The sequence below is a fragment of the Carcharodon carcharias genome, chromosome 5 (genome assembly GCF_017639515.1).
Source record: "Carcharodon carcharias isolate sCarCar2 chromosome 5, sCarCar2.pri, whole genome shotgun sequence".
In the NCBI taxonomy this organism is placed as follows: domain Eukaryota; kingdom Metazoa; phylum Chordata; class Chondrichthyes; order Lamniformes; family Lamnidae; genus Carcharodon; species Carcharodon carcharias.
In genome coordinates this window covers 139,680,554-139,824,732 of record NC_054471.1, presented here as the reverse complement: position 1 = coordinate 139,824,732, position 144,179 = coordinate 139,680,554, and the positions used below count along the sequence as shown (strand labels likewise).

At 41.1% G+C, this 144,179-nt stretch overlaps 3 protein-coding genes across 11 annotated transcripts in view; 2 read left to right on the top strand and 1 right to left on the bottom strand.

Annotated features, from left to right (window-relative positions):
* The window catches only part of LOC121278253 (protein FAM162B-like), a 76,134-nt gene extending 18,265 nt beyond the window's left edge, over nucleotides 1-57,869 (top strand). Inside the window, exons 2-4 of the mRNA XM_041188479.1 lie at nucleotides 1,081-1,189; nucleotides 51,909-52,017; nucleotides 56,387-57,869. Of these exons, the coding sequence (XP_041044413.1) occupies nucleotides 1,081-1,189; nucleotides 51,909-52,017; nucleotides 56,387-56,506 (338 nt within the window). The 3' untranslated portion in view covers nucleotides 56,507-57,869. The remainder of the gene's footprint in view (nucleotides 1-1,080; nucleotides 1,190-51,908; nucleotides 52,018-56,386) is intronic.
* A 2,600-nt stretch (nucleotides 57,870-60,469) lies between these two features.
* Nucleotides 60,470-100,966, bottom strand: kpna5 (karyopherin alpha 5 (importin alpha 6)). 3 transcript variants are annotated; one of them, XM_041187168.1, is made up of 14 exons: nucleotides 100,868-100,966; nucleotides 97,885-98,015; nucleotides 97,691-97,795; nucleotides 97,500-97,599; nucleotides 88,082-88,176; nucleotides 83,879-84,010; nucleotides 83,127-83,215; nucleotides 80,669-80,768; nucleotides 80,353-80,516; nucleotides 79,732-79,810; nucleotides 76,252-76,377; nucleotides 72,926-73,053; nucleotides 71,985-72,193; nucleotides 60,470-64,484 (listed from the first exon to the last, which is right to left on the bottom strand). In XM_041187168.1, the coding sequence occupies exons 2-14, from the start codon at nucleotides 98,011-98,013 to the stop codon at nucleotides 64,297-64,299; spliced, it is 1,644 nt and encodes a 547-aa protein (XP_041043102.1). In that variant the 5' UTR covers nucleotides 98,014-98,015; nucleotides 100,868-100,966; the 3' UTR covers nucleotides 60,470-64,296. The 3 variants fall into 3 exon arrangements, with proteins under 3 accessions (XP_041043102.1, XP_041043101.1, XP_041043103.1); XM_041187167.1 differs by lacking the exon at nucleotides 100,868-100,966 and adding an exon at nucleotides 100,288-100,795; XM_041187169.1 differs by lacking the exon at nucleotides 100,868-100,966 and adding an exon at nucleotides 100,288-100,793 and having other exon boundaries at nucleotides 72,015-72,193.
* A 205-nt stretch (nucleotides 100,967-101,171) lies between these two features.
* On the top strand, nucleotides 101,172-140,760 carry LOC121277613 (zinc finger containing ubiquitin peptidase 1). Of its 7 annotated transcripts, none has more exons than XM_041187163.1 (11): nucleotides 101,177-101,475; nucleotides 103,132-103,306; nucleotides 104,186-104,864; nucleotides 115,281-115,391; nucleotides 123,399-123,508; nucleotides 126,346-126,511; nucleotides 127,920-128,108; nucleotides 129,572-129,737; nucleotides 133,340-133,503; nucleotides 137,590-137,804; nucleotides 140,094-140,760. In XM_041187163.1, exons 3-11 carry the CDS (start codon nucleotides 104,213-104,215, stop codon nucleotides 140,139-140,141), a joined length of 1,821 nt encoding a protein of 606 aa, XP_041043097.1. In that variant the 5' UTR covers nucleotides 101,177-101,475; nucleotides 103,132-103,306; nucleotides 104,186-104,212; the 3' UTR covers nucleotides 140,142-140,760. The 7 variants fall into 7 exon arrangements, with proteins under 7 accessions (XP_041043099.1, XP_041043100.1, XP_041043097.1 ...); XM_041187164.1 differs by having other exon boundaries at nucleotides 126,343-126,511; nucleotides 127,992-128,108; XM_041187162.1 differs by having other exon boundaries at nucleotides 101,179-101,475; nucleotides 103,132-103,196; nucleotides 126,343-126,511.
* Nucleotides 140,761-144,179: the final 3,419 nt, after the last annotated feature.

The window sequence follows — 144,179 nt, the reverse complement described above, 5'->3', positions numbered from 1 at the left end:
TCCTACCCCAAGCTGCTGATCATAACACATATTGGTGTTGATTTATCCATCATTGAAGTAACATCTGTAAAAAGCCCTTTTCATACATCCAGTTCAACAAAATTCAAACAGGGTAAATCAGCAAATGAGAAATATAAACATAAATATGATTTATTTACCTGAGCTTTGAGGTTGGCTCAGGGGCCACATGGCCCATAAGTTGAATTCCTATCTTAGACTATCACCTGTTTAGTTGTTATGTATGTCCTTTTAACTTAAAAAAATATCTTTTATTTTTGAGTCAAACTAACAGGACATTTCCACTATTTATTAACTGCTGTTACTTCTAGTGGGATCAATTTTATAATCCGGGGATCTTAATCTAGAGAACATGAGATCAAATTCTTCCATTGCATTTTGAGAATTTGAATCCATCTTTTTAACAAATCTTGTTTTAAATGCACAGCCGACTACAAATCTGAGATTATCTAATCATGCCTAAATGTGTGTCTTCCGGATTTCTCCTTTAATTTGTACTTTACCTCAACTCATGAGTTTGCAACAACAGATTTGACTGTAGATAAGAGAGTAATTAGGATTTCTGCCTTTCTGCCCCATCCCTAAGTTAGTATGCTCTGACATAGTAAGACTTTAACTCTCTGCTCATACTGCTCATGAGACTGCTTCAGGGTCCATTTGGGCAAGGATTTTATGGTACGAAAAACTATTGGCTTAAAAATTTCAAGGGGAGCCAATTTAAGGATAGAGGATTTAAGGTGCTATTCTTATGACATGGTGATTCAACAAAGCATTACTGAGCCTCGAGACCACTTTTATACAGAGTAATAATTCATCCTTAACCTATGCTCCGCTGCAAATTTACTCATTCAGCTTTCACTTGTAACCTGCAGTTTGTATCCTGGGACAATTGCTTTTCCCTTGATTGATAGCAAATTATCTGAATACAATGAATGCATATCAGTTTGATAGTGCCACACAAATAAGGATAAATTATATATAATGTTTAAAATAACTCTAACTAAAAGAATCATTTCTATTGGCTCATTATGTCTTGAATTGTGTTCTGTAATTTTCTTGAAGCTCATGACACCCAGAAAGTTCCAGGTTATAGGCCCACAAAATTTGACAAAAAGATTCTTCTCTGGTCTGGTCGCTTCAAGAATGAGAGGGACATCCCTGCCATTGTATCGTAAGTTTTCCCTTTTTTTAGCTTATTGAATATTATGGTTGAATTATTTCAATTTTTTCATGTAACTTAGCTATGATGTACAAAGAAATAAATCATTAAAATGTTCTCTTAATGGATCGATTAGAAATAATAACAATGTCTAATTGCACACTGCATTAAAACAGATGTAGAAGAACTTCCACATATTGAAACTGAAACTTGCAATGGACCATGGTGTTTTCAACCCTTATTGCTACATGTCAGTGTTCGCAATTTCACAAGATAGTTCATCGTACATTGGTGCTCAGCACCAAAGATGACTCCTGTAAGGATATCCTTACACCCTATGAACCAAAGTAACCATTATCTGCACAATTGGGGAGAGGTTTGTCATTGCGGTATCCATTTTCCATTCCTTTTGTACAACGACTTTTACTGAATTTGCAATCAGTTAAGTAAGAAATTGTCCCAATCAGTAATCATTTTCTTACCTGAATGTTAAAGGTATTTTGGGAGTTATGGTCTAAATTGTGGCACTTCCTCTGAAACCACTGGAGAGGTTTATACTGGCAATGTGCTGCAGCAAAAATCCCTGTCAATTCCACTCAGTGGAGGTCATTACCCCATTAGCATTGAAAATGAAGGGGCTCCTACCCCCAATATGTTAATGCTGCTGACTTTATGATGTTGGAAAGGGTTGTGGTGCGTCCATGGGATGGGCAGCTCTGTCCAATTCCAATTCTATCCTTAAATTGGCTCCCTTTGAAATTTTTAAGCCAATAGTTTTTTGTACTATCAAATCCTTGCTTAAATGGACTCTAAAGCAATGTAATGTCTCATGAGCAGTATGAGCATTCAACCTCCTATTGTAATTCATTCTTATTTGTTAGTTCAATCATTTGTGTTTAAATTATTTTTATGATCTGGTTATTGTCTTAAATAAGAGATGAATATAAGAGAATGGAAAGTTTCTTCAAATTCAAACCTCAGTCATGGCAAGGATGAGGTACATTGTTTTCCTGCTGTAAAGCCCTCCAGCCCATACATACACAAACTGTCCCAAACCACGCTCCACAGAAGATCATTTCCTACTGTGTCAATCCAATTTTTTCAATCTGCCCTCAGAATAAATTTGTTAGATTACCATAGAAAGAGCTTTATTAGTTATAATGGTTTAAAAGTTTGCTCCAAGTTTTGATAGTCCATGATTTACACCCTTGGTTTGTAGGTCAAAGATGCTATTTATGCACCGGATGTTGCTGTAGTATCTTGCTGAGTTTTCTTCCCTTTGTGGATAGTTTCCAGTGGACTTGAGCTGAGACTGCCAACATTAATTTTCCCAAGAACTCTTAATTAATAAATACCTCTTTCCACGCCCTGAGCTTGATTCTGACCCAGAAATATGAAGGGAGGCAGCAGGACAGTGGGATTAACTTTGGATTGCTTTGGCAAAGAATCAATGCAGCCACAATGAACCACATGTCATTTTTCTGTGGTTTAGACCTCCATGATTCTAGGTCTCAGAGTATTGATGTTGCATCTAATTATCTCTCTCAGGAATATTCGAAATCACTGCACGTACTTTAAATTACCATTTGCATATAGCAAGATATCACAAGAGGCAATGAGATGATGTATGAACCAATCATTGACCCAAATCTTCTGGTATCTGAATCGTTGGAGATGGGATGGACATTGGGAGATGTGCAGCAGGACCGTGCGGCCTTCCTGACACACAGACATATGTGGGAACTGGCTGGGAAATTTAAACTTCCAATGGGCTAATTCCTTGCTGCTCAGGACCCCGCTTGAATGTCTCCTACCCTGAGCTCAGAGCTAAGACTTGGGCTTGATATATGGGACTTACCCAGAAAATGTCAGACAGTTTAAAACCTGGGCTGGGATTTTCCGTGCCCACTGGTGTCGGGCGTGTTTGGTGGTGTGAGCAGACAATAATATGGCGCGATCGGTTTTATGACAGCGTGAAACCAGTTTGCAATCATCCACTCAGCCCATCAATGGCATTGTAATATATCAGCATATCATTATAAGGCCTGTCTGCCAGACTCATCCCCCCACACTGGATCGTCCACCCATGTTGGTGGGAAAACAGGCCGATGTGTTTCACAACAATACATAAGCGACGTGCACCTGGCAAGTTGCACTTTGCTCGGGACTTCAAGGTTTGTTTGCCTACCTTGCTTCAGGCAGCACTCGCGTCATCAGTGCCAGGCTTTACAGACAGAACCACATCAATTTTAGGGGGGGCTCACGGCAGGTCTCTACCTACCAGATCAGCCATATGTGGGTGGCTTTTCATTGGCTGCAGGGCACGGTCTTGCTTGGGGGAGGGGGAGAAGTGCCCTCAGGCAAGGCAAGAGGTTGCAGGGTGAGAGCTGTACTGGGGAAGGAGAGTATCCCAGGATGTGTGTGTGTGGGGGCACATGTTGATCTGTGCAAGTGGCCTCAAGATGGTGAGGGCTGAGGAGGCAGTTTCCAGAGGAGATGGGGCCAGATGAACATGTGAGGGTGTGTGTGAGAATGGGTGGTTATGTCCCTTGAGCTGGCAGTGAATGAGACGCCAGTGAATGTGTGATAAGTTTGAGTGTGAGAGTTTAGAGTGATGAGATGGTTGCCGTATTCTGGCCACATGGATGAGATCATTCATCCTCCATCTGCATTGGATGGCCAACCTCTTCTGTGCAGCATTGTCACTGACCACTGTTACACTGCCTGCCATGCTCGATTGGTGATGCTGCTGCCCATCCTGCAGCCAGAGCGGGACTAGAAGTCATCACGGCGGGCCTCCACAGCATCGAAAAGGTATTCCAGTGACCCATTACTAAACCTGGGGGCTGCAGTCTTTTTGCCTTTCGTGGACATCTTCCCTGCATTAGTCATGAACTGGTAGCACAGGTGTGTGCTTTAAATATGGCGCCCAACGTGATAAAGCAGCAAGATACTGGCATGGTGGGCAATTGAGACCCGCCCTCATGGAAATGGCTTGTTTCCCAGGAATGCATAAACAATGCGGTGGTTTGGAGCGATATGGCGTGAAAACCCGCCATCGCGGACAGCGAGTAAAACCTGCCCACTACTGCATTTAGTGCAAGTCTGGGATGATTCTGCCCCTGGTCTAATAGCTGGATAATTCCACAACCAACAACTCCCAATCACACCCCGACTACCCAATTATCCCCATGACCTGACCCGATAACCTCCCCGCCACAACTCCCCGACCACCTGGCAATCCCCTGACCCGACACGACTACCCACCTGCTATTTGACTAACTCCCTGACCACCCAACTATCCCCAACCCGATTACCCACTCACCCACCTCACTAACCTCGCCTCACTCACCCACCTATCCACTCATCTGCTGACCTATTCACTCATTCATCCACTCACCCACACACATTTATTAGAAGACTTGGACCTTTACAAACTTAATACAGCAGCTATTGCTGAAAAAAAGGTGTGTGTCCTCTCATTCCCCCAACGCTACTCTACTTGCTGGACTTACGCTGAACTGCCTATTTCTGCTTCAGCTGGGGTCGGAAGATCCAGGAAGATATGAGCATTATCATCGGGTCTGAAAAACAGCTATGCGCCCAGGATTGCCATTGACCAGGAGATCTAGGCCATTATGTTTTCAGTGGTATTGTTTGAGGGAGGAATGTTGGTCAGTATCTGTGTTCCATGTTCTGTAAACGTAAAGGAATCCATCAAAATGCTTTGTCTTTTTTTCTATTTGTATTTTGTTATACCAGGCTTCATCCTTGTGAATATACTCCAGTCTCAATATCCTACCTATAATGTAGAACACAATTCTGCACAATGAACTCTAACTGACGTCTGAATAAAGTTTCACATCAGCTAAAAAATACTTATTTGCTTTTATACTCTATACCTCTCGCAATAAAACCAAGAGTCACTTAGTTTGTTCATTTGTTGCCACCTTAGAGGGGCTGTTGGCACCATCTTGTTTCTGTAGCGTTCTTCAAGTGTCTCTCAGTCCATGTCTCAACTTTATCCACCCATCTGATTTTTCTTCCTCCTCTTCTGTCGGGTCTTGTTTTCAATGTCTGTACTTGGCTATTTTGCTTTCTTGTATTGTTCTTAGCAACCCTTTTCATTCCTGAACTTTTGATTTCTGCACTATTTTTGATCTAACCCACTCATTTGTCTTACTATCCATCGAGCTGATTCTGAACATCCTCCACCATGCCCACATTTCAAAAACTGCTATCTTCCTTACATCCTCTTCAGAGTCCAAATCACCTATTATGAATGTCAGAATGCTACTATTTAGTTAAGTGTAGCTCTTAAAATATTTAATACAAGGTCACAGCCATCAGCGATTGTCTCTCACAGTTGTCCATGTTAATGCCTGCAATATTTGTACCTCGCTTGCAGGTGTCATTGTAGTGGAAGTATAGACACCAGGAAGTCTTGACTCAGTGGCCAACTCATATAGAATGCCTTTGAGTATACAGCAGTCATCCATCTGATGAACTTGGCTGAGCCAGCGCAAATGTCATGTGCTTAGCAATGAGTATATGTTGATGGAATTAGCATGCCCCAAGACCCCTGAGTTGGTGACCTTGTCCAAACAGGAGATGACAAGGATGCAACTGAGACACCAAAGATGGAAACTATTCAGCCTTTTCTTCAGCCTGGCATATATTGTCCAGGTCTCATACCTGTAGAGGAATGTGCTGAGGATGCAGGCTTGGTAGACTCGCAGTTTGATTTGTTAGGTGAGTTGCTGTTCTTCCATATTCTTGGACATAACAGCTGCAGCTTTTGCAATGTGCATGTCGATTTCAGCTTCAAGTGACAGATTGCTGCTGATTGTGGAGTCTAGATGTGTGAAGCTATCAACAACCTCCAGCATCATATTGTCAATGCTGATAGATGGCGGGATGGCAACATCCTGAATCATGACGTTTGTCTTCCTAATGCTGATGGTAAAACCAAACTCTTTACAGGTGTGAGAGAGTCTGTCCATTTGCTGCTGCAGGTGCTCCTCCGTATGCAATGTTAGTGCAGCATCGTCAGAATAGAGCAACTCTCTGATGAGCACATGGTGCACTTTTGTCTTCGATCTCAGGTGAGCAAGGTTAAAAAGCTTTCATTTGTTCTGGTATTTAAGTAGACACCGCTGTAGATGACCTGAATGCAGCATGACAGCAGCAAAGAAAAGAATATGCCAACGAGTGTCAGTGCCAAAACACAACTCTGTTCGACCCCACTGCGAATCTTGAAGGGTTCTGATATTGCCCCATCATAGCTGACCTTACCCATGTTGTCATGGAAAGAGGAGATCACACTGAGCAGCATCGGCAGGTAGCCAATATTTTTCATCATCTTTAATAGACTGCCTCTGTTCACATGGTCGATTGCCTTGTTGGGATCGATGAAGGCAATATATAGTGATGTCCTTTGTTGGAAGCATTTCTCTTGCAGGTGCTGAACTGAGCAGGTAATTTCAATTGTAGATCTTCTAGTTCTGAAAACAAACTGGGACTCGGGGTGGATGCGGTCTGACAAGGACAACATGGGCAAATATTTTTCCCACAATGCTCATCAGGGAGATACCCCAATAGTTGCTGCAATCACTATGGCCGCCTTTGTTCTTGTACAGGGTCACAATATTTGTATCATGCACATCATGGGGCACTGCCCCCTCCCTCCAGCAAAGGCAGAGAAGTTTGTGCAGATGCTGCAGGAGTATCCATTCCCCATGCTTGATGAGCTCAGGCGATATAGCATCATCACCTGGAGCTTTGCCCATGTCAATATCTCTGCTAAGCTCCTTCACTGTGGGTTTGATATCCAGCTCTTCCCTTGACAGGTAGGCTTTCTTTGGTGTCTAGAGCTTCCTCAGTGACTGTGTTCTTCCTAGAGTACAACTCAAGGTATTGTTCCTCCTAACTCTCCAGCTATTTATTGCAGTTAGTGATGCCCACTCCTGCCTTTGTTTTCAGAGGAGTTGTTTTCTTTGCTGATGGAGCTATTACCTTTTTGAACCCATCATAAATGTCTCTAGCAATCCCTGTGTTAGAGGACATCAGGATATTCTGGCAATGGTGCAACCAGTAGTTATTGGCACAGTGACTAGCAGCTTTACTTCAAGATCTTAGTGCATTCAGTCTTCTTGCCCAGATCTCTCTTGTAATTAATGGGAGCAAATGGCTTGACTTCAATGACCAAATCTATTACAGCCTCAAATCAGTCAACATTTTTCTGCTCTTGATTTCCGTACATGAGAGTGTTGTTTTATAAAGTGTCTCGATGTATGTTCCATTTCACTTCAGCACTCTTGTGTGAATGCCAGAGAGTGCAATAGAATCGAGGAACTTTTGGTTTTCATCTGGTTATGCAGTATGGCTGACATTGATATAAGCCTAAATATAAAAACAAAAAACTGTGGATGCTGGAAATCCAAAACAAAAACAGAATTACCTGGAAAAACTCAGCAGGTCTAGCAGCATTGGTGGAGAAGAAAAGAGTTGACGTTTCGAGTCCTCATGACCCTTTAACAGAACTAGGTGAATCCAAGGATCCATCATTTTCATTATATTGATATAAGCCTTTCTGCTTTGAATGAAAAAGTTTCTCAAGGTTACCAGGCACACCAGGGAGTGATCTGTATCACAGTCAGTGCTGTGGTAGCTGTCTGTGCTGAGAATAATGTTGAGGGAGTAACACCTATTGATGATGAGATCCAGCTGGTATCAATGCCCTGAATTTGGATGTCTCCAGGACCCTTTGTGGCATGGCTTCCTCTGAAAGAAAGTGTTAGTTGCACAAAGCTCCTGGTAACAGCAAAGCTCAAGTAGTCTCTGCCCATTTTCATTTATCTTTCCTAAGCTATGATGTCCAAGGCAGGTGGGCCATGCCTCCACTGCATCCTAGAAATCCCCCTGTAGGTAAAGATGTTCTGACTTCGGGATTCTGTCGATTGAGGTGTCCAGTTCCCTGAAAAGCTGGTCTCCTGCCTTGTAATGGAGCACAGTGTTGGAGCATAGACACTCATGAGGTTAAATGTTCCTGTTTGAGCTAAAAGACATTTAGAGAGAACGCATTCTGGCCTGTTTGTTGGTGGTTCTATCATCGAGAATAACAAGTTTCTTACAACAAAGCCTACTCCCTGCTCACATGTCTCCTCTGAGCTCTTCCCCTGCCAGATGAATGTGCAATGTCTTCCTTTCAGTAATCCATTCTCGGCAAGCCATGTTCAACTTATCAAGTTCCTTGTTCATCACAGCTATCTTGCAGACATTATTGACCAACTGAAAGTCATCTGTCAGTTCCCTACACATGGTCCAGCCTGCTAATTAAAGAGTTGACATCTTCTTTCTCTTTGTTTATTTGTTTGTTTGCCTGATGTGATGAACTCTAAGCCTCAAGCACCCATTGAAGCAGGCACACCATGGTGGGTCAGCACCTTACTAGTTGGGGCTGCCATACCTGAAGTGATGATCCCTCCCATTGTTGGAAGCAGCTCGTAGCACCCACCCTATAGGCCAATTGAGTTGGGTTTATCACTCATAAGTGATATCAGTCTCTCCCATGTTGCGTGAATGCTCTGCAGCAAATTTGCAGTAGAATGGGAGTATAATTGGCAAATGAATTTCAGTATCGATGAGTGTGAGGTGGTGTATCTTGGTACAACGAGGAAGGAGGCCACATTCTGGTTGGATAATAAAAGTCTAAATGGGGCGGAGGAGCAAAGGGACCTGGATTGCATATACACAAATCACCAAAAGCAGCAATGCAAATGAATAAGGTCATTAACAAGAAGTTCATTTCTAAAATGTTAGAATTGAAATGCAGGGAAGTCACGTCAAACCTGTATAAAACCTTGGCTAGCCCAAATTGGGAGTACTGTGCACAATTCTAGTTTCCATATTATGCAAATTATATAGAGGCAATGAATGTACAAAATAGATTCACAACAATGATACCAAAATTAACAGGTTGTACCTATCAGGAAAGATTGAACAGGGTGGGGCTCTTTAGAAAAGAATGGAAATCTGATATAAATTTTAAAGATCATGAAAGTCTTTGATAGAGTGAATGTGGACAAACTGTTTCCACTGTGGAGGAGGCCAAAATTAGAGGCTGTAAGTGTAAGATAGTCACTAATAAATCCAATAGGTAATTCAGAAGAATTCACTCTTTGCCCAAGGTGATAAAAATGTAGAATATGCTACAATGAATAGCTAAGATGAATAACTTGGATGCATTTAAGGGGAAGCCGGACATAACATAAGAACATAAGAAACAGGAGCTAGAGAAGGCAATGTCGCCCTTTGAACCTGCTCTGCCATTCACCAAGACCATGGTTGATCTTCGATGGGGGCACAGTCTCAGGATAAGGAGTTAATCATTTAGGGCCTAGATGAGGAGAAATTTCTTCATTTAGAGGGTTGTGAAACTTTGAGTGGATTCTTTATCCCAGAGGATTGTTGATGCTCCATTGTAATATATTTAAAGCTGAGATAGATTTTTGATTTCTCACAAAATCAAGGGATATGGGTTGTGGGTGGGAAAGTGGAGCTCAGATAGAAGATCAGCCATGATCATATTGAATGGCAGAGCAGGCTTGAGGGCCATATGGTTTAGCTCTGCCCTGATTTCTTTTGTTCTCAACTCCACTTCCCGCACTATCTTCATATCCCTTAATTCCCTTAGTACCCAAAAATGTATTGACCTGTCTTGAATATATTTAACAACTAAGCATTCAGAGTTTACTGGGGTAGAGAATCCCAGAAATATACAATTCTTTGAGTGAAGAAATTTCTCCTCATTTCAGTCCTAAATGGCTGACTCCTTATTCTGAGGCTATGACTCCCCAGCCAGGGGAAACATTTCTCAGTCTACCCTTCCAACTCCCTAAGAATGTTGCATGTTTCAAGTAGATCACTTCTCATTCTTCTAAATCCAAGGAATATAATAGGCCTAGTCTACTCAATCTCTCCTCCTAGGATAATCCCCTCATCCCAGAAACCAGTCTGCTGAATCTTCAGTGCAATCCCTCTCAGGCAAGTATATCCTTCCTGAGCTGAGGAATCCAAAACTCTGTACAGTGCTCCAGATTTGATCTCAACAATGCCCTGTATAAATTTAATAAGACTTCTTTATTCTCATCCTTTTGTCACAAAAGCTAAGCAAGGAGTAGAAGTAAATGCTGATAGGGTTAGATGCAGAGTGGTGGAAAGAGGCTCATGTGGAGCATAAATGCTGATATTGAAAAGATGGGCCAAAAGGCCTATTTTTCTGTTATAGAATCATAAAAACATATGAACAATGATGAACAGATAAGGACTTTCTGGTCCATCTATCCTGTCCCATACAGTTGTGATATCTTATGTATCACAATATATATACTTTCCACCCTCCCCCAGCCCCAAAATCATGTGATCTTCAGAGAAGGCAAAAAAAATTAAAATTCCAAGCCAATTTGAGGGAAGGTATCTGTGAAATTCCTCTCCGACACATCCAAGCAATCGATGTGAGTCCAGGAGATCTTGCGGCCCTGAATTACTTGAAGTACTACCTCTTGTAAGAGATGATAGATCCAGTTGTTGCTTGAAGGAGTTCAGTGAGTCAGTGTCCACCACACAATATAGCAGCCTGTTCCAGAGATCCACTATTCTCTGGGAAAAGAACAACCATCTGATGTCTAACCTAGATTTGGCAAAATGTATCTTAAAATTAAAACAACCTCCTTAACCTACTTAATTAGAACAAACAGTCAATTGGAGCACAATCTATTCCCTTCATCATTTTATAAACTTGAATTAGAACACCCATAAGTCTACACAAAGTTTAGAGTCCCAACTCATTCAGCCTATGTTGATAATAACCCAGTGTAACTTTTGAACTCCATTGTTCCTTATGGCTCAGTTAATAATTGGGGTTTCTGTTCTCCACTAACAACTGTCTACTTAAACCCCTCTTCTTGCCTCTCTGCAGTGCTACCGGCCTTGTCTCAGCTCAAGTGTGCTGAAATCCTCATCCAACTAATTTGAGTGATCCAAACATCGAGTTGCAGGAAAGATAGGTGCAGATTCAGGCTCAGTGATTTAGAATAAATACATTCAATCACTTTCAAAAGATGAGTGGCTAGAGATAATTCAGTAGTACATGAATGTGGATTATAAACTGTCATTTGTTTCCCTGTAATAGAAGTTTCCCTGCTGGCAACACCTATCAGGAGTACGAGTGCACCCTCCTCGTGATTTTCCATCCATTAAAAATTACAAACAGGAAATTGTGATGATAGGTGGGGAAAACTCAAGGTTGAATTCCTGGCAGGTGGGTTTCTGTACCAGTTGCATCATTTCATAAAATGATCCTCTATGTTTTTAAAATAATAGTCAGAAAATCATGCCCAGTCTCCAGAGCAGCATTGCGGGAATGTAGAGCCCTGAGTGTTGTCACTCTTAGAAACTCTGAAAAATTGTGCTTCAAACAGCACAAATAAAACGTCACCTCAGCATCAAGGGGAACAAGCTTGCTTCAGGTAAGTGGTGATGTGAAATTGCAGGATCAAGGGGTTAGTGCTGAATGTAGGGGACAGAGATTTACTGGAAGGAGAGGGTAAAGATGGACAAGAAAGCAGCAGACACAAAATCAGATGAGAAGGAGAGTAAAATTAATGAGGATGAGGAGTCTCACAAAGCAGAGGCTGAGTGAGGAAAGGAGGGTGGGTATCTTTATTAGAAACTTATGGTATAAATCAAGGGTTTTAAAGAAGCAGTGACAATGAGTGCTTGAAGGATGAGAAGAGCAGCAGAGGGGGCGAGCATGGTGTGATTTGGTGATAAGGGCCACACCATTACTATTGTGATTTGGACGGTACAGCTGGCAGAAAGTATAGCCAGGCAGGAGGCTTTCGTGAGCGGCAGGGCGTCACCACTAGTGAGCCAAGTTTCAATCAAATGTACGATATCTATAAGGTTATGAATGGCAAAGGCCTTGTGAAATGCAGGGAGGAAAGATGGTTGATGATCCACTGGGGGAAATAGAAGGGCCTGTGGGAGACCAGACAATTAGAGTGGGGAGGAGGTTGGTGTTTATTATGTACATCATCAATAGTTCTAACCCCTTTTCCCATGTCCTTTTCTACAATTATCTATCTAATATATGAATTAGGTGCAAGAGTAGGCCACTTGGCCCCTCAAGCCTATTTAATAAGGTCATGGCTGATCTGATTGTAACCTCATCTCCACATTCCCACCTACCCTCAATAACCTTTCACCCCCTTGTTAATCAAGAACCTATCTAACTCAAAAATATTCAAAGGCTTTGCTTCAAGTGCCTTTTGAGGAAGAGAGTTACATAGACTCTTGACCACTGAGAGAAAAATATTCTCATCTCCGTCTTAAATGAGTGACCCCTTATTTTTAAACAGTGACCCTAGTTCTAGATTTTCCAACAGGAGGATACATCTTCTCCACATCCACCCTGTCACAACCCCTCAGGATCTTAAATGTTTCAGTTAAGATGCTTCTTACTCTTCTAAACTCCAGTGGATACAAGCCCAGCCTGTCCAACCTTTCCTCATAAGACAACCCACTATTCCTAGTATTAGTCCAGTAAAACTTCTCTGAACTGCTTCTAATGCATTTACATCCTTCCTTAAATAAGGAGACCAGGACTGTACACAATACTCCAGATGTGGTCTCACCCTGTTCTATGAAACATAACCTCCCTACTTTTGCAATCAATATCCCTCACAATAAACATTCCACCAGCTTTCCTAATCACTTGCTATACCTGCATACTTTTATGATCCATGCACTAGGACACCCAGGTCCCTCTGAATCTTAGCGTTCTACAATCTCTCACCGTTTAGATATTAAGCTTTTTTATTCTTCCTGCCAAAATGAATGATTTCACATTTTCTCACATTATACTCCATTTGCCAGATCTATGCCCATTTATTTAACCTATCCATGTCCCTTTGTAGCCTCCTTATGTCTTCTTTACAATTTAATTTTCTGCCTATCTTTGTGTCGTCAGCAAATTTAGCAACCGTTCCTTCGGTCCCTTCATCCAAGTCATTTATATAAATTGTAAAAAGGTTAATAAGGAAGGAAAAACTGGAGTACAAGAGAAAATTAGCTAGAAATATAAAGACGGACAGTAAGAGCTTCTATAGATATTTAAATAAGCACTGATCCCTGTGGCACACCACTCGGAACATCCTGCCAACCAGAAAAAGACCCATTTATGCCAGTTCTCTGCTTCCGGTTGGCTAGCCAATATTCTGTCCATGCCAATAAGTTATCCCCTACACCATGAACTTTTATTTTCTGCAATAATCTTTGATGTGGCACCTTATCCACCAGTGGGATGAGGTTTCATGTAGGGATTTAAAAAGTTTAATAAAGTTTTAGTGTTATTTATGAACATGTCCCATCTCATGTGAAATTGTCACATGAGGGGGACATCTTAAGGATTTTTTTTTTCTATTTTTAATGTTTTCACAACTGTCAGCGATCTCCCTGAGGCAACACTTTGCCTCAGGGAGATGTGTGCTCTTTTGTGCGCATGCGTGAAAAGCGCACTCTCGCATTTGGGGAAACCCCCCCACCCGCACAGAAAGCGCAACCTGTTTCCCGGCAGATGTCACACTGGGTGGGCCTTAATTGGCCCGCCCACGTAAAATGGCAGGGGGGCCCACTTCTCCAGCGGAGATCGGCTCCCCGCCTGCTGGAAATTTGGTCGGGCCCGCCCGCCCAGAAGGCAGAAAATTCTGCCCAGGGATTTTGGAAAATTAAAACCAATGCATCAACTATCTCTTTTAAGGCCACTTCTTTTAAGACCCAAGGATGAAGTCCATCTGGACCCGGGGATTTGTCAGCCTGCGGCCCCAATAATTTGCTCAATACCACTTCCTATGTGATTGTAATTTTCCTGATATCCCTCCTCCCTTCCATATCCTGATTTACAGGAAATTTCCAGCTATTTCTGGAATATTACTTGTTTCATCTATGGTGACAACCTTTGCAAAATACCTGTTCAATTCATCTGCCATCTCCTTACTTGCCGTTATTAGTTCCCCAGACTCACCATCTACAGGACCAATGCTCACTTTATTAACTCTTTTTTTATTTAAATATCTATAGAAGCTCTTACTGTCCATTTTTATATTTCTAGCTAATTTTCTCTCATACTCATTTTTCCTTCCTTATTAATCTTTTTGCCATTCTTTGCTGTTCTCTATATTCTGTTCAATCTTCTGACCTGTCACCTGTCTTTGCACAATTATGTGCGTTTCTTTAAGTTTGATACCGTCTTTAACTTTTCATTTGAAATATTCTTGAATTATTCTTAAATATTTACATGTTGCTGCTTCAATCACCAATTTTGGTAGAGCATTTGTTAAGGTAGACCTTTGTTAAATCTCTTACATTTGATCTCAGATCTATCCCTTCATTTTACTCTTCAACCACTGGAAGCAATGAGTTTTTATCTACTCTGCCCCATTCCTCCATACTTTTAATACCTCAATCAAATTATCCCTTAATCTCCCCTGTCCTAATGAAGGCTAATATTTTACCAGATATATCAACTACAACTGCTCTGCATGGGTTAGTAAAGAAAAAAAAATCTTAACAGCATATAATTCCCTGGTTCACTGGCTTAGAATTTTTCTTTCTCAGGCTGTCAGCCTTTGTGGTCTGTGGTATTAAGTGGTCAAAGGGCCAATGAGGAAAACTGCAAACTCAATGCCAATTTTTTTTTTTTTTGTGGATTTATGGCCATGGGAACTGGGTTATTACTTACAAACCTCCCTTAACTTAAGGCCTTAAACAGATGTCAGGAAATGGAGATTTCACCTTTCAGATAAAGATGAATTTGCACCTCTGATGGCAGAGTTCGAGTAGATGGAGCTGCCTGCCCAATGTTACCATTTTGAAGGTCAGGCCTCACTTATGTACTACTGTTGAGCTGCCCATGTATTTTCAGCAGTGATAGTTGGCATACTTAGATTTACTTGAAAGAAGCTTGTTCCTCTTAATACTGAGGTGTATTCATTAGTGATGTTTGAGGCACAATTTTTCACATTTTCTAGGGTTGACAACAGCCAGGGCTCCACATTCCTGCAATGCTGCTTTGGAGTAAGGTCATGATTTTCTGACTATTATATTAAAAATGTAAAGGATCATTTTATGAAATGAAGCGCATGGTACAGAAATCCATCTGCCAGGAATTCAAACTGTTGTTTTTCCCCTCCTATCCTCACAATTTCCTGTTTGTATTTTTTAATGGATGGAAAATCATGACAAAAGTGCACTCATACTCCTGAAAGGCCTTCCCAGCAGGGAAACTTCTATTGCAGGGAAACAGTTCTGTAAAATGACAATGTATAACCACATTCACATTAATTTCATGACATAAGGTTTTTCCACTTCATGAGCTTAATTATTAATTAAAGAGGAATAATAAGGAATCCCTAATGCCACTATTAAATAGATAACAATGAATGTGTTAGGGTCAATAAATTGATTTATATTCTCCTATTGATCCAATTTTATTATGATTTGGGCTTTCTACGACATTAGTGTGTGCATTGCAAAAAATAAAACAGCCTCAAAAACAAATTGTCTTGTATGAAATAACATCTGCACCCTTAAGTATACTGTGGCCAGCTATGCCTGTCTCTTTATGGGGTATGTGGAACATTCCTTGTTCCAGTCCTACTCCAGCCCCCTCCCACAAATCTTTCTCTGGTACATCGATGATTACTTCGGTGCTGTTTCAAGCTCTCGTCAGAAAAATTTATTAATTTTGCTTCCCGTCTCCAACCCTCCATCATTTTCACATGGTCCATCTCTGACACTTCTCTTCCTGTCCTTGACCTCTCTGTCTCAATTTCTGGTGATAGACTGTCCACCAATCTCCATTGCAAGCCTACTGACTCCCACAGCTACCTTGATTACAGCTTCTCACACCCCAATTCCTTTAAGGACTCCATCCCATTCTCTCAGTCCCTTCGCCTCTGTCGCATCTGTTCTGATGATGCTACCTTCAAAAACAGTTCTTCTGACATGTCCTCCTTCTTCCTTAACCGTGCTTTTCCACCCACGGTAGTTGACAGGGCCCTCAACCGTGTCCGGCCCATCTCCTGCACATCCGCCCTCCGCCTTCTCCTCCCGCCCAGAAACATGATAAGGTCCCCCTTGTTCTCACTTATCACCCCACCAGCCTCCGCATTCAAAGGATCATCCTCCACCATTTCCACCAACTCCAGCATGATGCCACCACCAAACACATCTTCCCTACACTCCTCTTGGTGGCATTCCTTAGGGATTGTTCTCTCCGTGACACCCTGGTCCACTCCTCCATCACTCCCTACTCCTCAACCTCCTCCTACGGCACCTCCCCATACAAACGCAGAATATGCAACACCTGCCCCTTCACTTCCTCTCTCCTCACTGTCCAAGGGCCCAAACACTCCTTTCAATTGAAGCAGCATTTCACTTGCACCTCCCGCAACTTAGTCTACTGCATTCGTTGCTCCCAATGTGGTTTCTTCTACATTGGAGAGTCCAAACGCAGACTGTCCGCAAGCATTACCCAGACCTCCCTGTCGCTTGCCACTTTAACACTCCACCCTGCTCTCATGCCCATATGTCTGTCCTTGGCTTGCTGCATTGTTCCAGTGAAGCTCAACGCAAACTGGAGGAACAGCACCTCATCTTCTGACTAGGCACTTTACGGCCTTCTGGACTGAATATGGAGTTCAACAATTTTAGATCTTGAACTCCCTCCTCCATCCCCATCCCCTTTCCATTTCTTCCCCCTCCTTTTTGTTTTTTCCAATAATTTATATAGATTTTTCTTTTCCCACCTATTTCCATTATTTTTAAATGTATTCCACCCATCGTTTATTTCACCCCACCCCCACTACAGCTACCTTGCTTGTCCTGCTCTCCACTCTTAATTAGCACATTCTTTTAGATAATATCACCACCTTCAACACCTCTTTGTTATTTTGTCTGTGACATCTTTTGGTTATCTCCTCCTATCACTTGCTTGCTTATCCTGCCCCCCCCACCCCCTTCTACCCCCCCACCCCCCTTAAACCAGCTTATATTTCACCCCTTTCCAATTTTACTTAGTTCTGTTGAAGGGTCATGAGGACTCGAAACGTCAACTGTACTCTTCTCCGCCGATACTGCCAGACCTGCTGAGTTTTTCCAGGTTTTTTTTTTGTTTTGGATTTCCAGCATCCGCAGCTTTTTGTTTTTGTTTTTATCTCTGTGGTGGAGTATGATTTTCCAGGACTATCAAATTATCACTTATCTAAAGTATATTTGCACTGGAGATTACACGGGATCCAACATGTTTTCATGCTGACTTCAGAAGGTGGTACGTACATTCAGGCTGAAATAGAGTTATTTACAATTAGGATGATTGCACAGAAGCAATGTATGTAGAAAACACATGTTACAAATCCGTTTTCAACAATTTTCAACATTCTCTGGCAATCTTCAAGATTTTTGGATGAAATAGTCCTTTGCAGACTTCTTGGAAGATGACCAAAGTCAAGGCAATGAAGATAGCAATCTTTACAGGTAGATTGTAGGTTTATGCGGAAGTTTTTTTCTTGGTGAGTTATTTTAATATTGCACTAGTAAATAATTAGTTGGTCATTTTATCAGTACCTATGAATTACAGTTGATGATACTAATGAACAAATGTTCAATAGATTTGTTAAAATTTCTTCGTGATTTTAGCAGAGCTGTCAACCAGTTGAATTGGTTAATGGAGCATTAAGATAGTGACCAAAGTAATATATGAATATGTCGAGTGCTTGAACATCAATGTCACCAAAAATAATTTCTAGGTTCACAAGATACAGTTCTATAGAAAGAATTAACAGAAAAATATAATAATGAATTACCACAATGTACATGATTCAGCTTCATAATTGGTTCTGACCAGTTTAGTAAAGTAAATTCTCTCAAGTTGATTAACAGATACATTATAAAACATTCAGTATATAGAATGTTGGAAAACGTCCTTTCGCAAATCAAAATTTTTGTGGGAGGTGACATCTCAGAGCCTCATAGAAAGTAAATCCTGCAGATGACATATACCCACCTCTAAAATTGTCACAATAGTTCATTAGAGTCTTCAGAGAGAGACATTCAGGTGAAGTGTGTACAGTTGATATTATGAGTGAGACAGGAACATATTCCAATAGTGCCCCTTGTAGCAATCATTACAAGGAAATAGGTCGTGCTGTAATAACCTCAATTGATAAATAGCTTGATAATACTTGCAATCTAGATTCATACATATAGAATAGTCAAGTGGTAGGAAAGGGTGCTAGAGGGTTGGGATCACTTGTGGACCAGTATCCCAGTATGAGTCAGTGTTTCAAAGAGAAGAGCAGAAAAACATGAGAAATAAAAACAAACTGAAAAGATCCTGGGAAAGCTGAAAATAATTCAAAGAGGCAAACATTACTTGTAAGTAATGTGAATAAGGCATTTTAAATTCAACCAGTTAATGTTATTGATTTGAGATACATTGGGTCAGTAAAAGAGCAGTTTTTTTTTAATATATTCATTCATGGGATGTGGATATCGCTGGCTGGGCCAGCATTTATTGCCCTCCCTTAATTGCCCTTGAGAAGGTGGTGGTGAGCTGTCTTCTTGTTGTAGGGATACCCACAATGCTGTTAGGGAGGGAGTTCCAGGATTTTGAGCCAGCGACAGTCAGAATATTGTGCGGTTTGGAGGGGAACTTGCAGGTTGTGGTGCTCCCATGCATCTTCTGCCCTTGTCCTGCTAGTTGGTAGAGGTCATGGGTTTGGAAGGTGCTGTTGAAGGAGCCTTGGTGAGTTGCTGCAGTACACCTTGTAGATGGTGCACACTGCTGCTACAGTGCGTCGGTGGTTTGAAAATCAGTGTGTTTGAAGTTTTTTATTTATACTATGCAGTACTTCATAATTTAAATTAATCAAATTTTGTCCTACTCGTTCAAATGATTAATATGTGGATGTTTCTTTACCCACAACCTAATTGACCTAACTGGATCTAAGTGAATGGCCCTTGTCGCAGGCAGGCTGTTCTGTTCTGTACTTTCTGTTCAACAGCTGCAGCAAGTTAAAACTATTGTCCCATATAAATAAGTGCCTGTAAATAGAAAAAGTTTTCTTTATTATGCCAAGCCTACTTTGTATTTTTTTTAAAAAGCTAATATCCCTTCAATTCATCAGTTATTCTAAAACAATAATTACATGTTAAAGCTATTTACAACAAAATACAATCAAAGTTGATCACTTTGGTGTATTTTTTCTGAGGTGCATTTTGTGGTGATAATTGTTGGATTCTGCATTAAAGTGGTATTGGTGGTTGGTTAATGGCAATTTGTTTTGAAACATTAAGGAGTCATTTTAGTCATTTAAATTGAGTTAAAAGAGGTAAATTGAATTTGTTACACAAAAATTAGAGATTGTTGTTTGATATTTTTGTAATAACAAAAGGTAAAAAGCCACCTGTCAAATCAAATTTTATACAAATACAATTAAAAAATGTTGACATATGATTGGAAAACTGTAGTGCTTATTCTGAGATAGCTGACCATTATTTCAATGTCCTGACCTTTAGAGAATTAATGGGAAAGCCAGAGAAAATAAGAGTGAACACAAGACCAGCAGCGTTATTGTTGCAGCAGGATTTAGATAACTCTATTTAAACATCCTTGGCCTTTGATCTCAGTGTAAGCGCTGGGATGTACACAATAGGAAGCACTGCAAAAGTTCTCTCATTCACATTTTGTTGCTGGGCAGCTCCATCAACCTGGGTGTCTACTAGATTTTTAAAAGTAGAGTTGCAAACTCTTGCTGTTTTGGGGATTTCTTATTATCCCCCTTTAATTAATAATTAGATTTATGAAGAGGAAAAATCTCATGTCATGAAAAGATGTATATGAATTCAGATTATGCATAGGGTGGGATTTTATAGTCCTTTGGAAGTCAATGCACTTTTGAATGGCTCACTGCATTTTACAACGGTGGGGGTGTAAAATTCCGTCCATAGGCCAGAATATTCCTGTTGGTGATTTGGGGGCAGGGTCCGCTCGCCGACAGGAAAATGACGTAGGATGACATCGGGAGGAACCCCTGGCCTCTTTAAATGTTTAGGAAGGCGGGCGGACAGCAAAGTCAGCTGTGGGCCCGCCGACCTGTCAATGGCCAATTGAGGTGATTGACAGGATTATTAAGCCCATTGAAAGACCTGCCCGTCCAACCTTAAGGGCAGGTCAGGAGCCCCAGCAGAGTTCTGAAAAAATATAAAACCTCATCTCAGTTTTTAAAAAGTTTATTAAAGTTTCACTCATATTTATTAACATGTCCCATCTTGTGTGACGGTGTCACATGAGGAGGACATGTTAATAATGTTTTCTTTCTCTATTTTAAAAGTTTTTTTAAACATTCAGCGCTCTCCCTGAGACAGCACTCCAGTGCGCACTTTGATAGATGGGGAACCCTCCACCCCCTGCGCAGGAAGCGCATAGCACTTTCTGTCGGGAAGGCCACTGGGCGGGCCTTAATTGGCCAACCCACTCAAAACGCCGACCCCATTTCAGCTGCCCACCCACAGCTGAGCTAGTGGGGCCCGCACACCCACCAAGGGCAAAATTCTGGCCATAGTCATTTTACTGACTTGTTTTTCTGCAATAGAAGTTTCCCTGCTGGGAACATCCGTTGGGAATATGGGCAGAATTTTATGGCCGTGCTGCGGTGGGGCTGGAAAATGTGGCGAGCCATTGAAGGCAATTCTAGATGTAGTGATGTGTAATGAGGCAGATTTGTTAAGGGAGCTTAAGGTGAAGAAACCCTTAGGAGGAAGTGACCATAATATGATAGAATTTACCCTGCAATTTGAGAGGAAAAAGCTGGAATCAGATGTAACGGTATTGCAGTTGAATAAAGGCAACTACAGAGGCATGAGGGAGGAGCTGGCCAGAATTGACTGGGAGATGAGCCTAGCAGGAAAGACAGTGGAACAGCAATGGCAGGAGTTTCTGGGAGTAATTTGGAAGACACAGCAAAAATTCATCCCTAGGAAGAAGCATACTAAAGGGAGGACGAGGCAACCAAGGCTGACAAGGGAAGTCAGGGACAGCATAAAAGCTAAAGAGAAAGCATACAATGCGGCGAAGAGCAGTGGGAAACCAGAGGATTGGGAAGTCTACAAAGACCAACAGAGGACAACGAAAAAAGAAATAAGGAGGGGGAAGATTAAATATGAGGGTAAACTAGCCAGTAATATAAAAGAAGATTGCAAGAGTTTTTTTAGATATATAAAGGGTAAGAGAGAGGCAAAAGTGGACATTGGGCCGCTAGAAAATGACTCTGGAGAAGTAGTAGTGGGGCACAAAGAAATGGCGGAGGAACTGAATAGGTACTTTGCGTCAGTCTTCACAGTGGAAGACACGAGTGACATCCCCAAAGTTCAAGAGAACCGGGGGGGGGGCAGAGGTGAGTATGGTGGCCATTACCAAGGAGAAGGTGCTAGGAAAACTGAAAGGTCTGAAGGTGGATAAATCACCTGGACCAGATGGATTACACCCCAGAGTTCTGAAGGAGATAGCTGAAGAGATAGTGGAGGCGTTAGTGGCGATCGTTCAGGAATCACTGGAGTCAGGGAGTGTCCCAGAGGACTGGAAAATTGTTAATGTAACCCCACTGTTTAAGAAGGGGGTGAGGCAAAAGACGGAAAATTACAGGCCGATTAGCCTGACCTCGGTCGTTGGTAAGATTTTAGAGTCCATTATTAAGGATGAGATTTCAGAATACTTGGAAGTACATGGTAAAATCAGGCAAAATCAGCATGGTTTCATCAAGGGGAGGTCATGCCTATTAGAATTCTTTGAAGAGGTAATGAGTAGGTTAGACAAAGGAGAGCCAATGGATGTTATCTACTTGGACTTCCAGAAGGCCTTTGACAAGGTGCAGCACAGGAGGCTGCTCAGTAAGATAAGAGCCCATGGTGTTAGAGGCAAGGTATTAGCATGGATAGAAGATTGACTGTCTGGCAGGAGGCAGAGAGTGAGGATAAGAGGGTCAATCTCAGGATGGCGGCTGGTGACTAGTGGAGTTCTGCAGGGGTCAGTGTTGGGACCACAACTTTTCACTTTATACATTAATGATCTAGATGAAGGAACTGAGGGCATCCTGGCTAAATTTGCAGCTGATACAAAGATAGGTGGAGGGAAAGGTAGTATTGAGGAGGAGGGGAGGCTGTAGAAGGATTTGGACAGGTTAGGAGAATGGGCAAAGAAGTGGCAGATGGAATACAACGTGGGAAGGAAGAATAGAGGCATAGACTATTTTCTAAATGGGGAGAGAATTCAGAAATCTGCAGTGCAAAGGGTCTTGGGAGTCCTAGTCCAAGATTCTCTTAAGGTTAACTTGCAGGTTGAGCCGGTAGTTAGGAAGGCAAATGTAATGTTGGCATTTATTTTGAGAGGACTAGAATATAAAAGCAGGGATTTGCTGCTGAGGCTTTATAAGGTTCTGGTCAGACCACATTTAGAATATTGTGAGCAATTTTGGGCCCCGTATCTCAGGAAGGATGTGCTAGCCCTAGAGAGGGTCCAGAGGAGGTTCACGAGAACGATCCCAGGAATGAAAGGCTTAACATATGAGGAACGTTTGAGGACTCTGGGTCTATACTCAATGGAGTTTAGAAGGATGAGGGGGGATCTGATTGAAACTTACAGAATACTGAAAGGCCTGGATAGAGTGGACATGGGGAAGATGTTTCCATTAGTAGGAGAGACTAAGACCCGAGGGCACAGCCTCAGAGTAAAGGGAAGACCTTTTAGAACAGAGTTGAGGAGAAACTTCTTTAGCCAGAGAGTGGTGAATCCATAGAATTCATTGCCACAGAAGGCTGTGGAAGCCAGGTCATTGAGTGTATTGAAGGCTGAGATAGATATGTTCTTGATTGGTAAGGGGATCAAAGGTTATGGGGAGAAGGCGGGAGAATGGGATTGAGAAACTTATCAGCCATGATTGAATGGTGCAGCAGACTCAATGGGCCGAATGGCCTAATTTCTGCTCCTATGTCTTATGGTCTTAAACTCCATTGACTTCAGCGAGACCATAAGATCCCGCTGGTGGGTGGGACTGTAAAATTCTGTCCTATGAGTCCACCTTCCATTTGATTTTCCATCCATTAAAAATTACAAACAGGAAATTGAGGATGGAATGGGAAAAAAAACCTAAGCTTGCATTCCTGGCAGATGGGTTTCTGTATCAGGAGCATCAGTTCCTAAAATGATCCTTTATGTTTTTAAAATAAAAGTCAGAAAACTATGCCCAGTCTCCAGAGCAGCATTGCAGGAATGTGGAGCCTTGGCTGTTGTCACTCTTAGAAAATGTGAAAAATTATGCTTCAAGCACCATGGGTGGAATCATCCATGCCTACTGGCATTGGCATGTTCAGTGGCACGAGCGGACAATATGGTGAGAAGGCCAAAAATCAGTAGCACGACGCCATGAAACCAGTTTGTGATCATCTGCTCAGCCCATCGATGGCAGGCCACATTTCCCACAATCAGACACTGGGAGCCTCATTGTAATACATCAGCATATCATTACGGCCAGCCAACTGGACTCAACCCCCACCACCCCCCACCCGCCCTCCCTACCGTCCTCAGACGCTGGATCATCCACCCACATCGGAGGAAACACGCCGGTATAGAACACGTCTTGACAAGTGTGATCTGCAGAAGCCGGGACTTACCACCAGGGTCTTGCTCACATTGCTGACATCCGAGGAGCAGAAGATGCTGGAGTCTGACAGCAATGGGACCCTGGAGGAATGTCCATGGTATGCCTGGTAGATTCTCGTGGACATGGCTCTGCTGCGAAGCAGCTCACAGAAGTTGGAAAGTCACCGTTGATGCTCACAACAGATAATGGTCGAGGGGGTGGGAAAGTAAGGTCTTGGATCGACTGGGAAAGGAAGAGGTATCGGGGGGTGAAGTTGGGAGGGAAGGAATGAAGGTGGCAGCGGGGGTGAGGTTCAGAGGGGGTGAATGGTGTCAGGGAGGAAGTTGGGGGGGTGGAGTACAGGGGGAGGATTGGGGGAGAAGATGGCAACTGGGGAGGTAGGTGTAAGGGGGGGTCGGAAGGTGTAAGGGAAGGAGTTTAGAGGAGGGAGGAATGCAGGGGGGAAGGAGGGAGTCTGGGGGGAGGATTGAGTGTGGAGAGGGGAGCGAGTAAAGGTGGAGGAAGAAGTAAGGGTGGAGGAAGGATTCATGAAGGAGTAAAGCTGGAGGAAGAGGTAAGGCTGGAGGAAAGAGTCGGGAGGGGAAGGAATTGGGGGGAAGAAGTGAGAGTGCCTGAAGGAGTCAGGAAGGGGGAGGGAATAAGCTGGGGGGAGTTGGGGGTCTGGGAGGACTAAGCGGGTGGGGGAAGGAGTTCCAGGGATGAAGGGGTTGAAGGGAGGAAGGGGTTCCAGGAGGAGAAGGGGGTGCAGTGATGGGAAGGGGTTTGGAGGCGGAATATCCAGGTGAACGTGTAAGAGAGGGGCCTGATGGGTCCATGACTGACCCCTGGGGAGTGAATTGAGGGTGGACATGGTATGAGGGAATGGTGAGAATCACTGACTGAGGGCAGAGTGAGGCAGTAGGGTGGAAGAGTGACGATTTGAAGGTAGCAGTAGAAGGAATGGTGAGGGTGGTTGATGGGAACTCGGAAGCAGTCACAGACCCTGGGGGTGGGGAGGAGGAGGTCGGGGAGGTTTATGTGGATGGAGGTGGGATTTTCAAGAAGGAAGGGAACGTGCATGTTCACCAGGACATCCCCAAAGGAAAAGGGTTGTGGCTGGTAGGTCACGAAAGAGGTTGGGGGGGGTAGGTAATAATGGTGGGGGTCAACTTTGATGGGTAAAGGAAATGGGTGACTGGGGGAAGGTAAAGCACAGGGGAGCGAAAGTAAAACCGAATTAGCACCATGCTGTCCAAATCGAAAGTGAAACGAGAGTCATGGTGGGTGAGACCAGGTGCTGCATGGGAGTGTGATCAGTGGGTGGGCGGAGATGCAGGTCAGCTCAGATGGACAACTGAAAGCGAACTCCAGCAAGCAGCATTGAAAATGCTCAGGATATTGAGATGAGTGTGATACAGGGAGGACCCGCATGTGTGGGAGAGTGCTTGCACAAGGCTCCGAGAGACCCTGCTCCCCCAACGCACTTCCACCCCAGAATCATTCGTGGGCCGGCAGCTCCTTCTGCGATGACAGAGGACAAGATTGAGGGACCTCACAGGCAAAGGGGACTCAGAAGGAGCAGACAGTCTCTGAGATTCCTGAGTGGATGACCCAAGGGTGTCCAGCTGCCACTCCTCCTCCCTCCAGGTGCCCGAGGGCACCAGCCTGACTCCTTGAGGGGACGGAGCACCTTGAGGGATGTCGGGATACCCTGTTTCCCACTTGCATTGCCATTGCAGGAACTCACCCATGGCTCCCACGATGGAGTGCAGGTCTGTGCACATCTCCGTGTTCTGCTGGACCTGGGACTCCATGGCACCCGCCATCCTTCAAATGGAGACCTCCATATCCGCACATGTGGGCACCACTTCATCAGATAGCATGCAGACACACTCCTTGCGTGCCACTCTGTTGAGGGTTTCCAACAGCTTTGCACGTTGTTCCCCCGCCTTCACCTGTCTCTCCAAGATGAGTTGAAAGATCAAATCTAGAGATTTGTCAACTGGCTTGGACTGCATAGATGCCTTTTCCCTAACAGTCCTCCGAGTGCCAAGGAGCTCGGCTGAACCTACCTCCTGCTGCTGCGGACATGTATCCATGCAGTGACCACCAGATTGTGAACCTGAGTCTGCCCTAGATCTAGGTCCCACTGAGGTGTGTGTCTCTGTGTTGGAGAGTGTGGGTAAGCACTGTGATGGGTCTTCCAGGCTGCTTATTTCCAGCTCTTCGATAGAAAAGGTGTCTTCATGGCTGGAAGTGAGGATGTGGATGGAGCTTGGACTGTCTAGTTGAGGGTTTTGGTCGCTTGGCAGAGCTCCCTGTGAACTGAAGTAGGGATAATTAATGCATGGCAGCAGACTCAAAAGCAGAAAAGAGAGCACTCATAGTTGCTTTGAGAGAGGGGATGATGTGGTGCAGGATCCTCAGGTGGATGTTTGCTGCCGGCGTAACCGTTGCCATGGGCATGGTCTACGTCCTCACCAGTCAGCACGATGGCATGCTCTTCAAAGTGAGTGAGGGGTCTAAGAGGGCTACTCAACCTCCAGTCTGGGACCTCTCCCTGTTGATGTGAGCCAGCTTCTCCTGCATGGAAACGGATGACGAGTGTGAACAGGACACATGACACTGTGTGGAATGTTTGTGTGATGAACGGAGCCATGGATGAGATGAGGACGTGAGCTTGAGAGGATCTGAGCCAGATGGAGATGTGAGAGTGTGTAAGAGAGTTAGCGGTATTGTGCCTTGAGGTGTGAGACCCCTGTGGATGTGTGATGGGTTTGTGAGAGTGTGAGATGAGAGTGATGAGGTGGTTGGCTTACCCTGGTGAAACAGATGAGACCATTCATCCTATAGTGGCACTGAGTGGCTGTTGCAGGGCATTGGCACTGACCACCACTGCCACTGCCACCCCCCTGCTGGATTGGTGATGCCACTGCCAATCTTGCAGCCAGAGTGGGGGTAGAGGACATCGCGGTGTCCAAAACACGCTCGAGGGATGCATCACTAAACCTGGGGCTGCTCTCTTATTGCCTTTCGGGGCCACCCTGTCTTCCATGAAGCAGTCCTGGGCTGGGAGCATTGACAGCTGTTGGCACGGCTGGACCTTAAATATGGCACCCGGTGAGATGAAGAGGTGAGGTGATGGCATGGCAGGCGAATGAGAGCCAGCCTGTAATCAAAACTGTGTGTTTCCTGGGAATGCATAATTAATGCGGTGTGTTTGGGATGATAGGGTGTGAAAAGCCGCCATTGTGGCCAGCGGGTAAATTGGCTGCTACCACACTTAGTGCAAATCTGGGACAATTCTGCCCCACGAATGAAATGGCACCTCAGCATCAAGACATTGCTGGAGGTTTGATTATGTGACATTTGATGAAACCACGTCTGACTAGCTAACTGCCCACCACAAGACGTTTGCCTGTAGTTTTCAATTATTACTGTATTTACCTTTATAAAGGTTGGGTCTATCATAATTTATTTGTTTGTGATTTTGGCTAACAGCTGTTATATAGGACACCCTGAAAACCAACTTCTGAGGAGGCAAAGGAGGTACACATGTGCAAATCACAAAATAAATACTTTTATCCTTAACAATGTCTTTCACCAGTGGCATGATTTTCCACATTTTTGTTGAACAAGTCAAGGGCATCCCATTTCAACACAAGTGCTGAGCCCAGTACTCCATACTTTGTTGTTGTTTCAACTAGGTCACTGTCTCTGTTGGAGTGAATTTGAAGGAAAATAAGGAAACTGATGGAATCCCTAGTCGTGATGTTGGTTGCACATCTGTGTTTAGAATGTAGATTTCCTTTGAGAGCTTTTGTACAAATTCACATGCTGGTTCTTATAACTTGTTTATATGTGGTAACTGAGGAAGGCCAAAGCCTATGACACAATCATAGAGCCGAAGTTGCTGAAGACCAGCCTTCCAAGTCAATATTCACAGAGAATATCCAAGATATCTGGACTGAAGGGATACTGAATAAAAAGAATAGCTATTTAGAAGTTTATTTAAAAAAAAAATGCAAACAAATAATGAAGTACAGCTGACAAATGAAGAGTAGACAGGACAAGTAGAATTAAGGCTAATTTTTGTGGAAAATATATCAGTTTTTTCCAATTATGTAAAGTAGGTTTCACAGGCTAATACTTCTCATGGAATCTGGTATTACTATTGTAATTTTTTCAATATTAAGATGTGCAAACTGAAAACTTAAAGAAGAAAATGACTTGGAATGGAATGTTCCTCAATTTGCTCGTAATCTAAAAGGTTTGTGCTAACTGTGTTGCCTGATATACATTATACATGGGTCTGGATGAGTTGGAGTTTGTTGAGGAGTTTAAATGGCAGGTTAGACTTTTCTTTAGAAAAGTTGAGCCTGAAGATGATGAAAATATGAGTTAGGATGGACTGAATGTGGGACTTGAAGCTCAGATCAGGGTCAAACTTGACTCCAACATTACACACTGTCACATTTAGCTTGAATGAGCAGCCAGGAGAAGTGCGCAAGGGAATGGATTTTCTGGTGTGAATTGAACAAATTGGCTCTAATATTGTCAATTAAGCTGGAGGAAATTCTCGTTCATTCTTAATTTGATACCGAATAGGCTACGGCACATCAGCAGTCATGGACTCTCGAGTGACAACTGAGTGTCATCAGTGTACCTTAAGCAGTGTGCAGATTTGTCAATAATTGATCCTATTGCTAATGATTACCTGAAACAAGCACAGTGGCCTGGATTTTTTTCACAGTGGTAAAAGAATGGCACTTGTGTTCATCTTACTGATGGAAGCCCAGAGTTTTCACAGGCTTGTCAGTGGAGATTTCCACTAATCTATGGTCTGCTTCAGCACAATGCTCTCTACAACAGGATATGTGAGCAGGGCAAGAAACAGCATGATTCTTCAACCAATCAGAATGAAGAATTCCTCACTGAGCCACACAGGCCAAACCAGGGGGTAGAAAGCAGGAAATATGAATCAGGTTGAAATCATGTACAGAAAGCAAAACAAAAATTGGGAGGTACAGATGGGTTTAATGGAGAGGAATAAATAAGGCAGTAAGAAAAACTAACAAAATTGAAATCTTCAAAATTAGCTTTATTTCTCATATACAAACTGTTTCTCGGCAGCATTGTTCGAAAGCACAAGTTTAGTTTTCACATTTACGCTAACAACACCCAGCACTCACCACCTCCTCTCTCAATTCCTCCACTGTTGCTACATTATCAGGCTGCTTCCCTGAAAACCAGTACTGAATGAGCAGAAATTTCCCCCAATTAAGTATCCGGAAGAATGAAGCAATTGTTCGCTCTAAACTCTGTTCCTGCTAAACTCTGCTTTCGACTCATCCCTCTGCTTGACAACTATCTGAGACTAAACCTGACAGTTTGTAACCTTGGTGTTATGCTGAAATAAGCTTCCTCCCACAATACTCATGCTATCACTAAGGCAGCATTTTTCTACTTCCGTAACTTCGCCCAACTGCCCCTGCCTCAGCTCACCTGATGCTGAAATGCTCACTCGTGCCTTTGCTTCTTCTAGATTCAACTATTCCAATGCACTCTTGGCTGATCTAGCCTCTTGAAACTTGAGGTCATCCGAAACACGTGTCTAAACTCTCAGCAAGTCCCATTCACCTATCATCTTTGTGCTTGTTGACATACATTTGGCTTCCAGTCAAGCAACATTTTGATGTTTTAATTCTCATCCTTGCTTTCAGATTCCTCCATGGCTTCGCGCCACCCTCTCGATGGAAAATTCCTCCAGTTCCACAACCCTCTGAGATATCGATATGTATCTAATTGTGGCCTCTTGAGCATCCCTGAATTTAAGTGCTCCACCACTGGTGGCCGTGCCTTGAGTTGCCTAGGGCCTAAGCTCAGGATTTCCCTTCCTACACCCTTCCATCACTCTCTACCTTGCTCTTCTCCTTTAAGACACTCTATAAAACCTTCCCCAGAGAAGCTTTTGGTCATCTGACGTAATATGTCATGTGGCTTGGTGCCATATTTTGTTTTATAATGCTGTTTCGATGTGCCTTGGGATTTTGCAATCCATTAAAGGCTGTTGCTGTTGTTGTTCTTACTTTGAGAGACTCTACATTTGTCAAAATTGATTTTTCTGAGACAGCATGTTCGTTTCATAGTAATTGTCAATTATAACGCTGTTAAAAACTCACTTACTCTTGACTGCGCAACCCTAATTTTTTTCAGTCACTTTTATTGAGGAACTAGTTGGTATGTACAGCAATCATTTTAATGTTACATCCATCGGCAAGGACTGTAACAGAACAACCTTTTGGAGGGTCCTGGTATCTCTAGCAGCAACTTCTGGATTTTCACTGTGGATATATGTATTCCAGAATTTGCAGTCAGATACCCTCCATTATAACAGTGAACTCTGATAGTCTTACTGCTAAATTGCAAATTTTGTGCATTTTATAATATTGAATAATCACATGAAAATACTGTGGGCAGAATTTTGCCCTCGTTGGTCAGGCACGGCGGGCGGGCCAGGGGGCAGCCGAGAAATCAACCTCCGCCCATGATTGGGCCCCGACCACAATTTCACGCTCGCTTGCCAATTAACAGCCAGCCAGCATGAAAGGTGCACTGAAACACTCAATGCTGCCGGGGTGGGGGTGGGAGGAGCGTGAGCACTGAAATGCACACTATAAAAGCTCCGAGGCACAAAGCTGCCTCAGGGAGCTGAACGTTTTTATCAATAAAAATAAAGATTTTTAAAATAATGAAAACTTGTCCCCTCATATGACTGTCACATGAGCAGGGACATGTTGAATATGAGAGTAAGAAGTTTATATTTTTTTAATCACTGGTCGAAATCTCATCCCGCCCGTGGATGCGGTTTTGCCAAAAATGCAAAGGCTGCTTGGCCTTTTCACTCACCCACCCGCCAACCGAACGGTTGGGTGAGCAGCAAAAAATTCAAATCAATTAGTTAATAGGCCGCTTAATTGTTGGATTGCGCGCTGCCGGCTCCTGCACACACCCACCAACTGAAATATCGCATGAGTGCACGATGACATTGGGGGGCTTACTCGACGTCATTGCGTGTAATTTTATGCTCGAGCATGTCGCGTGCACGCCTGCATGCCGAGCAAAAAATTCTGGCCTTTATCACTGAATTTTAATATGCCACAACATAATTTGATTTGTATGTGTGTAAAGCTGTGTGAGAGCTCCTTTCCATTTCAAACTCAAGTTCCTTTGCTTCCTCTTCTGCCTCATCTGCACACTGTCCCTTGGCAACATCACCCCCAGACCTGTGGTCTACTACAACACATTTGTTGATGATAACCAATCTTGACCTGTCTACCATCTCTCTTGAACCCTTGAAGGACAAAGGTAGCAGGTGCGTGGGATTGCCATTACCTCCAAGTTCTTCTCCAAACCACGCACCATATTAAACAAACCTTGCCATTCCTCCACTGTCACTAAGTCAGAACCCTGGTACTCCCTACCTAACAGCACTGTGGGTCTAATTTCACCACATGTACTGCAACAGTTCAAAAAGGCCGCTCGCCACAATTTTCTCAAGGGCAACCAAGGATGGGCAATAAATGTTGGCATTGCCCCTGAAAGTGAATAATAAAAGAAAAATTGCAACAGCTTTCACTTAGTGCTTTTCTTCTCCACACAGTTCAAATCAGAAAAAAATTGTATATCTCTACCAAAAATGTTTGCTTTCAAATGCTACATTTCAAAATGCTGTAAAATGCATCAAATACCAACATGTCCTGCAGACCATGTCCTACAAATCCTTCTTGAAAAAAATTTTGCATCATTGGATCTCACTTGCCCAGTCAAACATTTCTAAATCCATTGCCGTAAAATTTATACTTCTGTTTACTGTTTGATTCCTATAATACAACAGGTGGAATACTGGGCTTCAGTTTAAATCATGACAATTTCATATCCTACCAGACTCGATTGCAGCTAATTATTTTTAAATGTCATACAGGTAACTGAGTGTCAATTTTCAAAGGAAAACAAACCAAATTGTGGACTGCTAATAAAAATCCTGAAATTCAGTGAGATAAAAAAGATTCATTCAGTTAGTTTGAAGCAGGAACCTTGGTCCACAATTTTATTTAGGGCTGTTTTCCAGTTGTTTTTTGAGTTACCATTTTTTCAGGGGCTGTGTTGCATTTAGCATAACACAGTTCTTCTAATCCTTATGGAAAGCTAATTGTTTCATCCATTCAGTTCACAACACAACAGAGTAATAATTTTGTGACTACATCTGACTGTGATGATTCATTGTCAGCTGATGAATTGAGGAGATTGAAGAGACGCAAATAACCCAGAAGCCTTCAAGTGGAACAGCTGTTCAGGCTGCAGAAAATACAAGGAGATAATTTTTATTGCCAAAGACAAAGAAACAATTTTCCTGAACACTGGCATTTGTCAGCAGTGACTTTTACTGAAAATAACCTTATTGGAAATTTATCTTGCACAATGTTATTATGTATTAATGAACTTTGATGTTTTGTTGGGCACCCATTAGTGAACAGGGTTGCCTGATGGTTTATTTAATCATGCATGGTTGTCATTATTTGTGTTACAGTACTTTAATAGTTTATTTGCTTTCTGTTGTAAAATAATTGCAGTCTGTTAAGCTTGATCACATAATGTTATATAATTCCAGGCCTCACGTGTTATTACTTTCTGCTAGATTATCCTTCAGTCACTAATGTGTTAGTATGCGTAAAAAGCTTCTGTGTTTTTTTTGAAGTGACTTTCCCCTTCACATGGACAACCAGGTGAAAATATACCAATTGACTTCTGCCTCTGATGTGACCTTGCACTCAGCACACTGCCATACAATGAATGATAAATCGTACTGTTTTAGGGTACAGTTCATTACCAAATATTTGATAGTAATTTTAAGACAATCATTGAATTTCAACATTCAATGACATTGAAAGCCCATTCCAGCTCTGCTTTACGCTTTATAATATTACGTCAACCAATGGATTGAATTGGAGATGTAAAAGTAAATTAACAGATAGCTGATCAAAATGAGGAAGGCAAGAATAGGTTAATCATTTGGGTGAAATCCTACATTAGACTGAGTTCCAGTGATAAATTATTTTATTTCTAACGTGAAATTGCTGTTCTCGTTTTCAAATCATTGATTAGACCTCAAGTTAGAATATTAGAGCTTATTCTGTAATTGGGTGTTCCCGCTGCTGGTCGGGATTACTGGCTCAGAAATCATAGACTATTCAGTTCCTAATTATTCATCCATTAATTTAAAGGAACAAAATCAAGTACTCGGCACTCCTGACCAGCACTCTCTGTGAGCACTGGGAAAGCCCAATTATAGAATCATTTTGGATGTCTTACCTCAGTAAGGATGTCAATACTATAAAGAGAGTGCAGAAAAGATTCACTAAAACTATAGTGGGATGAAAGGTATTAGAGAAACTGGGGCTCTTTTCATTCAAATAAATTAGATTAAGAGAATATCTGCTAAAAGTATTTAAAATTATAAAAGGGTTTCAGTGAAATAAATCAGGAAAAATTACTTTCACTGGTTGGTGAGTTGGTAATTAGACATAAACTTAAAGCTACCACCACAAGAGCACTGGGTTGTGAGGATAACAAATGTTCTACCGTAAATAGCAGGGAAAGCAGATTCTATAATGGCGATTAAAATAGAAGCAGGCAGGACAATGACGTTAAGTGGAGAGCCCTTCCCCTTCCCTTCTCCTCCCTCCCAGAACTATGATTGGGCCCCAATTGTCCTCACTTTTCACCCCACCAGCCTCCTCATTCAAAGAATCATCCTCTGCCATTTCTGCCAAATCCAGCATGATGCCACCACCAAACAAATCTTCCCCTCACACCCCCGTCAGCATTCTCTTAGAGTCATAAAGGTCTACAGCACAGAAAAAGGCCCTTCAGCCCATCAAGTCTGCACCAGTCAAACAAGTACTTAACTATTCTAATCTCATTTTCCAGCACTAGGCCCATAGCCTTGTATGCCATGGCATCACAAATGCACATCCAAATACTTCTTAAATGTTATGAGGGGCCATTCTGTAGGGACCATTCTCTCTGGTCCACTCCTAAATCATTCTCAACACCTCATCCTCTTCCCACAGCACCTTCCCATGCAATCACAGAAGGTGCAGCAGCTGCCCCTTTACCCCCTTCCTCCTCACCGCCCAAAGGCCCAAACACTCCTTTCAGGTGAAGCAGTACTTCACTTGCACCTCATTCAATTTGGCCAACTGCATTCATTGCTCCCAATGTGGTCTCCTCTACACTGGAGAGACCAAACGCAGACTGGGTGACCGCTTTGCAGAACACGTTCAGTCTGTTCGCAAGCATGATCCAGACCTTCCTGTTGCTTGCCATTTCAACACACCACCCTGCTCTCTTGCCCACACGTCCTTCCTTGACCTGCTGCAATGTTCCAGTGAAGCTCAACACAAACCAGAGGAACAGCACCTCATCTTCTGATTAGGCACTTTACAGCCTTCTAGACTTAACATTGAGTTCAACAACTTCCGGCCATGAATTCTCTCCTCTATCTTCACCTCTTTTTTAATTCCCTTTTTAAAAAATATATTTTTATTTTTAAACATTTATTTTCATTTTTATTCATTTATTCATTGTTTTATTCCCCTTTTATCCCTGTTTCCATCTTTTTTCCCCAACCATTCCCCCCTCCCCTCACCCCACCCCCAAAAGGGCCATCTGTTACTTGTTCCATGTTGTTCTTTCATGGAGTGCTTACCCTTGTTCTGCAATTAACACATTCTGCCGTCTTACCTTTATGCCATTATCAGCACCTCCTTTAGTCTTTATCGCTACCATTAACACTCCCTTTGTCTTTTCTTCTATGACATCTTTGTCAATCTCTCCTTTGCCCCCACCTATTGCTGGCCTTCTATCCAGCTTCACCTGCTCCACCTCGTTAACCAGTATAGATTTAATCACATTTCTACTTCTTTCTAGCTCTGAAGAAGGATCATACAGAATCGAAACATTAACTCTGTTTCTCTCTCCACAGATGCTGTCAGACCTGTTGAGCTTTTCCAGCATTTTCGGTTTTTATTATGCACATAGCAAGGCCCTACAAACAGCAAATGAGTTGAGGCTATAGAATCCTATAGCCTAAACGGTCATTTAGTCATTTCACTTCCTCTCAAAGATTTACCACTTATTCCCATTGCCCAGATATCCTTTAAGAATGTTCTCTTCCAAATATCAATGAAGTTGATCTATTATGGTGTTGCTTGGTTGGTGTGCCTTCGGTTCTGAGGAAATGTCATGTTGGAGTTGAAACGTTAACTCTGTTTCTCACTCCACAACTGTTGCCAGACCTACTGGGTTTTTCCAGCACTTCCTGTTTTTATTTCAGATCTCCAGAAGCCACAGTATTTTGCTTTTATCTCCTTGTTTTTGAGTTCCCATTCACTAGCTAGCAAATCAATCCTGTTATGGCTCTAGCTGATGTTACTACTGGACAAGTTAGATCCCAGGGTGGAACCCAGCTAATCCTAATTTTTATTTTTTGTTTAGAAACATGGAGCATAGCTACTGAACAGAGTCACAGGTGTCAGCTGATTAACTTTTAACAAAAGAAGAAAGTACTTATTAAACAAGAAAAGATTAATTATATTACAATACTCCTTCACCCACAACTTTACCTTTACAAGTATGTACAGATTCGTAAGGGTAACAAGTTACAAAGGTTATCTTATACTATAACATTCACAGTAAGTGTACAGTCCATGTAAACCAATAGGTGGCCTGTGATCAGACACACCACACTCTGAAACCAAGTGACATATGCAACCTTAAACAGATGCAATCGATCTCTCATCAACTACCCCCCACAGAAGCTTGTCACAATTTGAGCCAACTGGTCTCACTGAACTCAATCTTTGACATGGGGCTTCCAATCTCCACTCTCAAAGATCTCGCTTTGGAATCTTCTCCCTAACAATGCTTTCTCTCAAACACCTTCCATAAGAGTCCACCTCCAGTGTTTCACTCTCTCCTTCCAATGTTCCCTCCCCTGGATCGCCACATGAATTCAAGCTTCACCTTCTGCGCACTCTCTGTCAGATACTCAGCTATGCCAACAGAACACCACTGCTTCACATGCCCACAGTAAGGAGTCACCAAGCTTTGGCTATCTCCTCGGATCTTCTGGATTCTCGCATGCCCACCTTACCTTGATTCTGCTCCCCGCAGCTTTCTCTCTTTAATTTGGTGCCTTTCCCTCTGCTCCTTACTTTAACTTCACTGAGTAGGATCTTTTCCAGATTCCCTGTTCCTGTCCCCACTCCCACTTTTTGCGGTTTCTTTTCTTCTGGGAAATCTGCTCTCTGCAGTTCCGCCCCCATCTCCTTTGTGCCTCTCTGGAGAATGGAACTTCCCTTCTCGGTCATCCAATCCTCTTTTTCACTGTCTTTCATTTTGCTTTCATTTCTTCTTCTGCGCAGGTGCTGGGCTGCCTTTAAATCTAAAAAAAACGAAAAGGAACAAGCTGCACAGGACCACTTACTGGTTTTTCAATGAGGATCCTGACCAACTGCACATATGTGGCCATTCTTTGGCCAGCACAGGCGCAGAACCCTAAGCTCGTAAAAAAGAACATGTGGCCATTCCAGGGCACAAACCACTGAGGCCTACTGGGACTTCAAGTCCCAGTCCCCGAGCACCCAAACTTAATTTTTTAGAAAGGTAAATTTCATTTTATTCCTTTTCTTGGGCTTGCAACGATCTAACCCCTTGAAAGAAAGTGAGCTTCACAACAGTGAAGGTTTCTTTACAATAACTTAACATCATGAACTTTTAACAAATAGCTTATTAGTTACTATGCAAATAAATTTTCCACCTCGTTTCACAACTACACATCATGTTGTACAATTACAAATGTTTAAGCAAAACAAAGTCAATGTACATCATAACATTACCACAACTCAACCCTCACCTTTCTTTTTCCCCTCATTCTCAATCCTGCAAGGAATGTTTCATATAAGTCCACAACCCCGTTGTCCTTTTCATTAGCTATAAACGTAATTCCGTCCTCAAGCTCATTTTCCGAACTCAACTGTGGTAAGTTCTCATTTCGATTTTGCAAAGTCAAAATAGCATTCTTTGCATTAACATCTCATTTCTTCTCTGGTTAAAATCTCTCTAGCCATTTCAGGGATGTTGTTGAGATGCTTTTTATGTTCATGTGAAAGGGTTTCTTGCTTGGTTTGATCTTTAAACTTTTTCTGATCTTGCTGCTTCTCCCAATCCTATGTTAATCAGAAACAAAAACAGAAAATACTGGAAAAACTCAGCAGGTCTAATAGCAACTGTGAAGAGAAAGACAGTTAATGTTTTGAGTCTGTTTGGCTCTTCTTCAGAGTATTGTCACTCTGAAGAAGAGTCATACAGAGTCCAAATGTTAATTTTGTCTTTCTCTCCACAGATGCTGTTAGCTCTGCTGAGTTTTTCCAGCATTTTCTATTTATGTTTCAGATTTCCAGCAGCTGCATTGTTTGCTTTTACCCTTTTTAATCAGTTCTTTTCCACCTCTCTATGAGCAATGTCAGTCACTTTCAACTGCTGGAGTTTCATAGTTTGTTCTAACCCTTCAACTGTTTTACATAATTAACAACCTACATCATTCCACTTCTCTGCAGGTTTTGCATGGTCTTTTGCAAACTGTCCACTTACCTGGATTCCTACTGCTGTATCTTGTGTATTAACACCTTGTAAATCAGTCTCTTTGGTCATTGATCTGAAAGGGTCATTTTGCACTTTTAGTCCTTTTTGTTGACAATTCTTAATTTCCAATCCTGCAGGCACTTCAGTTGCTTTTGTACCACCCTTTACTAAAGTTAATACATCAATAATGTTACCTGGGTCAGTTCTTTGCTCAACTGATCCACAATTCAGCAAGGAATTTTTATTCACAAGAACAACTTCAGAACTGTGACACTCTGTTCCACATATCTCCTTTCACCTTCTCCAGATTGCATCGACAGTTTGTTTGGTTTTGTTTTTTAATTCTGCATTCAACAAATTATTCTGATTAACCAACATATTTTTTTATTGTTCAAGGCATTTTTCACAATATTTCACTGAGACTACTGATGCTTGTAGTTCATCAAGTTTTAACTGAAGATTGACCTTTGTTAAAGTTACTTCTACACGTTTATAATTTAGACATTTCAAGGCCACAGTCAAGTTTTCTACTTTCTGTGTCTGATGCTCAATTGTTCTCACCATTTCTCGTATCTTAAAAATTCATCCATGAGATGTGGGCTTCGCTGGCTAGGCCAACATTTATTGCCCATCCCTAATTGCCCTTGCAAAGGTGGTGGTGAGCTGCCTTCTTGAACTGCTGCAGTTCAAGTGGTGTAGGTACACCCAGAGTGCTGTTTTCATTAGCAAACTCCTCTACACATGGAAGTTAGTTTTCTATGCTAATCAGGTTTTCCTTCAATTGCTTTGTTATCGGCAATTAGTGCTTCATTTTTGGCCATGGTAAATTTTAGGAATTTGTTAATGTCAGTGGGATCAACTGCCTGCTGCAATACAGTCGATGCCACATTACTGTCTCTGCCAGCCAAAATAAAATCTACCCCTTCTGTAGTTGATTTAGGGATAATTCCCTCAGTAACAAGTCCGTTGACAAAGTGACTTTGTAAGTTGACTTTACACAAAGAAACAGGTTCATAAATTCCATTAATACCCCTTTTTAAAGCTTTTTCATTCATAAAACTGCTTGGAACACAAATTGTACCATCAGCCACCATTAAGTTCTGTCGAAGGGTCATGAGGACTCGAAACGTCAACTCTTTTCTTCTCCGCCGATGCTGCCAGACCTGCTGAGTTTTTCCAGGTAATTCTGTTTTTGTTTTGAGCCACCATCAATGACTGATCTGCCCCTGTACCTCTCGAAATTTTAATCTGTTTACATATTTTGTTGGAGGAGTAAGGGAACATTTCTCCCTTCGAGACAAAACATCTAGAACCTCTAATAGCCTGACTGCCTTCACCAGTAATCAAAGAGGAATTTTCTGGACTATCCTGAACCATTTGCCCCTTCCCTGTATGTTCTAAGAGAACACATTTCACCTGTACCACTATTTCCTTTTCTGATGCGACATTTCTTGAGGATTTCTTAAGCATTCCTACAACTGCAATATTTGGGGGTTGATGGTGTACTGTCACTGGACTAGTAATCCAGGGACCCAGGGTAATGCTCTGGGGACCTGGGTTCAAATCCCACCACAGCAGATGGTGGAATTTGGATTCAATAAAAATCTGGAATCATTGTCGATTGATGTAAAACCCCACCTAAAGACCTCTGCTAAAATCTGCTGTCCTTACCTAGTGTGGCCTACATGTGACTCCAGACGCACAGCAATGTAATTGACTCAATTGCTCTCTGAAATGACCTAGCAAACCAACTGGCATTGACCTAGGCACTGGAAACAACAACAACAGCAACCTCTGCCCTGTCAACCTTGCAAGGTTCTCCTTACCAACATCTGCAAAATTGGGAGAGCTGTCTCATGGACTAGTCAAGCAGCAGCCTGATGTAGTCATGCTCATGAAATCATATCTGACAGATAATGTCCCAGACATCACCATCCCTGGGTGTTGGAGGAGTAAAGGAACACCTCTTCCTTCGAGACAACAATCTAGAACCTCTAAGAGCAATTATCTGGACTATTCTGAACCATCTTCTCCTTTCCAGCAGAGGTGGCAGCACAGTGGTATATAGTCGGGAGGTGGGGTTGTACTGGGAGTCCTCAACATTGACTCTGGACCCCGTGAAGTCTCATGGGCAAGGAAAATTCCTGCTGATTACCATGTACTGCCCTCCCTCAGCTGATGAATCAGTTCTCCTCCATGTTGAACACCACTTGGAGGAGGCACTGAGGGTGGCAAGGGTGCAAAATATACTCTGGGTGGGCGACTTCAATGACCATCGCCAAGATTGACTTGGTAGAACCACTGACCGAGTTGGCTGAGTTCTAAATGACATAGCTGCTAGGTTTGGTCTGTGGCAGTAGGTAAGGGAACCAACAAGAGGGAAAAGCATACTTAACCTCATCCTCACCAACCTGCCTGCCACGGATGCATCTGTCCATGACAGTATCAGCAGGAGTGACCACCGCAGTCATGGAGACAAAGTCCCACCTTCACATTGAGGACACCTCTGTCATGTTGTGTGGCACTACCACCATGCTAAGTGGGATAGATTGCATACAGATTTAGCAACTCAAGACTGGGCATCCAAGAGGCACTGTGGGCCATCAGCAGCAGCAGAATTGTACTCAAACACAATCTGTAACTTCATGGCCCAGCGTATTCCCCACTCTACCATTACCATCAAGCTAAGGGATCAACCCTGGTTCAATGAAGAGTACAGGAGGGCATGCCAGGAACAGCACCAGGCATACCTAAAATGAAGTGGCAGCCAGGTGAAGCTATAACGTAGGACTGCTTGCATGTCAAACAGCATAAGCAGCTAAGTGATCCCACAACCAACAGATCAGATCTAAGCTCTGCATACCTGCCACATCCAGTGGAGAACAATTAAAAAACTCACTGGGGGAGGGGGCTCCACAAATATCCCCATCTTCAGTGATGGAGGAGGCCAGTATATCAGTGCAAAAGATAAGGCTGAAGCATTTGCTACAATCTTCAGCCAGAAATGCCAAGTGTATGATCCATCTCAGCCTCCTGCATCACAGATGCCAGTCTTCAGCCAATTCGATTCACCCCACGTGATATCAAGAAATGGTTGAAGGCACTGAATAATGCAAAGGGTATGGGCCCTGACAATGTTCCGGCAATAGTACTGAAGACTTGTGCTCCAGAACTTGCTGCACCCCTAGCCAAGCTGTTCCAGTACAGCTACAACACTGGCATCTACCTGGCTATGTGGAAAATTGCCCAGGTATGGCCTGTACACAAAAAGCAGGACAAATCCAACCAGGCCAATTATCGCCCCATCAGTCTACTCTCCATCATCAGTAAGTGACGGAAGGGTTCATTAACAGTGTTATCAAGTGGGACTTACTCAGCAATAATCTGGTCACTGATGCTCAGTTTGGCTTCCACCAGGGCCACTCAGCTCATGACCTCATTACAGCCTTGGTTCAAACATGGACAAAAAAGCTGAACTCTGGAGGTGAGTGACTGCCCTTCTCATCATTTGACAATCATTTGACAGAGTGAGGCATGAAGGAGCCCTAGCGAAACTGGAGTCAGTGGGAATCAGGGGGAAAGCTCTCTGCTTGTTGGAGTCATACCTAGCACAAAGGAAGATAGTTGTAGTTGTTGAAGGTCAGTCTTCTCAGCTCCAGGACATCACTGCAGGAGTTCATCAGGGTACTGTCCTTAGCCCAACCATCTTCAGCTGCTTCATCAATGACCTTTCTTCCATCATAAGGTCACAAGTGGTGATGTTCACTGATGATTGCACAATGTTCAGCACCATTCGTGATTCCTCAGACACTGAAGCAGTCCATGTCCAATTGCAGCAAAACCTGGAGAATATGCAGGCTGGGGCTGAAAAGTGGCAAGTAACATTCACGCCACACAAGTGTCAGTGATCATCTCCAATAAGAGAGAATCCAACCATCACCCCTTGATGACCAATGGCATTACCATAACTGAATCATCCACTGTCAACATCCAGGGGGTTACCATTGGCCAGAACCTAAACTGGACTTGCCATATAAATGCTGTGGTTACAAGAGCGGGTCAGAGGCTGGGAATCGTGTGATGTGTAACTCACCTCCTGACTCCAAAGCCTGTCCACCATCTACAAGGCTCAAGTCAGGAGTGTGATGGAATGTTTGCTACTTGCCTGGATGAGCGCAGCTCCCATAACACTCAAGAAGCTTGACACTGTTCAGGGCAAACCCACTTGATTGGCACCCCATCAAAAACATTCACTCCCTCTGCCATCATCACACAGTGGCAGCAGATTGTACCATCTACAAGATGCACTGCAGGAATTCATCAAGGACCCTTCGACAGCACCTTCCAAACCCATGGCCACTACCATCTAGAAGGACAAGGGCAGCAGATAGATGGGAACCACCACCTGGAAGTTAATTGGTGAATCCAACCAGAGATCATGCTTTTTTGGATCTAGTAATGTGTAATAAGGCAGGTTTAATAAATGATCTCAGGGTAAAGGTTCCCCTAGGAAACTGTGACCATAATATGGTAAAATCTAGCATTCAGCTTGAGAGTGAGAAACTTGGGTCGGAAACAACTGTGCTAAACTTAAATAAGGGTAATTAAAATGGAATGAGGGCAGAGTTGACTGGAGTGGACTGGGAAAGGAGTTTAGCAGAAAAGACAGTTGATGAACAAAGGCAGATATTTAAGTAAATAGTTCATGATGCTCAACAAAGTTATATCCCAGTGAGGAAGAAGGATTCAAGGAAGGGGATAAACCAACCATGGTTAACCAAGGAAGTTAAGGATAGTATCAAATTGAATGAAAAAACATAAAATGTGGCAAAGATAAGTGGTAAGCCAGAGATTGGGAAAGTTTTAAAAACCAACAAAAGATGGCCAAAAAAATAATAAAGAGGGAGAAAATAAACTTTCAGGGTACACCAGCAAGTAATGTGAAAGTGGACAGTAAGAGCTTCTTTAAACATATAAAAAGGATGAGAGAGGTCAAAGTAAACATAGGCCCCTTAGAGAATGAGGCTGGGGAAATAATATTGGGGAGCCAGGAAATGGCAGAGCAGCTGAGTGAATATTTTGCTTCAGTCTTTACAGTAGAAGGTACTAATTGCTTTCCAAAAAGACTAAATAATCAAGGGGCAAAAAGTGGGGGTGGGGTAGGAAATAAGTACAACAACTATCGCTTGAGAAAAAGTACTCAGGAAACTAATGGGGTTAAAGGCCGATAAGTCCCCTGGACCTGATGGGTTGCATCCTAGGACATTAAAGGAAGTAGCTGCAGAGATAATGGATGCGCTGGTAGTAATCTTCCAAGGATCTTCAGATTCTGGAAAATTCCCAGAGGATTGGAGAACAGCCAATGTAACACCTTTATTCAAAAAGGAAGGGAGATAAAAAAAACAGATAAGTATAGACCAGTTAGCTTAACATCTGTCATTGGGAAAATGCTGGAGCCTATTATAAAGGAAGTAATAGCAGAGCATGTAGAAATACATAATCTAATCAAGCAGAGTCAGCATGGCTTCATGAAGGGGAAATCATGCCTAACAAATTTATCAGAATTCTTTGTGGAGGTAACAAGCTGGATAGATAAAGGGGAACCTGTAGACGAAATATATTTGGATTTCCAAAAGACTACTTAATAAGATGAGCCCATGGTAGTACATTCACATGGATAGAGGACTGGCTAACTCATGGAAGGCAGAGAGTTGGGATAAAGGGAGCATTTCCAGATGGCAACCTGTAGCTTGTGGAGTACCACAGGGATCAGTGCTGGGGCATTATTTACAATATATATTAATGACTTGGATGAGGGAATTGAATGTACTATCACCAAATTTGTGGATGACGCAAAAATAGTTGGGAAGGCAAATGGTAAGGATGACACAAGGAGCTTACAGAGGGATATAGACAGGTTAAGTGAGTGGGCAAAAACTTTGCAGATGGAATATAATGTGAGGAAAATGTGAAGTTACGTACATTGGTAAGAAGAATAGTGGAGCTTAATATTATTTAAATGGAGAAAGATTGCAGAAGGCTGCAGCACAGAGGGATCTGGAAGTCTTTGTGCATGAATCCCAAAAAGCTAGTATACAAGTTCAACAGGTAATAGGGAGGGCAATTGGAATGTTGGCCTTTATTTCAAAGGGAATGGAGTATAAAAATAGGGAAGCCTTGCTAAAACTATACCAGGCACTAGTTAGACCACACCTAGAATATGGTGAACAATTCTGGTCCCCTTATCTAAGGAAGGATGTACTGGCATTGAAGGCAGTCCAGAGAAGGTTCACTAGGTTGGTCCCAGGAATGGAGGGATTTTCTTATGAGGAGATGTTGAGTAGATTGGGCCTGTTTTCATTGGAATTTAGAAGAATGAAGGCAACCTTATTGAAACATAAGATCCTTAGGGGATTTGACAGAGTAGATGCTGAGAGGTTGTTTCTCCTATGGGAGAGTCTAGGACCAGAGGGCATAATCTCAGAATAAGGGGGTGCCCATTTAAAACAAGGATGAGGAGGAATCTCTTCTCTCAAAGAGTAGTCAATCTGTGGAATTCATCACCGCAGAAGGCTGTAGAGGTTGGGTTAAGTACATTCAGTGCTAAGATAGACAGATTTTTAATCAGTGAGGGATTGAAGGGCTATGGGGAAAAGGCAGGAAAGTGGAGTTGAGGGTGGTCAGATCAGCCATGATCTCATTGAATGACGGAACAGACTTGATGGGCCGAATGGCCTACTTCTGCTCCTATGTCTTATTGTCTTACGGTTATGGTCACATCCCATGAGTGAATAGAAAAAAAATAGGTCTCCCATTTCGTTTCCAGCAATTTGCCTGAAGACGTCCCACCTTGTTCCAATGGAAATGCTTAGGCCTTCAAATGTCACTTCCACCCTCAGCAGCTTGCTTTCTGGTCTGAGGAATTTCCTGGGGATTCCCAGGTGTCCCTTCTCTTCCCTGGCTACTTGCCTTCCTTTCACTTTCCCATGCAATATCCTTCTCGAGTTTGGGGGGATGACAGAAAAGAGCTTAGCTTATGGACTACACGTAATCGTCAGCCACTTCATTGCCTCTCTAGCTGTTTTAATGCTCTGGTCTTCAACATGGGTTCTAACTGCTAGAGGAAGAGAATCTCTAAATTCTTCCAGGGGAATTATTTCCCTAAGAGCTTCATACGTCAACTCTGTCTTTGCCATATCCAATGGTCAAAATTATTTTGTTTTACCCTCTCAAATTCATTTTAGGTCTGCCCAGGCTGTTTTCTTATGCTACAAAATTTATGCCTGTATGCCTTAGGGGCCAACTCATTTGCACTAAGAATAGTCTTTTTTACTGAATCATACTCTTACAGACACCTCTTCTGGCAACAATGCATAAACCGCATGAGCTTTAGCCATCAACCTAACTATAAGAACAATGTCCAGATTCCTTTTAGCCATTTCATAATAACGAATGCCTCTATATCCCTTTTCTCAAACTTTGGAAGGGCTTGTACAAATTTAAATATCTTTCCACTGGGCTTTGATTTGGAGGTGTATTTTACCTTATCAGAACCACCTTCTACATCTGATGCCTCTTTATTAAAGTCCAGTCTTTTAACCATTATTCCTTTTCTTGTTCCTTCTCTTTTGCCTCAAATTCCTGTTCCAGCTTCTTAAATGGTCTTTTTCTTTTGCCTCTAATTTGAGTTTTTCAGTTACTTGTTATGTTCAAGCACATTCGCACAATCAACTCACTGCCTCTGGTATCTCTTCCAATTTCAAATACTGTGCTATTATCTTAACCATGTCTGCTTTCCTCACCCCTACGGGTTAGACCATAAGACTTAGGAGCAGAAGTAGGTCATTTGGCCCATCACGTCTGCTCCACCATTCAATGAGATCATGGCTGATCTGATCATCCTCAACTCTACTTTCCTGCCTTTTCCCCGTACCCCTTGATTCCCTTACTGATCAAAAAAATGTCTATCTCAGAGTTGAATATACTTAATGACCCAGCCTCTATAGCCCTCTGTGTAAAGAATTCCACATATTGACTATCCACAGAAGAAATTCCTCCTCATTTGATTTAAATGGGTGCCCCCTTACTGAGATTATGCCCTTTGGTCTTAGACTCTCCCACAAGGGGAAACAGCATCTACCCTGTCATATCCCTTAAGAATCTTATATGTTTCAATAAGGTCACCCCTCATTCTCCTAAACTCCATTGAGTACAGGCCCAACCAACTCAACCTCTCCTCATAAGAAAATCCCTCCATTCCCAGGATCAACCTAGTGAACCTTCTCTGGACTGCCTGCAGTGCCAATATACCTTTCCTTAGATAAGGGGACCAAAACTGTTCACAGTATTCTGGGTGTGGTCTAACTAGTGCCTTGTATAATTTTAGCAAGACTTCCCTATTTTCCTACTCCATTTCCCTTGAAATAAAGGCCAACATTCCACTTGCCTTACCTATTAGCTACCAAATCTGTATACTAGCTTTTTTGAATTCATGCACAAGGACCCTCAAATCCCTCTGTGCTGCAGCTTTCTTCAGTTTTTCTTCATTTAAGTAATATTCAGCTCCTCTATTCTTTCTCCCAAAGTGCATGACCTCACACTTTCCCACACTATATTCCATCTGCTATGTTTTTGCCCACACACTTAACCTACATCCCTCTGTAGATTCTGTCATCCTTACCATTTGCCTTCCCACCTATTTTTGTGTCATCCGCAAACTTGATGTTAGTACATTCATTTCCTTCATCCAAGTCATTAATATATATTTTAAATAATTGTGGCCCCAGCACTGATCCCTGTGGCACTCCACTAGTTACAGGTTGCCATCCTGAAAATGCCCCCCCTTCTCCCCCTCGCATCCCCCAAATCCCAACTCTGTCTTCTATTAGTTAGCCAGTCCTCTATCCATGCTAAAATACTACCCCCAATGCCATGGGATCTTATCTTATTAAGTAGCCTTATGTGTGGTACCTTATCGAACGCCTTTTTGAAATCCAGATATATATACACATCTACTGGTTCCCCTTTATCTATCCTGCTTGATATCTCCTCAAAGAATTCTAATAAATTTGTCAGGCATGATTTCCCCTTCATGAAGCCATGCTGACTCTGCTTGATTATATTATGCATTTCTAAATGCTCTGTTATTACATCCTTTATAATAGGCTCCAGCATTTTCCCAATGACAGATGTTAAGCTAACTGGCCTATAGTTACCTGTTTTTTGTCTCCCTTCCTTTTTGAATAATGATGTTACATTGGCACTTTTCCAGAATCTAAAGATTCTTGGAAGATTACTACCAGTGCATCCATTATCTCTGCAGCTATTCCCTTTAATATCCTAGGATGCAATCCATCAGGTCCAGATGACTTATTGGCCTTTAGCCCCATTAGCTTCCCTGGAACTTTTTCTCTAGTGATAGTTATCGTATTTATTTTCTTCTCCCCCCCACTTTTGCCCTATGATTATTTAGTATTTTTGGTATGCTATTAGTGTCTTCTACCATGAAGGCTGATGCAAAGTATTTATTCATCTCCTCCGCCATTTCCCAGTTCTCCATTATTATTTTCCCAGTCTAATTCTCTGAGGGGCCTTTAGTGACTTTGGCCTCTCTCTTCCTTTTTATATATTTAAAGCCCTTACTGTCTGTTTTTATATTATTCTAGCTCTAGCTTATCTGCCAATTCCATTAGCTTACTCTTGGTTACTTTCTGTAAATCAGTCAAGGTTACATCTTCCATCTGTAAAAAGCCTTAGCAACCGCCAAAGCCATTTTGAATTCCAACCTGTATAACATACCTCACAGCAACTCCAATTCCTATGTCTAGTACCTCAGTACCTTCACGTACTCATTTATTTTAAGGATTCACAGATCCCACCGGATGTCAAGGATTTCCAATCCCACAAGAAATCCCATCTTATAACAAATCCTGGATGAGCCCCCACTTTATTATGATCCCAGCTGATGTTACTACTGGATGAGTCAGATCCCAGGGTGAAACTCGGCTTGATAGGTCCTATCTTTTATTTTTTGTTCAGAAACGTAGAGGACAGCTACTGAACAAAGTTGCAGGAGTCAGCTGATGAACTTTTAACAAAAGAATAAAACATTTATTAAACAAGATGAATGATATTACAACTTAAGATAAAAGCAAAATACTATGGATGCTGGAAACTCAAATAAAAACAGAAAATGCTGGAAAAATTCAGGTTTGGCAGCATCTGTGAAGAGAGAAACTGAGCTAACATTTTGAGTCCATATGACTCTTCTTCAAAGCTAAAGAGAAGGAGTAATGTGATGAATATTATACTGCTTAAGAGGAGGTGGAGCAAATTGGAAGGCCAGGGATAGTTGGAAGCTCAGAAGATGTTAGCAAAGGTGTCATGGACACAAGACAAAAGAAGTGCTAATGGTAGCCATTAGCAGGGCCATCTGTCACTTGTTTCTATGTTGTGCTTTCACAGAATGCTGACCCTTGTTCTGCTATTAACACATTCTGCTATCTTACCTTTATGCCACTATCAGCACCTTCTTTAGTCTTCAATACTACCATTAACACTCCCTTTGTCCTGTGTCCATGGCATCTTTGTTAATCTCTCGAGCTCCCACCTATCCCTGACATTCTATTTTGCTCCACCTGCTCTTAAACAGTATAATATCCATCACATTTCTTCTCTTTAGCTATGAAGAAGTCATATGGACTTGAAACGTTAATATTTCTCTCTCTAACGATGCTGCCAGATCTGCTGAGCTTTTCCAGCATTTTCTGTTTTTATTAACTATATTACTATACTCCTTCACCCACAAATATACCTTTGCAGATATATAGATTCATAAGGATAACACAAATTACAAAAGCTATTTTATACACTAATGTTCACAGGAAGTATACAGCCATGTAAACCAATAGGTGAACTGTGGTCAGACACACCATATTCTGAAACAAAGTGACAGATGCCACACCAAAGAGATGCTGTGGATCTCTCATCAACTCCCTCTCCAGATACTTGTCACACTTTGATCCAAGCGGTCTCACTGAACACCATTTTTCACATTGGGTTTTCCAATCTCCACCCTCAGAAAAACTTGCTTTGAAATCTTCTTCCAAACAACGCTTTCTCTCGGACACCTTCCACAAGAGTCCACCTCGAGGGTTTCAATCTCTACTTCCGATGTTCCTCTCCCCTGGATCACTACATGCATTAAAGCTTCACTTTCATATACACTCTCAGATACTCAGCTATGCCAACAGAACACCACTGCCTCACGTGCCTATAGTAAGGAGTCACCAACCTTGGCCGTCTCCTCGGATCTCTGGCTTCTCGCAAACCCACTTTTGTCTTGATTCTGCTCCCTGCCGTTTCCTCTCCTCCTTACTTTAACTTCACTGAACAAAATCTGTTCCGGATTCCCTGTCCCTTGACTTCACTGATGTTTTGGGACCTTTTCCTGTCCCCACTCCCTGGGACTTTTCTTCTGGGAAATTTGCTCTCTGAAGTTCTTGTCCCTGTCACCTCTGTGCCTCTCTGGAGAATGGTGCTTGTATTCTGGCTCATCCAATCTTTTTCTCTCTTGTTCAATTTTGCTTTAATTTCTTCTGTGCAGGTGCAGGACTTACATTACATCTAAAAAAATGAAAAAAAAACTGCGCACGTGCACAGGGCTGTTTACCATTTTTGCAACGAGGATCCTGACTAACTGCGTATGTGCGGCCATTTTCTGCCCTCAACATGTGCAGAGCCCAAGGATTGTAAAAAAGAACAATCTGCGCATGTGCAGCCATTCCAGGGCTAGCACATGTGCAGAAACCACTGAAGCCTATTGGGATTTGAAGGCTCTAAGAGCCTGAATTTCATTTTTAAAAGGCAAGTTTCCCTTTATTCCTTTTTTCAGGCTTGCAACAATAACTCTCCCTGGCAACAGTCTGAGATCAAGCCAATTGGTTTGCTTCCTTGATGTCACATTTGATCTCGAGATGAGCTTCCAACCTCATTCATGTCATCATTATTTTCACCTCTGTAACTTTGCCTCTGTCTCAGACAATCTGCTGCTAAAACCCTCATCGAGGACTTCATTACCTCTAGACTTAAATGTTTCGATGTGCTCTTGGCTGGTCTCCCACATCAACTCGAGTTCATCCAAAACTTTGCTGCCTTTGTCTTAACTCAGAGCGGGTCCCATTCTTCTTTCACCCCTGTGCTTGTTGACTTATGTTGGCTTCCAGCCAAACAATGTCGACTTTAAGATTCTCACCCTTGTTTTCAAATTCCTCTTTGACCTTGCCCCCCCTATTTCTGTAATCTCCTCCAACCATACGAGATGCCTACATTCATCTAATTCTAGCCTCTTCTGCATTCCCAATTATAAATCCTCCACTATTGGTGGCCATGCCTTTGGTTGCCTAGGCCCAAGCTCTGGAATTCCCTCTCTAGACTGCTCCACCTTACTTGCCTTCTTTAAGACATTCCTTAAAACTTACCTCTTCAACCATGTTTTTGGTCATCTGAATATCTCATGATGTGGCTTGGTATCATACTTTGTTTTCTAATCCTGCTGGGGACTTTCATTACATTAAAGACGCTATATAAGTATAAATTGCTATTGAAAAACAGGACAGCTAATCACATACAGAAAGATTCAATAGACAGGAATGAGATAAATAACCAGTTAATTTGTTTTTGCTGGTGCTGATTGAGGAATTTTGGCTAAAAGAGAAGGATACCACCCTTTGTTCTCCTCTTCAAATAGTGAACTTTGAAATGGTGAACAATGAGCTTTTTGCATCCATTGGTTATAGCTTGCCTGACCATACATCTCATTCAAAAGATAGCAAATGCAATGAAGAAATGTATTGCTGAGAGCATTAAAATGTTAATCAAGATAATATGCTCAACTCATGGACTGGAGCTTGAAGTCATGACCTCCTGACTCAGGGTTAAAGTTCTATCAACTGAACCAAATTGATCTGTGTTAAGTTCTGATGCAGAGTGATATTGAGGATGCTACAATGTGGTTATATTCTAAAGGACCTGCTAACTATGTAGCTGTCTGGTCTGGTACTACAAATAACTACACATTATCAAATGGGGAAATAAAAATTAGAAAAAAAAATTGTTCCATCTACTGTCTGCTACCCAGAAAGCTTTGCTTCTCATGCATATATACATGCATGTGCATACGTGAGGGGGTTAAAGTTAATATTACTAACTTAATAAAGTTAAGTAAGCAAAAAAGAATGGGCATGTTTGAATCTCAAAATTCTGGTTGGTCAACTTTTATTGCACTTAGGTTTGGTCTCAAGTTGGTTCTTTGTTGGAAACAACTTCTTGTAAACACTGTTCAAGTTAAGATAATGGAAAATAAAGTTTAGATTTATGAAGTGCAAAATTCCATTTCCTTGCAATAAACAGTGGATGGAAAAATGTAAAATATTTGGCACTCTATGATAGTTGTTATGAGTTACAAGTACACTTAATTTCTAGAACCTTAATCTCACCTATAGCAACAAAAAGATCAGCTCAAGCTTGTCCTCATTAAGCATGTACACCTTTGAGCAGGCATCACTGGATAACAATCAGGAATGGGAACCTGGTCTCATTTTTCCCTTCCTAACCAGACACATTGGGGTCAGTTATTGCATTTCTACAGTTCTGACTAAGATCAACTAACTTAGGGCAGACCAGAGGTCAAGCCTAACATCCACATGGCTTGTATGGCTCAGCCACTTACAGCATTATCAATTAAGGAAGCCTACACTTGTCATGTCTTTAACAGATATATAATGTCATGTAATTGCAGATATCCTACTTTGCCAAGCACTCAAGAGAAAATGAATACTTAAGTAAAAGAGAAAGGGGAAGAAGCATGCTATTGACATCAGTATTAAGCTCTGTTAGTATGATAGCAACTGATTTCTTGTGGCATGAGCAAGGTTGCATTTTATTGCTCTTCCCTAGTTCCCCAGATGCTAGGTGTTGGTCTTCTCCTGCAGGGCTTGCTGTAATGGTGCTCTCACTATGGTGGTGGGATCAAATTTCAGGATTCTGATTCAGTAACATTGAAGGAATGGTATTGTATGTCTGAGTAAGAGCGGAAACTGATTTGGAGAACTTGGAAATGATAGCAGCAGTCACACAATGTTGCTCTTGTCCTTTTAGTAGATGACTTGGGGAGGGAAGGGCTGTTTAAGCAACTTTGGCAAGATGCTGTAGCATCAAAATGTAACTTAATGTCTATAATTTTGATTTTTTGCCTTTGCTGTTGTCAGGTTTGAAATGCTGAATGCAGCGAGAAACAGGGCGCGAGTCAAAACTTGCTACATTATGATTGGTTTGACTATTGTGGCCTGTTTTGCTATGATTGCATCTGGAAAACAGGTATGGAAAAATAAGCATTATTTCATGGTAAACTACTGAAAAAATAATTTGTGCCTGGGCATTTGTAAACTTTGCTAATCATCAAAACAGAATAGTTATTGCACAGAATGACCTCTTCTGTGCTTCGAGTCTGTGTCAGCTCTCTGTAGGAGCAATTTACCTTGTGCCACTCCCCGTAGTTCTGCACATTCTGCCTTTTCAGATAACACTCCAATGCCCTCTTGAATGCATTGATTGTTAATGTACAGAATTCTGGTGAGTTCATTTCCTCAGTCCTCCAATATGAAGACGATTATCAGATTTACGTTCATGACCTTAGGGTTACTAATCCAGCACTAACAGTCTAAATCTCACCGTTGCAAATTATGAAATCAAATTCCATAACATAGGGTAATTCTAGGACTGGCACCAGAGACCTTGGCCAGGATTTTGACGTCGGCGTGTGGGGGGCGGGGCCCAGCAAGCTGACATGTAAAATGACGCACGATGTTGGGCGTGTGTCCCGACATCACCGCGTGCCATTTCAATCTTTCATTCAGCAGATGCTCGGCGGCTGCGCGTTCGCCAAACTGTCAAAGGCCTGTTAAGGCCATTAGGAAACTAATTTAGATAATTAACAGAGCTGCCCATCCAACCTTAAGGTTGGCGGGCAAGCGAAGAGCCCAAGCGGCCTTCGCATTTTTCAATAAACCTCATCCATGGGTGGGGTGAGGTTTCCTGAAGGTTTTATTAAATAAAAAAATATTTTTTTCACAATTCATAAACATGTCCCAGCTCATGTGACTCTGTCACAAGGGCACATCTTAAAAAAAAATGTTAATCTTTATTCATTTAAAACCTTCAATATGGATTTAATCTCCAAGGCAGCTCTGTGCCTCGGAGATTTTTATGCTCTTTCACGCGCAGGCCTCGACTCTCCCTCCTTCCCCTGCCTGCACAGGTAGTGCTGAGCATTACCGGCCATACATCACGCTAGGCAAGTCTTAATTAGCCCGCTCACGTAAAATGTCGACGCGCAGCCAATTGGCTCAGCACCCGCTCTTGACCGGCCCACCCAACAGGCAGAAAATTCTGCCCCTTGACAATGAAAGCTGTCAGATTCTTGTGAAAACCCAGTTGATTCACAAATGTCCTTCAGAGAAAGGAACCTGCGTGTATCGCCTGGGTTTGGCCATTGTGACTCAAACTAATTGCACGGTTGAATCTTTATGGCCATTAATGTGGCCCAGCAAGCCACTCAGTTGCAAAAACAAGTGTCAGGACATTGAGAGATGATATTCAGTGTAGCTGTGCCATCAGTCATAACCGGAGAACAAATTTTAAAAAAGCGATAAAACATTTGCAACAATATTTTCCATTTAAAAGTTAGATTGGGGTTATTTTCCTCATTCAGGAAAAGATTTACCTCATTGGTAAATCAGTTTGGATGTTTGTTATGCAACCGCCTTTCAAGAAAACAGGGTAGTATGTATAAGGGCAGTGCAGCACATATCAGCAATTTTTCACCCTCAGTTAAGTTCAAAATTAGCAATAGGTTACTTGTACAATGGTATGCACTTTAGTAGGTATCATAATAGCCACAATGGTGGGAAACCTGAACTCAGCAGGACCATTTGAAATTAGGGCCTAGTTCGAACAGACCCCATTTTTGCTGTTCCAAGGGCCTTAACCCGCAGTGTGGGAGTCGTGAATTTACGGAGGAGACTTAAACACTCCTGAAGGTTGGGTAAGGTCTGTTAAGTGTCATGAGTTGAAATTATTTAAATTCCCAGCCCTTTAAATATGAAAAGGAACAAGCTGCATCTGTCAGCGTAAAAAGTAAACAAAAATACATTACTGGTATGGATTGATTGACAGGCCATCCGGTGGACAAAAATTACCTTCTGTTCCTGTAGTTTTAATAGACTTCATTGCTGAAATTTACTAAGTGATATTATTATAGCTGAGCCATTATATATAACTCTTGGTTGAACTCCATTCACCTCAGGTGGGAGGGCAGGGAGTTAGGCTAAGTTCATATTTTGATTGACAGTGTTAAGAGGCTATTAAAGGATTAATTGTCTTGAATGTGGTTACTGAATAGAGGTTTGTTTTTAGTAACAGATTGACTCCTTGAGAGAATTTAAAATCTTTGAGTGGGTCTCATGGAAGAAAGTTTTTTTTTAATGTATCCAGTATATATGAGTGAGAGCTCTCAGATTGTTAGAAGCTCATTTTTTTCCATCTTCACATGGCTCCCGAGAGTCAGCCCATAGTGGATACTGGATGAGTGGTTATGGAGGGGGCATGGGTATGAGTAACCATGGAAGTCACATCAAGAGGTATGAGCTGACATCAAAGTGGTGGGGGATGAGGGGGCATGGATGTGAGGGATGAGGACTAGAGGGCCTAACAGTCTTTTATGAAATTAAGCCAAAGTTTCAGCGAACAGAGATGAGCCTTCTAACCAGCCCGCCTCAGCACTCGCTCGAATCAGTGGCTGCCTCTGAACTACCTCAGGAAGCAGCAGACCTGATTCAATCACACCCCCTCGGAGACAGTGGCACACCAGTAATGTCACTGGACTAGTAATCCAGAGACCTAGGCTAATGTTCTGGGATCAAGGATTCAAATCCTACCATGGCAGCTGGTGGAATCTAAATTCAATAACTTGGAATTGCAAAACTAGTCTTGGTGATCGTGAAACCATTGTTGATCGTTATAAAAACCCTTTTGGTTCGCTGATGTCCTTTATGGAAGGAAAGCTGCCATCGTTACCGGGCCTAGCCTACATGTGACTCCAGACCCACAGTAATGTGGTTGACTGTTAATTGCTCTAGAACTGAGTGGCTTGCCATACCATTTCAGAGAGCAATTAGGGATGGTCAACAAATGCTGGCTTTGCCAGCAATGCCTACATCCCATGAAAGAAAATAGAATGTAGGGCCGTTTCTACAGAGACGGATTTGCCAAGTTGGGGAATTTCCCGACTCGTGCTTCCCGCCTTCATGACGAAAATCCAACCCCCACACAGTCACAGAACAGGGCTGACAGGGGGTCAAAACTAGAGCAGGAGGTGGCTAAGACTGCTGAGTAGTTGGTTCAATGTTGGAGACAAACAATTATTTGAGCTCTTTCTGCATGATATCAGAAACGTAAATGATGAGTAAAGGGAGATGGAGTGAGAGGACCATTTCTTAGATAATGCTGGAAAAATAGAATGTGTCAATAAATATTTTAAAATAAAAGGCCCTGAAATATTTTTAAAATGTACAATCATTTATGCTTCAAAGAAAATTTTGATTTGTTTTAACAGAGGAATTAATCCATTTAAATTAAATGAGTTAATGCCTCAATTAAAATAGTTGAGCAAGAAATTTAATAAAAATGCATTAAGCATTCATACATAACCTTGTGGTGTCATCTTAAGGCAGCATAGACAAAATACCTCACTTTGAGCAATATATTAACAGAACATAGAGTCTAAGTAGTAGTAGACTACGCAGCCCCTCAAACCTGCTACTCCATCTAATAAGATAATGGCTGATCCTTAAACCCATTTCCATTTTTAGACTAATCACAATATTCCTTCGTTCCCTCAGAGATCAAAGATCAATCTCTGTCTATCTCAGCCTTGAATATACTCCGATGAGCATCCATAGCCCTCTGAGCCAGAGAATTCCAAAGATTCACAACATAAGAAATTTCTCATCTTATTCTGAAGTAGCTGTTCTCTTATCCTGAGACTATGCCACCTAGTTCTAGACTCTCCCATCAGGGAGAAACAGCCTCTCAGCATCTGCCCTGTCAAGCCCTCTTTGAATCTGATGTTTCAATGAGATCACCTCTCATTCTTCAAAACTCCAGAGTAAAAGCTCATTCTGCTCACTTCTCATAAGACAGCCCTCTCATTAGAAATCAGTCCAGTGAACCTTCACTGCACTCTCTTTCTAAGGTAAGTATATCCTTCCTTAGAAACAGAGACCAAAACTGAACACAATACTGCAGATGGGGTTTCATCAAAGCCCTGTACAACTGAGGCAAGACCTCCTTACTCACGTACTAAACTCCCTTGCAATAAAGGCCAAAGAGCCATTTACTTTCCCAATTGTCTGCTGCACCTGCATGTTAACTTTGTGAATCCTGTACAAAGCACCCAAATCCCTCCGACCACATTTAATAGTTTCACACTACTTAAAATATTTTATCTTTCTATTCTTTTCCCCAAAATAAACAATCTCACATTTCTCCACATAGGGCCAATAAATTGTTGCAGTTGACCTTGGGTTTAAAGATTCTTGCATTGGCAATCCTTGAAATAAGTTCAATTAGTATCTGAATGGCATTATTAGATGCTTTCATCTCATCCTATATTTTTTGCACTTCCCAGGCTGCTGAACGGCATGAATCGCTCGCCAGCTGGAATCGAGCAAAAAAGGCGAAATGGAAAGAAGAAGCTCTGCGTGAGCAGGCAGCTGCAATGGCTATTACTGATACTAAATCACGATAACCTCAAGCCATACAACCAAAACATTCAGCTTTCTCACACAAGGTTTTCTCTCTTTGTGGGCATTGGAATTACGACAAAGACTCATCCAGACAAGATTAAGTTCTCAATCTCAGTAAAGAGAATGCTGCTAGTTCTAGGTGGCATAAAAAAACTGTAAAAATTGTGCACTGAAAGAAGCTAAGCAAATCAGTGGGGCAATATACAGATGCAATGTTTTACCTTATACTAGTCATATTTGGATTATTTTACTTTGATATTGTTTTATAATAGCAATGTTCAAACTTCATATTCAAAAAGACCAAAGGGTGAAGTCAATATGTTTCCATTTTTAGGAACAAACCAGTGATATGGCTCCTGGCTTTACAACATTAGTTTTAATAAAGGGATATGCACCCAGATCATCCTACCTTGTTCCTTCTCTTTGTTGATGTTGACTGACCTGCTGAATGTTTCCAGCGTTGTTTTCATGTTGGTATCAACACCACAGCAATATCTAATAGTATTTTTTTTAGCATAAGCAGCTTACTCCTTATTTATAATTAGAATGAACAGATAAACAGACTTCTAGAAAAAACCCTCAACAGCAAGAGGAGCTTAAATCAGCAACTTGTGGATAAGGCACACCCTATGCTTTGTAACTTCTGTTGAAAACAACAGTTATTTAGCTCTCTATGTCAGGCGTAACAACTTTTAAGGAATCACTGATTCCATTAATAGACGATTTAAAACAGTATTTTGAAAGAGGCAAAGCACAAACCAGCTACTGCATCTTGAATAGTTTTTTTTAGAAAATCATTCAATCACTTTTGTTGTAACCAATGAAATTGTCAGGCATGACAGCACAAATTCCAATTCCTTTCTAATATCTGCCACGGAAGTGACTAAAGAAAAAAACTTGTAATGGATGATGGTACATTCAAGTCATTTGTGCTTTTGTCATATCAGACACAATTAAAGCATGTAAAGTGCATTATTTTTCAGATTACTATTTTATCCTGTCCTTAAACTTTATCTAGATTGTAGATTTTCTAATCTTTACTCATGTTTCATCCCCATTATTTATAGTTGCAACAATTCTTGGTAGTTTTCTCTACAGCCTCCCCAATACAGCAAAACCTTTTATAAAGCATGACAATCAGAATTCAAAGTATCCTGAGTGTAATCTGATGAAAACATAAAACCTTAGAATTTTTTTTTAAAGATTTATAATCTAGCTCTTTTAATTGCTTTGTTGCATTAGCCAATCAGTAAAAGGTAGTCTCATTGACAATGCCAATTCTACTGTTCCCAATGCTGTTGGATTAATTTTATACTGTCATTTTCCCCATGTAACTTGTGTCAATATTAAATTTTATTTGCCATTTATCTGCTTCATAATTGCCCAACACTTTTGCAATCTTTTCATTTTAATTAATTTCACTGTTGCAAATTTGACTGGTTTAAAATATGTTGGACATTGAGTGAAAATAGAGCAGCTTCCAGTAAGAAAGAAAATATGCTTGGTAAAGAGGTATTAGAAAGGCTGTTTGCACTTAAAAGTTGATAAACCATCAGGTCCAGATGAGATAAATCTGAGGGAAGGGTGGAAATTGTTGTGGAGGCACTGGCCACAATCTTGCAATTCTCCTTAGATACAGGAGTGTATCCAAAGAACTGGAAAATTGCAAACATTACACTCTTGTTCAGAAAATGGTGCAATCATAAATCCAGCAACTACAAACCAATCAATCAGTTTAACCTTGGTGGTGGGCTAAGTTTTTAGAAACGATAAACTGGAACATTAATTCATCCACATTTGCCCATATGCTAAAGAAAGCTAGCACCTTTTAAAAAAAAGGCAAATTGTGTTTAACTAACTTGAGTTTTAGATGAGGTAAGAAAAGGTTGATGAGGGTAATGCAGTTTATGTGGTATACATGATCTTTCAAAAGGGTTTGATAAAACAGGTTTGTCAGCAAAGTTAAAGTCCATGGAATATAAGGGACAGTGGCAGCATGGATATGGTGTTGGTTGTGTGACAGGAAACAGTAGTGGTTAACTGTTGTTTTTTGGGCTGGAGGAAGTTATACAGTGGGGTCCCCCAGGGGTCAGTACTAGAATCACTTTTAAAAAATCTATATTAACCAAAAGTTGGGCACAATTTCAAAATTTGCAGGTGACTAAAACATGGAAGTATCGTGAATTGTTGAAGATAGACTTCAACAGGGCATAAACAGGCTGGCAGAATGGCAAATGAAATTTAATGCAGATGCTTGAATTGGTAGGAAGAATGAGGAATGGCAATTATAAACTAAAGGGTACAAATCTAAAAGGGGTGCAGGACTTCAGAAATATAAGCATGGAGTACAAAAGCAAGGTGGTTATGGTGAGCCTTTATAAAGCATGGGCCCCACCTGAACTGGAGTTGCATGTCCAATTCTGAGCACAACACTTTAGGAAGGATATGAAAGCATTAGTGAGGGTGCAGAAAAGACAAGAATGGTTTCAGGGATGAGGGACTTTAGTTATGTGGGTATAGGAGACTGGGGTTGTTTTCCTTAGAGGAGATTTGATAGGTGTTCAAAATCATGAATGGTCTGGGCAGAGACAGGGAAAAACAGTTCCCATTAATTGAAGAGTCAGGAACCAGAGGACACCAATTTAAGGTGAACGGTAGAAGAATTTATTTTTACACAGTGAGGCGTTAGGATCTGGAATGCACAGCCTAAGAGTGTGATGAAGGCAGATTCAAACTAGCTGAGTTGTTCTTGCAGAGAGCCGGCAGGGACACGACAGGTCGATTAGCCTACCAATGTAGAATTCTAGTCATTTTCAGTGTAAGCAGATTTTCTTTCCATAAAAAAAGTGTACAAAAATTAATAGGGAACCAATTGATTTATCAAAACATTATTTCACCTCAGCGAACTGGGTTTGAATGCAGTCCAGAGCGTTAGGATGCATTTAGCAGTCTTTTTAGCTTAGGAAAATTTCTTGTGGGCAGTAATCAAATTCATCCACAATCCAGCAAGGAACAGAAACCACAACATCGGATGCTGAAAAAAATAACATAACCCTTTAGATGTTGGTACTACAGCATAACACTTGGGTTGTGTAAAGGGAGAAGAAATGTAATCGTAACATACGTAGCAATGCAGAATGCAAAAACTGCATAAAGGAAGATGTGTACAATTACAAAGAAATCATTACCAAAGATTTGGTAAGTCTCACCAGATTGTAGATTCACTCTGCTCCAGGACTTAAGTACGAGCTGATATATCCACAAAGTAAAGGGAGATTGCTGCACACTTGGGGGTGGAATTTTTCCAAGATGAGACATTAAACTGAGGTGCCATCTGACTGGACATAAAAGATCCCATTGCACTATTCAAAGAGCAAGGATGTGTGTCCTTGCTAACATTCCTCACCAACAGCAAAAACAGGTTAACTGTTTATTCCATTTGCTGTTCATGGGTCTTCCCTGTATGCAAATTGGCTGTCACAATGAAGAAATAAATTAGCAGCTTAAAAAAATGAACTAATTGCAAAGTGCTTGGATAGCCTCAGAATGCGACATGTTATTAAATGTAAGTCCTTTAAAGACAACAAATTAACAATTCAGAAGTGCTGAGGAAAAAACCTGTCAAAGAGCAAGGTTGTCTTTTCTGTCACGTGCTATCTCAGATGCAAATTCAGAAGAGGAACTTCAGATGCCAATCTATTTTTGATTCTTTTACATGTTTGTTGGATAAATATTATTGCTTTCATCATAAGCCCGAACACATTTTTTCTATCAGATAAAGCTTTTGGTTTTTTGTGAATTAATTTTTAAAAATGTGGTCTTTAGTGTTTCAGCACATGCTTCAACCATAAAGGAATTAAAAGGTTTAGAAGACTAAACAAAATTAGTAAGACACAGCACGTAAAAGCAAGCACATTGAATAATTAAAACCCAAAACATGGAGTTAAACAAATAGGAAATCAAAATCATGTGAATGGATTTTATTTTTTTCTTCGCTTTCCAGACATTACCAAATCTAATACATTCCATTGCAACTCAATCCATTAGCTTGTGTATGTTTGCAAGATATTCACTAGAAAACTATTCCCAGCCCAAAAGTGGAAGAAAAAAATCAACATCCTGAGCACATATGCAAACAATGCACAATCAAGGTTCGAGTTTTTTTGCATGATATTTACTGTTTCCTATCTTGGTTTGGTTTATCAACTTAATTTTGATTTAATACAAGTTCAGAGGTTCAAATTAAAGGAGAACAGGAATGGGTAGGGAGGGGGTGGTGCTGAGGAGAGGGGAAAACTGATTTAGGGCTGTTGATTCCAGGGCTGTTGCCAGCAACAGTAGAAAAAAGTAATCCTAAATGAGAGAAAATATATCCAAAAGCATGAATACTCATGTCAAACTGTACAGCTCTGGTCATCGTAAAAAAATATATACAAACAAACATTAGCTTTAATGATGTAGATGTGTTAATTTAGAGCACAGATTTTTCAAACTTTGAAGCCTTTCACCATGATTTATGTAACTATTGCTGGTATAGATGTACTGTAATTATAGTTTGTCTAATAAATGAAGCTGTAGTAAACACTTCTTTCTGCCTTCAGATGCATTAGTTCAGTAATATTAGTTTCAGGCTTACATTATTTTGTAGGATACAAGGGACAGCTAGGTAGCCAATACTAAATTGAGCTCGACAAGTGAGGCACAGAGTTTAACATATAGCTAATGCAGCAATCAAAAACTACAACACAAAATGCTCCAACAAATCTTTTCTGATCATTGCCATTTCAGCATTTGTATTCTGATTTCTCAATTCTACAGCACGTATACAAACATGGCATCTGAGCAAAACCACTGTATAAATTTGCAATTAGAAGATTGGGGCAAGGGAAAAGAATGCTTCAGTTAAGAAAGAAAATGCAAAATAGATATCCCTTCATAGAATTTTTAAATACATATTAAATTTTTTTCCCCAGTTAAGTGTTCATGAAATTGAAGTAGTCTCATGCTAAATATTAAGACTCCTTTTACTAGACAAAAATACTTTCCAGCATTTCATTTGAAATAATACTGTTGGAGATTTTAAATTAAGATTTGGTTGTAGGTCAAATACTGTGCAAATTTAAGTGAGTAATCTTTTAGTAGCAATGACATGGTAGCAATCAAGTAATATACATTGTGCATGTAGCCTTGGTGATAGAACTATATATCAAAACAGCCATGCATAAATAGTACGTGCAAATATTACTTTCTTTTTAACTTTGTATTACTGTCTATAAATTTCTAGAGTTTAGCTTTATCCAAGGCTCAAACAGCTACAAATGCAATTTCAAAATAAAATTTTCTTCCCCCTTGAACCTATAAATGGTATACGTTGCAGAAGACACTTTTCATTAAAATGCACCAGCTGCACTGAAAAACACCTTATACAACTCAAATAAAACAGGACATTCACAGAAGGGATGTCTTTGTTGTATGAACATATTGCAAATTACAACTGTATGCGTTCTAATAATGTAGCAAGAAACGCCTTTCCAAATGCTGATTTTTCTATATAATATATATGCACACAATAGTACACAATTACCAGCACTCAGCAGTTACATTTCATCATAATAGAACAAATTTGGCATATCATTTTTCACCTGGGCTTTAACAGATTAACAATCTGTCCCCTTTGAGATACTCTTAAGAATTACTATCGACATCTGTGGATGACCAATAACGCATTTGTCACATGTGCCTCCCTTAAAATAACAAGAGAATGCTCCACAAAAATGTTAAACAATCACCTAACATTACCAGTCATTTTTAGCCATGTTTTTCCATAGACTAGCATAAAACAAAATTAACTTTTAATTCCGGTAAGTAAAATTCAATATGCATTTCAATAGTGAAAAATTCAAAATCAAAAATCAATATAGTGAATACAGAATAGAATTAGCTTAAACATTTTTTTAAAGTTATGCATTCCTAGATTTAACCAAATTTATTTTCTTTCAAATTATTTAATTTAGCAGTGCAGTCCCCCACCTATAACTGGATAAACTTTTAAAAAAGGACTCTTGCTGGAATGGTGGATAACATTGGATTTTAGTAGGGAAGAAACATTAAACCAATAAATGTTTTGTATATTTTTACTTGAGCCTTTAAGCACACAAAACAATTTTGCTTTTATAAAAATCAATCACAGTGCAACATTCTTTAAACTGTTTGTCCATTGCAAGGCAGAAACAAAATCTTAGGATGTTGCAACAGAGATGAGAATGATATCTGAAACTGACTGCGATTTTAAATTGTAGATTATAATGAGGGTTTCAAGAGGATTATTGAGTCTTGAAGATTAGTGTAACAAGATAGTTAATAATTTTAACATCAGTTGGAAGTTCTAATTCGACCAATCGAATTAGTGATGAAGTAAACATAAGGCAAGAGTTATTCTGCAGTAGTTCATACACATATCTGGTATTTAGAGAAATTATTACCTCAAGTGAATAAGACAAAGGGAATTTCAGTAGTAGTGCTCATTAAGAGAAAATATGGTGAATGAATAATAAGACTAAACAGCATTGTTCTTAAAATCCCACTTTAACCAGTAACCTGTACCCATTTATTCAAAATTCTTTAGTCAAAACCTGCTAAATTTACTTGAGCTGATTTCCCAAATTGAAGAATCGTTATATCTCCACTTAAGTTTTAATGCAATTTTTCTTTGGGCTGGGGGTGGGGGAAGAAGAATGGAAAGGAAAAGAATGAGAGCTAGCAAGCAAATGAGAAAAGAGAGCTAAATTTACATATCACTACTGATCATGTATTCCTAATTAGGTGACCGTACAAGAGTTCCAATGATTGCCAGTTATTTCACTCTCTACAACATTCGTTCGTGTATTCTACACACCCTTAATGCAATTATCAACATGATGTGCAGTTTGTAATGCTACAATTTCAAGTTTCTTGTTCAGAGTGTGCACTTATGAAATTATCTTCCAGCAAGTTATAAACAATGTAAATTTACAGATTTCCATATTGAAATATAGCCTAGCAAATGCTGATAATCATTGTTTTCATTCACATGTAATTGACCTGTACTATAGTAAATAGTTCAACAAGTCAGGAACTTTTAAACAATTGTGTCTTAATTTAAAGAGAGGTAGATCTATCATTAGGGCGGGGCAGGGGGTGTACCTGTAAACTTTATTTACAGATACTAGTGTTGAAAGTTGCAGTGCTAAGTAATTTGCTCAAACCATGTATTTTACAAATCTGAAAATTTAAATAAGAGCAATATAACTGCAGGACCTTTAGAAAGGATTTTGGTCAAATAGGTTTAGACTTCAACTCCATTATTCAACACAAAGTGTACCACACTCTAACAGCTTTTGAGGCTCTAGAAACAAAGAATAAATAAGTATTCTGTTTAAATTAGGGCTGTAAACAGTTAAATGAAACAGTACGTTTGGATGGCTGCAATTTCAGCTTAAATATAGGTGAGTCTACTATTCCAACACCTTTATCTTTGGAGCAATTCAGATAGAGTTCAGATTGTTATGACCCCAGATACTTAAATGAATATTAAATACGAAACATGAAAGTCAACAGCCCCAGTTTAAATTTAACCTTAAACTGCAAATAGAAAAGTGCATAAGCTGCCTCAAATTTTCGCCCTTTCAAAAATGTTTCTAATTTTAAACTGGACTACAGCAGCTTCGTCATGATTTTGGCTCTGAGGATTTATGAAGTTCTTTCTGAATGTGGTGTAACGGCGGTATTATAGACAATTTCATCAATCATGCATTTAGAGCTGGAACCCTTCCATTGGGGCCTCTTGCTGCTGGAAGATGAACTGTTGCTGGTTTTCATCCACTTGTGGTGCAATGCTCGAGTCCTCTTCCTCTATACCAAAATAATGCTCAATCAGGTCGAAGGCCTTTTGATAGATTTCCTGATTTTCATGACTTTGGAGAAATTCAATTTTGTCGAGGCCTGTAATTACAGAGTTCACAATTCATTGTTATGTATAAGTAGCATTACCTATCATTATTTTCACAAAGTAACCTACACAATGTGAATAAAATGTTATGCACCATATATTTTGGGGAAAGGTCATATGATTACTGCCTGAGCAAAATTTGTCATCAACTATTTCAAAAGAAAAAATCAGTGTTTCCTTTTTTTGGGAATAGCAGAGCCAAGTGCAGAGGTATGAGCGTGAGCTAGTACATGAAAATGCAGGAGATATTTTTTAAAAATACAAACTTCCTTTCCCCTCAGTTACACAGGCTCTAGAATTTTGATTTTCAAAACAGACCCGGGAATCCAATGCCTGCATAACTTCCAGATCTCAAATCTTATGTTGCAACTACTTAGCTTACACGATGCTATCTTGAAATATAAATACCCTAATTGGGCCAGAGGCGAGCTCGTCACCCAATTATTTCTGCCAAGCATAACCAGGCAGCGGGAGGTGCCTGAAGAGTATGAGCAGCAAAAGCAAATGGCAGCCACAATAACACCTGCAACTGCCTTGTAGAAGACAGCAGGCAGCAACTTGGATGGCCAGCAGTCTCACTGAGCACAAAAGTGGTCAAACAATCAAATGGAAGGTAAAGGGCACAGCCTGGTCAAGATCCCCCAGTTTCTGAAACTTTTCAACATAAAAAAAACTTAACTTCTGCCTGTTATGAACCTAATAGCTGTGCACTAACACATACCAGATTGCTTGGGTTCAGTGACTTCAACTTGGACAATTCCCTTCCTGCCCTCATATCCCATTAATACGCCCCTCAAAGATCTTAATGCTAGGGCAACAGTGGCTGAAAAAAGCTTGAATATTAGTGACCGAAGACAAAAAAGTCTGAAAAGTTTTGAGACAAGTAGTCATGTAATTACAGCACTTTTAAATGATCAGTAGTGAAATGCTAATGCTTCTAGGCTAGTGTTGTCCAGCATGCTGCCCAAGAGGTAGAGTACGGCCTGCCAAAGGTTTCTGTCCAGCCCGCCAACCTTTCATAATCTGTGTCGAAACAGACCTCTGACCTTGCGGACCACTCGTGAACGATGGCAGTCGGTCCCATCCAGAATGCTCCTTGCAGTTTGATACACCCCATCTCCATCAGAAGCGCCAGAATGCACGGGCATGGGAAGGCCCCATCCCATAGACCAACTGTTTGTGCAGAATATACACAATGCTGCTCCAGGAAGCTGAATGGGGGTGATCACACCCTCAACCACAGAGTGTGACTCTTCGACACCCAATCAGTGTCAGACGTGTGACAAGCACCCTGGAGTGGGGGGGGGGGGGGGGTCACCAACAAAGTGATATTGCAACACCTCCCCCATACACAGCATTTTAATTTGTTTTAATTGCAGGCGTTCTCACAGAACCGAGTCTAGAGACACAGACAGGCCACTTAAGAACTGGTTTTAATGAAGCCGAGTGCTGATGCAGAAGTCAGTCCCTGGCCTCTCGTGTATGTCTGTTTGTTAAATCAGTCTGAGCTAGAGCGAAGATGGAGGAGATGCTACTGAATTTAACCCCCAATGCCTTTTAAACCCTGTTCAGCCCAACAATTTCCGATGTAGGATTGTCAGAGGTAGGTAGGTACTAGGGGAGATTAGGTTGTCCAACAGTCACTGTCTGGTCAATTTAAAAAGAGTATGGTTTTAGGAACAAGGATTTAGGTATAAGTTTTAAATCCACTTTATGGTGTTTTAAATTCATTCTTGGGATATGGGCATCGTTAACAAGGCCAACATTTAATGTCAATTCTCACTAAATCAGTGTTCAATATAGTGACAAGAAAGCAAGCTAATAAATTAGTTTTCTCATTTGAAGCTTATTCATAAAAATGCACTTTTTTTGTTATTTTGATTAACAGATAGAAAGATAAATTTTTGCTATATCTTTCTGAAATTTGCTTACTGGTCCTGAGAGAGAGAAAAAAATTGAAATGTGCCCCTTTACAAGAAAGGGTGGATATCCATGTTCCAGGCCACTTTAAGTAGGTGGAGTTATTAGATTTCCAATGGATAGAAATATTAGTTTCCTCTTAAAGAAGCACAGGATAGCCTTTAAGGAAGCCATAGATATTTGCACTGCATCATTATGAACTCAGCAACTCACACAGTTGAGTTCAGCTTTAACACCACGTATGCCCAAATAGATGTTGCCATGGGAGCCCCTCTTGGCACAGCTCTTGCAAACACCTTTATTGGGTTCCATGAGAAATGGTCTTCGATGGAATGACACCTAACCTCCTGTCACTTGCATATTTCCAATATATGGATGATACGTTTGCTATACTTAAATCCATGGCAGCAGGTAATAATTTCCTTACATGACTTAATGGGCTCTATCATGCGTTCAAATTCACCTTTGTATTGGAGCAGTCAAATGAACTCTGTTTTCTTGATGTACTAGGGGATTCTCTACCATGGCCTACCACAAGCCTACCTTCACAGGTCAATATACACATTGCAATTCTTACAGTTCCACACGCTATAGGATTGGTCTCATCAGCAATCTTGTAAACAGGGCCCGAGCCACTTCTCACCATGAAAGCTTGATGCTGAAATAGGGCGTATCAAAGGCATCCTGTAGAATAATGGCTATTTGATCAAATCATTTCACACTGTATATTGCGCAAACTCATGAACAGGCCTAAGGCCATCACTTTCAGCCCTGAAAAGTGCTGAGTCTACTTCAGATTACTCTGGAAGGGCAAAGTATCTCAAAAATTTGAGCAACAGGGAAAGCTAGCTGTGTCACGCAGCTACTATGCAGTATCAACACGAGTGGTATTTGCCATTAACAGAATGCTGCAGTCAAGTCAAAAAGGTGCTCGGCGTATCCCACAAATTACTAATGCAGTATATGAATTTCAGTGCCAGTGTGATGCTAGGTATGTAGGCCAGAGGTCCCAAAGACTGGCGGATCGTACCAAACAGCATGTCCCTTCTGCTGTTTGCAACAGGCAAGGTACAGACCTTACCCAACCAGCCTGTGCTTGTAAAACTCAAAACACTGTCCTGCTTTGATGAGATTCCATGATTGGACAACATTTTCTAAATAATCCTCAGAGTGCTAAATTACACTGACAACCATTTAAGATAGTCAGTCGGGTTCGCAGTGTGGGGCATTTGCATGTAGTGGAAGCTACATATATTAATATACAGGGTCATGTTACTTGCAGATAGAAAGAACATGTACACGCATTGCGCCCATTTCAGCTGAACAAAATAAGTGATAGTCATTCACTGGTTCATTCCGCAGGGCAATGCCTTGACCAGAGTCAAGCAGCCTGGTTTAAATTTCAAAATGCTTGGTAATTAACTGTCAGTCACTATTAACTGGTGCATTCCCCATGGCAACGTCGCTATCAGGGTCCACTTGATAACCAATCAGCACTCTCTTCTCACACAGTATAAAGTCGTTGCTTCCCCAACACTGGTGTTCTTGCGATTGTCATGAGTGCAAGATGAAAAGCTTTGACAAAATTTATTTTTTCAGCAATACTCAAGTTTCCTCTGTTTACCTCTATTGCTGCCAAGACTGTGGACCAATGCATTTGCATCAAATCACCAAAGAGACCTCAGCATTTCAGCATTCAATACAATTAGTGCATGTAGTACAGGATGAAGTCCAAATTAATAACATAACGTTACCTTGCTGGATTATGGACATACAAAGCAAAGCAAAGGACCATAGCAGTGCTTTGTAAACTATTTTCCAATGTGACCCCGCTTTAACTCACCACCATCTTCTAAAAGGGAAATTAGGATGGGCTACAAAAAGTGGTCTTGCCAGATATGCCCGCATTCCTTGAGCAAATATATAAAAAACCTCTTGAAAAACTCTTGAACCTAGATGCCAGCAAATGCAAAACAGCAATAAAGCAGCATAGTAATAATATTCAGTATATAACTATTAGAGTTAGCATATTATAGATCAGCATATATCATATGAAAATTTGTGCTTTTAAAATAATTTGTAAACATGTTATTTTATGTACTTCATATAGCTTTCAGCCAAGTTCTCTCTAGTCCCTGGTGACAGAACACTGAAGCCCCTTTCACTCTCTACTATCCCCCATGCTCACATTATCAGCTCTACTCCCCCACCACACACATGGCCCTCTTCCCAACAATCCCTCTCCCAACATACTCATTCAACAGTCCCTCTTCCTAACCCTCTCTCCACCACTCATTTGCTCATCAGCCCTCCTCCTAAGGCTGGCCAGGAGTGCATTGGAATTGCTATGTCAAGAAATAGCAAAGACATGGACAAGAGTTTCAGTAGCAACGAGTTGAGGCATAGCTGGGCATTGTTATGGAGGTGGAAATATGCAGTCTTAGTGATGGTGAATATGGGGTTACAGGTGCACCTTGGGGTAAAATATGACAACCAAGGTTGCCAACAATCCAGCTCAGCCTCAGTTGCCAGGGAGAGGGATGGAATTAGTAGGTGCCTAGAGTGTACAGTTTAGGCAGGGACCAAAGACAATGGCTTTGGTCTTTCCAATAATTAGCTGGAGGAAATTTCCACTTATCCAGTACTGGGTACTGGACAAGCAGTCTCAGAATAGAGACCGTGGAGGGTTCAAGAAAGGTGGTGGTGACAGAGAGCCAAGAATTTTCATAATACATGCAGAAATTGACATATTTTTGAATGATGTTGCCAAAGGGCATTATGTAGGTGAGAAGTAGTAGGGAACTAAGGATAGATCCTTTTGGAACACCAGAAGAAATGGTGCAGAACAGGACGAGAAGACACTGCAGATGATTTTCTGACTACAGCTGGATAGATAAAATTGGAACCAGGCAAATGCTGCTCCACTCAGCTGAATGGCCTAAAACAATTATAATCACCAGGGAAAGGGTACTGAGAAAATTATTAGAACTAAAAACTGACAAGTCCCCAGGTCCTGATGGACATCATCCTAGGATCATAAAAGAAGTGACTGCTGCTGAGATAATAGATACATTGGTTTTAATTTTCCAAAATTCTCTAGATTCTGGACAGATCCTATCAGATTGGAAAATAGTAAAAGTGATTCCTCTATTCAAGAAAGGGAAGTGACAGAAAGCTGGAAACTACAGGCCAGTTAGTTTAACATCGGTCGTAGGGAAATTGCTGGAATCTATTAAAGAGGTTATAGCAGTGCCCTTAGAAAATCTCATGCAATCAAGCAGGGTCAACATGGTTTTATGAATGGGAAATGTCTGACAAATTTATTGGAGTTCTTTGAGGAAGTAACAAGCAATATGGATAAAGGGGAACCTGTGGATATGTTGTACTTAGATTTCCAGAAGGCATTTGATAAGGTGCCACATCAAAGATTACTACACAAAATAAAAGCTCATGGTGCAGGGGCTAACATATTAGAACGGATAGAGGGGTGGTTAGCTAATAAGCGGAGAGTAGGGATAAATGGGTCTTTTTCAGATTGGCACAATGTGACAAGCAGGTGCTACAGGGATCAGTGGTGGGGCCTTGACTACTTACAATTTATATCAATGACTTGGATGAAGGGACCAAACATATGGTTGTTAAATTTGCTGATGAGACACAGATAGGTAGGAAAGTAAGTTGTAGAGAGGGCATCAGGAGTCTGTAAAGGGACACAGACAAGTGAATGGGTAAAAAAATTTGGCAGGTGGCATATAACGTGGAGAAATGTGAACTTGTCCACTTTGACAGGAAGAATAAAAAAAGCAGCATATTTTTTAAATAGAGAGAGATTGCAGAACTCTGAGGTACAGAGAGATCTGGGTGTTCTGGTACATTAATTAGGAAAAGTTAGTATGCAGGCACAGCAAATGATTAGGAAGGTAAATGGAATGTTGTTTATTACAATGGAATATGAAAATAGGGATGTTTTGCTGCAGTTGTACAGGACTTTGGGGAGACCTGGGGATTCGGGGGAGTGGTGGGGAAAGTGGGGTGCGGGGAAGTTATCTTACAAGGAAAGGCTGAACAGACTGGACCTGTATCCATTGGAATTTAGAAGAATGAGAGGTGATCTTATTGAAACATAAAAGATCCTGAGGGAATTTGACAAGGTGGAAGCTTAAAAGAATGTTTCCCCTTGTGGGAGAGACTAGAACTAGGGGACACAGTTTAAAAATAAAGGGTCTCCCATTTAAGACAGAGATGGGAAGAAATTCTCTCTCTGTGGGTCATGAGTCTTTAGAACTCTCTTCCTCAGAGAGCAGTGAAGGCAGAGTCACTGTATATTTTTAAGGCAGACGTAAATAGATGATAAGGGAGTCAAAGATTATCAGGGTAAGTGGAGAATGGAGTTTAGCCACAATCAGATCAGCCATGATCTTATTGAATGGCAGAGCAGGATCGAGGTGCTGATTGGCCTACTCCTGCTCCTAATTCACATACTCGTACGACATTAGGACAAATTAACCCTAACGCAGAAAACACTTGAAACAATTTCAGATAAAACATTTAATTGTTTGTGCTTCTGTTTCCCCTTTTTATCCATCTTTCATCTAGTTCCCAATTTTGATTTAACTTTATTTTTCTACCGAAAATCATTTTCCTCAAAAAATCTTTAAAATTCTTTCCTTCCCATTTTTTTTGCCCTTCCCATTTTGTTAGTCAGAGGAACTTTCAAAAATTAGTCTGTGATGGTCTGAAAATCAGATTCGAGGCTAGTTTAGTATGACTAATTCAACAACTGATATTTAAAAACACATCAAACCAGGAAGTGATTGTTGCCACATGTAAACTTGCTCATGACTCCACCATCGCCAGCTAAGGGTTATTTCATTTCAGAGGAACAAAAGTTATACCCTCTCTTCTAGATATACAGGTAGAATATCCATTAAGCATAAATCCGATAACCAAACACATCCAAAAATCACATTCTTTCTGAGTCTCAATGACCTTCAGCGCAGGAAATTCCTGACCCGAAGCAACATTAACCTCGCTGACCATATCCAACCTTCATCGTGGGAAGTCTCGGGCCTGAGCTAACGCAAACCTCACCTTTAGTGCAGCAAGTCTGCATTTGATGAAAACCTTGCCGGCCAATTATAGCACAAGAGCTTGAACAGGTTGGTGCATGGGGACACTAAATGGAATGACATTTGCTACAGAAGTTCAAAGGCTCCCTAATCTGCCAGCGAGCACTTATCTGATAATGAAAATAAAACTAAAACATAAACTTTGCTGCATAGAATACAAAGTGATTTCTCTGAAACAATTCATATATTTTATAACAGACAAGTTTTCAGATAAGACCATCACCAGTTCCAATGAGTGCACCCAGAACGCTTGAACTGTATGTTGCCAGCTTTTCTTTACCTTCTGTTATTTTCTCTATGCTGCTTATCTTCTCTTCTTTAGTTTAGACTATAGCTACTAGGCGTAAGCTATTGTAATGCAAGTAGGCCTGGTCATACATGCAGTATCTGAAAACTGAAATGCGATTGGCCTCAAGGATTTCAGGTAACGGATACTTGACGTACTATTTGCTCTGTTATCAGGAGTTTTCTCACCATAGGCTTCTTCAATAAGTGCACAGTATGGATTGATGCCAGTTCCATTCTGTTTGGCCTCTTGCTCTCCTAATCGCAGAATGTTTTCTAGTCCATTCAAAGCAACTTGCACTATTTTGGAGTCCATGACTGTAAGCAAGTCACAGAGAGGCTTGATGCAGCCCAATTCCACTAAATACCTTCAAAAGAAAACAAAGGTATCAGTTAACAACTGCTGGTTTTAGTAAATTGATTATACAACAGAATCTGAATATCCCCAAATCATTTACTGAAAGGTGTAGCAGTTCTGAGTAGAAGCAGATTTTGTTTTAGCAGGTATTCTAAGGTTTTGACTGCTACAATAAAGAATAATAAACTAACTCTTTTTTTGCTATACAACTGCGTAAAGCCCACTGTTGAGTGACCCAGTGATAACTTTCAGTTAATGTAACAATTTACTTCAACTTACAATTTAGGTGTTAGTCAAGTTTTTTGAAAAATTCCAAAATTTGCATTTTATTAGATAAATGTTGAGACAATTACTAATAATTGCATTTAATAATAATAAGCATTTGTAACAATTCCATTTTGTTAATGATTTGAAGTACAGGATTGAAAACTTGAATAAGGATCACATCATTCACTTAATTTTATTGATAGATTTTTGTTAATAGAATAGACAATTGAATTTTAAATGACAAAGACTAAAAGTAGTGCGAAGCTTTAGAGAACATGGATTCCAAGACAATGAGTGAAACAGAATGGCTTTGTACTTGAGCATTTCATTGGAATTTTCTATTACAGCTCATCTGAAGCTGGTACATAAAAACAACTTCCTAAAGATTAAGTGTCTGAAAATACAGTACCCTGATATGGATGGGGTGGAATTGAACATGCGCATGCACATTATCTCATTCACTGGTTATAATTACCTGATCTGTTCTGGAGTCCCCCCGGAAGTTGCATTTGTGATAGCCCACGCAGCTTCCTTCCTTGTGCGGAATTCAGCCTTTTGGAGAACATCAATCAGCACTGGGAAAATATTTGCATCTATTACAGCCTATTAAGAATAAAAAAAGAATATGAATATCAAATCAAGTGGTCTGAACATATTAGGTAACAAAAATGATATAAGACAGGCGCTGGCTGTTCAAAACTAAATTTGAACTGCGTGCCGCATCTTCCCTTTTCAAAGAACTGATTTTTGCAGTTGCTATTCTATTTCATTTTTGCAGCTAGGGATTTCGAGAAAGGTGAATACACTGATCATTTCCAGTAAGAGCTGAATATAAACATCACACACAATCAGGCTGGTAGAAATCTGCTAACGTTTCTTCAAACCAAAACTGGCACGTCGCACATCATTCTCTAACTGGTAGAAAGACTAGCAAATAGTATTTGCTTTTCTTTAACTGGCCATCAGGAAGTGTAACAGATTTCTATCCTTATTTTCTCTTTCCTTTTAGCATACAACAGTATATACCTCCAAATTTAATTGCTCCATCATTGTTGGCTCTGCCTTCAATGGCCCTAGGCTCTAGACTTCCCTCCTGAAACCACTCCAACTCTTTCCTCTTGTAAGATGCTAATAAGAAACCACCTCTGTACCCAAGCTTGCAGTCATCTGCCTTAATGCATCATGTGCATTGGTGCCAAATTTGTTTGATAATACTCCTTGGGACGTCTAAGTCATATATAAATGCAAGTTGTTGTTGGGAGATGCAATATTTTAAAATTTATTTTATTAACTTAGTACAGTACAATTTTTAAGACATGGCTTGCTGATTCTGCATCAGTTGTAAACTTGTGTTGAATCTCAAAGAAAAAATCTGACAAGTACAGAAAGCACAGGTTTAGCATTTTCTGGGCAGCCTCCCTTATGGACTTTAACATGAAAATTTGTGAATCTGCCAGACTATGACGTTTAGGGAAAAATGCATAATCTTGATTGTCTTTGTCCCGTGAGTCGCTTTCATTTGTAGATTTTGATCGGTTCCCAAAAAGTACAAGTTAAAGTGGAGCGGATTGTAACACACTGAAACAGGAGTAGGATATTCAACCCCTTGAGCCTATTCTGCCATTCAATTAGGTCATGGTTGATTTGAATCTTAACGTGAACCATTTTTCCATTTCTCTTGATAATTTTATTTAACAAATCTATTGATTGGTCCTTAAAATTTAAACTGATCCAGTATGCACTGATATTTGGGAAATTAACTCATGGTTTCCATTACACTTAGTGATAAGGCGCTTGCTAGTAGTGTCCTAGGCCCAACCATCTTCAGCTGCTTCATCAATGACCTTTCTTCAAAGGTGGGGTGTTTGCATTCAGCACCATTCGTGACTCCTTTGATACTGAAGTGGTCCATGTCCAAATGCAGCAAAACCTGGACAATATTCAGGTTTAGGCTGATAAGTGGCAAGCAACGGCCATCTCTGACAAGAGAGAATCTAACTATTGCCCCTCAACATTCAGTGGCATTACCATCACCATCACCGAATCCTCCACTAACAACATCCTCAGGGTTACCATTGACCAGAAGCTGAACTGGACTAGCCATATTAATACTGTGGCTACAAGAGCAGGTCAGAGGCTAGGAATCCTGCAGCGAGTAACTCACCTCCTAACTCCCCAAGGCACAAGTCAGGAGTGTGATGGAATACTCTCTACTTGCCTGGATGAGTACAGTTCCAACAACACTCGAGAAGCTTGACACCATCTAGGACAAAGCAGCCTGCTTGATTGGCACCTCATCCACAAACATTCACTCCCTCCATCACCGACAAACAGTGGCAGCAGTGTGTACCATCTACAAGATACACTTCAAGAATTCACCAAGGCTTCTTAGACAGCACCTTCCAAACCCATGACCACTACCATCCAGGAGGGCAAGGGCAGCAGACACATGGGACACCGCCACCTGTAATCTCCCCTCCAAGCCACTCACCATCCTGATTTGGAAATATATCATCGTTCCTCCACTGTCACTGGGTCAAAATCTTGGAACTCCCTAACAGCACTGTGGGTGTACCTATACCACATGGACTGCAGCAGTTCAAGGTGGCAGCTTACCACCACCTTCTCAAGGACAATTAGGGATGGGCAATAAATGCTGGCCCTCACCCATGAATAAATGGGAGAAAAAAAATAATCACTTTGAGCTATAGTTTTGACTTTTTTTTTCCTGATTTTGCCACCAGAAGAAACAGAATAATTTTGAACACCTGAATTTGATCACCTCTCCAACGTCAAAATTCAAGGGAACAGCATGTCATTATTAATTTAACCCTTTAAGACTTGGTATAATTCTGATGAATCTGCACTGTATCTTTCCAAGGCCAATGTTTCTTTCCAGACATTCAATGCCCAAAACTAAACTCAGGGCTCCAAACAGGATATGTCCAAAGCATTGTGTGAAGTATCATTTCCTTACTTTTGAATTCCAGCCACCATGAAATAAAAGACTACATTCTATTAGCCTTTTAGATTTTTTGAACCTACACACCAACTTTTAGTGATTTATGTACATCGACACCTAATTTCCTTTGCTCCTCTACAGCTACTAGTCCACAAAGAAAATATTCCAAAGTCTCGGCTTCCAAGTGTATGTCCTCACATTTCCACACATGGAATTCTGTCATAGTTTTCTTTTCCTCTAGTTAGCCTATGTGTTGTTTCAATTTTCTTCCCCAATTCTCACAACTTGCTGTTCTTCCTAGCTTAGTCACCCACAAACTTGGATATACAACTCTCCATTATAAACGCACACACATTATAGATAGTGGGAAGTTGAGGACCCAGTACAGATCCCTCAGGATCTTGTCATATTATATCTATCAGAGAGCCAGCACTTTATCCCTGCTGTCTTCCACTTCCTGACTATTTTATTCCCCCCCGCCGCCACAACCTTTCAGGACAATGATATTTACAATCATATGAAAATAATGCACAGAAAATGACTAGCTGCTCCACCACACCTGCCTCATACAGATATGCCTTCAGCTGGACACTTAGCCACTGACTAACAATCTCCTGTGAGAGGCGGAAAAAAGGGTTAAAAAAAAAAACAACTAATTTATGGGGAAAAAATCTAGAAAATTCCAGATGTTAAAATGTCAAAGCAGATACCACACACAAGCAGGACACAATAAAGACCAACACTAAAACCCTATCTCACTTTTACTTTGTGTAGCTAACATATGATAGGCAACAGGCAAATTTTACATTACTTTTGGAAGTATAGTGCAAGTACATCACCTGTATTTGTGCTCTATTCCCAGCAGTGATGTTGGAAACTGTCCAGCAAGCTTCCTTCCGTATAGATTCTTTCGGACTGCTCAACAAATGAAGGAGGCAGGGAAGTGCAGAGCAGTTCAAAATCACCTAAATGAAATAATAAAATGTCAACATTGATAGGCATTTCTACTTAGTAATTTTAAGGTGTGAAAGTTGGCACAATTAAATGTCCAAACTCAAATGGAAGATTGTACAGAAGCATGCAAATAAAAATTTTAAACTTTAAGGTACACCAACTCGAACTAGTATTATGAAACCTATGGAGACCAAAAACATAAAGGAACTGAATTTACCAAATGAACCCAGATACTGATGACAAGATTTCACATTTCATAACTTCTACTTCAACAATCAAACCAAAATCAACATAAATTAAATATTAACAGCCACATTGTATTCAATAGAAATTAAAAAGTACACTTTAAATAGCCAATACAACAAAGATGGATCTCTCAGATTTACTGGCAGTCCCTTTAGCACATCTGGCGTCACATTTAACCACAAAGTTGTTCAAAATTCTGTCTTTCTTGGATAGAATTCCACTTTCTATCTCCAGGCAGGATTTAACCACCCGAGTCTCCTCCTCCAGCCACTTCTAACCTAGTCCTATAGGGAAAGTCTTCACCAAAATGGCCAGCTCTGGTTAATTAGTCCTTTCAAAGTAATTGAATCAGCGACAGTAATTCTACTTTTCTAATCCCCGTTTCTGGATTCAACCTTTGGCTGCCTTCTTTTCAGCTGTGCCACACACAACCCTCCTTAGCTTGCCTGCACTGCTCTGCTGCCGAAATCTAATCTCTGAGGGTTCTATGTTTTCCTTTACCCCCAATCAGCTTATTTCCTTAGCAAACTGAGGTCACAGCATGATTTTTCCAGAAATCTGACGTCTCAATGAGAAACTTGAGGTCACAACTCCCTTTCCCAGAGACTTGAAGCTTTAATTTCTCTTTCAATTAGGAAATGCCTCCAAAAAAAAAGGGTTTTGAAACCAAAACCTGCTTGCACATGCTTCCCCATTGGTCCCGAACACTGCGGATTTCAACACACTAGGTATATTGTTAAAAAACAGGCTAGAACCAGTGAAGTGGATTCCACATATCTAGTTTACAGTACAGAATTTGTGCTATTGTTCAGCAAATAAAAATTTTAGATGGCATTATTGCAGCAGAATTTAAATATTTTGCCATAGAACACAAAATAAACTTATTCTAATATAACTACCCCATTCCCCATTATATAACTAGCAAGAAAATAGAGTCCATTAATACCCTCTAAGCAAAAAGGCAGCTAGATCTTTAAGCAAAGGATTGCACATCATTATATTAATCCTACTACTTGTAAATGACCTTACAATAGTGAAATTTTCTCCATTCATCTACCAGACATTTTCACACGAAGCAGAGAATTTTAATGTGGCTGTGTGCATGGATTTAGATAGTAAAACCAATAAACACTGTACTCACAACTGCTGTCTTACCTGCCCTTGTGAAAAGTGTTTGTTCTCAGAAGTTGTGCTAAAGTTGTATTTTACACACTTTGATACCTCCAAAGTTAGAAAAGTAATATCTATATACATTTGAGGATCATATGTCTGATCTGCACTTTGGAACACTAATCCCAGAACAGTATTAATACTGTTTGTGATGTTAGTCTGGATCTCAGATAAGGACCAAGATAACCACCAGCAGCAGAAGCAGTACCTGCATCAGGAGAAGCAGGAATGCATGCCGTACCAACAACAACCTCTTGACAGAAAAGGGGGATCAGCAGGGAGGTGCAGCTTGCAGGAATTCATACACAGTGCAGAGGACCTACAGGCAGAGGATGAGCTTCTTTGACAACGTCTGAACAGTGTCTCCGGAGGCTCAGAATTGCACCAGGTGATGGCAGACATTTGTAGTTTGTTAGAACAAGACATGCTGTCAAGTGGCTCTGGTGGTCATGCTTTGGCAGTGGCTATCAAGTCAAAACTATCCTCAATTTCTTTGCCCCTGGATTCATCCAGGGCTCTATAGACATTTCCAGAATCTTGCAGTCAGCAGCCCACACAAGCATAAGACTAATGGCTTGTTGGATAGCATGGGTAATCATGGGCGCTTTTCCTGCAATGACGATAGTCAGAACAAGTGAAGCTCTGTTTGCAACTCCGGTTGGTCTCCTGCACATAATGGAATTAAGAGTCATATTGGACTCAAAACGTAAACGCTGTTTCTCTCTCCACAAATGCTGCTAGATCTGTTGAGCTTTTCCAGCATTTTTTGCTTTTAATTTCTCCTGCATCCACAGTATTTTACTTTTATTATAGTAATTAAGGCAGCTAGATCAACCAGGAACATTCATCAACTGTAAGAGCTTCCATCCCATCCACTTCCATCAATGTGCAGTTGCCATGCAACCACAAAAAATATATTTATGGCTATGTGCAAAAGGTTCCTGATGCTTTTGACCTACAGCAGTCCACCCTCCTGACCTAGTCACACGTTGAAGCGAATGTACTGACTTGGTCGTTGAGAGACAAGCAAAACCCACTTAAAAACATGACTGTTATCTGTGTGGAACCCAACCATTGAGGCCTCTGAGAAGTACAATGGAAATCATATGACAACTAGATGTCATTAAGCAAGCCATTGGCATGCTGCAGATGTGCTTCAGATACCTGGACAGATCTGGAGGCACCCTTCGGCATATACCAGCCAGGATTTCTAGAGCTATTATGGTGTGCTGCACTCAGCAAAACAATGCACAGCACCAAGGTGTGTGCCATCCCTCAACAACACCTCTCCCCACAGCACGCCATGATGTTAAAATCCAGCCCTACAATTTCCCATAAAGCAATGAGGTGAACGACCACTTAATCAATTTGGATGAATCTGCTTGAGAAACACTGACAAAGACAGTAGAATAAATGCTTACTTTTGTGATCTTTATCACCCCCCCCTAAAACAGAATGGGCATACAGATCCTTGGTTTAGTATCACAACTAGAGAAAAACTCCACAGAATTCCCTCAATACCAAACTGAAATATATGTCTAGATTATATGCTTAGGCCCTGGGTGGAGACTGAACCTGACTTTTGACTAAGTCAAAGTGCTCTCAGCTGATTCAAAATGACAACCCAAAACCAAAGAAAAAAATGCAACTGAATAAGAATAAACAATTAAAATGCCATGTGTACTTTGGGAGGGCGAAGAGGGTACAGTTAACTTGTACAAACAAAAAGTATCAAGAAATTACTTCAAGATATCTGAAACAGTTAATTTCAAGACCAAAGGTTTAAAAAGCCACATACTGTCAGGGAGAACATTATGTTTCAGCACTAGATCCATTTAGAATAGTTCATGCACAGATAATGCACAGTTGTGCTGAAGAGGAGATGAAAATAACAGTCTCACAAATATACTGTGAAGCTAAAGGGTAGCATTTTCAAGGTGTGCTCTCACCTGTGTCTGGATGTCATCGCCAGTAACTATGTTTCCAACAGCTCTCAGTGCAGGTGATACAACCTTATAATCATTATGCCTATTAAAGAAATGCAGGACAAAATTAGCACAACTCATTGCTACATTTCAAAGGAAAATATCTGCAAATCATTAAAAAAAAATTTTTGTTCAGCAGGAGTAGACATACAGAACACAACTGATTTTATTAAAAACTAAAAGCCTCTAAATGATTTTATTTATTTAAGGAAATAAATATTACTGCTGCCATAATAGGTATACTTTATCTGACACTATACAAAACAAAACATAAGTTGAATAAAATCAAATGGTAATATATTTTGAGATTCTTGAACAGGTTAGTCCCTATTAAGTAGTATTATTTACTAATTCCTAAACTAGGAGCCTGCCAACACATTATGACTATGGTCACTAGTTTTGGTGACCAAGTCAAATTCAATTCTTTAATTATATAGAATTGAGATTCCTGGTGGTTAGAAAAATTACTCTCAACAATTCTCTGAAAATCAAATCAATGGTTGTATGATTTCAATAAAATGCTTTCGAAACAGAAAAAGAACTACGATCACATTAAAAGCCAAGAAATAAAATCCAGATACTTACATCAGAAGCTCCACTAATCGCCTGCAAACTCCAGAATCAATAACTATTTGTATTTTCTCATTGGGTCCATCGGAAAGATAAGAAAGGGCCCAGCAAGCATCAGCCAAGACATCAGGATCACTGCTAAATAAAAGTCTTGACAATACATTCAAGCAAGGTGAGACCTAAAGCAGCAATACAAACAGTCATAAGATTTATATTGACTTAAGAAACTGCACAATGGAATAGTTTCACTCCTTAGTTTAGCATCGACTTCAAAACTGAAACATATTAGGAATGAGAAATGTTTATGTAAAAAAAATGCCTTAAACCATACCTTATCAAAATCTGGGGGTGGATTTTTTCCCCTGCAGAGGTTGGACAAAGCCCACACAGCATTTCTTGTTGTAGTAAGACGGTTCGATTTAGTTAATAACCTGGAGTTTTAAAAAGTCTACATTAGGAGAAAAAGTTTAGCAAGGAAGCAATCCCATTTTGTTATCTTAATTACACAGCCACAGCATTTATCAACATACTAAAACTGAATATTCAAAATAGCTTTGATGACAATAGTTCTGGTAAACCTCTATTATGTTACATTTTCCTTTAAAAATAAGATATTAGATTACTTGCTACAACAACAGGTTCAGGAGAAATAATCTATCATTCCTCCTTTGTTCAGTCTCAGCATAGAAAGCTGTACAACAACTGTGGTACAATGAGGTCCCACAACTTCAAGCTTGGAGCATATCAGCGCCAAAGTGCCTTTGCACTGATATATCTAAACAAAATAGTAATATATTTACATAAAGCACGGAAATAACTCCTACAGCACACAAGTTCTTCTCTGTATATTGCTTTAGAAGTGTATACTGTACAGGTAGAGTGAGCCTTAATTTTCTTTGGCAGCTCCTACACTAACCACTGTGCAACAATATAAAATGCTCCAGTATCTACTTTGATAATCTGTGGGGTAATTTATTTACCCAATGGATTTTTCCCAAAACAAGCCACCATGTACAGTAGATTATAAACAAAAGTTGATCATTATTGATCACAAGGCAAACATGGATAAGAAAAACATTCAACTTATCTTGGTTTTCACCTCCACTACACAATCTGGAAAGCAATTTTTTTAACTTCATTCACAGGATGTGGGCTTCGCTGGCTGGGTCAGCATTTATTGCCCATTCCTAATTGTCCTTGAGAAGGCGGAGGTGAGCTGCCTTCTTGAACCACTGCAGTCTATGTGGTGTAGGTACACCCACAGCACTGTTAGGAAGGGAATTCCAGGAGTTTGACCCAGCGACAGTGAAGAAACGGCTATATATTTCCAAGTCAGGGTGGTGAGTGACTTGGAGGGCAACTTCCAGGTGGTGGTATTCCCATTTATCTGCTGCCCTTGTCCTTCTAGATGGTAGTGGTTGTGGGTTTGGAAGGTGCTGTTAAAAGAGTCTTGGTGAATTCCTGCAATGCATCTTGTAGATGGTACACACTGTTGCTACTGTGCATCGGTGGTGGAGGGAGTGAATGTTTGTGGATGTGGTGCCAATCAAGTGGGCTGCTTTGTCCTGGACAGTGTCAAGCTTCTTGAGTGTTCCGGGAGCTGCACTCATCCAGGTGAGTGGAGAGTATTCCATCACACTCTTGACTTGTGCCTTGTAGATGGTGGACAGGCCTTGGAGAGTCAGGAGGTGGGTTACTTGTCGCACGATTCCTAGCATCTTACCATGCTCTTGTAGCCACAGTATTTATATGGCTAGTCCAGTTCAGTTCAGGAAGAATAAAAAAAGCAGAGTATTACTTAAACAGAGAACGTCTGCAGAATTCCAAGATGCAGAGGGGTCTAGGTGTTCTGGTGCATGAGTCACAAAAAGTTAGTATGCAGGTACAGAAAGTAATTAAGGCAGCTAATGGAATTATTTATCACAAGAGGAACTGAAGATAAGTAAGGATGTTATTCTTCAGTTATACAGGGCATTGGTGAGACCACATCTTGAACACTGTGCGCAGTTTTGGTCTCCTTATTTAAGGAAGGGTGTAAAAGTGTTGGAGGCAGTTCAGATGAAGTTTACTAGATTGATACCTGGAATGAGCAGGTTGCATTGTGAGGAAAGACCGGACAGACTGTTTCCACTGGAGTTTAGGAGACGGAGGGGTGACTTGATTGAAGTATATAAGACCCTGAACAGTCTCGACAAGGTGGATGTGAAAGGGATGTTTCCTCTTGTGGATGAGTCCAGAACTAGAGGGCACTGTTTTAAAATCAGGGGTCACCCTTTTGGAACAGATGAGGAGAAGTTTTCTGAGGGTTGTGAGACTTTGGAACACCCTGCTTCAGAAGTCGGTGGAGGTGGGGTCATTATATATTTTTAAGGTGGAGTTATATTGATTCCCTCGCCTAACAAGAATCTAAGGTTATCGAGGGTACATTGGAATGTGGAATTTGACACAAAAACAGATCAGCCGTGACCTTATTGCATGGAGGAACAAGCTCGAGCGGCCAGATGGCTACTTTTGCTTCTTTTTGGTGTGTTCTTGTCGCTGTCCAAACTGATTCTACATCTTCATCTTTAGAACTAAGGTCATCACTCACTATTGTATTGTCATGTCATTCTTAATTAACAGAGCAACCCCACCACCTTTTCCTAGCTTCCTGTCCTTGCTAAAATGTCAAATACCCTTGAATTTTCAGGTCCCAACATTCGTCACCTTATAGCTACGCCTCTGTAATGGCTATCACGTCATAACCATGTGTACACACATTTTTCATAGGTCTACTGCCATGAACTTACTGTAAGAGAGGTGGAAGAATTCCACAATTTAACACAAAGTCTCTGCATTCAGCATTGTCCCCCGCAATGTTGCCCAGTGCCCAGACTGCCTGCAAGACAACACAACAATCAAAAATATTGAAAGGTATGCCCACTTAAAAGTTATATTTTAACATTTAAGAGGCATTAAAATGCTACCAAAGCTATTTGTGTTTTCAATTAAGTTGTTCCCCTGACTTTTCTGGATGCGTGGAACACACAGGATTAGATCACAGGGTAGTCTCTTGGCAAAAAAAAAAGCAATATTTTTTCAAATTAGAGGCATTCAGTACGATATTGATGGGCAACATCATGTTATGAAGGGGCAAAATAAGAAAACACGTTACAAGAACGTCTTTCTGCCCTTTCCCTTTACTCAGCGTGCTTGTATTTGTAAATTAAGGAAACAGAAATAAAATGTAAAGATCAATATTCACTGTATCATAAATGTTGCTTTTCAGTGTTGACAAAATCATTCCAATGTTCAATGCTTGAATGTCTAAAAAGACTTCAATAATGTCACATTTTTCAACATACACTTAAGATGTGATTAATCTAAATATTCATAATGTGACATAATTAAGAAACCAAAACTGCACATAATTTCTACAACGTAAATTTTCCCCTCCAACACCACCAAAAAGATCAATATCACTTGACTCTTCAAAAAGAATGAATTAGATATAAAAAATATGTATAGGAATTAAATAATATATACAGAAGAGAGAGAATACCTGTTCTTGCACATCCTCGTATTCGGACTTAAGTAGCTCAATGAAGATAGGAACGGCATCAGCTTCTATAACTACTTTAGTATGGAGAAATGTTCCAGAAGCAATGTTTGTTAAAGCCCATGCAGCCTCAAACTGCAGATTTAAAAAAAGCACAAAAGTTAACAATCCAATGGATTACTGTAGCTCTTCTGCCATTACTTAAAGCATTAATAAGGCACCAATTTCAGTTTGCTATTCTTGCACATGTATTTTCTGTATTCAGGGCAAGACAAACATTTCATTCTAATTAATTATGCAATACTAGCAACTTTGCACTGGAAGTCACAGCATATCTATAATTCTATAAAATAAAGTATCTACAGCATAGAAACACATGATTCTCAAGATTGCTTTCATGAGGTTGGAGGTATAAAAATGTAAAACTTTTACTGGGTTGGCTGCACTAAGACTAAATTTAAAAATGAGCCAGAAAGAAAAATTCAGAAGTCAGTGCAATACAATGTTTGACAGAAACATTTGTCATTAGGTTCAGGATGGCATTAGAAAGAGGCCTGTAACAGAAACATCTGAAGTTGTTAACCTTAAAAGTCTGAGTGGCCATAGAAAACCATCTGGCTGATGAACAATACCCATTGTTCTAAAATTCTGCTGCCTACCAACCACTTTCCTCACTGCAAAAGTAAATACTTTACAATAAAACAATATCCACCAATAGTGTACTTTTTTCCCATTCAAAGGAAAAAGCCAAAATAAATAGTTTCTTTTTAAAAATGAATTTAATCTTTTAAGTGGTCACTTTGTTCATTCAAGTGTTGTGGTACATTTTGCAAAAAAAGTTAAGTACCAAACACACCATAAAATACAAACAAATTGCAGGAACACTGAAATAAACAGCAAGAAGTCCATCATCACCTCAAAATAAAAAATGTTACAAACACAGACTGATCAAGAGCAAGTTTTTGATTGATACTTTTGAAGAAAGTATTCCTGGAATGTTATGCATGTCATATATCTAGGTTCAGTTGTTTGATAAAGTGCCACTCAATAGGCTTATCATCAATGGGAAAGCTGAATGCTTTAAGTTTCTTAAAAGTGGATGAATCTAGAGAAACATGATTTTTTTAAAATTGAAAGCTTAAACAGAAGAGGCCATTAAATAAAAGCTGGGATTCTGGGGTTTAGACAAAAAGACAATGAATATAAAAGCAAGAATTTGTATAAGACATTGGTTAGACTAGATTAAATTTGTCCAGTTCTGGGTACTGGACTACTCCCCAGGCATGTGCTAGAATGGAGAAGGTTAAGAACATTAAAAAACTCAACATATGGTTAGAGGACTGGCATCAGGAAAAATAGTTTTATATAGGGTATGGACACCTATTCTGAAGATTGGAACTATTCTGCAAGGGTGGGCTACATGTAAACATGTACAGTTTTGGTCTCATTTGAAAAAGGGTATAATTGCATCGGAAGCAGTACAGAGGGAGTTCACTCGACTCATTCCTGGGATGAATGGCTTATTTTATGGAGAAAGGTTGATCAGATTGGCTCTACCCATTGGGGATTAGAAGAATGGGAGGTGATCTTATTGAAACATAAGATCCTGCGAGGACTTGATAGGGTGGATACTAGGAGGAAGCTTCCTCTTGTGGAGTAGAGTAGAACTAGGACACAGTTTTTAAGAATAAGAGATCTTCCTTTTAAGACAGAAGGGAGGAGAATTGCTTTTTTTCCCTTACAGGGTCAGTAGTCTGTACAATTCTCTTGCGCAGAAAGCAGTGGAAGCTGGGTCATTGAAATTATTCAAGGTGAAGTTAAATAGATTTGTGATAGACAAGGGAGTCAAGAGTTATAGGGGGCAAAAAGGAAAGTGGAGTTGAGACCACAACCAGATCAGCCATGAATTTATCAAATGGTGGCGCAGGATCAAAGACCTACTGTTGCTCTTAAGTCTTATGTAGGAAGGGAGCTAATAAACTGGCAAACCAGGAATAGAAAATAGAAAGGAAATGGAAAATTTAAAAGAAATGTGAAAGAGGTACAAACACCAGGGTCCCAAAGGAAACGGGGGAAAAAATAACAAAGGCCCTAGGATTTACATTTCAGGGTTCTATTGAGAACAGATATGCAGAGGTCAGGACAGTGGCTAATACGATACCCATCTTCATAATGGAAGACAAAGCCAACATGGGTAATTACAAGTTGGTTAATTTAACAATATCGTAGAAAATTTTGGAATCTTTTAATTTTAAAAAATTGAACTATTAAATATGTAGATGAAGCAAAAATAATTAATAGCAGCCAACACAGGAGTTAGAAGGGAAATTTTGCTCGACAAACCTAAACATTGTTTGAAAAGACAACTATATGGTAGATGGGAAAAGGTAGATGTGGTGGGTGTGGATTTTCAGAAGGCTTTTGCAAAGATATTACCGGGGATAATGAATACTGAATTAAGGAAAAGAGCTGCCTCTCTTGCCTCCCACACACAGTCACCGGGTCTATCATTTGTCGTCCTCTTTCTCATGTCTGATTTCCCAACACATCATTGGTAGGTACAGGGTAATTTTTCATATGTATGTTGATGGCCAGCTCTACTTCTCACAACCTCTATGCAGTAAGGCTACGTGTCTAACATTCAGCCCCAGACAAATTGAAACTTCCTTCAACCCAACATTGGGAATTCTGAACTACTCTATTATGAATTTGGCATGCTGTGGAGAGCTTGATTCTATCTTTATCTCTTCAATATTGTCCATCCTAGTCCCTAACTCCTTATACATCTGTAGAAATGCCAGACTTGACTTTTCTGATTCTTTTACTGCTAACCTCCCTACTCCAGAAACTCCAACTTGTCTAAACTTGATGTACATGAACTGTGACACACAACTTCATCTTTACATTTCTTAAGGCAAACACCACCCAACCTCTGAAATTTCATCCAGCCCTATGGCTACCTTGTCCAACACTCCATTCTTCCCACCCCAGCCTTTTGTCTAGTCCCCATCATGATTGCAAAGCCTTCAGCTGCCTACATCCTTTATTTCCCCTTACTATAAACCTTTTCATCCCTCTTCCCTTTTTAAATTTCTCTCAAAAATTCCTTTTAGACTCTCTTGGTCTTCAGGCGAAGCTTTTAGTCCCCTCCCCACCCACAATCTGTGTGTTCTTGGCTTGGCATCATTTGTGTCCTACAACTATCAGTGAACCACCATGCAAATTATAAAAAGTTGTTACATTCATGCAAGTTGTTTTCTTTATACTGTTCCCTTGATGCTCAAGTTGCAACTTAATTCACAATATTGAGTGCCACCTCTACTTACAAGTGTCGCAGAACGGTTCTCAATTCATCTGTTTGCAAAGTCCCAGAGCTGAAACCTTAGTCCTGCTTCACCTTCCACAGATGCTGCATAACATGCTGAGTATTTCCAGGTGTGCTGAGATACATGGGAACACCATCAACTGCAAGTTCCCCTCCAAGTCACACACCATCCTGACTTGGAACTATATCGCCGTTCCTTTACTGTCACTGGGTCAAAATCCAGGAACTTCCTTCCTAATAGCACTGTGGATGTTCATACAACACATGGACTGCAGCAGTTCAAAGCGGCAGCTCACCACCACCTTTGCAAGGGCAATTAGGGTTAAGCAATAAAAGCTGGCCAAGCCAGCCACACACACATCCTACGTACAAATAAAATTCCAGCATTTTCTGCTTTTAGATTTCAGATTTCCATCATCTGCTGTACTTGTGTTAGCTGTTTGCATATTTAGTTTGACAGCAAAACAATTTGTTGGTGATAAGATTTGCCGTTAAATGCTGTTCAAATGTATCTGATGTCATGCAATAGGATCAGTGAACTGACATAATTTCAAGGAGCTATCCCAATTACTCTCAAAACTGCAGTCTTGAAATAGAGCTGAACAGTGGGTTTCTTCAACAATTTCAACTGCAGTACACGGATTACATGGATCTGATCACTTTGATGCAAGCTCGTATGATAGTTGAAGCATGTAGCTGACCATAGATTTTAAACACAATTTCTAGCAAGGCACACAAAAATATGCACATCTGTTTTAAAGTGCAAATACATTCTCCTGCAGCAGGCACATTAAATTGTTGTATTAAGGTTGCCATACAGTGCAATATCTTGAGATTCACTAGCAAACACAAACATCTTATTTTTTTATAAAAATACTCACTTGGAGGGTAAAATTCTCATTCCTCTTCAAAAACTCCACAAATCTCGGCACAATACCAGGTGTATTTATGACCTCATCTATGGGAGGATTAGGTTCTGGAAGGGAAAAAATTATAAAACAAAGTAAAATCCAGAATGCCACTTGCCACAACTCCAGTCATCCTGTTTTAGGACATACAGATCATAGTAAAAAATAATTTCAGTACCGTATGTAACTATTTGTAGGAAACTGAACTCTTTCTTAATAGCTTGAAGCATCCATTTTACTTTAAAAAGCACAGGGACAGAATTGCAGATTAATTTGGTCATATGAATCATCAATACTTTAACAGTCACAAAAACTCAGCCACTGTCTGACATCAGTCAGATCAGATAAATGATAATTCACACTAAGCTATTCGACAGACAACTAAAAAAATTAATTGGAGAAATTGCTGAAAAGAGAGATATGTCGAAGATTTTCGTCTTGCTCTCATCAGAACACTGCGCAAGGATACCAATATAAATGGGAAAACAACAATTTATGCTGGAACAGCATATCCCAGCCCCTGTTTGCAACAGGCAAGGTACAGACCGTATCCAATCAGTCCGTGCTCGCAAAACTCAAAATATACTACCCAACATTAGGTATGAATCCACAGTTGGACATTTGCTAAATAACCCACAGTGTGCTAAGAATTATGCTGACAATCAATTTATAATTGTCAGACTCGCAGCATGGCGCATTTGCACATACTGGAAGCTACATGTATTAACACACAGGACCCTGTTCTTTGCAGACAGAAAGGACATGTACACACACACTGCTTGTTTCAGCTAAACAAAATAAGTGACAGCCATTCATTCTGATTCATTCCTCAGAGCAATGCCTTGACTTGACCAATCAGGGTCAAGCTGCCTGGTTGAAATTTCAAACAATGCTTGGCAGTTGTCAGTCACCATCACTGGTGCATACTCCATAGCAACACCTCTACCCGAGTCCACTTGCCAACCAATCAGCAGACTCTTCTCGCACTGCATAAACTTGATTTTTCCTGATGTTGGCATTCTTGCAAAGTGTCCTGATGAGCACAAGATTAAAAAGCTTCGATAAGTCTCTTTTTTCAGCAATCAAGTTCTGTAGTACCAAATGACTAATTGGAGAAATAGGGATTACCCCAATTACTCTGATTTTTGATTCACTAAAAAGTCTTAGTGGCTATTTTGAATGGAGGCAGCAATCTCACTGAATTGATGGAGATAAGGAGACAATGCAATAACTCTCAAAAACCTGAAATTTACAAGGAGACAATTCATTAAGATTGAATTAGGATTTCATTGCTATATTTAGGATTGGATGGATTCTGCAAGGATAATTTCAGCACAACCTATGGGAAAACTAGAGATAGTTATTGTATTCCTTTAATTCCAAAAGCTCTCCTGCTCATAGTCTTGTGCCTGGGTGCAGCATAATTTGTGGACTCATCTATAATGAATGGACACCAAAGACATTTCATATTCCAGGAAGGGTTAACAAAGTACTTTTGTTTCAAAGCTGTTGGCCAGAGGTTGCAGCTGAATTGTTGACACAGGCAAAAGCAACTTTTGACCTGAAGTGACCTGAGTCCAGTTGCTGGCTTGAGTAACTTTTGAAACCCGAGTCCAGTCACTGGGTCCAAACTGGCTAGAACCGGTTTCAAAGTAGCTAACTGTCTTGAAGCCAAAGGAAATGTGCTGAGTCCTTATTTAGAAAAGGGGGAACGAGGTGATCCTGCAAGTCTTGGAACAGAGTCAATGGAGAAGATGCCAAAGATCAGGCAAGCAAGCCTAAACCAATGGGAAGCGAGACAGCACAGCTTGAAGAGATACGATTCAGTATATTACTGATAGGATATTGGGCATGGGGCAGCAAGACTCCGGAGACCAACCATCGCAGAAGCAGAAGAACCTACGTCAGCAACGTAGAGATGCAAGAGAGAGAGAACAGATGCCTGGCCAGCGGCAGCTCTCCTTTTCGGGTACTAGCTTTTGTATTCTGTGATCACTCAGGAAGAGTCAGAGAAACCTACTGGGTGAGCGTTTAGATCCTAGTTTTGGGTATAAAACTATATAACCTGCTGTAAACTGCACGTCTATATTTAACAAAAAGTATAAGCTATATGTAGATAATTTAACAACGTGAATAAAGCGAGTTTAGAGTTAAGAGAGAATTGACTCTTCTCCTGTGTAGTAAGCCAATAACCGTTACCGGTGATCTCCGGCAACAAAGCCTTTTGGAAAAGCTGAAACAACTCTCAAATCCTCACAGGACACGGACGTCTTTCCTGCAGTCCTGCTGACACAGGGTATTTGCTGTGAAATTTGGCAATCTGCACATGCTCAGAAAGCAGCAGTGATTAAAATAACCTGTTGTGGGTTTAAACTATTCAATCTAAGCTCATGTTTGAATCAGGCTGTCAGTCAAGTAAAAAAAATGCAATGGAGGTATTAAAAGAAAGACATTCAATTAGCAAATCTAATTGTCAAACATGCATTTTTTTTTATGTTGAAAACACGTATTTTCAAAATGAAAAATGGAGAAGAACGCTGCATGAACTAAATTTCAGCTGAGATTTCCCAACCAGAAGAAAGATGAAACATTTAAAGCTAGAGCTCACTGGAAATAGAAAATAGAATAGAAAAAGGTTCACAATAATTGACAGGTATAGAATACATTATGCAAAACACCATGCAAAGGGTGCCAGGAAAACTGAAAAAGGATACAGGAAGGGAAAAGAGAACACGTAAACATTATCAGGTAACATAAAAAGGAACCCAAAGATCTTTTTATGTACTAAGATAGAAGCAAAATACTGCAGATGCTGGAAATCTGAAACAAAAACAAAAACAGAACTGATGAAGAGTCATTCGGACTCGAAACGTTAACTGTGTTCCTCCCTGCAGATGCTGTCAGACCTGCTGAGTTTTTCCAGTTATTTTTGTTTATTTTTATATACATTTTGTTACAAAATATAATTTTCATAATATTTTTCTGGTTTATGGTGAAGTAGGTTTATGGGTGTAAGTATAGTTGGTTTTATGTGATTTAATTACATTTAGAGTCAAGTAGACTATAAGCTTGAAATTATTAAAAGAAGCTAGGTGTAGAAATGTGTTCGAAATGCCAATGAGTAAACATGGATGCTGGCTTAGCATGCAAGGTGTGAGGGGAATTTGCATTTTTTTTTTAGATAAATGAAGGGATTGTTTGGATTTCAAAGGGATGTTAGTCCATTTACAACTAGCCAGATAAGCAAGGCTAAGGAACATGTTTATTTTTCCCAAAAGTTACTGACGCTATTGGCAACATAAAGCTTTTATATATAAGATACAGTTTCAAAGACATATAGAACAATATTTTACATATTAAGAGAGAAACATACATAAAGGAGAATGAAAGGCTACGTGGGAGAAGGCCATGTAAGATCTAACAGGACTGAGAGAAACAGCCTTCAAGAAGCCTCCAGCCATTTGTGTATAAGTCTGCTATGTAAAGTAACTGAAGTTGGGGAAGGCATTTTAAATTTCACTGCCAAGTGGGTACTGTGTTAACTTGCTGGTTCTGTTTTAAATCCAAAATCTATTTTGGACTGTTGCCTTAAAGTGTATCTGGTTAATTAGAAATTTTAGGAATTATTATAGTAGTAATTGTAGTCTTATGTGTTTGAAATCTTTTTTATTGTTAATAAATATTCTAATTTAATTTTTAAAACCTCTGAAGATCTTGGTGGACGCACTACTTCTGAGTTCAGTGCACCCATCTTCTCGTAATAAATACAAATTGCAAAACATTTGCATAGCGCGACCAAGTTTCCCTTGTGGATTTGGTCTGTCTGGCACACATCATAATGTAAAAAAGGAAAAGGATAGTTAAAGGAATGGCGAGGTTAATTAAGGACAAAAAAAGGGAAAAACCAAAGGACTTTTTAATGAAAAGATGACAAGGCGTATTGTATTAATAAACATAAAAGTTTGGATACTAAAATGAATCTATTATGTCCTTGTTCACAGAAACATTTATTATTAAAGACTGTAAGTTGGTTTTAATGCAAAAATGCACTAAAATATGAATATACTGCTTGCGTTTTTGAGGCATTGCATTGTCCCAGCTAGTAATCTTCTGTCCATTTATTTTAAGCAGCAGGTTTTTTTAAAATTTGATAAAATCAAAGACAAGAGCCAGTTGACAATGGGGAAGACACCCAAGATTCTAAATGAGCTGCCAAAGATCCATAATATGGTGAATGGTGGGGTAAGAGGACAGTTTAGATCCCATTTTCGTGGGCTTCCTCCCAATGCTCCCTCCCCAACTCATCCCCCTAAAGCCAGTAGATTTCCAAAGCAGTGTCTGTCCAATTAATCCAAAGGTGAGTTCTGCAGGTGCCCATTAACTAAAAGCTTCAATTTGTTACTGTCAAATTATAAATGTTAAACATTGACAGCTGTCAAACACCAAGAAATGGGCAAGCAGGAACTTTTGTTATCCGTTTTAGTAGGAAACAAGTAGCAACAGAAATGGGAATAAATGCTTTGTCCGCAATACCTACATCCCACGAATTAATAAACACAAAAAAAATCAAAAAAATTTATATTTCAAATTCAAAGACGTCACTGGCTTAGCAATGAGTGCATGCTGATGGAATTAGTATACTGTAGGACCTCCGAGTTGGTAATCTTGTCCTGCTAAGAGATGCTGGGGATACATGTGCGACAGTGAAGGTGGAAACTATTCAACCGTTTCCCCTGCCTATACATGTTGTCTGGGTCTCACCATTTTAGAGTGCAGAGGGGATGCAGGCTTAGTAGACGCACAGTTTGGTGTTCTCGGTCAAGACACTTGCTTACTCAGCTTGGATGTTAACAGCTGAAGCTTTTGCAATGCACGTGTTGAGTTGAGCATCAACTGACAGATTGTTGGTGATTGTAGAGCCAAGATATGTGAAGTTATCAACAACCTCCAATGTCACACTGTCAATGCTGATAGATGACAATATTTGTCTTCCTGATGTTGATGATCAAATCAAGCTCTTTATAGATGCGAGAGTCGCTATTTGCTGCTGGTGTTCCTCAGTATAGAATGTTAATGCAGCGTCGTCAGCATAACTCTGAGGAGGACTTGGCACACCTTTATCTTGGATTTCAGTTGAGCAAGGTTGGGCAGCTTTTCGTCAATTCTGGTATATAAGTAGACACCCTCCATAGATGAGCTGAATGCATATGAAAGCAGCAAAAAGAAGAATATGTCATTGTGTGTCAGTGCCAGACCTAAAGCCTGTTTGACCCAACAGCAGATCTCAAAGGATTCCGGTGTTGCTCCGTCATACCAGACCATTCACATCATGTTATGGAAAGTGGAGACCACATTGAGCAGCTTTCGGCAGGCAGCCAATTTTCTTCAGCAGCTTAAATTGTTTGTGCTCACATGGTCAAATGCTTTGGTGAGATCGATGAAGGCAATACATAGTGGTCTCCTTTGTTCACGGCATTTCTCTTGCAGTTACCAGACTGAAGAACACGTCAGTTGTCGATCTTCCACTTCAGAAACCATACTGAATTGAGACAGATGCACTCAGCCAGATCTGCAGTCGGACAAGGACAACATGGGCAAGTACTTTTCCCATGGTGCTCAGCAAGGACATGCCTTGACAGTTGTTGTAATTGCTGTGGTTGCCCTTGTAAAAAGCCAAAATCTTTGCATCAAGCATATCCTGGGGCACTTGGAATTTGAATTCAGTTAATAAATCTGGAAGTGGAAGCTAATCTCAGTAATGGTGATCATGAAACTATTGTCACAAAACCCCATCTGGTTCATTAATGTCCTTTAGAGAATGAAATCTGCTATTCTTACCTGGTTTGGCCTACATTTGACTCCAGACCCACAGCAGTGTGGTTGACTCTTAATTGCCCTCTGAAATTGCCTCACACACCACTCAGTTCAATCACAATTAGGGATGGCCAACAAAAGCTGGTCTTGCCAGTGACATCCCATGAAAGAATAAAAAAAGAGCAAGTCAATAACTTTGCTAAACTCCTCCACTGTAGTGTTGAGAGCTTCCTCGGTGACAACGTTCTGCCCATAGTACAACTCAAGTCGGTGTTGATTTCCCTTGCCTTTGTTTTCATATGAGCAGTTTTCTTTGCTGATGGACCTGTTGCCTTTTCGATTCCTTCATCATATATTCCCCTAGCATTCCCTGTCAAAGGACATCTGGATATTCTGACAAATTTGCAACCAGCTGTCATCGGCACACCGCCAAGCAGTCTGCTGACTTTACATTGAGCAGCTCTTAGTGTGTTCAGTATCTTATCATTCAGATCTCGCTCTTGTAATTAATGAGAGCAGACAGCTTGGCCTCAATGACAGGTTCTATCACAGTGTTGTTAACCTCGAACCAGTCAGCATTTTGCTGCTCTTCCTTCCTATATGCCAATTACCACCCCATCAGTCTACTCTCCATCAGTAAAGTGATGGAAAGCTTAGCAAAAATGCTACCAAGCAGCACTTGCTTAGCAAGAAACGCAGTTTGGCTTCTGCCAGGGTCACTCAGCTTCTGGCCTCATTAGAGCTTTGGTTCAAACATGGACAGAAAAACTGAACTCCAGAGGTGAGTTAGTAGGAAACAAGTAGCAACAGAAAGAGACTGTGACTGCCCTTGACATCAAGGATGCATTTCATAGAGTGTGGCATCAAGGAGCCCTAGCAAAACCAGAGTCAATGGGAATCAGGGTGAAAACTCTCTGCTGGTTGGAGTCATATGTAGCACAAGGAAGATGGCTGTGGTTGTTTGATGTCAATCATCCAGGACATCACTACAGAAGCTCCTCAGGGTGGTGTCCTAGACCCAACCACCTTCAGCTGCTTCATCAATGACCTTCCCTCCATCATAAGGTCAGAAGGGGATGTCCACTGATGATTGCACAAGGTTCAGCACCATTTGCAACTCCTTGGATACTGAAGCAGTCCATGTCCAAATGCAGCAAGACCTGGACAATATCCAAGCTTGCGCTAACAAGTGGCAAGTATCATTCGTGCCAGACGACGACCATCTCCAACATGACATTACCATCACTGAATACCCCCCTACCATTACCATCCTGGGGGTTACCATTGACCAGAAACTGAACTGGACTAGGCATATAAATACTGTGGCTACAAGAGCAGGTCAGAGGCTAGGAATCCTGCGGTGAATAACTCACCTCCTGACTCCAAAAGCCTGCCCACCATCTACAAAGCATAAGTCATGAGTGTGATGAAATACTCTCGACTTGCCTGGATGAGTGGAGCTCCAACACTACTCAAGAAGCTTGACACCATCCAGGACAAAGCAGTCCACTTGATTGGCATCCTTCCACAAACATTCACTCTCTGCTACCACTGTTCGTCAATGCTAGAGTGTATATCATCTACAACATGCACTGCAGAAACTCACCAAGGCTCCTTAAACAGCACCTTCCAAACCTACGAGCACTACCATCTAGAAGGACAAGAACAGCAGGTGCATGGGAACATCACCATCTTCAAGTTCCCCTCAAAGCCACTCATCATTCTGACTTGGAAATGTATCACCGTTCCTTCACTGTTGCTGGGTCAAAATCCTGGAACTCCATCCATAACAGTACCTACGCCACAGGGTCTGCAGCAGTTCAAGAAGGCAGCTCACTACCACCTTCTCAAGGGCAATTAGGGATAGGCTATATATGCTGGTCTAGCCAGTGACACCCACCTCCCTTAAATGAATAAAAAAATGTTGAGTGTGCAGTATTGTAGATGGTGTCTCGAAGTACATTCCATGTCGCTTTTGCACTGAGTGGGAATGCCAGAGACTGCCTGTTCACTTGAGTGGAGGAATTGTTAGTTTTTATCTGGGACCACAGCATGGCTGTTGATCCAAGAGCGGCATTTCTGCTTTGAATGAAAAAGCTTAAGGGGATGCATCCTCACCCTACTGCACACCAGGGAGGTATTTCAGTTACCACTGTAGTAGCTGCATACATTGAGTGTGCTGTTCAGAGACTCACATCTGGTGATGATCAGATCCAGCTGTTGGCAATGCTCTGATCTTGGATGTCACCAGGGTGCCTTGTATCATGATTTTATCGGGAAGATATTAGTTATACAAAGTTTGTGGTAGCAGCAAAGCTCAAGTACTCTGGTTCCAGGGATGAGGTCTGGTTTGGTTGCAGGAGTTGCTGGAAAGATGTAATATTTAGAAATCAGTCCACCTTTTGGCTTCACTACAGATTTTTTGCCAGGGTTTATTCACTTAGCCTTTAGGTCGCCTGAGGTATCCACAAGGCATTGGAGCTATTAGTTGGGAGTCTGATTCATGACTACCAAGGCGTGTTCATATGCTAGTTCCTCTGAAGCTTTAGCCTGTCACGGCAATGGACCCAGTTTTGTCTTGCCATGAGAAGGCACAGCTGAGGGGCTACCGATGGAGAGACTGTGTACTGACAGGGAGTGACTTACACATTTGGCTCTCTGTTTCGGATCGTTGTTAGCCTGTGGTGTAGGCTGAAAATGGGAAGCAAACTAGCACACAAAAGCAGAAAGCATGCTAACTCTATTCACCCACACATAAATGCATCTCATCAACCTATTGGGCACACTTTAAAGGGTACAATAGTGATAATAAAATACCATATAGTTTCATAGAATGGTTTCAGCATAGGAGGCCATTTGGCCCAGTGCCAACTCGCTGAAAGGACAACTCAGCTAGCCCCACTTCTCCTTTTCCCCACAGCCCTACTAATTTTCTTTCTTCAGGTGCTTGGGCAATTCTAGTTTAAAAGCCATGATTGAATCTGCCCCCACAACACCTCAAGCAGTGTATTCCTGATCCTAACAACTCGCTACATATAAATGGTTTTGCCTTATGTTGCCATTGATTCTTTTACCAATCACCTTAAGTCAGTGTCCTCTGGTTCTCGAACCAACCACCAAAGGGGACAGTTTCTCTCTATATCAAATTTGTCCAGGCTCCTCATGATTTTTATCTAACAAATCTTCTCTCAACCTTCTCCTTGCGAAAGAGAAAGGCTCCAGCTTCTCCAATATATCCCTCATCCTCAGAAACTCTCATAAATCTTTACAGCACCCTCTCTAAAGCTTTTACATCCTTCCTAAAGTGTGGTGCCCAGATATGATAGTCCAGCTGAGCATGATCCGCTGTTTTATAAAGGTTCATCATAACTTCCTTGTTTTTTTTGTAATCCGTGCCTCTAATTATAAAGCCCAGTATCCTGTATGCTTTATTAGCCATTTTCTCAACCTGCCTGGTCAGCTTTCACAATGTGTGCGCATACACTCCTCAGCTGTACCCAATAGCCACTTTTATAATCAAGAAGAGTGACATTAAATTGTACCATTTCTCTAAACGCAGCATTCAAGAAGTTCTCACCTTTTGAAAGCAATTTCCGAAACTTCTGTGTAGCTGCAAGCTGCTGATCGGGATCTTCTGAAAATATCATCTGTACCATTTCCATTGTGATTACACCTTCCTACAGTTGAAGGCATTTAAGAACATTAACACTTCAGTCGTTCAAAACTATGTTAAACAGACACAAAAATGTACTTATTTCCTCTACTTACCCCTGGTACAGATACTACAGTAGAGCTTACATCAGGGTCCTGAATGGGGCTTTCAAACATGGCTTCATCACCACCAGGAACTGCCACATTTCTGCGTTTGAACAACTGGAATACAGAGAAAAGCAAGCAGATGAAAAGCATGACCCAAGTTTATTTATCAAAACGCGTTTTCAGAGCTATTATCACATACACACCTGCTCTTCCCTTTTCTGTTTCCGTAGCTGGATTCCCTCTTCCTCTCGTCGCCTTCGCATTTCCTGAGTGTTTAATGCTTTGTTCTTGTAGCTTTTCATTCTGTAGTTATCTTTTACTGGGCTTGCCATTTCTGCAATTAAATGTCGACAATATAATCTGATAAAGGTTGTTGTCGTAAAAGCAGGCAAACCACAGCTAATAGTTATCCACTTTAAACACAAATATAATATTTTAAAGATTTATCACAGCATAACAACATCCAGTGAGATATAGGTATCTGTGTATATTAATTTTGAGTCATCCTTTTTCATAAATGTTGAAAATCACTATGCAAACACTAATAGAAAAAGCACTAAAGAACCAACTATTTTTCACAAGTTTGTTAATTAACCAAATCATTCAAAATGCCTTTGAATGTTTTTGCCATTTTTTCATTAACAGAAGCTTCTAACTTCAAAGTCAAGGTTTAAACAATAACACAAAAAGCTACATAGTTCATAAAAACATGCTTAAATTTATTCACTGAATTCTCTTATTTTAATACTTTCAATTTAGTATTTTTCTTTCTCCTTCATCCCTGATCTAAGTCCCCTCTCTCAAAAGCCTGGACTTCAGTTAGATTATTTAATCTCCTAGCAGCTTGAGGAAGTTTGAGCAACACTGTCACATTGTGGCCATTTTCAATTTGTAGAACTGCCCTGCATGCAACCTGTCCATCAACAAGCAAAGTCAAAGGTTGTATCTGTCATCCCGAGGATTCGAGAATCACTTTTTTCAAAAGGCAGTGAATCAAATTGAAATCTCAAAGTGTTAGATCAGATAAGGCTGCAAGGTATCTAAAATGCATTACAAGTGTTGTTGTTTTGCAAATTGTTTTAACTATTTGGTTCCTCAACCAATGAATCTTTTTTCTAATTCAAAGAAACAGGCTGTTTAGAGAATGGATGGGTTACTTGGCATTGAAATTTCAGTTTAAAAGCAATCACTGCTGAAATAATTAGAAATACATGAAGCAAATTAATTTCTGTTTATGAAAATCTACATTTAAAGACTGCAAAAGTCACTAGTTCACTAAAGGCACATTAAATTTTCTATTCCTGGAGCAAACAAGGAGTGCAAATCACAAAAATAGGCATCACTCTGCTTGAGATTTTCAGGAAAGTGAAAAGACAGGAACCAGCTGGCAATGGGGAAAGAGGTAACAGTGTAAGAATATGGCAGATGAATATGGGAGCAGGTTGAAGAAGCCAACAAGTTATGAAGAATCAGGTTTGTGGTTTTATCATTTGGGTTCCAATGTCCTGAAGCTCTACTTCTTAAAAGGCTGTTAAATGCCATTCCTCCAATTACTACCATACTTTGGACCTAGTAGTGCTTCATAATTTATTTCCTGATCCTCCTGGAAGACAGTTGCCACATCCCCTCCCTCCCCGACTTCCTGAACTTCTCTTAATTCATAGCTCCCTGAATACCACTCAATAACTCCTAGGTGCCATCACAATGACCTGAGAGCTGCCCCAAACTTCCAAATCCTGAATTCTAATTTGAACACTACTATAACTGAAATGTAACTGCTCTGATGCTTCCAGAGCTTTTCTGCTGCAACTGGTAATATTCAAATAATGTTAGTGCAGGCCTTGCACACTTCATGTACCCATGGCAACAGATGAAAGAAATCTGTGTTGCAATTCAATGTCAGAGCTCTGAGAAGCAAAAGCACCATCAGAGCCCACTCAATGAACAGCAGTATTACACCACAAGCTTCCATTACAATAGATATTTTGTTACTCTGGATCAAAGAAAAACTCTCAACCTTTAATTCCACAAAGACAGTTACATTTAGTCTAACAACTACTACCACAATGTTTTGATAGCACCACTCTTAGTCCTTTATCATCATCTGACCACAGCTTGTGGTCCTGCATCTATCTCCCTTCCTAACAACCATGTGGGTCTATTTACACCACATCGACTGCAGCAATTCAAGGCGGCAGCTCCCCACCATCTTCTCAAGAGAAATTAGGGATGGGCAACAAATGCTGGTCCAGCTAATGACGCCCACGTCACGTGAAAGATTAAAAAACTCTTCCACTGAAAGGTGCCAATGTACTCAACTTCCTTTTTTAAAAGGCAAAATACCATTGTTTCCAATTTAAACGCCATCCTTAGCACACTCCTGGACAAGCAAGGGATCCAACTATGCCCCTAACATCCACACAATGTATCTTCCCAATGTCCATCTTCGATTCCTCCCCCAACCCCTAAACTCTCCATCGCCTGCGTGGGCAAAACAGGCTATCCACTACCTCAATTATATTACATTTATCAACATGACAATAAACGGGAACATAGATTTAATATAATTATATAAGAGTTCGAGGGTAACGGGAGGCGCGACTTACAGCCTGAGGTCCCCTGCCCTTCACTTTCCCTCCACCAGTCCCAAGCCACCCCCAACACTCGGGGCTCAGAGGGAAAACCCTCAAGGCCGGGACTTGCAGCAAATGGCGGGCGCGAGTGAGAGTGGCCCGGATTCCCGGAGCGGCCGACAGCAGCCAGCGTCATGGATCGGGGCCCGGATTCCCGGAGCGGCCGATAGCAGCCAGCGTCATGGATCGGGACCCCGATTCCCGGAGCGGCCGATAGCAGCCAGCGTCATGGATGGGGGCCCGGATTCCCGGAGCGGCCGATAGCAGCCAGCGTCATGGATCGGGGCCCCGATTCCCGGAGCGGCCGATAGCAGCCAGGATGGGGGCCCGGATTCCCGGAGCGGCCGATAGCAGCCAGCGTCATTGATGGGGGCCCGGATTCCCGGAGCGGCCGATAGCAGCCAGCGTCATGGATCGGGGCCCCGATTCCCGGAGCGGCCGATAGCAGCCAGGAAGGGGGCCCGGATTCCCGGAGCGGCCGATAGCAACCAGCGCCACAGATAAAGGACCCCGGGTTGTTTGCAGCCGGTGGGAGCAGGGGGCGGGGCCTCACCTGCAGGTGCCGCTCGCTTTACCCTCGCGCACCGACCGTTAGACCCGGGCCCACAATATGGCGGCAGCGCGGGCGCAGCAATCCCAGCAGCCACCTCGCCACCGACACAAACTGCGCCTGCGCAACGCCTGCTGCTCCGCATGCCGGCATCTCTCTTCAAATCAAAACCCTACTAAGTTCACCTTCCCTACTTTAACATATTGGGAATATCGTACTTTCCATTGAAAGCAATATCAGATTTAGGATATGCTAAATTGTTCCCTTTTTTTTGCAATTAAGTGATCCTCGCAAGAAACTACTCTTGCCGGAAGTGCTGTGTTTGGGGCGGGGGAATCTTTTCGCGGTGACGCGATGATGAATAAGATCTATCTCCGCCCTCGATGACCGTTGTGCGTCTGCGCACTGGTTCTGTGTTGAGGGCGGGCAGAAGTAGGTGTAACACCGGAACCAGCGTTTTATGATCAGTAAGGAAAGTTTTGAGTTGAGTGCTGATTGTTTTTTTCTGAGTCTTAATCTTGACGGCTGAGAATAATTATATATCAGAATCACTGTCTTTGAGGACGCGAAGTCGCTGTTGCTGTGATAACACCATGGGACAGGGTTGGACGGTGAGTTAGTTCCCCTCTTCCGGCAGGACATATTGGGAGCAGTTAACAAAGCATCTCGGATATTTGGTTTCATAAGTACATATATTGAGTGTAAAAATAAGGAAGTTATGCCAAACCTTTGCTTAGGCCCCAGATAGATTATTGTGTCTAATTCTGGACACTTTTTATAAAGTATGCTATCCCATCCCTAATTGTTCTTGTTCAGAGGGCATTTAAGAGTCAACCACATCGCTGCGGGTCTGGAGGCCAGACCAGATAAGGACAGCAGATTTCCTTTTCTAAAGGGCATTAGTGAACTAGATGGGTTTTTACAACAATCAGCAGTGGTGTCATGGTCATTGTCAGACTTTTAATTCCAAGCTTCATTGAACAATCTGCTGTGGTGGGATTTGAATCCAGGTCCCCTGGGTCTCTGGAATACCAGTGATAATACCACTGTGCCTTCACCTACCCACAATGGTGAATAAGCGTTCTGGGGATAGGGGAATTTTAGCTACAATGTTAGTTGGATGTCAGGGTTGTTCTCCTTGGAGTAAAGGAGGTTGGGCAGAGAAACCTAGGCACCAGAAATGACAAAGGTACTTCAAACCCAGTTGACCCTGCAAAGTCTTCCTCACCAACATCTGGGACATGCTAAAATTGGGAGAGCTACCCCACAGACTAGTTATGCATAATGGACTAGTATTCTAGAGGCCTGGCCTAATGCTCTGGAGACTCAAGTTCAAAGTTAATAAAACTGGAATAATATGCTAGTCCCATAAATAATAATCATGAAACTACTAGATTGTTGTAAAAACCCATCATGCGACCGCAGTAATGTGCTTGACTTTTAACTGCCCCCTTAAATGACCTAGCAAGCTGCTCAGTTCAAGAGCAATTACAGATGGGCAATAAATGCTGGCTTTGCCAGCAATGCTTAGACCTCGAGTAAATTTAAAAAAAAAACCTTAATCCCTGGGTGTTGCTGCAGGAGTTCCTCAGGGCACTGTCTTTGGCCCAAACATCTTCAGCTGCTTGATCAATGATCTTTCCTCCATCATATGATCAGAAATTGGGACTGATGATTGCACAGTTCTATTCTCACTCTTCGGATACTGAAGCAGCAATGGAGTGGACAGTAATTGCAGCGCTGCATTTATTTAAAGATAAAAATATATTCTGCTTGGTGGACTTTTGAAAGTCCTACGATCGGTAATGTAAAACTAAAGAATATAATTCTTTAAGAATTATAACTACAGTATGTAGTTAAAATATTATTAACTTGGTCTAAAATATATTGGGAGCCTGAATACAGTAGTGTTATAGATATAAAGTATAGTTGGTTCTCTGTGTATCTGTTGTTTTTATTTTTTTCATGGGATGTGGGCATTGCTGGCAAGGCCAGCATTTGTTGCCCATCCCCAATTGCTCTCATATAGTATAATTCAGCACTCAGTAGATTGCACTGCCTTTTAAGTGTTATCTATAACTCTACTGCCACAGCGTGTGTGTGCAGCTGTGTGCATTTTCAATAGAAACTGTACTGAGTTATATTTAACTTTTAATTTTTTTTTTCAGTAGGACTGACTTTATTCCTATAAATTGTGTTTTAGACAGATCATTCCTGGAAATAGAATAACATAAGAAGATCACTGTTTGAGATCTCTTATTTTTCAGGTGATGGAGACTGCATTTAGAAGCTGCTACAATGTCACCAGATCACCTTGAGGATCCCTATTTTGGCAAGAAGCATTTAATGTCTGCTGTCTAGATCTACATATGATAAAATCATTTAAGACTGATTTTTAAATATATACATTTCAGATTGTTGGGCTCCTTGATTTAATTAAAGGTAAATACCCACTTTGTTCAGCAATCCAAAAAAATAATCTAAGTTTTTGAGCATAAAAATCAAGGCTGACACTCCAGTGTAGTACAGAGTGAGTGCTGCACTGTTCGTATGAGGCAGTAAACTGAGAATCCCGTCTGGCCTCCCAGATGAGGGTACAAGATGCCATGAGATTATTTTGAAAAAGAGTTGGAGAGTTATCCCTAGTGTCCTGGCCAATATTTATCCCTCAAGCAATATCACAAAAACGGATTATGTGGCATTATCACATTGTTGTTTGTCGGAGCTTGCTGTGTGCAAATTGACTGCTACCTTTCCTACATCACAAGTGATTATACTTCATTGGCTGTGAAGTGCTTTAGGACGTCTGGTGGTTGTGAAAAGTGTGATATAAATGCAAGTCTTTTTTTCAAGTTATGTACTGTTATCTGATATAACCTAATAGTTTGCTCTGACTGTTGACCTCCGGAGTCACGTGTAGGTCAGACCAGCAGATCTCCTTTCCCATAGAGCATTAGCGAACCAGTTGGGTTTTTACAACAATTGGCAATGGTTTTGTGGTCATCATCAGACTTTTAATTCCAGATTTTTATTGAATTCAAATTTCATCATCTGCCGTGGTGGGACATGAACCAAGATCCCCAGAGAATTACACTGGGGTCCTCTGGAAGCTAGTCCAGTGACAATACCACTATGCCACCGCTTCCCCTACTATTTTTAAAACAAGCTATACATGATAACATTACAGGAACTGGTATACTCTTTTAATTATATATGTCCTATTTGTTGCATCATCAAAATTACAGAACATATTTTTTATATTTGTACACTTTGCATTGTACAGATTTACAATCTCACGATATTTTTCTTTTTCTTACATAGCTAAGAGTGTCAAGTCAGTGATCCGACATGTTCACCTGCGATATTTGTGGACAAAGTGGCCTGTCGGAACCAGACATGAGGACACACATTCTTATTATGCATGAAGAAAATGAGTACAATTGTCCAATCTGTAATCTATCAGTGATCAGTTTTGATGAATTAATGTTCCATATAGAGACTTCCCACAGTGAAGTGACACCTGTAGATGATAGGACACTCTGTTCCACTGATAAAGAAAAGGATCTCGATGCTTCACTTAAGACCAATAGGTTGGCTCAATTAAAGCATAAAACAGCTCCAGAACAAAATGAACTTGAAGTGGACAAAGTGGAAGAGCCAAAACCCGAACATCTTCAGATGTCTTGCTCTACTTTACCTTCTAGTTGTGAGAGACCATTTAGACAAAACATAACAAGAAAGAGTGAATCTAAAAGATTAATGCAACCAGTAGCTGTAAATGGACATTTTTCAAGAAGTGTTTGGAGGCAACCTGAGCAAACATTATGTGATAACAACCATAGCGGATCAAAAGACAATGGACTTTGTAGCACTTCTGAAGAATCTGTGAAATTTGATGCTCCGGAATGTCCTTTTTGTGGCCTAATAGGAAATTCAGGAGAGGATCTAAATGAACATGTTAAAACCAGTCATTCTGAGTTGCTGGAAACTCCTCAAAAAGGTATGAAATATGTGTCTGATGCAATGCAAACCTTCAGCAGTGTAGGTTAGAATTAAGAGCCAAATGTTGGAGGCAAAGAAATATCACTTTATGAAGTAAATACTCCAGGGTAGATCTCCTGTCATGGACATATCCTCATTTATATGTCCCAGCTCATCTTGTCCATGTAATTTACCTCATCTTTTAACCCTATTCCCACTAAATTATTGACCATCCAACTCCCCTTCCTGTCTCCCATGTTAGCTGGTGTTTTTAATGGTTCTCTCTCCCCTGGTTCTGCCCCATTCAATCAAATGTGCTCTCATCACCCATCTTCTCAAGAAACTAACCCCTGACCCCTCCTTCGTTGCAAACTACTGTCCCATCTTCAACCTCTTGTTCCTCTCCAAAGTCTTCAACTGTGTTGTTGCTTCCCAAAATAGGGGAGGCGGTGGTGTAATGCTATTGTCACTGGACTAGTAATCTAGAGGTAATGCTCTGGGGACCTGGGTTCAAATCCCACCATGGTGGAATTTGAATTTAAAAACAAACCTGGAGCTAAAATCTAATGATGACCATGAAACCATTGGCAACTGTTATAAAAACACATCTGGTTCATTAAAACTCTAAAGGGAAGGAAATCTGCCATCCTTGTCTGGTCTGGCCTACATGTGACTCCAGGCCCATAGCAATATGGTTGACTGTTAAAAATGCCCTCTGGGCAATAATTGCTGGTCTAGCCAGTGACGGCCACGTCCCTTGAACGAATATAACAAAAAAACGCATAACAAAAACAGAATTACCTGGAAAAACTCAGCAGGTCTGGCAGCATCGGCGGAGAAGAAAAGAGTTGACGTTTCGAGTCCTCATGACCCTTCGACAGAACTTGAGTTCGAGTCCAAGAAAGAGTTGAAATATAAGCTGGTTTAAGGTGTGTGTGTGGGGGGCGGAGAGAGAGAGAGAGAGAGGTGGAGGGGGGGTGTGGTTGTAGGGACAAACAAGCAGCGATAGAAGCAGATCATCAAAAAATGTCAACAACAATAGAACGAAAGAACACATAGGTGTTAAAGTTGGTGATATTATCTAAACGAATGTGCTAATTAAGAATGGATGGTAGGGCACTCAAGGTATAGCTCTAGTGGGGGTGGGGAGAGCATAAAAGATTTTAAAATATTTAAAAATAATGGAAATAGGTGGGAAAAGGAAAATCTATATAATTTATTGGAAAAAAAAGGAAGGGGGAAACAGAAAGGGGGTGGGGATGGGGGAGGGAGCTCATGACCTAAAGTTGTTGAATTCAATATTCAGTCCGGAAGGCTGTAAAATGCCTAGTCGGAAGATGAGGTGTTGTTCCTCCAGTTTGCGTTGGGCTTCACTGGTACAATGCAGCAAGCCAAGGACAGACATGTGGGCAAGAGAGCAGGGTGGAGTGTTAAAATGGCAAGCGACAGGGAGGTTTGGGTCGCCCAGTTTACGTTTGGTCTCTCCAATGTAGAGGAGACCACATTGGGAGCAACGAATGCAGTAGACTAAGTTGGGGGAAATGCAAGTGAAATGCTGCTTCACTTGAAAGGAGTGTTTGGGCCCTTGGACGGTGAGGAGAGAGGAAGTGAAGGGGCAGGTGTTGCATCTTTTGTGTGGGCATGGGGTGGTGCCATAGGTGGGGGTTGAGGAGTAGGGGGTGATGGAGCAGTGGACCAGGGTGTCCCGGAGGGAGCGATCCCTACGGAATGCCGATAAGGGGGGTGAAGGGATGATGTGTTTGGTGGTGGCATCATGCTGGAGTTGGCTGAAATGGCGGAGGATGATCCTTTGAATGCGGAGGCTGGTGGAGTGATAAGTGAGGACAAGGGGGACCCTATCATGTTTCTGGGAGGGAGGAGAAGGCGTGAGGGCGGATGCGCGGGAGATGGGCCGGACACGGTTGAGGGCCCTGTCAACGACCGTGGGTGGAAAACCTCGGTTAAGGAAGAAGGAGGACATGTCAGAGGAATTGTTTTTGAAGGTAGCATCATCGGAACAGATGCGACGGAGGCGAAGGAACTGAGAGAATGGGATGGAGTCCTTACAGGAAGCGGGGTGTGAGGAGCTGTAGTCGTGATAGCTGTGGGAGTCAGTGGGTTTGTAATGGATATTGGTGGACAGTCTATCACCAGAGATTGAGACAGAGAGGTCAAGGAAGGGAAGGGAAGTGTCAGAGATGGACCACGTGAAAATGATGGAGGGGTGGAGATTGGAAGCAAAATTAATAAATTTTTCCAAGTCCCGATGAGAGCATGAAGCGGCACCGAAGTAATCATCGATGTACCGGAGAAAGAGTTGTGGAAGGGGGCCGGAGTAGGACTGGAACAAGGAATGTTCCACATACCCCATAAAGAGACAGGCATAGCTGGGGCCCATGCAGGTACCCATAGCCACACCTTTTATTTGGAGGAAATGAGAGGAGTTGAAGGAGAAATTGTTCAGCGTTGAGAACAAGTTCAGCCAGACGGAGGAGAGTAGTGGTGGATGGGGATTGTTCGGGCCTCTGTTCGAGGAAGAAGCTAAGGGCCCTCAGACCATCCTGGTGGGGGATGGAGGTGTAGAGGGATTGGACGTCCATGGCGAAGAGGAAGCAGTTGGGGCCAGGGAACTGGAAATTGTTGATGTGAGGTAAGGTGTCAGAGGAATCACGGATGTAGGTGGGAAGGGACTGGACAAGGGGAGAGAGAAGGGAGTCAAGATAACGAGAAATGAGTTCTGTGGGGCAGGAGCAAGCTGAGACGATCGGTCTACCTGGGCAGTTCTGTTTGTGGATTTTGGGTAGGAGATAGAAGCGGGCCGTCCGAAGTTGGGCGACTATCAGGTTGGAAGCTGTGGGAGGGAGATCCCCAGAGGAGATGAGGTCAGTGACAGTCCTGGAAACAATGGCTTGATGTTCAGTGGTGGGGTCATGGTCCAGGGAGAGGTAGGAGTAAGTGTCTGCAAGTTGACGCTCAGCCTCCGCGAGGTAGAGGTCAGTGCGCCAGACAACAACAGCACCACCCTTGTCAGCGGGTTTGATGACAATGTCAGGGTTGGACCTGAGAGAATGGAATGCAGTAAGTTCAGAGAGAGACAGGTTAGAATGGGTGAGAGGAGCAGAGAAATTGAGACGACTAATGTCGCGCCGACAGTTCTCATTGAAAAGATCAAGAGAAGGTAAGAATCCAGAGGGAGGGGTCCAGGTGGAGGGAGAATATTGGAGATGGGTAAAAGGATCCGTTGAACTGGGAGAGGACTCCTGCCCAAAGAAGTGAGCCCGGAGACGAAGACGGCGGAAGAAGAGTTCAGCATCATGCCGAGCCTGCAATTCATTGAGGTGAGAGCGTAAGGGTATGAAACTAAGTCCTTTGCTGAGCACTGAACGTTCAGCATCGGAGAGGGGAAGGTCAGGGGGTATAGTGAATACACTATAATAATATCACCAACTTTAACACCTATGTGTTCTTTCGTTCTATTGTTGTTGACATCTTTTGATGATCTGCTTCTATCGCTGCTTGTTTGTCCCTACAACCACACCCCCTCTCCACCTCTCTCTCTCTCTCTCTCTCCGCCCCCCACACACACACCTTAAACCAGCTTATATTTCAACTCTTTCTTGGACTCGAACTCAAGTTCTGTCGAAGGGTCGTGAGGACTCGAAACGTCAACTCTTTTCTTCTCCGCCGATGCTGCCAGACCTGCTGAGTTTTTCCAGGTAATTCTGTAAAACTCATGCCTATCTTTCCTGGAGCTCCATGTTGAATCCCTCCAATCAGGTTTCCGCATCTGCCATAGCACTGAAAGCTCTTAGGTCACATAGGCTGCCATTTGTGACTTCATGTCACCCTGTCTCTCCTTGTCCTTCTCGACCTGTCTGCAGCCTGTGACACAGTTAATCACTCTATGCTGTTCCAGTGCAACTCCACCAACATCCAGCTGGCTGGGACTGCACTCACTTGGTTCTATTCGTATCTATCTAATTGTAACCAGAGAATCACTTTCAGTACAGTTACCTCTGGTGACTCTCAAGGATCTAACCTTGGCCCCCTCCTATTTCTCATCTACACGCTGCCCCTTGACAAAATCATCCACAAACATTGTCAGTTTCCTCATGTAGACTGATGACACCCACCTCTCTTGACACCTCCATTGGTATCCAAATTATCAGACTGCTTGTCCAACATGCAGTATGGGATAAGCAGGAATTTCTTTAATTAGATATTGGGAAGACTGAAGCCATTGTCTTTGGTCCCTGGCACAAACTCCTTTCCCTTGCTGCTGACTCAGTCTCCTTCCCTGGCATCTGTCTAAAGCTGAACCAGTCTGTTCGCAAACTTTGTTACATCTGGACCTTGAGATGATCTTTTGACCACATCTCCGTGCTATCACTAAGATTGCCTATTTCCACATCCATAACAGCCTCAGCTCTTGACTGCTGAAACCCTGATCCATGCCTTTGTTACCTCCAGACTTGACTATTTCAACACACCCCTGGCCTGCCTCCCACTTTCCACCTGTACCTCTGTAAACTTGAGGTCATCCAAAAGTCTGCTGCCTATGTCCTAACTATCACCATCACCTGTCATACCCGTGTTTACTAGCCTCCATCGGCTCCCAGTGAAGCCTCAATTTTAAAATTCTCATCCTTCTCACACAGTTTTCAAATCCCTCTGTAACCTGGCCTCTCCCTATCTCTTTAGTATCCTGAAGCCCTACAACTCTTGCATATCTACATTCCTCTAATTCCAGCCTCTCGGGCGTCCTTGACTTTAAATACTCCGCTATTGGTGGCCTCGCTTTTAGTTGCCTAGGCCCTAAGCTCTGGATTTCCCTCCTTAAACAGGCCCAACTCTTTCTACCTCACTTTTCTCCTTTAGGATGTTCCATAAGCATACCTCTTTGACCAAGCTTTTGGTCATCTATCATAATATCTCCTTAGGTAGCTTGATGTCACATTTTGTTTTATAATGCTCCTGTGGAAGTGCCACATAAAAGTCATTATATTTATAGAAGTTACTGTTGTTGAAAAATGTGAATATTCCTGACCTGCTGTGTCTAAATTTTAAAAAAAAGTTTCTGGAACAGATCAGTTCCCAAGATCATTATTTTCATTGCATTTCCAGTCTTGGTGGAATATGTTTAATTGTACTCCCAGTACCTCCTGCAGCAGTGTTCTTTCAGTAGAGCAGCACTATGATATCCAGTTGGTACTAAGGGTTCCCCCGGATTAGAATCTGCATTACAATGAGCTGCTTGTAATGCAGTATGTCCTGTAGGTGGCATCAGTCATATGATCTGGAGACCTGATAGAGAGTGTCAGCAAGTATGGGAGAATAAATTATTTCTGTAAAACAGGAAGCTTTCTAAACTATCTTTTTCTACTTAGGAGAGGCATCATAACAAAAGTTACACCTTAATAGATAGAGGCTTAATCTTTTTACTTTGGAGTGAAATTTTTGTATAAAGATTTTGTTAATGCTATCTCAGTCAAACTGGATCCCTAGATCCACTTGAGTGATTTGCTCGATTGTTATCCCGCTTCCTGAAGGTCTGCTCTCATGCTACAGATCATAAGCAAAAAGCAGCAGGAATAGATATAGTCTCTTACCGCACAATCTGTTCATGGCTGATCTTCTACTTTAACTCTGTTTTCCTGCCTCATTCCTGCATCCGTTGACTCCCTTAGTGGCCAAAAATCTATCAATCTCAGTCTTGAATGTGTGCAATGAATGAACATCCATAGCACTCTGGGGTACAGAATTCCAAATACTCATAGCCCTCTTTAGTGCAGAAATTGCACTGCATCTCAGTCCTAGATGGCTGACCCATTATTCTGAGACCACATCCCCTTCGTTCTAGACTCTCCAGCCAGGGGAAACAGACTCTCAGCATCCACCCTGTCAAGTCCCCTCATAATCCTGTTTGCTTCAATGACATTACCTCTCATTTTTCTAAACTCCAGAAAGTACAGGTCCATTTGACTCAAATCTTTCCTCACAGGAGAACTCTATAATCCCAGGTATCAATCTAGTGCACTGTGGCAACCTCTTGACACCCAATTTCAATAGCTGGGCAACAAGATCTGCCAACCTCCTTGGTGTTTTGGTCAGGGAGTCAGCCATAACACAACCCCTTCATCCCAAGAATCAGCCTAGTGAACCTTCTCTGAACTGCTGTCAAGGCAAGTATATTCCTCCGTAAGTAAGGAGACAAAAACTGTAGGTAGGTGCAATCTCATCAATGCCCTGTACAGTTGTAGCAAGACTTACCTACTTTTATGCTGCATCCCCCTTGCAATAAAGACCAACATTAATTGCCTTAGTTCCCAATTACTTGCTGTACCTGCAGGCTAACGTTTTGTGACTCATGTACAAGGACACTCGAGTCCCTCTGTACAGTAGCATTCTTTAGTCTCTCTCCATTTACGAATTAGGAGCAGGAATAGACCACTTGACTCCTCCAGTCCACTCTGGCATTCAATAAGATCATGGCCGATCTAATCGTAACCACCCGCCTAGCCCTGATAACCATTCACCCCCTTGTTTATCAAGGATCTGTTTACCTCTGCCTTAAAAATATTCAAGGACTCTGCTTCCACTGCCTTTTTGAGGAAGGGAGCTCCAAAGACTCTCGACCCTCTGAGAGAAAAATATTCTCCTCATCTCTGTATTAAATGGGCTATCCTTATTTTTAAACAGCGACCCCTAGTTCTAGATTCTCCCACATGAGGAAATATCCTCTCTACACGCACCCTGTCAAGACCCCTCAGGACCTAATGTTCCAATCAAGTTGCCTGTTACTCTGCTAAACTCCAGTGGATATGATCCTAGCCTGTCCAATCTTTCCTCATAAGACAACCTGCCCATTCCTGGCATTAGTTTAGTAAGTCTTCTCTGAACTGCTTTTAATGCCTTTACATCCTTTCTTAAATAAAGAGACCAGTACTGTTCATAATACTCCAGATGTGGTCTTGCCAGTGTCCTTTAAAACTGAAGCATAACCTCCCTTCTTTTATATTCACTTCTCCTGACAATAAATGATAACGTTCTAGTAGCTTTCCTAATTACTTGCTGTACCTACATACTAGCCTTTTGTGATTTGTGCACTGGGATATCCGGATCCCTCTGAATCTCAGAGCTCATCAATCTCTCACCATTTAAATAATATGCTTTTTTGTTCTTCCTGCCTAAATGGACAATCTCACATTTACCCACATTATACTTGATTTGCTAGATCTTTGTCCACTCACTTAACCTATCTATGTCCCTTTGTACCCTCCTTGTGCACTCTTCACAACTTACTTTCTTACCTTTGTGTCATCAGCAAATTTAGCAATTACACCTTCTGTCCCTTCATCCAAGTCAATCATGTAAATTGTAAAAGTTGAGGCCCCAGCACTGATACCTATGGCACACTACTTGTTACACCCTGCCGGCCCATTTATGACTACTCTGTTTTCTGTTAGCTAGCCAATTTTCTATCCGTGCCCCTACACCATGAGCTTTTATTTTCCACAATAACCTTTGATGTGGCACTTTATCAAATGCCTTGTGGAAATCTAAGTACTTGCATCCACCGGTTCCCCCTTGTCCACAGCATATGTGTTTCCATCAAACAGCCTCAATAAATTGGTTAAACATGATTTCCCTTTCACACAACCATGCTGACTCTGTCTGATTGCCTTGAATTTTTTAAGGGTCCTGCCATAACATATTTAATAAAAACTTCCAACATTTTCCCATGACAGATGTTAAGTTAAGTGGCCTGTAGTTTCCTGCTTTCTGTCTGTCTCCCTTTTTGAATAAAGGAGTTACATTTGTTGTTTTCCAATCTAATTGAAGCTTCCCAGAATCTAGGGAATTTTGGAAAATTAAAACCAATGCATCAACTATCTCACCAGCCACTTTTTTTAAGAGCTGAGGAAGAAGCCCATCAGGAGTGGGGATTTGTCAGCCTGCAATTTGCTAAGTACCACTTGCCTGGTGATTTTAACTTTCCTGAGTTCCTCCCTCCTTTATTATTCCTGAGTTACAGCTATTTCTGGGATGTTGCTTGCATCCTCCATAGTGAAGACCGATGTAAAATACTGGCTCAATTCATCTGCCATCTCATTAATTTCTATTAATTCCCCAGGCTCACTTTCTTTAGAGCAATGCTCACTTTGTTAACCCACTTTTATTTAAATATCTATAAACTCTTACATCCATCTATTTAAATAATACACTGCTTTTCTATTCTTCCTGCCAAAGTGGGCAACCTCACGTTTTCCCACATTATACTCTGTCTGCCAGATCTTTGCCCACACACTTAACCTATCTATATCCATTTCCAAACCTCTTTGTATCCTCCTCACAACTTGCTTTCCTACCTATTTTGTATCATTGGCAAATTTGAATACAATATAGTCAGTCCCCTCATGCAAGTCATTAATATAGATGGTAAACAGTTCAGATCCCAGCACTGATCCCTGTGGCACTCCACTAGTTACAGTTTGCCAATGAGAATGACCCAACTGCCCTGTTTCTTATTAGTTAGGCAATCCTCTATCTATGTTAGTATATAACCCCAGACGCCATGAGCTCTTATCTTGTGTAGTAATCTTTTATGTGGCACCTTATCGAATGACTTTTGGAAATCCAAATATGCTACATCTCCTGGTTCCCCTCTATTATCCACCCTGCTTGTTACATCCTCAAAGAGCTCTAATGAATTTGTCAAACACAATTTCCCTTTCATAAAGCCATGTTGACTCTGCCTGATTGTATTATGATTTTCTAAATGTCCTGCTACTACTACTTTAATGGATTCCAGTATTTTCCCAATGACAGATGTGCTATGGTCAGTTTGCTTACCCTCCCCTGCAGTCCTGTTCTTGTTCACCAAGGCTGCAAGAACCTTGTGCCTGTTGGACAAGTGCAAGGTCTGAGGCTCCTCCAGCATTATCTTATGGATCCCGATATTGGCCTCATACATAGTTACACCTTCCTGTCCTGACCACAGACCAAATTTGAAGTACTTATCTCAAGGGATATGGTTGCCCCAGAACAAAATGTCCAGGTAACGTTCTCCCTCCTGATAGATCTCATTGTCCAAAGTTCAGACTCCAGCTCAAACAACTTTGAACCAAAATCCCTCGGGCTGTGTGAATCACCCTGATGCCCACCAGCTGCATGACATCATCTGCTGTTATCTCTATTATATATTTTATTTAACTAATTAAGTTTTCAAGTCTGAAATATCATTCAATGATTATTTGTAGTTACAGTAAATAGTTTAACCAGATAAGCTATAGGTTTAATATAGTACTTGTATCTCCTGGTCCTAATTTAAATTACTGCCCTACTTAGAGATAAAAAATATACCACTCACCAACCAAACACCTAATTCATGTCTCTAGATCTTGGGCCTCACTGTCTCTTACTCCCTTTTTTGAACCATTCTTTTTCAAAATACCACTTCGCTTACTCACCAAATTTCCGAATTAAGCATTTTGTGACATTGTCAAAGTGAACTCTGTTCCACTTTGAACCAAAACAGAATTACCTGGAAAAACTCAGCAGGTCTGGCAGCATTGGTGGAGAAGAAAAGAGTTGACGTTTCAAGTCCTCATGACCCTTCAACAGAACTAGGTGAATCCAAGGAGAGGGGTGAAATATAAGCTGGTTTAAGGTGGCGGGGGGGGGGGGGGGAGAAGTGGAGCGGGGGGTGGTTGTAGGGACAAGCAAGCAGTGATAGGAGCAGATGATCAAAAGATGTCACAGACAAACGAACAAAAGAGCACAGAGGTGTTGAAGTTGGTGATATTATCTTAACGAATGTACTAATTAAGAATGGATGGTAGGGCACTCAAGGTATAGCTCTAGTGGGGGTGGGGGGGGCATAAAAGAAAAATCTATATAAACTATTGGAAAAAACAAAAGGAAGGGGGAACAAACAGAAAGGGGGTGGGGATAGAGGAGGGAGTTTAAGACCTAAAGTTGTTGAATTCAATATTCAGTCCGGAAGGCTGTAAAGTGCCTAGTCGGAAGATGAGGTGCTGTTCCTCCAGTTTGCGTTGGGCTTCACTGGAACAATGCAGCAAGCCAAGGACAGACATATGATTCACCTCGTTCTGTTGAATGGTCATGAGGACTCGAAACGTCAACTCTTTTCTTCTCCGCCGATGCTGCCAGACCTGCTGAGTTTTTCCAGGTAATTCTGTTTTTATTTTGGATTTCCAGCATCCGCAGTTTTTTGTTTTTATCTCTGTTCCACTTCGTGTGTATTTCTTCCTTCATATACTAAAAACAGCAGGGCAGAGCAGCTCATTACAACACATCACAAAACAATGAATTCATTATATATATAATTTTTAAAATGTCCTATTTACAAAAGAAATAAGCTAGTAGTTTGTTTTCTTCAACTAGAGTTTAATTTTTACCTTATATTTATTAGGTTGTGGAAAGCAGGGACTGTATCCATGTCCCATGTGCAAACTAGTATTTGCAAATTGTTGGATTCTGCAGGAACATGTTGAGTTGCATTTAGCTGAGAGCAGAGCTGAAGGTAATACATTGTGTTACTTTTTGCAATAAGGTTATAATGTGAAAAGCTGTTCTTTACTGGTTTAATCTGGCATATTTAGTTGTCCAACATTTAATCTCTTGAACAAAAACAGAATTACCTGGAAGAACTCAGCAGGTCTGGCAGCATCGGTGGAGAAGAAAAGAGTTGACGTTTCGAGTCCTCATGACCCTTCAACAGAACAGATCTTTCTTTACAAGGAGAGGGAAATATAAGCTGGTTTAAGGTGGGGGGTGGGGATATTAGGATAGGAGCAGATCATCAAAAGATGTCACAGACAAAAGAACACAGAGGTGTTGAAGTTGGTGATATTATCTAAACGAATGTGCTAATTAAGAATGGATGGTAGGGCACTCAAGGTATAGCTCTAGTGGGGGTGGGGCAGCATAAAATATTTAAAAATAATGGAAATAGGTGGGAAAAGAAAAATCTATATAAATTATTGGAAAAGAAAAAAAAAACAAAAGGAAGGGGGAAGAAACAGAAAGGGGGTGGGGATGGAGGAGGGAGCTCAAGACCTAAAGTTGTTGAATTCAATATTCAGTCCGGAAGGCTGTAAAGTGCCTAGTCGGAAGATGAGGTGCTGTTCCTCCAGTTTGTGTTGGGCTTCGCTGGAACAATGCAGCAGGCCAAGGACAGACATGTGGGCAAGAGAGCAGGGTGGAGTGTTAAAATGGCAAGCAACAGGGAGGTTTGGGTCATTCTTGCAGACAGACCGAAGGTGTTCTCTCCAATGTAGAGGAGACCGCATTGGGAGCAACGAATACAGTAGACTAAGTTGGGGGAAATGCAAGTGAAATGCTGCTTCACTTGAAAGGAGTGTTTGGGCCCTTGGACGGTGAGGAGAGAGGAAGTGAAGGGGCAAGTGTTACATCTTTTGCGTGGGCGTGGGAAGGTGCCATAGGTGGGGTTTGAAGAGTGGGGGGTGTTGGAGGAGTGGACCAGGGTGTCTCGGAGGGAACGATCCCTACGGAATGCCGATGGGTGTGGTGAAGGGAAGATGTGTTTGGTGGTGGCATCATGCTGGAGTTGGCGGAAATGGCGGAGGATGATCCTTTGAATGCGGAGGCTGGTGGGGTGATAAGTGAGGACAAGGGGGACCCTATTATGTTTTTGGGAGGGAGGAGAAGGCGTGAGGGCAGATGTGCGGGAGATGGGCCGGACACGGTTGAGGGCCCTGTCATCGACTGTGGGTGGAAAACTTCGGTTAAGGAAGAAGGAGGACATGTCAGAGGAACTGTTTTTGAAGGTAGCATCATCGGAACAGATGCGACGGAGGCGAAGGAACTGAGAGAATGGGATGGAGTCCTTACAGGAAATGGGGTGTGAGGAGCTGTAGTCGAGGTAACTGTGGGAGTCGGTAGGCTTGTAATGGATATTGGTGGACAGTCTATCACCAGAGATTGAGACAGAGAGGTCAAGGAAGGGAAGGGAAGTGTCAGAGATGGACCATGTGAAAATGATGGAGGGTTGGAGATTGGAAGCAAAATTAATAAATTTTTCCAAGTCCAGGCGAGAGCATGAAGCAGCACCGAAGTAATCATCGATGTACTGGAGAAAGAGTTGTGGAAGGGGGCCGGAGTAGGACTGGAACAAGGAATGTTCCACATACCCCATAAAGAGACAGGCATAGCTGGGGCCCATGCGGGTACCCATAGCCACACATTTTATTTGGAGGAAGTGAGAGGAATTGAAGGAGAAATTGTTCAGTGTGAGAACAAGTTCAGCCAGACGGAGGAGAGTAGTGGTAGATGGGGATTGTTCGGGCCTCTGTTCGAGGAGGAAGCTAAGAGCCCTCAGACCATCCTGGTGGGGGATGGAGGTGTAGAGGGATTGGACGTCCATGGCGAAGAGGAAGCAGTTGGGGCCAGGGAACTGGAAATTATTGATGTGAGGTAAGGTGTCAGAGGAATCAACGATGTAGGTGGGAAGGGACTGAACCAGGGGAGAGAGAAGGGAGTCAAGATAACAAGAAATGAGTTCCGTGGGGCAGGAGCAAGCTGACACAATCGGTCTACCAGAACAGTTCTGTTTGTGGATTTTGGGTAGGAGGTAGAAGCGGGCCGTCTGAGGTTGGGCGACTATCAGGTTGACTCTCTTGACACTGAAAGGCACTTTGAACATTTGAAAAATCTTTCACACAAATTACTTCCGTAACCAAGTTATTGGTTACCTCCGATAGAATTCTTCCATTTCCTTCTTGATTATGAACTGATCCCAATTTAAGCTCCTTGCAGTGTTTGTTATATAAGTGAAAGATGCTTCATGTTGTTGTAATAGTACTAAGAAACTGTATTTTTGCTTTATTTCAAATTTCTAGTTTTTAGTGTTTTCATTTTATGAGATCGGCATTGAGGCATGTTCAAGGACAGTAGAGAATTCTTTGGTCTGTTTTGAATCTTGCCAATTTTGCCAGTTACTGTGTCCAGATCACCAAGGTGGTTGCATAGTGCAAATTGAAAGCTGCACCTTGGCCTAGTCCCTATTCTTCCCTCAGTTTTTCCATAGGATGTCTCTTTCTTCCCACTGACAATTCCTGTTTTGTATTGTCTTCCAAAGCCAGCCTTGATTGCTTCATTTAGCCTCTTGGTCAAGTAAGTCCTTAACTTTTTTTTTATTCATTTATTGGATGTGGGCATCACTGGCTAGCCAGCATTTATTTCCCACCCCTAATTGCTTTTGAGCAGGTGGTGCTGAGCTGCCTTCTTGAACCGCAGCAGTCCACATGTTGTAGGAACGCCCACAATGCTGTTAGGGAGGAAGTTCCGGATTTTGACCCCATGACAGTGAAGGAGCAGCGATACATTTCCAAGTCAGGTTGGTGAGTGGCTTGGAGCGGAACTTCCAGGTGGTGGTGTTCCCATGTATCTGCTGCCCTTGTTCTTCTAGATGGTTGCAGTCGTGGGTTTGGATGTTGCTGTTTGAGGAGCCCTGGTGAGTTTCTGCAGTGCATCTTCTAGATGATGCACACTGCTGCTACTGTGCATAGGAGGGAGTGAATGTTTGTGGAAGGGGTGCCAATCAAGTGGGCTGCTTTGTCCTGGATGGTGTCAAGCTCCTTGAGTGTTGCTGGAGCTGCACTCTTCCAGGCAAGTGGAGAGTGTTCCATCACACTGTGACTATGCCTTGTAGATGGCGACAGACTTTGAGAGTCAGGTGGTGAGTTATTTGCTGCAGGATTCTTAGCCTCTGACCTTCTCCTGTAGCCACAGTATTTATATGGCTAGCCCAGTTCAATTTCTGATCAATGGTAACCCCCCAGGATGTTGATAGTGGGGGATTCAGTGATGGCAATGCAATTAAATGTCAATGGACAACGGTTAGGTTCTCCTTTGATGGAGGTGGTCATTGCCTGGCACTTTTGTAGAGCAAATGTTACTTGCCATTTGTCAGCCTAGGCCTGGACATTGTCCAGGCCTTGCTGCATTTGGGCATGGACTGCTTCAGTATCTGAGGAATCACGAATGGTGCTGAACATTGTGCAATCATCAGTGAACATCCCCACTTCTGACCTTATGATGGGGGGAAGATCGTTGATGATGCAGCTGAAGATGGTTGGGCCTAGGACACTACCCTGAGTGATGTCCTGGAACTGAGATTATTGACCTTGGTAATTTTTCATCTACATCTAAATGCCTTAACCCCCATCCCGCCTGTCCTTTATAATCTTGCTGCACATAAACTCCATCGTGTTGTGTGGCACTACCGCTGTGCTAAATGGGATAGATTTAGAACAGATGTAGCAACTCAAGACTGGGCATCCATGAGGCGCTGTGGGCCATCAGCAGCAGCAGAATTGTACTCGAACACAATCTGTAACTTCATGGCCCAGCATATTCTCCACTCTACCATTACCATCAAGCCAGGGGATCAACCCTGGATCAATGAAGAGGGCTTGCCAGGAGCAGGAATACCTAAACAGAGGTGTCAACCTGGTGAAGCTATAACACAGGACTACTTGTGTGCCAAACAGCATAAGCAGCAAGTGATAGACAGAGCTAAGCGATCCCACAACCAATGGATCAGATCCAAGCTCTGCAGTCCTGCCACATCCAGTCATGAATGGTGGTGGACAATTAAACAACTCACTGGAGGAGGAGGCTTCACAAATATCCCCATCCTCAATGATGGAGGAGCCCTGTACATCAATGCAAAAGATAAGGCTGAAGCATTCACAACAATCTTCAGCCAGAAGTGCTGAGTGGATGATCCATCTCAGCCTCCTCCGGAGGTCCCTAGCATCAGAGATGTCAGTCTTCAGCCAATTCGATTTACTCCACATGATATCAAGAAACGGCTGAAGGCACTGGATACTGCAAAGGCTATGGGCCCTGACAATATTCCAGCAATAGTATTGAAGACTCGTGCTCCAGAAGTTGCTGCGCCCCTAGCCAAGATGTTCCAATACAGCTAAAACACTGGCATTTACCTAGCTATGTGGAAAATTGCCCGGGTATGTCCTGTCCACAAAAAGCAGGACGAATCCAACTCAGCCAATTACTGCCCCATCAGTCTACTTTCCATCATCAGTAAAGTAATGGAAGGGGTCATCAACAGTGCTATCAAGTGACACTTGCTTAGCAATAAACGGCTAACTGATGCCCAGTTTGAGTTCCGCCAGGGCCACTCAGCTCCTGACCTCATTATAGCCTTGGTTCAAACATGGACAAAAGATCTGAACTCCCAAGGTGAGGTGAGAGTGACTGCCCTTGACATCAAGGCAGCATTTAACCAAGCGTGGCCTTAAGGAGCCCTAGCAAAACTGAAGTCAATGGGAATCGGGGAAATCTCTCCGCTGGTTGGAGTCATACCTACCACAAAGGAAGATGGCTGTGGTTGTTTGATATTAGTTATCTCAGCTCCAGGACATCACTGCATGAGTTCCTCAGGGTAGTGTCCAAGGCCCAACCATCTTCAGCTGCTTCATCAATGACCTTCCTTCCACTGTAAGGTCAGAAATGGGGATATTCGCTGATGATTGCACAATGTTCAGTACCATTCTCAACTCCTCAGATATTGAAGCAGTGTATGTCCAAGTGCAGCAAGACCTGGACAATATCCAGGCCTGGGCTGACAAGTGGCAAGTAACGTTCATGCCACACAATGGCAATGACCATCTCCAATAAGAGAGAATCCAACCACTACCCTTTGATGTTCAATGGCATTACCATCACTTAATCCCCCACTATCAACATCCTGGGGGTTACCATTGACCAGAAACTGAACTGGATTAGCCATATAAATACTGTCTGCAAGAGCAGGTCAGAGGGCTGGAATTCTGCAGCGAGTAACTCATATCCTCATCATCTCTCCTACCCATTATCACAATCAGTCCTTTGGTCCTGCCACCCTTTGCAGCCTCTCCACTGTCCAAGTCTCATCTCAGAAGGTGGTTCATCTTGCCACTTCCGCCTGCCTTTCACCCAGCCACTACCATCACCATCAACTTTTGGCGAAACTCCGGTCCCTTACTAGTTGTCTTTCAAAGTCACAACACCCTGTTCTTTGGTCTTCTACTCATCTTGATAACTCTTATTAGTGTTGACCTGGTCAACTCTCTCTTGCTTTGGCCTTTGATGACCTCATTCCTAGTCACACAAGGACGGGAATTTTTTAGCACCAGAGGCAAGATGGCAGTGGGATGGAGCCGTAAAATTGGATGCCATGGTAGATTGATTTTACCAGCGGCGGGGAAGGCGCCTGTGGCCCAATTGAGGCCTTTAAATGGCCAATCAATAGCCACATAAGGGCCTCCTCCAGCTGCTGCTGGGATTACATCCATTGGGCAGAAGACAGCGCCAAGTGTCCTGGCTGCAAGGTGAAACCTCGTGGACTGGTGGCCAGGCAAGGGGGGCATTGCCTCCCTCGGGGGTGCTCTGTGCTGATCAGAGACCCCACCAAGCACCCCCGCCACCACCCCACCCTTCCCTCTTTTGCCCCATTCCCAGCCTGACAATCCTGGCCCCTCACCCCCTTCCCAGGGTCTGCCAGCCTTGCCCCAGCAAGATCCCGGACTTAACCTTTAAGTCCATCTCTTTCCCTGCATGTCTCTTGCTGGGACTGCCTGCTATCTCAAATCCATTTGGTTGGCCTGCAGCTCTTGGAAGTGGGACTTCCTCTTGGGTGGGGGAAGAAAGGCTCACCTCAAGCTAACTAAAGGCCTGACAGCTGTTAAAAGGCTCCGGGGTGAACCGGCCAAGCAAAGGCAGGCTCGTGACAGACTTTTAAGTTGGGAAGTGGGGCAGGAACTCCATCCCCAGCATAAACTTCAGCCCCAAGTTTCCCACCTCTTCTGGTGTCTCAGTACAGCCTCCATAATTCCGAAAAATACAAATTTGAACTCACCTCATACAGTTATTCATTTTATTTACTATTGAATATGCTTAAATGTGAGTTCAATCATTTTTAGTATTACTGGATCTCCTTCTGCTAATCAAAAATAATCCATAGCTCCTTTTCGTAAAAGAATCATCTCTAGTCTGTCTCATCTTATCCAATCCTCTGTAAACTCATCTATTCTCATTATTCTACCTCATGTTCCGTTTACCTGCTCCCAATCAACATGCTGCACTGAACTACCTTTGCTAGGCGCCATGCTTGCTGATGTTGTTAATAGTTCCCTATTCTCAGGCACAACTCCCGCCCATTCAGAACTGCCATCATCCCACACGCCTTCAATAAGCTCATCCATTCATCTTGCCTAGCTTTTAATATCCATTTTCCATATAAGATATTTGAATGTGTCATCGCCTTGAGGCTCTGTGCCAAAGCACCTGTTCAGTTTTTTTTTCAGTCCAGTTTCTGCCCAATTCGAAGCATTAAGACTGCCCTGGTGAAAATCATAAATAGTTTCTTTTGTGATCCTGACCACAGTGTATTATCCCTCCTGGTCCTTCTTGACCTCTGTGCACTTGATATAATAAGACTATTAACTCTAAGAGGTTGTCCAGCTCCTTGGAACTATCCTTGTATAGTTCCAATACTACCTGTTTGAATATAACCAGTGCATCTGAAGCAATAGCTTCTCCTCCTGTCCTAGCACTGGTACCTCCAGCATTCCTCAAGGATTTAACTTTGACCCTGATTCCCCTTTCACCTCCTCAACTACATGACGCTCCTAGTGCCACAGACATGGGCCAGTTTCCATATGGATGCTGGTGAAACCCAGTTCTACACTTCCTCCACCGCTTCCCTTGACCCCACAGCTGCCTCTGTGATCTCAGACAGATCTGACATCAAATTGTGGATCAGTCAATAGTTCCTTCAACTAAACATCAAGAAGACTAAAACCTTAAGCCATGAACTGTGCTCCCTAATCAGTGCCCCTGTCCTCTCCTCAGTTACTCATTCAAGCAGGATCAGATATTGCTGAGCTGAGTTTCAAACCATTCTTTTCATCACAAAGACTGCTTACTTCAATTTCTGCTACATTACATCTACCTCACTTCCACTACCACAAGGCCAAAGGCCCATTTCTTCTGAGCATTCTTCCAGTTGGAAAACTGCCTGGTATTCAACAGGTCTGTAGCCATAACTGAGCTGATTGTTCTGCTTTATTCCTGCTTAAATAATTGCCAAAGTTTAGGTGTTTGCCTTACAACTTCTTTCTGATAGGATGGCATGAGCTCCTTGTTTTGTTAGAAGCAGAGGGCTTGAAGAAGCAGTTTATCAAAATAGAAATTTTCAACTTATAGTATAAGGAGGCAAGAAAAGCATTTGAATGACTTAATATAATACATTGTACACTGTACAATGTCCCTGTTATAAAACAGCTGCACTCTGACTTATAGGAACAATTTAATGGAGTATCGTATTTTATGTAGTTTATTTTAAAACAATGCTTTTTGAGTATATTCTTTCATGGAATGTGAGCATTGCTGGCAAAGCCAACATATAAACCTATTAAAAGTTTTGTGCTGCTTGACTATTTTTGAATATATATTTAATATTTGTATTGTGACTGTGTTTCTTCTACTGATTTGTCTCTAGAATGTGTCCTGGCTGATCGTCAATTTGCTCAAAGACTACAGGAAGATGAGGAAAGACAAAGAAAAGCTTTTGAAACAAAAAGAGAACGGGAGGAATTTCAAAAACTTCGGGTATTTGCAGAAAACTCTTACGTCCTTGCTTGTCATTGTTCAGCTTGTTGCCAACTTCTGAAAATATTCATTGCCACAGAAGGCTGTGGAGGCCAGGTCATTGAGTGTATTTAAGAATGAGATAAATAGGTTCTTGATTGGTAAGGGAATCAAAGGTTACGGGGAGAAGGCAGGAGAATGGGGTTGAGAAACTTATCAGCCATGATTGAATGGCGGAGCAGACTCCGTGGGCCGATTGGCCTAATTTCTGCTTCTATGTCTTATGGTCTAATATAAGGCTATATCTGACAAGTGTTATTGCCCTTCTTTGTACCTTCTCTAGAGCCACAATATCCATGTTACCAATTTTGGGTCTGCCTTCTCTCTCTTAAATATAGTGATGCAGATCTATTTTGTAAACAGTCTGAGCACCTTGCATGCAGGACTGCCCTTACTGTCCAATAGCTAATGTAATAACGCAACCTGAGGGTATAACAATAGAGTCCCCTTATCATCTAATATCCCATCTTTCATATGTGCTCTTACATACACTTCACTGATCTTTAAGTAGAAAGCAGTTTAATGAGATGAAGCTTGATGTAGATCATTAAGATGCTTTGTTTTACATCTGGCAAGTAAATTTAGAATATTAATTAGAACCAAATGTCCTCTATTAACTTTACATCCAACTTCATTAATCAAAAAAAGACACACTATTCCTATTAGCAAGTTCACATAACCTTTTCTGGGCAGGTTTCTGATTTTAACCCATTCTAAGTTTGAGATGAGCATGTTTCTCTTGCTAAGCCAGGGTCCCTTCCCAGATGTAACTGAATTGATTGCTTCATGTCTGTCCCCTTTCCTCTCTCTGTTACCAGGAAATCAAAGGGCTGCCAGGGTGATAAAGGGGAAGGTAACTTAGAAATAAAGTCTGGGGGAAGGAAGATTTGGGTTGAGAAGGTAGAATAGGCTAAGCAAAAAAGAGATATTTGTATTCATATTGTGTGTTTCATGACCTTTGGACATTCCAAAGCACTTTATGACCAAAAACGTACTTTTACAGTATAGTCACTGCTGCAGCCAATTTTTGCTAAGCAAGATCCCACAAACAGCAATGAAAAAATAACCTGTTGAAGGTGCTGGGAGGAATTCCCCTGCTGTTCTTTGAATAATGTTGTGTGCCATCTTAGAAGATAGATGGGATATCATTTTCAGGTCTCATCTGAAAGATGGCATCATTGACAGCACAACAATCCCTCAATATTACACTGAAGTTGTAACCTAGATTATGTGCTCAAGTCTCTGGAATAGGGCTTAAATCCATGACTATCTGACTCAGAGGCAGGGGTGCTACACACACAATGAATGCTATTGTTAAAAATAGTATAGTGTTGACAAATGTCTGTTGACATCCTACAGTAGTTTCTCTTAAGCAGCAGTTTCTCTTAAGCAGCACTGGTTTGACTGCTAAACGCATTAAGAGGAGGCGATAGTGTAGCGGTATTGTTACTGGACTAGTAATCCAGAGACCCAGGTTCAAATCTTTCCATGGAAGATGGTGGGATTTGAATTGAATAAAAATCTGGAATTAAAAGTTTAATGATAACCATGGAGCCATTATCAATTGTTGTAAAAACCCATCTGGTTAACTAATGTCCTCTAGGGAAGGAAATCTGCTGTCCTTGCCTGTTCTGACCTACATTTGACTCCAGACCCCAGCAATGTGTTTGACTCTTAAATGCCCCTGAAATGACCTAGCAAGCAATACTCCTCAACTACTCAATTAGGGATGGACACTAACTGCCTAGCCAGTGACACCCACATCCCATGAATGAATTTAAAAAAAAAAAGAAATAAATCACATCATGCAGAGTGCAAATGAATTTTGCAAAGGGGGTCTGAAACAGACCTATTTTAATATGCAAAGGGCCTAATGCTTTTTCAGGCACATGTCCCAGATGTCTGCAGGAGCCTTTACAAATATGGTGGGCAGGACACTTAGGGTGTAGAAAGTGCATGCACACACAAATTTCTAAGCCATGATGTTTCATATATGTATATATATTATACATATACATATATAACTGAGTTTAACATCAAAATATTTACAAAGCTACGTCTGCTTTTAATTCAATATTTTGGCCATACTAAAGGCTATGATGGGGGTAAGAATTAAAGGTCATTCAGTTGAGAGTAAATACCCATTACATTTCACTTTATTTTCTAATTTACTAGATCATTGGGTACTGAGTACTTTGTGGAACTGCAGACTGTTGGACATGCATAGCAACTGGGGAAGATATGTTAGATTTTATTATCCCAGAAAGAAATGGGAGCACTTTGGAGAAAAGTTGACTTGCTCTCATTAGATTTGATCTTTGCTTGATTATTTTTCATAACATCTGTTCATAACATACTAAGTAATTCTCTAGGTGTTCTACTTCTGGCGACACTTTCCATACCGTGCTTTGTTTCAAAGGACATATTTTCAGCCCCTGTAAGCAAAACCATAGATTATGTACATTATATACATTATGTAATGTATACAGTCTTTAGTTTAATATATATTTCTTCTAACTTTCACACATGCTTAATGTAACATTTCTGCTCATTGTGTTTTCCTTGTCACAGTTATAAAGCAGCAAATTCTCTGAGCCACTGTAAGTGACATTGTGGGAGATTGACCAGTGCAAATATATAAAGACGATAGTTGTTTGTCACACCATTGAATTTATTTAAACAAAGCTGATCCCATACCTGTATATTAATGGCTGATTTTCCTGCAAACCCCCATTTTCGATCAATCCTGTACCAAACTGGAATTTTAAAGTTATTTATGTCTTTTTTCCATCTAGCAGCAATATGGGTTAGATAATCATGGAGGATACAAACAACAGATAATGCACAATATGGAGAGGGCCGTGGCACGGGGTCAGATGAATCCTGCAGAGTACCATCGCAGAAGAGCAGAAATAATGGAGACGTTAGTAGTTGGAGAAGATGATGGCAGAACTAGAACTTCAGGTATGATTGACTTTTCATTTACTTTAGTAATTAAGAACATTTAATTCAATCAGAATCTTCGTGACTGATATTTGAGAGGCCACAATAAAACAGATTAGTTTCTAATACAGAATCTAAGAAATTCAGTTTTTGTCTACGTAGTCCACTTTATCACTTTAGATTTCTTTAGAACATTCTTTTTTACAGTTTCCAAAATATTAATACAGAAATCCAGATTATACAAGGCTGAGAGAAACAATTAAGACATTTGAACTTATATATACACTATCAGAGTGTTGGCATTGATTAACTTGTGAATAAGACCAATAATAGCCTAGACCAATAAGAAAAAAGCACTTGCATTTCTTGAACAACTTTCTTGATCTCAGGCCATCCCAAAATGCATTACAGCTAATGGAGTACTTTTGAAATGTAGTCACTTTATTATGTAGGAAACGCATATTTACACAAAGCAAGCTGTCACAAACAGCAATGTGATAATAACTAGGTAATTTGTTTGTTGTGATATTGGTTAAGGGATAAATATTGGATAGGGAACTATCCTACTCTTCAAAATGGTGTCCTGGGATCTTTTATATCCACCTGACATGACAGACGGAACCTTGGTTTAATGTCTCATCTGAAAGAGGGTACCTCCCAATTGTAAGGTTTAAGTTTGGGGGTCACAGATTACCCAAAAAGGTGGTTGAGTTCTTAAGCGATTTTAAAGTAGTTTATTAAGAAGCAACAGTTTAAATATGATGGATAAGTTGAACAGACAGGAAAAGCATACACCTGTAACAGGTGAGGACGATTTATTGGTCCCAGAGGGCGAATGCATGGATGAAGTCATTTTTGCATCTGGTCGCAACAGTGTCTTGTCCTGTTTTCAGCCTTCTCTTTCATTCTCTTTCTTCTTGGGCTAACTGAGGTGCTAGGGAGCTCTCTCTCCCAGTCTTCCTCCGTCTGAAGGTGACTGGCCAGCATGGATCACTTTGAAAACTCTTTCCTGTCCATAGTATTCTTGAGCTAACCAAGAAGTTAGGCCGGAGCCAGCATTGGTCCATCTCGAGAAGCTCTCTTCCGTCCAAAGTGATTTTTCCTTCCTGAGTGTCAGTTTTTATATACTTTATTTTTTGGGAGTATTATGTCAATGATTTATTTAGTTGTCCATTGGCAAGGGGCAGATATTCAAGGGAATTCCCCCCTGCCCCATTTCCATCGGAAGTCCATGAAGTCATCTTTTAGGTCATCTCATATAGGATATCCTGGTCAGCCTTCAGACAGTTGGTTTATGCATGGAGCATGCGGTCACTCTTTTTCTTCCTCTGCTATATAAATTTCTACTAAAATAATTTATATAATTTAGCATAAGAACCGAGCTCTATTCATTTATATTCACTTATTGAACTGTGTTCTTGTGTTACAGGGCTAATAAGGGCGCTAAATGAATATTATCAGCGAAATGGTGCAGAAATAAGGCATGTGTTTTTGTGTGCAGAAACAGATCACTATCATGCCTCTTTAGGAGACAAAGGCTGGGGATGTGGATACCGAAACTTTCAAATGCTTTTTTCCTCACTTATGAAGATGGAAGGATATAAGCGTGAATTACATGGTACAAATATTAGACAAAAACATTACTGTTCGTAGGATGGTGGGAGCAGGTTCTGAGAAACACTAATGCTAAGCAAGCTTGCACGCTATTTATTTGTAACTTAATCCTAGATCACAGAGGTCTTGGCACATTGGTTAGCGTCTTTGCCTCTGAGTCAGAAGCTCTGGGTTTACGTTCCATCCAGACTTGACGGCCAAGGAACGTGCATTCATGATACAGTCAAACAGGTTGAGTATCAACCTGCAAATCCTTCCAACACACGCCAACGATAGGCGGTAAGAGTGGGATAGATGCCTGGTCAGGCATGTGATGGAAAGAAAGTTGGAGCCTCTACCATCACTACCCATAGCTCCAGACTACAGCATGCATAGAAAGGTGCATGTTGCCACAGCAACTCGACTCCCTGTGTGAACTGTACCATCACCAATCCTAGATCACAATTGTGCTTTCCCTACATTTTCCTTGTTGATCTCATGTAATATTGTGTTGATTTTCTTTTTTATTTCAAGAGACCATTGCAAAAATGCTAAATAGTAGATAACTATAATCTAGCTAATGTATTTCAGAGACTTGACTCAGTTTTTTACTTTCTTTATATCATACATTTCACAGTTGTCTTTGTTTGGATCCTAGAAGCAAAAGTAGCCACTTGGATTCATTAGGAAACAATGAGAGCTGAAAGCCTGTTTCAACATTTTAACTTTCAGATGTAATGTTCCTGTAAAAATATATAATTTATGTTAATCAGAACACTAGTTCCTTTGCACAGCATTATGAAACAGTGATGTTAGTGCTCAAAGCTATTTGGTTGGTAAAAGCTAAAAACACTCTTTATGCTGAGCTACAGCTCTACAACAGATCATAGCATGTGAACTGTACAGAAAGGTGGGACTGGGGGAGGTTGGGTATAAGAAACATTTCTATCTATATGGCACCTTATCACATAAAATATGTCACTTTAAAATTCAATGATGACTGTCAAAGGAGACAGGCTAGTTATTTTCAGAAAAATAATTATGAGGTGACTGTATTTAATATTTTGGTGCTGATACTTAAAGGAAATAAATTTTTGCCAGGGTATCAAAACAACACAGGTCATCTGCCATTGGATGTTTAATGTCCAACAGAACCAGCAGATGTTTCATCCAAAAGACACAAGCTCTTTAAATGCAAGTCTTGCTTTGTATTATTTGGAGTGTCAACCTAGGTTGTGGACTGATGTTCTGTTGTGTGATATAAACCTATAACTTTCTGCATCCAAAAGCAAATCTATATATATTAAAAAACTAGTACAAAGTTTTTGTACCCTCTACATGTAATTTTTGGCCATTGTCCTCCTAGTCCAGTGGAAAGAAGTAAATTAGCAGTTTAATTTAGATATACTTTATTTGCACATTTGAACAAATATTCTTTTTCTATGTTTGGACAGAGAGTTGTAAATATTTTTCATTTCTTTCTTTTAGACCTTGTTATCCCTTGCATTCCAAAACTTCAGTCTATGATAGAAGAAGCATGGAAAGATGGGTTTGACCCTCAAGGTGCTGCACATTTTCAAAATAAACTGCAGGGCACTCGAGCTTGGATTGGAGCAACAGAAATCTATTCTTTATTGACCTTTCTAAGGATAAAGTTAGTATATGAGTTAACAATACTTTGGATTGATAAAAATGAACCTGCTAATTTATTGGTTATTGTATTAACTTTTCACTCAGTTGCAAGAGTTAACCTGATAGTCAAATTCACTTTTAATGATTAAGAGACTAAAATTGGCACTTGCAATATGACAGAACCATTAAAGTACTGTCCAATCCCCAACTGAATTAATGTACGTACCCATTTCCCCCAATGGATGTCATTGATGTATTTGCATAACATGGAGATATTAAGGATTTCAGCTGAATATTTCAACAGTCCAGTAATAAGCAAACATTATATTTTGCAGTGAATTGAATAGTTGTGTTCTTTAATGAGAATGTTCTCTGTTCCACAGAGACAGAAATTAAACTGATGTTTTTTTCCCTCTCTACCTTTTTTCCACCTCTACATAGTATTTGAGTGTCCATACGCTGCCATTTGGAAGAATTGTGGAGGCCATCTGCAGCTGATGGCATTTCTGAATTGGCATATGAAATCAACATTGTTACTAATGAAATAAAAACAGAAAATGCTAGAAAAACTCAGCAGGTCTGGCAGCATCTGTGCAGAGAGAAATAGTTAATGTTTTGAGTCTGCATGACTCTTCTCTCTCTCTCCACAGATGCTGCCAGACCTGTTGAATTTTTTCAGCATTTTCTGTTTTTATTTCACATTTCCAACATCTGCAGTATTTTGCTTTTATTTTATTCTTACTAATGAGTTCTGTTTGAATGACATTTTCTGATCAAGGAGATGAATGTTGGCACTCGAAAAATTTAACTTTTAACTTTCAGATCCAATTTCCACATCAAGGATTTCTAGTAATTCACGTACCTCCATAGATCAAATGCAAAGTAAAGTAGTTTCTATTCTGTCTGACGTTGGACTGAATATTAGGTGTCCGTGGCGGGTGTGTTTCCTGCGGTGGCGGGGAGGGCACGTAAAATGGGATGAGTTCCCATCCCACTACCATCCCAACCACCCCCGAGTTCATCCCCATAATATGGGGGATTTTTAATATGTGGATTTTGGTGCCTGCCTGCCACATTAAAATGACCAATTGAGAGTTATCAATACGCTGCCCTTGCCATAATATGCTTGGCACGACCAGCAGGGTGGGAGTGAGAAGTGAGTTTTAACCAGAAATAGTTAAAGGGGGCAGGGGGCGGTGTTGTCGGTCTTTGGGGGCTGACTTTTGCCGATCGTGGGGTAACCCCCCTCAGACTGAACACCCCCCCCCCCCCCCCCGATTTTGTTCCTACCCTCTCTTAAACCCACCCTCTTCTTTCCCACTGCACCCCCCCCGCCCTGACCTCTGACCCTGTCGCTAACGCTCTCAAACCCTCCCAGCCCAAGATCCCGGACTTACCTTCTCCAGGGATCCTAGGCCTTGGGCTGCACTCCTCACCTGCAGTCCCAGCAGCTGCCACTGACACTTTCCTGGAGCTGCCAGCACTGATGGATCTACTGGCCATTCGGATTGACTGGCAGCTCCAGAGGGCAGGACTTCACCCCAATGAAGTCCCACTCAGCCCTGGTTAATGAGCCCCTCTTCAATAAAGTTCATGGGGCTGCTCGGCATGTTGTCAGTCAGCTTCATGCCAACAATTTCTGACAGAGGGGAGAGGAGTTCTCCAGTCTATTCGCATAATTGAAGATAGTGAAAAATGGCATCTTGGATCCTGGGTTTTATAAATAGAGGCATAAGAGTACAAAAGCAAGGAAGTTATGGTGAATGGTCAATTATGTGAATAGATTGGAGAACTCCTTAAAGAAGAGAAATTTGAAAAGAAATTTCCTAGAAGCATTCAAAATCATGAGGGCTGTAGATGGAGAGAAATTATTCCCATTGGCGGAAGAGTGGGAAAATCATAGGGCACCGATTCAAGGCGATTGGCAAAAGAACCAATGGTGACATGAGAAAAAACCTTTTAACAAAGCAGGTAGTTAGGATCTGGAGTGCACTACCTGAGAATGTGATGGAGGCAGATACAGTCAGGATTTCCAAAAGGGAATTGGATAAGCACTTGAAGAGAGAAAATTGCTGGGCATGGGGAAAGGGTCAAGGGGTGGGACTAGGTGAGTTTTTGCAGAGAGCCAGCACAGACATGACAGGTCGAAGGGCCTCCTCAACTGCTGCACACATTCTACAATTCAATCAGAAAATTCTCACTTATTTTCGCTGAATACCATTGACCTTTAATAGAAAAGGAAGTGTTTTTAGGTTGTTGAATAGTATTTTTTATATTCATTCCTGGGATGTGGGCATCGCTGGCTATGCCTGCATTTATTGCCCATCCCTAATTGCCCTCAAGAAAGTGGTGGCGTGCTGCCTTGAACCACTGCAGCCCTTGTAGTTCTGTTAGGGAGGGAGTTTTGAATTTTGACCCAGCGACGGTGAAGAAACGGTGATATATTTCCAAGTCAGGATGTTGAGTGGCTTGAGGGGGAACTTCCAGGTGGCGGTGTTCCCACGTATCTGCTGCCCTTGTCCTTTTAAATGGTAGCGGTCGTGGGTTTGAAAGGTGCTGTCTGAGGAGTTTTGGTTAGTTCCTGCAGTGCATCTTGTAGATGGTACAGACTGCTGCCAATGTGCGTCAGTGGTGGGGGGAGTGAATGTTTGTGGGTAGGGTGCCAATCAAGCAGCCTGCTTTGTCCTGGATGATGTAAATCTTCTTGAGTCTTGTTGGAGCTGCGGTCATCCAGGCAAGTAGAGAGTATTCCATCACATTCCTGACTTGTGCCTTGTAGATGGTGGACAGGCTTTGGGGGGGGTTCAGGGCGTAAGTTAATTGTCACAGGATTTGTGGCCTCTGTCTGCTCTTGTAGCCACAGTATTTATATGGCTAGTCCAGTTCATTTTCTGGTCAATGGTAACACCCAGGATGTTGAGAGTGGTGAATTCAGCAATGGTCATGTCACAATGTTAAGGGGTTATGGTTAGATTTTGTCTTGTTGGAGATAATCATTGCCTGGCACAAATGTTACTTGCCATTTGTCAACCAAAGCCTGGACATGGATTGCTTCAGTATTTGAGGAGTTGCAAAGGGTACTGAACATTGGTGCAATAATCAGTGAACATCTCCACTTCTGGAGTGCTCAAAATGTTTTTTGAAATCTCTTGGTCACGGGGTGCCATATAAAATCCCAGATTCAACCCATCATCTATGCTTAATCAGCTGTCTTCAGTGAAGTGATAAACCTGGCCTTACTGCCCCTGGGAGGGAGAGAACACCATGGTTCAAAATTGTGATCAGCATCAAGTTGGAATAGCATCTGGATGTCAGCGAGGACAAGAATAAATATGACAGTGGTGCTCCCCAGATTCATTCAAGCTGCTGGCACTCAAATGTCTAACCTTAATTTTTAAATGTCTACTTGGAAGAGGGTTTCTCATATGTGTGGGACCATATCTCAACTTGTCACAGTTTTGGAAAGAGGTGTGAGGGAATTTGGATGTCGAATTACAAGGTAAAAAAGAATCAAACTAATAGAAAACATAGAGGAAAACGTCCTGCTACTGATAATTAAATCTACTCATCAAACATTTTTCCTGTGGTAGAATATGTTGAAAGTAATCCATCTGTGTATTTCAGGTGTCAAATAGTTGATTTTCATCATCCCACTGGACCATCAGACACACATCCTCGTTTGTTTGAGTGGCTAAGGCAATTCTATTCTTCAGGCAGAGATGCAGGGCCACGGTTACAACCTAGGGTTATATGGACAAACAAGCCACCGATCTATCTACAACACCACGGTAAAAAGACAGACATGATTTCTAATGTTTTCCAACTTCTTTTTATTGATTGTCAGCTGACCTAACATAGTCAGATTTTGTTCTTAATATTGTCCACAGTGATGTGTTCTTGTAATTAGGAACTTACTGTTAATTCTGGGATGCTGCCCAAAGCACGATACATACAACTTTGCAGATTTCCCATTATTGTGTCCTTGGCCTGGTTAGGGAAACTACCTATTTGCCATGATCACAAGATAGAAATATTGGGAGAAAGCCTGAACTTAACAATCACTTAACCATCAATGATTGAAAACAAAGGTCAGAATTGTTAGGAATTCACCATTCTACATAATTTGAATGGCTGGCTAAATCTCAAATGTACTCAAACCTGATGATCGTTATATTCAGTTATCATCGTAGACATTTATACAACATGCCAGTAAAGGTATAAAATTATGGTTCTCATTAATGCGTATTTTCTCACACTGAGTATTTGTAGAAAACATGCATAAATTTCAATGCATAAATCTTGACGGCCTGTATTATCTGCTATAAAAGCTGAACCACCTCTATAGTTTATGGTACCACAAATTGTTTTACATATCGTCAAGATCCAAGTGAGCACTAGGTAAAAGGTTCTTCCATTGCTTCCAAAGCTTCAGACAGGGAGAAGCAAGGAAAGTCTATAGCTTTTCATACGTACATACATATGGTAATAATCTTGAAGGTCTAGGTTGTAGGAAGACTGAGTTGTTGCTCCATACACCCCTGGGGAATTTGGGTATAGAAGTGTTCCTCAAGAAGGGGGAATTTGGGTATTGAAGTCCACCCCCAGAAGATTCTGTAGATGGAATAAGAGAGATGGAAAGCGAAGAGCTGTTACAGTTGCTTATATATTATAGGTTATTATTAAATATATGTTCTATATAGCTAACCATGTTTGAAGCTTTGGAAGCAATGGAAGAACCTTTTACCTAGTGCTCACGTGGATCTTGACGATATGTAAAACAATTTGTGGTACCATAAACTATAGAGGTGGTTCAGCTTTTATAGCAGATAATACAGGCCGTCAAGGTTTATGCATTGAAATTTATGCATGTTTTCTACAAATACTCAGTGTGAGAAAATACGCATTAATGAGAACCATAATTTTATACCTTTACTGGCATGTTGTGTAAATGTCTACGATGATATCTGAATATAACGATCATCAGGTTTGAGTACATTTGAGATTTAGCCAGCGATTCAAATTGTAATATGGTGAATTCCTAACAATTCTGACCTTTTTTTTTCAATCATTGATGGTTAAATGATTGTTAAGTTCAGGCTTTCTCCCAATATTTCTATCTTATGATCATGGCAAATAGGTAGTTTCCCTAACCAGGCCAAGGACACAATAATGGGAAATCTGCAAAGTTGTATGTATCGTGCTTTGGGCAGCATCCCAGAATTAACAGTAAGTTCCTAATTACAATATATAATCCATGGAAGTTCATGTGGGAGATATCCTGTCTCCTGTGAAAGCCAACAAGTGTAAAGGTTAAAAGAGAGACTTATTTGCAAGAATTACAAACAGAAATAATGAGTCATAGCATGATAAGAGTATAGTACTTAAAAGCAATAGATAAAATGCATTTATATGGGGCTACTGTCTTTTAGAATACACTTATTTGATTGCAAGTCATTAGGATAAGTAGTCTCTCATAAACCATCACAATATAATGTATGATGTGGTCCATTTACATTGATTTCTTCCCCTCATCTTGCCCCTTAGATCCAAAGGAGCTGTTTAATATTTAATCTTTGTATTTTGTCTGTCACTTATCCATTCTCAACACAAAAACAGAAATACCTGGAAAAACTCAGCAGGTCTGGCAGCATCGGCGGAGAAGAGCAAAGTTGACGTTGCGAGTCCTCATGACCCTTCAACAGAACTAAGTAAAAATAGGAAAGGGGTGAAATATAAGCTGATTTAAGGGGTTTGGCGGGGAGAAGGGGTTGGGGGGGGAGAAGGGGTTGGGGGGGGGTTGTTGGGACAAGCAAGCAGTGATGGAGGAGATAACCAAAAGATGTCACAGACAAAAGAACAAAGAGGTGTTGAAGGTGGTGATATTATCTAAAAGAATGTGCTAATTAAGAGTGGAGAGCAGGACAAGCAAGGTAGCTCTAGTTGGGGTGGGGTGAAATAAACGATGGGTGAAATACATTTAAAAATAATGGAAATAGGTGGGAAAAGAAAAATCTGTATAATTTATTGGAAAAAGCAAAAGGGAGGGGGAAGAAACGGAAAGGGGGTGGGGATGGAGGAGGGAGTTCAAGATCTAAAGTTGTTGAACTCAATATTGCCTGGCAGCCTTGTATGTGTCGCGCTTTGGACAGCATCCCATTCTCATTCCATCCCATTCTTTTAGTTCCTTTGCCTCCCTCGCATCTGTTCTGATGATGCCACTTTCCAAAACAGTTCTTTTGATATGTCTTCCTCCTTCTTTAACCGAGGTTTTCCACCCATGGTGGTTGACAGGGCCCTCAACTGTCTCCGACCCATCTCCTGCGCATTCGCCCTCACAACTTCCTTTCCCTCCCAGAACCATGATAGGGTTCCCCACTTATCACTCCACCAGCCTCCGCATTCAAAGGACCATCCTCCGCCATTTCCACCAACTTTAGCATGATGCCACCACCAAACACTTCCCTTCACCGCTCCCCCCCTCCCTCCCCCGTCAGCATTCATTTGGGACTGTTCCCTCCGGGATACCCTGGTCCACTCCTCCATTAGCCCCTACACCTCAACCCCCTCTCATGGCACCTTCCCGTGCAACTGCAGAAGGCGCAACGCCTGCCCCTTTACTTCCTCCCTTCCTCCTCACTGTCCAAGGGTCCAAACACTCCTTTCAAGTGAAGCAGCACTTCACTTGCAATTCCCTCAATTTAGTCTACTGCATTCGCTGCTCCCAATACGGTCTCCTCTACATTGGAGAGACCAAACGCAGACTGAGTGACCGCTTTGTGGAACACCTTCGGTCTGTCCGCAAGTATGACCCAGACCTTCCTGTCGCTTACCATTTCAACACACCACCCTGCTCTCATGCCCACATGTCTGTCCTTGGCCTGCTCCAATGTTCCAGTGAAGCTCAACACAAACTGGAGATACAGCACCTCATTTTCCGACTGGGCACTTTACAGCCTTCCAGACTTAACATTGAGTTCAACAACTTCAGATCATGAACTCTCTCCTCCATCCTCACCCCTTTTCAATCCCCCTTTTTTCTAATAATTATTATAATTTTTATATATATATTTTTTCCTTTTTCCACCTATTTCTATTATTATTTTTAAAATTTGTTACTGTCCATTGTTTTATCTTCACCTTTTAGCCTTTTTCGATCCCCTCCATTGACCCCACCCCCACTAGGGCCATCGGTCACTTGCTCATCCTGCTTTCTACCCTTAATGTCACCATTAGCACATCCTTTAGCTAATATCACCACCAACACCCCTTTGACCTTTTGTTTATTACATCTTTGGCAATCTTTCTTTTGCCTCCACCTATCACTGGCCCTCTATCCACTTCACCCGTCCAACCCCCCTAAACAGTTTATATTTCACCACATTTCTATTTCTCTTCAGTTCTGATGGAGAGTCATACAGACTTGAAACGTTAACTCTGTCTTCCTCTCCACAGATGCTGACAGACTTGCTGAGTTTTTCCAGCAATTTTTGTTTTCGTTTCAGATTTCCAGCATCCGCAGTATTTTGCTTTTAGCTGCCTGGCAGCCTATTGTTTTTGGTAACATTTGAATACAATACTGTATTAAATCATAAATTGTGAGTAATTTGAATCTTATCTTGCATGCCAAATGCAAAGAAATGCTGAGAAGGAATAAGGAAAATGTAACAAAGCTAAAAAAAAATGTATTTCTATAAAGACCATTGAATTAAATTGGCAGGTAAAGAAGAGCTTAACATTTTACTTTTCAAAAATTGTTTTAAGTTTTTGAGTTCAAAACAGTTAAGCTTGAACCCATTGCTGAAAGACTTTGTTTGTAGTTTGTTTATCAAAACCTGTTTTGAAATAAAATAATTTATAAATCTTTGGAACTTCAGGTCACAGCCGAACTATTATAGGCATAGAAGAAAGGAACAATGGAAAACTTTGCCTTTTGATTTTTGATCCTGGCAACCATGAAATGCAGAAACTTTTGGGCCGTGATATGACTGGAGTCAATCTGAAAATGATTCGTAGGTTTATTGGAAGTATGAAACATAAACAATATCAGATAGTGGCAATAAATGGTTTTCTATCAATGGAAGAGAAAAACGTAAGTGGCTTTTTTAAAAACTGTACATGTTGTATCCAGCAAATCAAAATTTTCATTCTTTTTAATGAAAACTCCATTCAGTCTTCAACTATGACCTTGAGCTTCTGCTCTTCTCTGCCCCACTCCCACTCTGGTTCCTTGGTCCATGGCCTCCTTTCTGTTCTAGTGAAGCCAACAGAAATGCAAAGAACAGCAGCTTATCTTTTGATTAGATATTTACAGCCTTCTAGATTCAACATTGAGTTCAACAATTTCAGATCTTAATGATTGGTCCTGTATTTTTTCTGGCACAGCAGCTTTTGGAATTATTCTGCTATTGCTATTTATACCTCTCCTGGACCCATCTTTGTTTCTTGTACCCTGACCATCCCCTTTTGCCATGCGCCATAGTCCCTTTTGTCAATTAACCTTCACCAATCTTCCAACCTATCTCAGCAGATCTTTCCTTTTGTTCTTTTTCTCTGTCTACCCCTATCTGCCACCTTTCATTGCCTCTGTACTTGCTTAAAGCCTGTTACATCTCTAACTTTTTCCAGTTCTTTCCCATGACAAAAGGTCATCAACTTGAAATGTTAACTATGTTCCTTAGTCCATAAATGCTACCTGACCTGCTGAGCATTTCCAGCATATTCTGTTAAGATAACAAATGGATCTACCACTTGGATGTACCATTGAAATTTTGTTAACATAACACACAGAGCACATGGTTATTTTGTGAATTATCAGCAGGAGAAAATGCACGTCAGATAATCTGTTATAACTGGCACTTTGATATAATATTGGTACGCAAAGCAAAATAATACTTGCATGGCAAGAAACATTATTACTAATAAAACATGCTAGTGCTGCAACTAATGCAGAAAAATACAGTAACTCTTTGGTATCCAGTCATCTACTTTCCAGGGACCACTGTTTGAAAAGCCTAGACATTTAAACTATTCAGTTTATACCTCTTAGCTCAAAAGTAAATTAACTCAAATTATTGAATAAGTCAATCTTTTAACCATTAAACACAATCTTGAATAATAGGGAACCGGCTGTAAAAAACTATAAAGAAACAGTTTCCTAGAGCAAATAGCTCTGGAAATCTTCACACATGAAAACAAAACCTTGCGATTAAACTTCCAATATGAGAAAAGAAGTTTTGTCATTCCCCTATTAATTTTTTTCTCTGTGGACTTGGTCAGGAACTTGAAGGTACAGGGAATGTTCCTCTAACCTTAAGTGATTAATTCCTATAAAGTATTCATTCTCTGAAACAGGAAGTGGGCAGTGTAATTTAGATAGAAGTCTATGGTCTTGGCAATAGATAAGATATTGTCTGTCAATCGTGGCTCAGTTTGTAGTGTACTCACCTCTGAATTAAAAGGGTTATGGATTCAAGTCACACTCCAGGGCATAAGCACAAAAATCAAGGCTAACACTCCAGTATAGTACTGAGGCAATATTGCACTGTCAGAGGTGCTGTTATTCATGAGTCGTCACACCAAGTTCCCATCTGCCTGCTTGGGTGGATGTAAAAGATCCAATGGCGCTATTTTGAAGAAGAGCAGGGGTGTTATCCTTGGTGTCCTGGCCACTATTTATCCCTCAATCAGCACAAAACAGATTATCTGGATGTTATTACATTGCTGAGTATAAATTTGTTGCCGCGTTTCCCATATTAAAAAAGAGACTATTTCAAAGGGTACTTGATTGGCGCAAAGCGGTCATGAAAAGCGCTATATAAATCTAGGGCTTTCTTTATTGGGTTTAAAGTTTGAAATTCACCTTGGGCTTGAGAAAGAGGCTTAAATTTTGGATGATCTGCTTAGATCTGAAAACAGTGATTTCTAAGGGAGGTGCATTCACTGTCAATTGCGTGGAGTTTCTGTCAAAGAATACTATCAACTTCCCCAATTACTACTTGTTCTTTGACTTCTTGCAGCTACTTTAACCTCTACATACTTGAACTCAACCCCTTTGTTTTTTTCTGACGTTACTCCCTCTCAGCTTTGATTTTTTTTCTTAAAAACATTTTCTTTAACAACTGCCTTGTTAGGATCCTATCCCTTAATTTTAGATATGTGGTTGTAAAGAAAATGTATGTAACAGATAAATCTGGGTAATTTCTTTGTTTTTATAATTGTGTGTTTAATGATTCTAAAGATGAAAATTATAATCAAGACCTATTCAAAAATACGCTCTTGCTTTCAAATTATAATAAATGGATAACTGTTTAAAAATAAATCAATCTATAATATCTACCACTGGGTCATAGCAATGTTTGCTGTATCTGTTTCCTTTCAGGCTCGGAAGCATGCATCTGCAGTGCTGACAGCAGAAAAGGTGCCGTAATGAAATTCTTCATACTTGGATTCACTGTGCAAGATATTTAAGATTTTCTTTGCATACATCTTTGCTTGTGTCAAAAGTAAGTTTCAGTTTATACATCTTCCTTTTTTGATCTTGGAATTATATAAATGATGTTTAATGTGAGACCTTAGATATTCAAAATTGACATTGATCCCTCATAATATGCTGGATAAAATGGTGGCAGTCTTAAAGCTTGCTAAAATGGGCTGCAACTATCTGTAACAAGTTACATCTCTTAACTCATGAGCATATCTAAGAATTTTTGAGAGTTTGAGTGCAGTTCAAACTCTCCTTTTCTTCCTGACTTGATATAAGCCCTGCATTGTTCTCTACTGGAAATGGTAGTGATACTTATCAGTGCTCCTTTGTGCAGATAAAAGCCGTATGTTAAACTTTAGAAGATTGAGGCCTACTTGATGAATCTGTAAATATAGCCGCTAAGGTTTGCTTGTGTATATGTTTTGTACTTTTTCTACATAAATTGCATATTATTGCAAAGAAATGAACTTGAAAATATGGTCCAATAACTGGAAAGTTATTTAATATTTTAATTTCCCATTGCACCTGTATAACAGACAAATAAACATTTTGAATTAGTTTACATCTGTGTATTTGTTGTTATCTTTACTTTGTAACAACCAAAAAGTTTGAATTAAGTCCGGTCTTCTACATGTAGACACACAGACCCCGATTTTCGTGGAGTCATCAAGACTCAGCTCTGTATCCAAATGGCAGGCTGGACCCAGATTTGCAAGACCCCATTTCCAACAGATCCAATTTTTGCCTGTAAGGAAAAGGGCGGGGACATGATTCGCACATGAGGCAAACACAAGCTCAGCAAGGCCGTTTGAGTGTGCTGAGTTCAAACATACCCCATTTTGGCTGTTTCAAAGGCCTTAACATGCAGTGTGGGAGTCACAAATTTATGGAGTAGATGTAAAGGGTGGGTAAGGTCTATATAACTGTCATGTTATGAAGTTATTTAAATCCCCAGCCCTTTAAAAATAAACCATCCTGCTTTGTTCTAGCAGTTTCAATAGCTGTATGGTGACATTTCTTTAAGGGCTCTTTATGAATACTTGGTTGATTTTCAAAAGCTATAATTATCTCAATAGAAAGGGTTCTGAGTTCACAGTTTGGTTGACAGCTCAAAGTGGCTAGTAAAGGATTAGCTGGCTTTGATGTGGGGTTAGAAGTTTGTTCGTTTTTATAAGAGATTAACCACTTGTTATTTAAACGGTTTGAATAGACTTTCATGAATAGGAGTATTTTTAATATAGTGAAGGCAGTATAACATTTTTAGAACTATATTTCATCTCAACATGGCTCCTGTGGTCTGACCATGGTAGATGGAGTGAGTTCGCATGGAGAGTATGAGGGCCAAGGTTGGTGGGTGAGGTGGCATGAGCTAGCAGTTGGCATGAGGAGGGGGGTGTGGGGAATGATGAGGTGAGAGGTAGAGGGCCCAAATTGTAACCAAACATTGAAACAAAGTCCCAGAGAATATGTTAACTTCTGATGTACTGCTGGGGGTGGCAGGTTTGACTCTATCCCGCAACCTCCCTCCACCATGGACCAAAGTTCAGGCTATTCCAGGGCCTTTCTACAAAAGCTGGTGTGGCAAACTGGGAAATTTCCCGACTCAAGCTACCTACATTGGTAGTTAAAATCTGGGCCATATAGTTTGGCCTGCATCTGTTTGTTCACTGAAAATTTTCAGTTGATGCCCCTTTTACATAAATCACAGTTATCAGTTGGTTAGATAAATGCTCTGAGATTTCTTTACTTTTCTTCATTTCTTGCTTTTTCATTGAATGAAAAGTATTTTTTTTTATTTCATTCAATTTTAATTGTTCATTTCTTATCTGGCATTAGATTCATAGGTATAGCATCCTGACTTAAAAGAAATAGGGTTCCACTCACTTCAAGATGCTCCTACTGAAACGATTCTTGATGGGTGTTTGCCACCAATTAGATAGTTAATTGTCCCCTCTTTGGCAAATGCAGACACACACAAGTTAATGAAATTGATTATCTAATATCCATTTGAACATCATCCAATATTGTGGTGGTGCCCAAAATTGGATGCAATATTCCAGTTGAGGCCGAACCAGCATTTTATAAAGGTTCATCACAACCTCCTTCCTTTTGTACTCCATGCCTCTTTTTATAAAACCCAGGACTCTGAATGTCTTATTTCTCATTTTCTCAAACTGCCCTGCCTTCAATGATTTGTGCATAAATACTCTCAGCTCCAGCACCCTCTTCAGAATTATATCCTTTATATTACTTCTCATTTTTCCTCCTGAATTATATCATTTTACACTTCCCTCCATTGAATTTAATCTGGCACATGTCCACTCATTCCAACAGCTTGTCTATGCTTTCTTGAAGTCTTTCTCTACCCTCCACACAGTTCACAATACTTCCAATCCTCCAGTCTGAAAAACAATCATCCACCACTACTGCATTTCTTGGCACTTAGCCAACTTCATATCTCTGCTGCCATTGTTACTTTTATTCCACAGGCTTTAACTTTACTGACAAGCCTGTTGTTCTTTGTCAAACACCCACTAAAAGTCCATGTGCACCACTGTTGTGACGTGGCAGATGATGTGTGGCAGATGATGTGTGCCAGGCGGACCAAATCCACAAGGGAAACTTGCTCATGCTATAACAACGGTTTTGCAATTTGTATTTATTACAAGATGCATGCACTGAATTCAGAAGTAATAAGACTACCAAGACCATCAGAGATTTTAAAAATTAAATTAAAATATTAACAGAATAAAAGATGTCAAGCACACACATCAGACTACAATTACTACTATAATAACTTTTAAAATTCCTAATTATCCTGACCCCCCGTTACACTTTCTTTGAGGCAACGGTTTGAAATAGACTTTATATTTAAAACAGATTCAGCAAGTTAACACAATACCCTGGACAGTGGAATTCTAAATTGCTTTTCTCCAGTTTCAGTTTCATAAGACAGCAAACTTATGCATAAATGCTGGAGGCTTCATTAAAGCTATTTCATACACTCCTGTTAGATCTTACATGGCCTTCCCCTGACACATAGTCTTTCATTCTCCTTTATATATGTTTCTCTATTTTTAATATGTAAATTCTATTGTTCCATACGTCTTTGAAACTTTATCTCCTTCATAATACAAAAGCTTTCATGTCACTATGTATTGTCAGTAACCTTTGGGAAAAGTAAACACATTTCTTAGCCTTTCTTATCTGGCTAGTTGTAAACAGACTGAAATTCCTTTGAAATCCAAATATCCCTTCATTTATCTAAAAATGCAAATTCCCTTTACATTTTACATGCTAAACCAGCATCCATGTTTACTCATTAGTATATCAAGCACTTAGCTTCTTTTAGTGAGTTAAAGCTTGCAGTCTGCTTGACTCCAAATATAATTAAATATCACACACACGCACACACAGACCCAACTATACTTACCCTCATAAACCTACTTCACAATAAATCAGAAAAATATTATGAAAATTATTATACTTTCATGACAACCACACCAACTCCATTACCCTCATCAACTCTACCTGTTAGCTCAGCAAAAAAACCTCAATCAGGTATAACATGATTTGTCTACAATACATCTGTGCTGGCTTTCCTTAATCACATTTATCCAAGTAACTTAATTAACTTAAAAGCTTTCTCATCACCAAGGTTAAACTGGGCTTTTCCTTACAGCCTTTTATGAATAAGGGTGTAACATTTGCAATTCTCCAGTTCTCTCACCACCCCTGTACCAAAGGAATATTGGAAGATTACTGGCGGTGCCTTCCCAGTTTTCACCCTTACTTCATCCATCCAGTATCTGAACTACCTTCTTTTTCACTATGACTTTGGCATCATCATCTTCCTTGGTAAAGGCAAATGCAAAGTACTCATTTAATACCTCAGCTATGCCCTCTGCTTTCATGCATAAATCTAATTTTTGGTCAATCCCACTCTTTTTAGACCACCCTTAGTTTGATTATATTGCCTTG

Bases quoted from the DNA above. Each gene is read 5' to 3' on its own strand.
- kpna5 (XM_041187168.1), bottom strand. From the start codon at position 98,013: ATGGCAAGCCCAGTAAAAGATAACTACAGAATGAAAAGCTACAAGAAC. The intron at 80,769-83,126 runs GTAAGTTCATGG...TTAAAACTCCAG, and splicing joins ATTCTTCCACCTCTCTTACA to GTTATTAACTAAATCGAACC. The intron at 76,378-79,731 runs GTGAGAGCACAC...TATTTCATTTAG, and splicing joins GCGATGACATCCAGACACAG to GTGATTTTGAACTGCTCTGC.
- LOC121277613 (XM_041187162.1), top strand. From the start codon at position 104,213: ATGTTCACCTGCGATATTTGTGGACAAAGTGGCCTGTCGGAACCAGAC. The intron at 115,392-123,398 runs GTAATACATTGT...ATTTGTCTCTAG, and splicing joins AGCTGAGAGCAGAGCTGAAG to AATGTGTCCTGGCTGATCGT. The intron at 129,738-133,339 runs GTTAGTATATGA...TGTGTATTTCAG, and splicing joins TTGACCTTTCTAAGGATAAA to GTGTCAAATAGTTGATTTTC.